The sequence below is a fragment of the Chironomus tepperi genome, unplaced genomic scaffold, assembly GCF_022539635.2.
Source record: "Chironomus tepperi strain 1889 unplaced genomic scaffold, CSIRO-AGI_Ctep_v1 contig_440, whole genome shotgun sequence".
Taxonomy (NCBI): Eukaryota; Metazoa; Arthropoda; class Insecta; order Diptera; family Chironomidae; genus Chironomus; species Chironomus tepperi.
Genome location: NW_027226562.1, coordinates 1669 through 132975, shown reverse-complemented (window position 1 = coordinate 132975; position 131307 = coordinate 1669). Strand labels below are relative to the sequence as shown.

General features: G+C 33.0%; 9 protein-coding genes across 11 annotated transcripts; 8 read left to right on the top strand and 1 right to left on the bottom strand.

The window, feature by feature from the left end:
• Positions 1-24475: 24475 nt before the first annotated feature.
• Positions 24476-26528, top strand: LOC139097843 (juvenile hormone esterase-like). Its single transcript, XM_070649794.1, has 2 exons — positions 24476-25163; positions 25220-26528. The coding sequence occupies exons 1-2, from the start codon at positions 24492-24494 to the stop codon at positions 26246-26248; spliced, it is 1701 nt and encodes a 566-aa protein (XP_070505895.1). The 5' UTR covers positions 24476-24491; the 3' UTR covers positions 26249-26528.
• A 2775-nt stretch (positions 26529-29303) lies between these two features.
• LOC139097842 (fatty acid synthase-like) lies at positions 29304-40280 on the top strand. 2 transcript variants are annotated; one of them, XM_070649792.1, is made up of 6 exons: positions 29304-29793; positions 29854-29990; positions 33639-33769; positions 33829-33901; positions 33957-35784; positions 35910-38281. In XM_070649792.1, the coding sequence occupies exons 1-5, from the start codon at positions 29764-29766 to the stop codon at positions 35536-35538; spliced, it is 1953 nt and encodes a 650-aa protein (XP_070505893.1). In that variant the 5' UTR covers positions 29304-29763; the 3' UTR covers positions 35539-35784; positions 35910-38281. The 2 variants fall into 2 exon arrangements, with proteins under 2 accessions (XP_070505893.1, XP_070505894.1); XM_070649793.1 differs by lacking the exons at positions 29304-29793; positions 29854-29990; positions 33639-33769; positions 33829-33901 and adding exons at positions 38584-38933; positions 38997-40280 and having other exon boundaries at positions 35543-35784; positions 35910-38521.
• A 4363-nt stretch (positions 40281-44643) lies between these two features.
• LOC139097845 (fatty acid synthase-like) lies at positions 44644-45478 on the top strand. Its single transcript, XM_070649797.1, has 3 exons — positions 44644-44995; positions 45050-45186; positions 45247-45478. Exons 1-3 carry the CDS (start codon positions 44720-44722, stop codon positions 45476-45478), a joined length of 645 nt encoding a protein of 214 aa, XP_070505898.1. The 5' UTR covers positions 44644-44719.
• Positions 45479-45678: 200 nt separating this feature from the next.
• Positions 45679-52350, top strand: LOC139097839 (fatty acid synthase-like). Its single transcript, XM_070649788.1, has 4 exons — positions 45679-47339; positions 47396-49973; positions 50033-50382; positions 50441-52350. The coding sequence occupies exons 1-4, from the start codon at positions 45709-45711 to the stop codon at positions 52155-52157; spliced, it is 6276 nt and encodes a 2091-aa protein (XP_070505889.1). The 5' UTR covers positions 45679-45708; the 3' UTR covers positions 52158-52350.
• Positions 52351-54099: 1749 nt separating this feature from the next.
• Positions 54100-62123, top strand: LOC139097844 (fatty acid synthase-like). Of its 2 annotated transcripts, none has more exons than XM_070649795.1 (8): positions 54100-54845; positions 54907-55043; positions 55191-55321; positions 55385-57284; positions 57340-57463; positions 57530-59926; positions 59985-60334; positions 60395-62123. In XM_070649795.1, the coding sequence occupies exons 1-8, from the start codon at positions 54570-54572 to the stop codon at positions 62109-62111; spliced, it is 7032 nt and encodes a 2343-aa protein (XP_070505896.1). In that variant the 5' UTR covers positions 54100-54569; the 3' UTR covers positions 62112-62123. The 2 variants fall into 2 exon arrangements, with proteins under 2 accessions (XP_070505896.1, XP_070505897.1); XM_070649796.1 differs by having other exon boundaries at positions 54731-54845; positions 54917-55043.
• A 1296-nt stretch (positions 62124-63419) lies between these two features.
• Positions 63420-71330, top strand: LOC139097840 (fatty acid synthase-like). The gene is made up of 6 exons (XM_070649789.1): positions 63420-63474; positions 63538-64146; positions 64211-64341; positions 64554-69079; positions 69139-69488; positions 69543-71330. The coding sequence occupies exons 2-6, from the start codon at positions 63734-63736 to the stop codon at positions 71266-71268; spliced, it is 7146 nt and encodes a 2381-aa protein (XP_070505890.1). The 5' UTR covers positions 63420-63474; positions 63538-63733; the 3' UTR covers positions 71269-71330.
• A 915-nt stretch (positions 71331-72245) lies between these two features.
• LOC139097841 (fatty acid synthase-like) lies at positions 72246-80202 on the top strand. Its single transcript, XM_070649790.1, has 6 exons — positions 72246-72699; positions 72759-72895; positions 72957-73087; positions 73152-77659; positions 77727-78076; positions 78133-80202. The coding sequence occupies exons 1-6, from the start codon at positions 72424-72426 to the stop codon at positions 79844-79846; spliced, it is 7116 nt and encodes a 2371-aa protein (XP_070505891.1). The 5' UTR covers positions 72246-72423; the 3' UTR covers positions 79847-80202.
• An 11-nt stretch (positions 80203-80213) lies between these two features.
• LOC139097836 (fatty acid synthase-like) lies at positions 80214-88487 on the top strand. The gene is made up of 6 exons (XM_070649786.1): positions 80214-80727; positions 80797-80927; positions 80980-82879; positions 82933-85516; positions 85574-85923; positions 85982-88487. Exons 1-6 carry the CDS (start codon positions 80315-80317, stop codon positions 87720-87722), a joined length of 7119 nt encoding a protein of 2372 aa, XP_070505887.1. The 5' UTR covers positions 80214-80314; the 3' UTR covers positions 87723-88487.
• Positions 88488-88497: 10 nt separating this feature from the next.
• LOC139097837 (protein snakeskin-like) lies at positions 88498-102020 on the bottom strand. The gene is made up of 3 exons (XM_070649787.1): positions 101834-102020; positions 89583-89745; positions 88498-89306 (listed from the first exon to the last, which is right to left on the bottom strand). Exons 1-3 carry the CDS (start codon positions 101873-101875, stop codon positions 89104-89106), a joined length of 408 nt encoding a protein of 135 aa, XP_070505888.1. The 5' UTR covers positions 101876-102020; the 3' UTR covers positions 88498-89103.
• Between the last annotated feature and the right edge of the window lie 29287 nt (positions 102021-131307).

The following is a 131307-nucleotide window of genomic DNA, read 5'->3' as shown; positions in this document are numbered from 1 at the left end:
AATCAAGCATGACATGAGCAATTTTTTATCACACAGCATAGCAATGAATTCTCAAAAGTTATTTTCTCCTTTTTTGCTATTTTCATCTCCAATAAAAATATTTTTTCTTCTTCTTCTGTCATTATTTTGAATCCATCGACATGTTATGGGGGTCATTTGTAAGTGATGTCCATAAAATTTGTGTTATTTTGGCTCTAATTCTCGAATGAAAAAAAAAAAAAATCTTAAGAGCTCTAAGAACTTAAGGGCAGATTGTTGACAGAGGAAGCATTGTACTTTGAATTGGTGATTAACATGCTGTTGCCAGCATACTTGAGCGAAACAATGCGATGAGCCGAATTTTTAGCCGTAAAAATGGACCGAAATCAGCGGTCATGGTGTTGTCATTGCAACTTCGTGTCTTATCGTTAAAAGGGCTATATAGCGGTCTCTTAATGAACAAGTTGTGCAGTTCCAGGTAAAAGCCAACATTTGAGGTAGCTTCGTGTACTGCCTTAAAGAGAGCTGAATCTTAATTGACATGTTCATCCAGCAGAACGTGACTCTGATTTCGAAAACGATTCATCAAAATCTGGACCCTTGGCTAGAATAACGTTAGTCAGAGGACATTATTTTCCGACTTATTTACGCCGTGTGTGCCTTTTGGGAATTATCATTAAGTTTTGTGGTCCTTAAAAGTCTTTAGCTTTCCAGATCTTAGATTTTCAGAGCTGCACGAGAAGTGTTTGACTCTTAACGATTGTCTTATGAGTTTTTCTGAACAATTGCTTAAAGAGAGCTAGAAAACAGTACTGTGATAGCATTACTGTCTTTAGCCTTCAGGGCGTATGATTCGAAAAGGGGCAATTAGAAAAAGTCCTGCCGAGAATCAAACCCATGCTCGTAGAGTGGAGTTTTGTAATAATTATTTTCTGAAATACTAAACCATTCCATTACCGAGTCACCACAGCTCTTTATATTTTATCGACAATTTCTCCATAAAAGTTGGATGTTAGGATTGTTGGACATTATTTACTGACAATCCCAGTAATAGAAAAAGAAATAAATATATGAACAGAAGAGAAGAAAAAAGAAAAAAATCAGTAATCGTTAAGAGAAAGAGAGATTGAAGGAAGCTTAAATGAAATGGAAATGGAGCAAGAAGAAGAAAAAAGTAATTTTCCGAATAACTTATCAAAAATGAAATTTTTTTTTGCCTTGCCATTTTTTTCATTCTCAATCTATTCGAGAACATTAAGTTCAGATATTGATCCTTGTGGAGGATGAAAAATTCTCACGCCATGCATTTTTTATGATTTTTTATGTTTGAAAATCTTTAAATTTTTCATACAAAGATGGAAAATATATATAAATTCGTTGCATTCTCAAGAGACACATGAATGGAATAAATAAAATTACATTAAAATGAATTATTTTCTCTTTTTTTTTTGCTGCTCGTTATTCAGCAGGAAAAATTTTCAATTTCTCATCCTACTTGATGTTGATGCTTTAAATTTTATTAAAGATTATTTTGTTAAGGATGTTGTGGGTTATGGTAAATTTATTAATATTAATATTAAGTTTGGTTTGAGGACTTTTTGAAGTTTTTAAAATTTAACGGATTTAATATATTTGAAAATTTGAAAAGTTCAATTTTTGAACTTAATTTTTTTCAAAATTTAGAGAAGCTTAACGTTTTTTAATTTTTTAGAATTTTGAAAAGTTCAATTTTTGAACTTCATCTTTTCAAATTTTTGAAAACTTTTAAATTTCAAAATTCAAAAATTCGTTAAAATCTGATTTTTCTGAAACAACTGTAACAGAACTGCGCTTTAGTCAAGAATCTTATTCAGTCTCGATGACTTCAATACTATCTTAAAATTACATCAAATATTCTTCACCTGACTTCACTCGAATTATTCAAACTTTTCATACTTTTCATACTTTTTGAGTTCATAAATTTCATTCGCGTGTGCACTAAAATACTCTCAAAAAATCTCAATGAGAATTTTTTTTCTCCATTTTTTATGTTTTCATTCCACGTTTAATTGAAAGAAGAAGCACAAAAAAAAACTGTTTAAACTTTTAGGGATTTTTATGCTTTTGAAATTTTAATCGAAAACTCTTTTATTATTTGCACTCATCTCAGTCAAAGCAGAGCATTCAAACTCTCAACAAACGTGATTTGTTTGCTAAAATGAACTTTTTTTTATAACAAAAAAAAAGTTTTTCAAATCTCGAGAGAAAATTGCGCGTTGTAGCTTAAAAGATCCTTGAATTAATTTATTGAGGTTCAAAGAAAGGTTTTTTTAGTATTAATGGTAAATTAAGGGTTAAGTAATTCCATTTTTAAGTATTCGGATATTTCATTGAGTAGTTTGTTTTGTATGCTTGATACGACTCGTTTTGGAGATGAGAATGCTTTAGTTTTGGTCAATTTACGTGATCTAACTCAATTTTATGTTAAAAGGAACTTTCTGGGGTGTCTGACTAGATATATCGATTCAAGTTTCAATATTTAATAGCAGAAGTCGGTTACTAGGTTTAAAATCTGGCTGAGTAGATTTAGTTGAGTATTTCTATTAGTAATTGGCAGACGAAAGCCACAGGTAGATCCAGCTTTATGCGTCATTTCAGGAAGGCTATCGATCTGTACGGCCAGTGAAGTGAGTAAGTAAGGAGAGTAGCTCTAAACCGAATCCATCGCTGATACCAAGTCAGAGTCACCTCAGTTTTAGGTTGAATTTTAGATCGATGATCCAACATGTGCTCTTCAACTTTAAGTATAAGCTTGAGTTTAGAGCAATGGATCGTATAGGTCAGACCAGCTTGCGGTTTTATAAAAATCATTTATTCTTCAAACTGTTGCTGATTAATAGACAAAAATTATTCATAAACCTTAAACTTTTTAAAAATTTTCATCATTAGATTTTCATCATTAGATTAAATATCATTACCCCTCCCCTACTCCCCATCCACTTACCCCCAACAAACTTCTCAAAAATCCTCTTCTTATTCCCATAAGAACCACGCTACAACCATTTCTCAGCTCTCCGATTAATCCTGTCATAATATTTTTCTGTAAATCTGACACGCAACATGAAATATCCAGTAAAAGCCTTTACATTCCGTTCAATATAATAAATCCACGATTCAAAGCATTAAAGATAATAAATATTTCAAAATCATTCAAGTAAAAACAAGCACAGATAAGCCTCAAATCCATAATTCAAAAAAAGTTTCTTTTTTTTCCTTTAGATGCCTTCCCTTATACATAATGAACAATTATCGTTACTCGCTTGCCATAAATTTTGCCTTTCTCAATAACAAATAAATCTCTATTTTCATTGCTGAATATTATAGACATTTTTGAAAAAAGGACGAGCTGAAAAAAGGATTTTTTCTTGTGGTAACAATAGACAGATAATGGTCTTATAGACTGAAGATGAATGAGAGTTTTGTCATTTGATGCTTAAGATTTTAACGGTTTTTTTGAGATTTGAATGGAAACTAATGTTCAAAAATTCAAATTTAACGGTTAAATGATGAAAATGATTTTATAACAGCTTAAACAAAGGAAAATTGTTGAAAATATGGAAATTTTGTAACAAGTGGAGGTTAGGGAGTTATGTAACGTAAAAAAATGTTTGTTTCCATTATTTTCCTTAATTCGTTACATTCCAACGGTTTTTTGCAATTTAAATGAAAGTCCAGCATTCAAAACCATTTAAAATTTAAATTTTATCCGTTAAAACAATCCAAAATCCAATTATCACATTCAAATTTTCACAATTATTATCATCATGCCATTTACATCCCTTAGAAACGAGTCAACGAACCAGAAAATCAAGTATACATCCAGCCAGTTATCTGTCTGAATGTATCACATTATATATATATTTTTTGGGAAAGTGCGCTAAAAATATATCCCATCCACAACTACACACACAATTTATTGCGCAGACATATTTATTTCTACGATGATTCAAAAAATATCCACAAAGAGAGAGGAGAATAAGGAAGAATGAAAAGTTAATCAATTGTTGGTGAGTGCATGTGCAGAAAGTAGTTCCTTGTCTGCTAGTTTTTGACCTTCTAAAAATTTTCATTTTTTTTTAAATTTTACAACTTTTTACGTATGCCTTTGCATGTTAATTACTCTTTTTTTTTAAATGCTAATGTTATTGAGTTTTTTGCTTACTCCTGCTTTACGGCAGGACATGCTTTGCATGAGGCAGCAAATTACGAAATCAGGATGGACATGGGTAGCTCAAAAAGAAGTCGGCAATAAGTGTGAGGATGAGAATTTTTTTTTTTTTGCTGAACACACCTAGTTTTTTTTTTGCATGCTAAAATACAGTGGATGGGCAACTTGTGTGATGTGGTATATTGAAAATTGTTGAAAATGCCATGAATTCAATGTCGTGTATGGTTTTGGGTTAGGCTTACTACCAAGTGAGGGTTCCCGATGCTGAGACCGAGACTACTCAGGCTCGACCTAGTCTCGGTCTCTGTCTCAGACTCGACCTTGTCTCGTTTTGTGTCTCAGACTCGACATCGGTCTCGATCTCTGTCTCAGACTTGACATCGGCCTCGGTTTGGGTCTCAGACTCGTTCTCGGTCCCAGTATCAGTCTCAGTCTCAGTCTCAGACTCAAACTCGGTCTCGGTCTCAGACTCCATCTCAGTCTTGGTCTCAGACTCGATGTCATTCTCGGTCTAAGTCTCGGTCTCAATCTCAGACTCGATCTGAGTCTCGGGCTCGGTCTCAGACTCAGCCTCGACCTCGGTCTCGGTCTCACACTCGGTTTCGGTCTCAGATTCGGTTTTTGGTCTCAGATTCAGTCTCAGTCTCGATCTCGACAAATTCTCGAGAATACTTCAGAAAACCTTACAACTGAGGTGTTCCATGACACACAAGTTGCCCACCAGTGCACAAAAACAGAACATAAAGGAAATCGTCTCTCCAAATTTTTAAGTTTCTTCTGCTGAAGATTCCAATTTTTTTTTATCAATTTCTCTCAGTTCGTTTAATATTGAAAAAACATTGTTATACACAATTCGTTCCTATTATTCTCTTATGCTTCACCTTTTTCACACCTTTTTCAATGAAATTTTTCCATTGTTATTTCTGCTTTATCCTTTTTATTTCCTCTGTTTTTTTTTACACGTTGATGTTAACAGAAATACACAAAAAAAAAAATTGAGTCAAAATGAAAAGAATATATGTGTTTTATTTTATATTCTGTGTGCAGAGTCAAAAAAAAGGCAACGTGGAAATAAAGTAGAGAACAAAACGCCGCACTTTTCCGAATGAATTTCCAAACTCAACTGAATAGGGAGAAAATTTACTAAAGAATGAATAGGAAAATATTTTTTTTTTGTGGAAAAATGAGTGCATTGAGAGAGAAAAGAGGAAAAAAAGTCCTCGTTGCTGCTTGCTACACCAACAATTGGATATTCTCGTACCATACAATTCTTTTTCTATTTATTTTGTGAGATGTGTGTTGGGGAGGGCAAGTTGGGCATGTAGAAAGGTGAAATTGGGGGAGGGGTGACAAATGAATGTGAGAAGGTGAGATTGAATGTTGTGTATTGTGATGGTCACCGGACTGTGTGGGTGGCAAATGAGCAGCTATGGTTTTTTAGCAAAGGAATTCATGACTAAAGTTCATGGTTCATATGCATATAATATTTAATGAAATGAAAATGCATGATGATGTCGGTGTCGGATGATGTTTTCTGGATATTTGAGTGAGTTTTTTTGTCTTCTTTTCTTTTTTCTTTTTTGGTCAAGGGACGGAGAGCTTAACCATTGTCTGGGATGAAATATGGTTGATGTGTTTTGTGTGTTGCTGCTGTTTGATATTGAATTGGATATTTCATTACCGATTTTTGTTTCTTTTTTAAACAGCTTTTCTAGACAATATGTGAAACTTAAAACATCGTTAAATTTTTAATTTTTGAAACTGTTTAATTTTGAGTTTATGAAAATTTTTCAAATTAAAGTTTTGAAAATCAATAGATTTTGAGTTTTTGAAAATCTTAAATTTGAAAATCTTTTTGAGTTTTTGAAGGTCCCTAAAAATAAAAATTTGAAAATCTTTAAATTTTGAAATTTGAAGGTCCTTTAAATTTGAAATTTTGAATGTTTTTAAATTTAAAATTTTGAAAATCTTTAAATTTTGAGATTTGAAAATCTTTAAATTTTGAAACTCAAAAATCCTTTGAATTAGAAGTTTTGAAAGTCTTTAAATTTAAAATTTTAGAATTTTCTAAATCTTGAATTTTTGAAAATCTCTCAGTTTTGAAATTTGAGAATCTTTAACATTTGAGTTTTTGAAATTCTTTAAATTTTGAAATTTGAAAATCCTTTAAATTTTGAAATTTGAAAGTTCATTTAGTTTGAAATTTTGAAAGTCTTTAAATTTTTATATTTTGAGATTTAGAAAATTGTTCAATTTCAAATTTTTTAATTTTTTTTTAGTTTGAAATTTTTGAAATCATTTCTCATTAAACCAATATTTTCATAAATTTGAATGCTTCATCTTATTAATTGACACTTAAATCTCATCATTATGTGTATTTTATTATTGAAAACTAATAATTTCCACATTATCTATTGCTAAGTAACAGCTTAGCTATAATTAAAGATACAGATATAATGAAATCCTTTAAATAATTGAAATTCATTCTTAATATTTATATTTATCTAGACTAATTTGATGACATTCTAATAAGTTTAATTACATATTTTAATTCCAAAACAAATAGGTACACAAATCATGACCCAAATCGTACCAAAAAAAGACAGTCGAAAAAGGACTTTTGCATATAAAATTTTCCAATTTCCACATCGTATCACATTGCACGGAAATGAAATTTTGAACAACCCCTTAAAAATTCATTAAAACTCATAAATGAAAGATTCGGTAAATCCGGAAATATGGCATAAAATATACCTTCCACCCCTTGCACTTACCCCACCATAATGAAAATTTAATTTTTCTTTCCTTTTATTTTTGTGTACTCAATTATTCAATTGCATTCATCTCCTTTTCGAATTTTCCAAACAATTTCCATTCAAAAGACGAACTTTTTCTTCTTGTTCCTGCACAAGAATTTTCCTTCATTTTTTTTATGTCATTTCATCAAATGCTATGACTGGGGATCTATCTCAAAAAATGTATGCTAATATTACGCAATGGAATTTTGTTGGGATGCTGGAATTTTTCCTCTAGATAATCCCATACCCATTGTTTTGTAAGTATGCGGTGATAAAATGATTATCATAAATAGATGGAATACATAAAGAAGTGAATGTATCAGGTGGAAATAATAAAAAGATAAATGTATATGTCATGACATGGTTCTATTTCCAGTTATTTTACGGGTTGAGCTCCTTCCAATATATTTTTTCATACTGGAAGTTACTTCCACCCTACACAACAACAAAAAAATGACTATATTACTGTATAACTTTAAATGTATTTGTGTCTATCCCTTTTTTTCGCTGTGTCTACAGTAGCGTCCAAAAATTTGCGGACAAGAAATATTTTTTCTTATTTTGATTATAAAATCCGTTTAAATGCATGAAATTGAATGCGGTTTTCAGTGTTTAATTCTTCTTTAAAAACTACATTAGAAAAAACATACATTTAGTTGGAAACATTTGTTAATTATACTATAAAAAATTTTTTGTATTAAATGAGACGGTCAAAAATTTGCGGACAAAGCTTTTTGTTGTGATATTTTTAACAGTTCTTATCAGATCAACAAGGTTTGATTCTTTTCTTGATCTTTGTTGATTGCTTTTAAAAAAGGAAATCACTTTTCCAAATTGAGCATGCTGCATTCCAGCTACGGACCTTAAAACATTTTATGGTTAGGCCACGAGTTTTTCTCAAAATTTTCACTTTTCTTGCAATTAAAGTAAATGTTTTTATACTCATTTAATAGCATTTTTAATGCACTTTCCAACAATATACAACACATAAGGCTTCCTTGAAAACAGACATCAAATTCAAAGAAAATATGTGAAAAAAGCAAGATGGCGGCTCATCAAAGATTACAAAAGTTTAAATTATTCAATGATTAGGACTTTTTGTGTAGTTTTTTGAGTTTGAATCTTTAGATTAGAGCTGTTTCAACTTAAAACAATAAATTTTACTGGCGTTTTCCAGCTTTTCAAAGGGAAATAGGTCGTTCGAAAATGTCACATATAGAACTTTCAAAGGAGAGAAAAAAATTATTTTTAATTTTGTTGTTTATGCTTTAAGTTAATATCTGTTAAGCATTTATTTGTTATATTTTGAATGTTTACAATGAAAAAAATCCATTTGACCATCTTCAATAGTCTAAATAATGAAAAACTACTTTTTGAATTTTCTCTCCTTTGAAAGTTCTATATGTGACATTTTCGAACGACCTATTTCCCTTTGAAAAGCTGGAAAACGCCAGTAAAATTTATTGTTTTAAGTTGAAACAGCTCTAATCATAAGATTCAAACTCAAAAAACTACACAAAAAGTCCTAATCATTGAATAATTTAAACTTTTGTAATCTTTGATGAGCCGCCATCTTGCTTTTTTCACATATTTTCTTTGAATTTGATGTCTGTTTTCAAGGAAGCCTTATGTGTTGTATATTGTTGGAAAGTGCATTAAAAATGCTATTAAATGAGTATAAAAACATTTACTTTAATTGCAAGAAAAGTGAAAATTTTTGAGAAAACTCGTGGCCTAACCATAAAATGTTTTAAGGTCCGTAGCTGGAATGCAGCATGCTCAATTTGGAAAAGTGATTTCCTTTTTTTAAAAGCAATCAACAAAGATCAAGAAAAGAATCAAACCTTGTTGATCTGATAAGAACTGTTAAAAATATCACAACAAAAAGCTTTGTCCGCAAATTTTTGACCGTCTCATTTAATACAAAAATTTTTTATAGTATAATTAACAAATGTTTCCAACTAAGTGTATGTTTTTTCTAATGTAGTTTTTAAAGAAGAATTAAACACTGAAAACCGCATTCAATTTCATGCATTTAAACGGATTTTATAATCAAAATAAGAAAAAATATTTCTTGTCCGCAAATTTTTGGACGCTACTGTAGATTCATCATGTGACTGACAGAAAAGGAAAGAAAATTTTTTTTGTCACAATGAGGAATAAAATATTCAGTCTTTGCAAAAAATACAGAAATAAAAAGTTTCATTCACATTACATTCATCTGATTGTAACAGCTTCATAACTTATGCAAATTATACCAAAAAATGCTGTACCGCAGTCAGCAGAAGAAATGAAATATGAATCAGTGCTTAGAGGAATTTCATTTCGTTTCATGAATGAGAGGAGCCCGAGCAGCACAAGGTGTTTGGTAGGGTACCGCTAAAACACCCCCTAACAAGCTAAGAGCATGCTCATGGTACCAAAATACCACTACGATACCTAAAATCTTGAGAATTTGTAAAGGACAGACAGCAATAGCCCCAGCATCAGACGCCAACTGAAGGATGCCATGGATCAAACTTGATCTGTACGGCCAGCGAAGTAAGTAAGTACCTAAAACATTCTTTTTGTCTGTTGTGCGCCATATAACCTCTAAGACACTAAATTGCCCTTACAGCACTGAGACAACTGATTTCAACCATTTCCACGACGCTGTTCCCCGTCATGTGCTACTCGGGCTATAATTTTGACAGTTAGAAGCATTAAAAAGACAAGCATTTTCTTCCTCTAATGCTTCTTGTTCTGTCTTATCAGCATTTCCACATGTAGCCAACAATGTTTTTTTTCTGAAGCAATAATAGCAATATGCACTGATGTGTGATGACATTATGGATCGATTGTGTGAAAATGTATTTGAGTGGATACAAATACATGCAAGGAGTTGTTGCTTTTTTTCCTTTATTATTTTCATTGATTTTGATTTTTATTGACAATTTGAGTAAATATTCCGTTAAGTGGGATGGTTTGTAAATGAGGTTTGTTGTTTTGTGGAGGTCTGAGGAGTTTTTGAAGATGATTGAATTTAAGTCGACTCAAGTTGACTTGACTCGAGTTGACTTGGCTCAAGTAAATTTGGCTCAATTCGACTTTATTCAAGTAGATTTGACTCAAGTCAACCTAAATCAAGTCGATTTGACTCGCAAAAAATTGACTCAAGTAGATTTACTTCAAGTCAACTTTACTCAAGTATATTTGACTCAAGTTAACTTTACTCAAGTAGATGTGACTCAATATTTGACATAAATCGACTTGAATTTAGTCAAATCAACACAATTCAACTTGATTCAAGTCAACTTGACTTACATCGACTTGATTCAAGTCAACTTGATTTCGAGATCTGAGAATTTCAAACATCAGAAACGAAAATTTTGGTTAAAATTCACATCATTTATTCATGGCTCTTATAGCTTCTCTAGAAATATTAAATATTCTCTCGTTAATTTAACATTTTTGAGCGAAATATTGTTATAAAAGTAACAAGAAATTTTCATCGGAAATCATTTAATCATCACAGTTGTCGGTCTGTTTTTACTTCAATTTTTAATGACGTTGAAGCTCAAATTAAATTTTTAAAAGAGTTGCGACAGTTTCTGGTATGTTTTGATTTGAAAATCTTTATGACTGTAAAATTACATGTAATTGACTTCTGACTTATTTATTAGCAAAATGTCCTTCGTTGAAATTATAAAAGCATTTTGTGGGCTAAAATAATGGAACTATTTTTATAAATTGAGTAAAATAAATTGCAATGTTTGAGATAATAAATCAAACTGTAATTGGCTCTTAAATGCAACCTACATAACTTTGAGAAGGTAGGCGGAAAGTAAATGCCTTGTTGAGTTTATAGTTACTGTTTGTTCTATTAAGCAGAATTATATATTTTTACAACGTCTTTTGAACAGGATAACGTGTTCGCTAGGACACTGCTGCATTGTCTTATTAATGATAAGACTCTAAATGGTCCTGAAGACACTGTGACGGCTAGTTTCGGGCTATATCTAGTTAGAGTCTAGTAAATGTCCACTTAATGACTAGTTCAAAAGTATTTTTTGTCCTTTTGGGAAAACAAGTTCCTGAAAATACTCAAACTTCAATTTTAAAGCTTACAGCTTAAAGCCAACAACTTCTCATAAGCTTGTCCATGATGCTTATTTTAATGTTTCTAAGAAGATTCGTGAAGCTTTATTTTTTCTATTAAAATTAATTGTTTATATTCCTTTAAGGACATGATTCTTTTACTTCCAAGAAGGATGAAGATTTAAAAATAAGTTCTAGGAAGGTCTTTAGTTTACTTTTTTGCTGGATTTTATTTGAGAATTATCTGATGTAAGATTTAAAGAGGAAAATAAGAAATGTAAATAAAATAAACCCGGTTGGTATTCATTGAAATGGTAGTCATTGAAATGTTGTAACCAAGGCACAGAACTAGCACAGAGAAGACAATATCTGAGAGAATTCGGTCGATTTCGTTTATTGGCTGCAATTTGATAACCTTAACGATCGGGAAATTATGAGGCAATCATGATATCTCCCTACAGCACAACGTGTTTGCTGTGGGTCCATTGCCGTGCGGAGGGAGCTTCTATATCCGTCTCTATCCACGCATTTGTACTCATTTGGAGTGTAAGGGCTGGTGGTGCGCAATACAGCCCTTTAGCCTCTTTTACTCAAAATTAGTTAATTGTAAGTGTGAAGCCTGGTAAGTTCACACTCGTTAAATAGTCAATAGCCACGAAACTTAAAGAGGAATGTCAAAGCCGTGTTAACAGTAAGTTGTCCAGAGGGCATCGTGATACGACCGTGACGGCTGATCTCAACTTCTTTTTAAGGCAGAAAATGAGGTTCGCTGCGTATTGCTGCTCTATATTATTAATGATTCCTAACTACATATGTTTTCCAAAAGAAGTGATTGACTTCCTGTGAGTAACAAACAATATTATTGATGTCCAAGTTAGTTAGAATAATGTATCATTTATTATTAGACACGTTCATCAAACAAAACCGTAATTATATGACGCATTACTCAATTATTGCATTGATTATTCATATTCACACTTTAGAATTCATTTCCCTTACTTTTACTCGTGCTATATTTAAATATTTTATTTTACTTTGTTTATCAATGTACACCAAACATTAATCTAACAACAAGTTCTGATAGATTTTTTTCCACTCTCTTGTGTACAGTTCTCTCTTTCTCTCTTTTCCTGCTTTCTTGTCATTCAAAAGCTATTGCATGCTTTATTATAAAATCGTTAAGTTGTAAGGAAAAGAAGCAAAAAAGCCAAAATAGTCGATTACAGTCAGTCATCCACCCGATTGTTTTGGTGCTAGTTCCAAGGGCAAAATCGTCATACAAACATAACATATAGCTGAATAATTAAGCTAGTCGAAACAGTATTACAGTGGAAGTAAAAATAGAGAGGAAAAGATTGAGTAATACAGATAGGTTAGGGAGAGATTTTAAGGCTAGCGATTAAAATATTTGTGTTTCTTCATTTTTGCATGTGCTGGTCTAAAATGGTGGTTCTATTTATATTCTGCATGACTGTCTGTAAACATGCTTTTGACTTTATTGTGTATTATTGTTGAAATTTACACTAATGACCTATTGTTGCTATGCATACTATATATTTAAGGACTTAATATTATTATATAGATTTTTTTGAGGATATTAAAGGTATTCATCAACATAAACTTGTTATTCTGAAATTTATACATCTCATTTACTTAGATTGCTGGATGTTTATAACATAAAACGTGCTATTAAGTTGCAAATTCTGCCAAGATGTCATGAAGACGTCACTCTATCATTTTGATGAGTATTTTAATGAAAAAGTCACGTTTATGGCAATAATCCCGGAAAGTACATAGCTTAAAAATGGCCAAAAGTGGATTCAGGTCAGTATGATACTAGCCAGAGACCAGATCCGATGAAATTCGCCCCCAAACCAGAGTGAAATTGACTTGGTTCCGGATTTTTAATCTATTTTTGCATTATATTGTAGAGAATATAAGCCAACGGTTATTTTAGATTTGAATATTATGCAATTGTAATTAGTTGTTTTCTCCCTTTTGCAGCTGTTAGTACCCTTTTATAGTTGTTTTCCCCTTAATTCCCCTTAATATAAACAATCAGTCTGTTTTTGAATTTCAAAGAATAAACATCATTGTAAACAAATTAGATCCATAAAATCAATGAAAAATAAGATACAAAAATAGATCTTGGATATCAAGCATTCATTGCCGTTCATTTAAGCAACAAACATCGATAAATTATCCCAAATTTCATCATCAACATTCAAAAACATTCAAAAATGCGCCAAAAAACCAAATTAATCAACAAATTTACTCTTTTTTATTATTTTTTATTCCTTCCTAAATGTTAATGCTACACGATGTGAAAGGCGGCAGCGATAATGTGTATGAGCACGACACTAGACATTTTTCCTCAAAGGGTGGAAAGGTTAGTAGCCAATACACTTCCATTGGGCCTTGGAAAATTGAATGAATGAGTACAAGAAATAATTTTTTTTGTGTGGCATGAGTGAGATAAACACGCGAGTTGTTATTACTTACGATAACAACAATAAGTACAACCATTTCATAAGGAAAAAAACTATAAAAAGTGATTATAGAAGTGAGTTGGATGGTTGTTTGGTTACTTAGATTTATATGAACAAAAAAGAAGTAGAAAATAATTGAGGTGAATTGGGTTAAATATAGAAATTTATTGAGTAAAAAAGAATTCCTTTGGTCTTGATTGCACCCGAGAGATATTAGTTGTTGCTCATCACTTGCATGGAAATTTGCTTTTATTTCAAACTCTATAATTGTTCATTTAAATTTTATGCTTTGATTATTTTTCTATTTTTAATATTCATGTATGTATGTCAGGCTTACGATGATGTAAATGTTTATTAATGTGCATATTTCTGTGATTAAAAAAAGGATATCAAAGGACATTAATCATCCAAATGACTTAGTTAGCTTGAAGGTATTAATAAGTATTTCTATTTATAGTTTTGGGTACTTTACATGTAATTTGCTAGTTTTGAGATTTTGATTAATATGTATCATTTTAGATATGGATTAAGTTGGATATATGGGATACATACTTAAATCATTAATAAAATAGTAAAAATTTTGAATAAACGAAATCAAGAAGAGAGAGGCTTAGGCAAGGCTAAGGACAGTGATGGGCAAGCAGTATGTTTTCGATCAAGACTTGTAACTCTGTAGTGTCGTGAAACATGACAAATTGCCCACAACTGGTTTAAGTTTCCCCTCTGTGGACAAAACTCATTAATTTTCTATGGACGTTACTTAACGAGATGTCTATAGGAGTTTATAATCCGAAGTGGGCATTACTTTTGGAATCCGAGACGCCTCCAAGCCTTCAATCGAGACGCCTCCGTGACTTCAATCGAGACGCCTTCACATTGGAGTCCTGCCAATTTCGGTATCAACATTTCGAAAATTCAAATGATAGTAGTTCTGGAATATAGTGCTTTTTACACCCACAGCTCATAGTCAATGTACTATAGATTTAAAAAAGCTGTTTTTCTATGTGTTAGATGCTTGAACACTTTTGTTTGAATCTTAAAAAGCTGCATACCCGGAAAGCATATGCCATAAAATTCGAAACGTTTCTGACAGCCAAAGAGCCCTTTTTTTAGGTACCGTATAGGACTTTATGTGCTATAAAAGTATGCTCTTTGTCGGTTAAGAGATGCTGACGGAATTCGAGCCTTTAAAAAGATAGAACAGCTTCAAAGATTTACCGAAAACATCAAACAATATTTTAATATCCGCATTTTCACAATAATTTGCAGTCATTGCTGCTTAAATGAAATTAAAGCACTGCAAGAAAAATCACATTCAATTGATTTTGCAGATGAAATGAAATCTGGCAATATCACAAGATCTCAGATATTCTGTTGCCAGGTCATTGTCTCGCTAGCACAAGTTTTCCACGTGATACCAAATGCAATGCTGACAATTGTCAGCATGTTAACAATTGCTTTTTTACAACTCTCAGTTTGAAATGGGATTCAACATTCTTTTTTTATATAAATCCAAATTCCAAGAAGGACATTTCATGGATATAAAGTTTCAAAAGGTCAGAATAACAAATGTTGTATGTGTAAAAGATTGCTATTTTAAGGCTTAACAAAAATTTTGATCATTCAGTAACAAAATACTTTTATCACTAAGTGCTGTGAATGGAAAAGACGAAGAAAATGTTCGGTTTTAAAAATACATCATTAAATTACAACCCAGCAACAAACATAATAAAATAACTATCAATAAAATACAACATTTATGTCATTTACATTTGAATGAATGATTTGAAACCTTATTGACACAAATATAAATGAAGTTCAAACAAAACTTCAAAGCTTAATTTCGATGAGTTTCATTGAAAATTCGTCATTAGTTTTTCTCATTTAATAAACAACCCGAAATGCACATGATGTGAAAAAGTCTTTAATTAGTGTCTCTATCGTGACTTTAGCGTAGGACCAGATTTTGCGAAGTCCAACTTAAACCTAAGTCATGCCGTGCTGGAAAAACTTTTTACTATTCAGATCATTGAGATCCAGCAAGTCGTAAGGCGATTCGCGACTAATGAGGATGTGCCAGACCTCTACACTCAACAGACTTATAGCTTATAGTAGAATCAGAACTAATTCGGTCCAAGGCCACTAAATTTCGACTTTTTCATGTCGTGTTCTATGATCTGGAAAGCAAATGGCTTCCGATCCGACCCTGGCTAGCTTGACTATAACCTGAGGCAGCATTTCTTCGAAACTGGTCCGGGATCAGAGTCATACTTGCCTGAGTTGGATTTTCGACCACCTTTACGTCCAAGATCTCGTAAGATTACTTTGTGAGCAGCGATGCAAAAATTGCTGGGAATTAGAATATGTCAGAAGTTATCTAAGGACAGATCCAGCTTTCGAAGAACCTAAGACGCGGCATTGGTCCACGTGTGCCTTCACCAAGGATAGAAGTATTTAAGTCTACACCGTGTGCTTTCCGGGTAAGCTTTCACATCAATACAGATGAGAATTTTCTATGATTTCCCGTCCCGTCCTAACCCGTGTTCCGTAATTCGAGCGGTACCATTAAATTCCTGAACCTGTGCCTATCGGGCCTTAACATAACACATCTAATTGATACATTAACTTTGTAATATCGGTACCGACGAAATAAAATCCAACAAAAAGCAAAGAAACATTCTCTCCACATGAATGCATGCATAAATATACGAATATGTGTATATAATTTGTAAAAAAAAGGAAATTAAATCGATACAAATAATTATGTGGGTAGGTATTGTAGGAAAGCAGGGTGAAGGAATGAGAGTGAGAAAGGAACGAGAGGATGAAATATGTTGTAGAAAATAAATGAGGTGTATAGAAATAAATGGAGAAAATGAGTCAGGAAAAGAAATTTTTTTGTTGATGACTGTAATATTTTAATGTCACCGAAAATAAACTTTTTTTTACTTCTTCTTCCACATCCACTTAAGCTTTCAATAATACGAATATTGTCTACATAATGCTAAGGAAACATCAAAAATTTTTTGTGTATATTAAAGTGAGTCAGTTGCCCAAAAATCGATACGATGTAAGTAGATTCCATAAATTTCCTATTTAGAATCTAATAACAATGGCAATCAATACAAATAATTAAAATTAATTAAAGACTAAGCCAAAATGGACATGCAACAAGTAAACACTACATTTACTGGTAAGTAGGTTTAATAAATCTACATAATTAATTTTCCATCTCCTTTGAAGTTTTTTGTCAAATTAATTTTTAATGAAGGATAAATTTGATGTTATTTCAAATTGTTTTGTTTCATCAAATATGAATGAGGCTGTTGATAAAGTTGTTTTGGATTTTTTGATTTCTTTTGGGTTCCGAATTGTCGTAAAGTAAAAGATTTACTAAATAATCATTAATTATTGAAATTTATCAAACTTTGAAATGGTTTTTTGAGGCAAATTCTTAGAAAGTTTTCATTTTGTGTAGGAAATTTGAGATTTTTTGGTAAAATGGTAGGTATGGGTGGTACCTTGGGTTTATTTCTTATGATTAATCAGAAAACCAAGAACATCATTTTTCAAGTTTCAATTCTCACAAACACTCCAAGGTCCTCTAACCAAATATGAGCATACTGACTCAAATGAGTATACTCATTCAATAAAACTGAGCATGCTCAATTTGGTGAGCATGAGGTTGCACTCATGAACATGTTCCGTATCTGTTCGGACTGCTGAGTACATTAGTATATGGGGTATCAACCGTATTATAGGCTATTTTTCTAATGATCCTGTTTTCCGTAATAAAATATAAAAACTGACGGAAAAATGACTTGTAACAGCCTTCTTAAAGGGAACGTAATTATAAATCTCTCTCCTTCCTCCCTCTTCTAAAAGTTATGTAATTTTCAGTGACAGCCTGCGATGAGTCGACCTTGTGTCTAGTTATAAACTTGATATTTGTAGAATATGCTATAAAATGTCAAGTTTATTACTAGATTTAATTTAAAATGTTATAGTCAGTGTTAATCGGGATCGTATTTCATTACAGTAACTGTATCTCTTAATCTAAATTAGATCAATTAGAACTAGATCATCTAAATTAGATGGAAGTTATTGACCTGTGCATTTAAATACCAATATTTTGAAGTATTTTTTACATTTTACTTTTTTTTGGAATTTCAGTTCTCTGAGACAAAAATTCCAAAATTACGTAAGATATTGCCTGATATTTGCAAAAATCCTAAATTATGGCAACTAAGGTCGGCAGAAACGACAACTCAAATTGATGTATATTAACCCAATCACCTTTCTTATTAACTTAGTTTGCTGGCCGTACAAATCATCTGTGGTCCATGACCTCTTTCAATTGGCGTCTAAAATTGGCTTTATTGCTTGCTGCCCTTTGCTGAATACTAAACCCTTTGACAAAACTCATCACCAATTTCGCACAATTTTCACAGTGAGTATTAGTAACTATAATTACATTTAATTAGGTATTTTCTATATAATGATTATTCATCAAAAGCTCACGTCATAGCAGCATGACAAGAAAGATTAAAATCAGTCATTTTAAATCTCATGCCATAATAGCTGTGGCTAATTAAAAGGTAAATAATTTTAAATGTAAATGAATTCTATAAGCATAAATAAAATGTCAATTGTCACATTTAGTAAGACATATAATTTACTATCCAAGTGGAAACGATTAGCTAAATTATAGTTTCTTGAGCTCCTCCCTCAGGAAATGCTCATTGTTTAAGAATTCAGAGCCACTCGTCACCTTTTTGCTTATTCAGTTGACAAACTTAAAATTAAAATGTATGGAAAATTCCAGAAGCTCAAAGCTAATATTATAAGCATCTATAATGAAATATTTTCAAATTCATACAGTCTTCAAGTTAACGCTTCTTCTTGAAGACCTTGAAAGTTTATTGAAAGACTCGAAAAAATTCTTCGTCTTGTTCTCATCTAATTTTTTCCCATTGTTTAAACATAGAAGATCGTACTGACGATGTAAAGAGAAAATTTTTCGGAAAGCTAACAAATGAAACTTTTTAAGAAAGTTTTAATTACGGTGCCTGCAGGATCTGGGAGAATTTTGTGCAGCTTCTTGTTTGAGGTTCCTTAACCTTGTTCGTTTTTTGAAGGAAATAAAGCTTTTTGCACATAAAATGAGTTGTTTTGTTCATTGCAAAGTCTGAACAGTCTGTCATGTTGGCCAAGGCACAACTGAGTACCCACTCTCTGTCCCCCACCCTGGCCATGGCTGGGGAGAGTAGGAGAGGTGGAAGTTGAGTTTATTAGTGTATAAATCGCAAAAAATTAAGGTTTCCATAACAAATTAAAGAATTTTTCCTTAAAAGACGGTGAGGGTGATGCAACCGGATGGTTTGACCTCCAACCCTTCCTTTAAATGTCCCTGTGCATTGCCATATCAACCATAAGATGCAGGATTGTTCCGATGGTACCATGACGGGGTGTCTCTTCCCTTAAATGTCCCTGTGTCTTGCCATATTAACCGTAAGATGCAAAATTACCCTGATGGTATCATGACGAGGGGTCTCGATCTAATTTTATGCTGAAAATTATGGATCCCCCTTTGTGCTGCTTAAAAACAGTTTTAATGATGTTCATATTATTACAATTATTCCAATTCTATGTGCTAATAGATGATTACTTTCCTATCCATTTAATAAGGTGTATTATGTAAAATTTAATGATTCAAAAGAAAAAGGCATCTAATAGGATTAGGAACTTGCTATAAAAATACTTGAATTCTATTCAAATTAGCAGAATTTGAGCTTTTTTCTCCATTTCATCTTCCGTTTTTCGTTATAACAAAGTCAATTATAGCCACCCACATAAAGGCATGCTTTGCAAGGAAATCGTCGACATAAATGTCAAGAGTAAATTGGTAATGTTAGGCATGAATTAGCAAAATAATTTAATAAATTCGAAGTCTCATTGAAATTTAAATTTTATTTTATATATATTAATGCTTAGGTCTTGTATGCTGTACGGAAAATTTACAACCAGATTAGAATTTTAAATTTTATTTTTTGTGAATTTATATTGGATATTTTTTATTTTTGGGTAACGAAAATTTTCAACGACGTACATAAGTGAAATTGATGAAAATTACTATAGATTATTACTAAATATGGATATTAAATATGCTTTCATGTCGGTAATATCCACTTACTAGAAAATCTATTGTGATACTTAGAATTATATTTTAAAGTGGAATATAATCCACTTCGTGTGGTTCATTGTACCATCTGCTGAATTTCACAATTTAATAAACTTTAACCAATCTAATTGGATTGTATGCATTCAAATGCTGCTACATGGAGCTGTGATGCAATATGCTTTTAGTTAAGTTGAGGTTTTTGCAATTTTGAGTACGTTATATCCAGATCGTGGCCTTCTCAAATTTGAGTTTTTCGTCATTAAAATGCAAAAAACTTCGAACTCAACATATTCTAAAATAAAAATTTATGTTATGAAGAAAAGTAAAAGTAACGGTCGGAAAAAATTTAAATTTTACTCACAAAAATTATTTTGAAAAAAAAATTAACGGTAATTTTTGAGCCCTACTTTGGTTATAACTAGTTAAAGACAAAATAATGTCTAGATTAATGACTAGTTCTAGCAGTGTTTTGTCCACTCAGAGTATGCTGCCATTTCAGTGTCATGCTGGCTACTTTCTTTAACATACAAATTGTTCAATTGATGACTATAGAATTAGCGTCTTATTTCCATATTAAAATTACCGCAGAATACCACAAAAGTCACGCTATAAAGATTGCACATAATTTATTCGCTAGTGTTGCATGCAAGTCAATATTAAGAGCATACTCAAAAGCATGCTTAACAGAGTGCCCTCAAGGTTTTGAATTGAAATATTAATTGCTCTAATGAGGATGCTCTTGAGCATGATTTTGAAAGCTCAGTAATTTTTTCTGCTTTTTTGCTGATTGCTGGATTTGAATTTTAGAGTGGTGTCTTGTAATATGACCTGTTAAGCCTTCCCATTTCCTTCATTGCCTGTGCATAACCTTTACAACTGTTACAAAATCATAGACTTTACATCATCTTTAAAAAGTCAACTTAATTAAAGATCGACCCATTAACCACCCCTAAAAAGTGAATAACTCTATTACCTAACCCATGAATATGACCTTCCATAGCTTTTATATGAACTTGCTTGTCAATATTTTCTAATAATTCTGAATGAACTATTATTAGACGAAAAATAAATCAGTACAAGTTACTTAACATCTAATTTCTATATTTCAAATTCATTACTAAATGTAGACATACAACCTTAACTACTAAAACATTTATAGCATCGACTATACATTACAATGATTGAAATTACAATAACTTTCAATATTAAAAAAATTACTCAAAATCGATTTCCCTTAAAAAGTAATTTTTCTCCAATTTACAGGCCATTGATTCCTGTGTAATTAGCTGACTTGCTGATAAAGTTCACCCTTTAATAAATTTTCATACCTCGAATTTCTCTTCCCACGACGAGGAAAAAAAATGAGGAAAAATTCTCTCAAAAAACCCACAAAAAGCTGAAAAAAACTTTCTTTCTTCCATTAATGTACAATAAAACATTTACAACCCTAACCTATGTAATCAATCCATCAACCACGTTCCTTCTTTTATTCCCCCTTTTTTTATGCTTGCTCCTCTCACTTTATAGCCATAAAAAAATATTTTCTAACTAAATTCTAATAAAAATACCGGAACGAAAATGGATTTTTTGTTCTTAGTTTCGTTCCTTGGTGCTTCTTTTCTTTATGTACATAATGAAAATGAGAAATTGCATGCCTTATACATTTTTTTCCAATTTTCATTGTTAAACGGAAGCAACGCGGTACCCGGAATATCATTATATTATTATCCATTGCTTAAATCGAGGAATAATGTCGAAAAGAGCCGTAAACAGCAACCACAAAGAAATAATTTTTTTTCTGTGTATATTTATAGATTTGCATGAATGATGATGATGATGAAGCTAGGGGGCTACCTAATTTAAATAGAAAAAAAGGAATCGAGGCAGCATAAAAAAAGAGAAAAAAAAATTCTCGACAATAGATTTAAAATCAATGATTTTGTATCCATTTTTAAAGAGAAAGTTTGCTCTGCCCTTTCAGTTCCTTTCCCTGATGTCGAGCAACATAGATATTTATTGAGTCAGGCGCGCGTGTTTTTTTGTTCCGAACGGGAGAGAAAAAAAAAGCAGTTTATTGAGAAAAAGATTATACAGCGAGAGAATTTGGGTCCTGTTACTCTCTTTTCCCGGTACCTTCAGCATAATAATTAATATACCAAAAAAATGAGGAGGAAGAACAGGGAGAATGGCAATAAATTGTACAGGGTTAAGTTCCATCATTGTCTTAAGCATGAATGTGAAGGTGGCACACGCTTTATTATGACGGACTCAATTTTGATCCCATTCATAATAGTAAATTAGACACACAAAAAAAAGAAGGTTTACGCACACACAGCAGCAGCTATAGAAGAAGAAAAAAAAATTGAGAGAATCGAAATTTTTCTCGCTCAGAAGTAGGAAGAAAGGAATGAAAGAAAAAAAATTCCCTGCAAGATGAGGGTGGGGTTGCGAAAATTTTTATTAAGCTTGAAAAACTTACGATTTTTTGCAGTTCCTTGCTGCTACGATTATTGTTAATTATGTTTTTGGAAGAATGTTTTAATGATGCAAAACTTGTACTTTGCTTTGTGCGATGATTCCGACTCGTATATTTCCACTCACTAGAAACTTAAAGTGCGATAAACACAAAAATTCACTAATTTTTAATGGTGATTAAGTAATTAGAGTTATGATGGATATGATTGCCAAATAACTTAAAAATCACTTCTTTATATTCACTTATATTTGCACACACATATAGAATGAATGGCTGCAATGATGAAAAGAAAAACCTTTTTTTAGAGCCTTTCTTTTGACTTTTTTTTTCACTTTGAATTTTTGACTTTACGAAGAGAAAAATTTTGTATGAGAAAAATTTATATTACTTGGCAACTTTTTTTTATTATTTTATTTTGTGCACCAAGTTTTTTTTTTGATTTGAAATTAACAAGGAAAATTATAAGAACTTGATGTACGACTAGACGAAAACTCAACCGCTTTCTAATGTGAAATAAAACTGGATGAGAGCTTGAGGTGTGGAAACAATTCCTGCTCCAACGATTTTTCAATTTCCTATGCGGCTCACAATTTTCCAATGCGGGGGCAGCCGATGAGTCTTTTTTTTTAGGACGTTGCCGTACTTCCAGTGCGAGCGAATTTATGTATGTTGAGGAAGGAAATATACAATCGTGGGAAATCAATTTTCCAATGAAAAAAAAACTTTCTTTTCCAGTCATTTTGTGTATGGACGAGATGAATGCATGTGTGTGTTGGTGCTAAAAGGGGACATTTGTTGGATGAAAATTTCCATTGTGTGCTGGAATGAAGAAAATATTTAGCATGGAAAAATACATGTGCTTCATTCATTTTTCATATTACTTGGATAAGCATTTGAATTTTCAGGACATTTGTAAGGATTTTGTTGACGTTACAGAATTGACTCCATTTTCTGGATAAAGTATTAAATGTCTCAGCAGAAACTATGCCATATGCTTGATATTGAATAATTATGAAATTCTTAACATACAAAAGTCCAAATGGCCACATAAAGACTAGTGATGTAATTAGTATAGAGTTTAAAATGGGAAACAACTGCTACTTTAAAAGTTTAGACACATTTTAAAGTTTTATGTTAATTATGAATAGAACATACTTAGATAGAAGACACATCATGAAAGCAGAATAGTCGCCCCTGGCTAGAATTCACAAGGAATACTACGTCTGGGTGCTTCAAAAGCAACATAGGGCGGTAATGAAGAAATGCCAGCTAGATGTCAAAACTGAGAATTTTAACCAGTTTTGTGATTCGACCAGCTATTGAGTCAGATTAGAGGTCTTTTGTAGCAACTTAGGCTATACTTAATAGTTTAAGTAAATAAGTAAGTATGAACAGAAAATAAATGCAACGGGCAAGCCAAGAAGTCATATGGAGAAACTGAAATTTAGATAGTATTGGAATTGGGACTAGCAATCGTCAGACGAAAACCTGTGATTAAACCAGCTTTAGGTTACATCTAAGGGAGATCATGGATCTCAATTGATTTGTAAGACCAGCGAAGTAAGAAAGTATAGTCAGAACAACCTAAAATCTACTTGAAAACCCAAATATTTCCCATTTTGACAAAACATTGTCACATTCAACTCCAAATTACCCTAGTGAATAATATTCTTTAAATACCTATGAGAAATACTTGTGAATTAAATATTGCTTCCATTAACAAATTGTTCATTCACACATTGGAGTAACTATTTCGAAATATTGAATCATTTTTATGAAATGCTTACAAATGAGCACTACTTTAGTTTCTAAGAAGTTTGATTTAATAATAGAGATTCCCATACATATGATTGTTATATTCCGGGCATGATTTTGATATCACTTCTTAATTGTGGAAAGCCGGAATGGTATAACTTGAACAAAATTGAGCATGCTTAACTGTATTTTTTGAGTATGCTCATGTGTACACTCATTTAGGGAGTATGCTCATCGTCTGTTAGGGTAACATACTCGTTAGAGCACCAATTCATTGCGGAATTAAATGTAATACATGAAATTTCCCTGACGGTACCAAGAAAGCTGATTTTGACCTATTTTTGTGGCATGAAATCAGAATCATCGCATTGTTTCACTTTACAATCAATAAAAATCCCACCAGCGTATACCCTAAAGCTTTATCAATTAATCTCGTGATTATTAATATACATTTATCTTATCAATTAATTCCAGTAGTTATCAAGCTCTTTAAATAACTGAAAATTGAGAGTTTAATTTAGTCTTCAAAATGAACTTAATAGTGAAGTTGTTTGTGGCTATTTTGTCATTGTTTGCATACGCAAATTCACAACCAGCCTTACCAAAGTTTAACTCGTCAAGAATAGTATCAGTTCCAGGTCCAATAATAAATACTGAATACGGACCAGTTCAAGGTCGAGAAGAATTTTATGGAACTAAAAGTGTATATACGTACAAAGGAATTCGTTATGCTGCAGCTCCAGTTGCAAATTTGAGATTCCGTCAAGCAATTCCACCAACACCATGGACTCAAGTCTTTCAAGCAAATAATCATGGAAATTGGTGTCCACAAATTGACATGAATACCTTAGAATATGCTGGAAATGAGGACTGCCTGTTCATCAACATTGCTACACCAACAACAAGACATTCAAATCATGCAGTCGTTGTTAATTTCCATGGCGGTGGACTTCATTCTGGTGCTGGTGATATTGAACCTCTAAGAGCTGATTACGTCAATGAAAATGACGTCATTTACGTTACACCAAATTATCGGTTGAATATTTTCGGATTTTTCAGTACAGGAGATAGGAATGCACCTGGAAACTATGGAATTAAAGATATGATTATGGCTTTGAGATGGGTTAGAAGTAATATTGCCAATTTTGGAGGTGATCCTAACAATGTTAGCATTATGGGTGTCAGTGGAGGAGGTGTTGCTGTAAGTATGGATATTAGAGCTATTTTGATAATGAAAATTGACATTTTGATTTTCAGGTTCACGCATTAGTCGTATCACGTGCAGCTCAAGGGCTCTTCAACAGAGCCTTATCACACTCTGGATCTCTATTCAATTCATATGCTTTTACATCAAATCCAGCCGTGTCTGTAAACAAAACAATTTCAAAACTTCGACTTACAGTTTCATCAAATGTAGACCTTCTGTTCCAACTTCGTCACCTTCCAGCTGAAGCTCTTGTAAGAGTTACAGAAGATGATCATAGTGCGATGCCAAGGCTGTTTAATGAATTCACATTTATGCCATCGATTGATCCTCTTGATTCTGATGAACCAATTATATTCACAAATTCTGTTAAGAATTTAATCACTTCCGGAAATATTAATCGAGTTCCTTATATGGTTGGCTTTAATAGCATGGAGAGTCTTTACTCCATTACAGACATGTTTGTGGATTCATCATTCCTTAATCAATTCAATTCTAATCCACATCTTTTGATTCCAACTGAATGGAACTTAGTGCCAAATTCAAATAATGCAAATGAAGTCATTGCAGCATTTAGGAATCTATATTTTGGTGGAAGTACTCAAATTACAACTGCACACTTTTGGGGTTGGACTCAATATGTCTCAGATCGTGAATTTAACTTTGGTGTGACTAAATCAACCCGACTCCATTGGAATCAACAATCACTTTATCACTTCCGATTCAGTTACACCGGTGCATTAAGTCTTGGACAGACTTTATGGAACTTGAGAGATTTTCCAGAAGCCATGCATGGTGATGATGCTTTCTATTTCTTCCGTATGGAGAACTTTCCACTTGCTGTCCCTGAAAATGATCCAGCTTTGACTGTCCAGCAAAGATTTGTAAGATTGTGGACAAATTATTTCAAATTTGGAAATCCAACAGCTATTCAGGATAATTTAGTCACAGTTAATTGGCCACTTTATGGAAGCAATGGAAATTTCATGGATATTGGATTGAATTTGAGGACTGATGTTAGACCAATAAGTGAGAGGATGGATATTTGGTATAATTTTGATCAGAGATTTAATCCAAATTAAATCAGTTGTCTATTGACTTATTAGTTAGATCTGGAAAGCATATGGCGGAGAAATGGCGAGAAATCAGATGAAAGGTCGACGCAGGGTCAACGTGTCTCTTGTCAGGGGTACCGATTGGGTGTAATCTGGCTTAAGTACACTCTCACGACTACCTAGCTAAATATCTTGCCTTTTCTATGTCAAATACTTTCCAGGTAGGTAGTTAAACATTTAAAATCAGTGAATGTACATAGTTTGAGATAAGAAATAAAGATCACATTACTTTGGTCTGAATTGAAAATGATTCTTACTTTCCCAAACAGTACATCATGTTCTTTAAGTATCGTCGCATCGCAGTGTTAATGGTAAGATGCAAAGTTGCTCTAATAGCACTTCATTGCTCTAATGGCTGTCTAGTGGCAGAAAGATAGCACTATGTAGCGCAAGTAACTATACTCTTGGTTGCAACATCGTGACGGCGAAATTTTATCCATTTTTACGACAATGATGTGGTATGACGAATTGTGCTGCTAGGGTTAAAAGCCATTTAGTGGTTTATTTTCATGAAATTAAGCAATTAGAATTTTAAAAGAACCACAAGTCTCAAGAACTGTAACATTATCTTCATCTTAGGCCTGCGTGCCGGATCACTATTTATTGTTATTCTTAATGGCTTTATTTTATTCATTTATAAACATTTAAATTTTTCTCTAACTTTTTTAATATTTTTTGAAGGTTATTCTAAACAGGACAATAGATGTTCTCAGTTAAACTCTTCACTTTTGAGTTATCATCAATCAAATGAACTTAAAGCATCAAAACAAAATTATATTATGGATGTTAAATTAGCAAAAAGATCGCCGCAAACAATCACACGCATTTAGCTTGAATTGTTTTCGCAAATATTGTGCAAAAAATGTATCTAAAATCATTAACTAAAAGGTGTCAAAAAAATTCTTCCTTATTTAATTGTCAAATGTCACAAATATAAAGTGTTAAAGTTTTTATTAGTCAGAATGATTCTACATTTTTTGTCATTAGCATCATGGATTATTGGCACTTTATCTAAAAGGCAATAACTTTTATAGATGAAATATTGTTGACACTTTCACTTATCGTATCTGCTTGAATGACAATAACAACCATTTTCCACAATCTGTAACTATTTCTTCTCTAAGTTCATATTGCAGTTGGTATTGAAAATTAGCAAAAGAATACCAACAATATAGCCAATGATAAAGCACTATTTGAGGAAGGCCATGGATCTCAACTGATCTGTATAACCAACGAATCAAGTAAATAAGTTCTAAATGCTTACATCAGAATCGAATGGACGTCATCTTCATTTTAACTATAGCGACCAATAATTCATGCATGTTAATTGACAACGATGACACATTCAAAACTCTGTCTGAAGTCCGCAAACAGAGGATCTCGCAATTTAACGCCAAATTGACTTTTCACAAGAGACGATGTACAAACTATAAAAGATCTGTAAAATGGTAAGTGAGAGAATTGTCTGGAAATCTATATTTATTTCTAAATATTTGACGGATTATTAGTTAAATATATAATAAATTATAAATACAATTTGTACAAACTAGATGACTGAGCCAGCATCAGAGTCAGGTGGAAAACCTTTTGTCGTAACCTAAAAATGTCCCAAAAAGAGCTCGTGCTACATGAGAAATCTTTTAATAATGGTCATATGAATATCAACACCTCAAAAGGTGTCTGGAAAATCCTAATAACAATCCAATAACATCTTCAATTATTTGTTTTGATATGAATATACTAAGAAATTTTTGTTTATTCCATTTATTATAAATACGTCCATAACAATAAGTCATGATATTCCTTAAGTAAATATAGTTTATTTATTTAGCAAATTTGCAAATTTTTGCAAAAACTGCAAAAGCTCAATAGGAAGTCAAAATAGGAAGCCAAAACTTCCCCTTCTAACAGATGTATTACTATGTATCGCAGATCATACACTATGACTGATAATTAAAATTTAGCGATTCCTCATTGAAACAATAGAAAAAATAAAGATATTTTTATCACAATCAGCTTATAAAATTTCATTGGACATTTACATTAGCATGTTTTCGAGATATTGGGAAATGTTTTCCGTTATCAAAGTTAATAACAAATCATCCTTGATCGTCAAAGGCTAGACTTTGTGTTAATTCTTAAAAATTAGATTTATGAAAGATTTTTTGTCTTTTAGCTGAATTAAGTTGATTCTCTCGCATCATAATGCTTAGCACGTGCTTAAAAATTCTCATCTTCATCTTCTCTTCTCAGAAAATTTTATTGTTGTGCTTTGTTGTCTCATTTTATGAAGATCATCTTCCGCTCGCTTTAAAAGTGAGCATTTTTAACACCTTACTAGAAAAAAATCCCAGAACAAATGACAAAATAGACAGAGAGTGAATCTTGGCGAATCTTGAAGAGCAAGAGAATTATTTTCTTCTGAGATGAAGGTATATAAGACTCATCACAATGTTTAGTCTGGTTCAATCGCGAATTTTATTTTGGATAGTGTTGTGAAAAAGAGATAAAGAGTTGTGACAAGAAAGATTGGAGTGAAAATTGAAAATATTTGTAAATTTTGATTTTTAAGAACTGGAAAAATTAGAGAAATTTGCTTAAAAGTTGTTCACATCGAATGAAATAAAAAAGTGAAATTCTGATGTAAATTTTGAAAAATTTTGAAAATTTGTATTAAGGAACAAGATTAATCGAAGCCAATTCCAAGTTTAGAAACATACTTAGGTGCTAAAAAATTATAATAAAAGCAAGAATCAAAAACTTTTTGAAAAATCGTGAAATTTACGAATTTTTAAATTATTTTCAATTTAAAAACTATAAAAATTTGTGATTTTTACAATTTTATTCAATTTTAATAAAGTGAGTCGAATAAATCACGATTTTTTGAATATTTTGTGTGAAAAACTCGAAATTTAATTGAAAATTTATTTTAAGAATGAGAATTAAATTTAAATAAGTTTAGTTAAATTTTAGTTTAAATGAATTTAATAAAATTTGATTTTTTTTAAAAAATTCTAGATTCTATTCTATTGCAAATATGTCAACTGATTTGAATTTTAAACGACTATAATTGAAAGTTCAAAAGTGATCTAAATATAATTAATTTTTTAAATTAAAATAATTAACATTAAGACTCAAAAACACAGTGATTTAAAGTGATTCTCACGAAAATCTCCGAAAAAAAATCGCATACAAATAAATTAGCAAGTGCCATTGTAAATTAAACCTCCACAAAAAATGGATTTAAACGACAATGACATCGTAGTATCTGGCATATCAGGTCGATTTCCGAATTCTAATAATGTCAGAGAATTTGCCAACAATTTATACAATAAAGTCGACATGACTGATGAAGACGAAAGTCGCTGGAAGCATTTTCATGAAGACGTTCCAAAAGATTCGGAAAAATTCGCAATATTGAGAAATTTGACGCTTCTTTCTTCTCGACCTTGAATAAACATGCTAATTGGACAGATCCACAAATGAGAATGCTTCTAGAACACGCGTATGAGGTAATGACGAATTATAGTTGATATTGTGTATAGATTTGTGATTGTGAATGTAAATTGCAGTCAATTTTGGATGCTGGAATATCACCGCAGTCTTTAGTTGGAAGTAAGACCGGTGTATTTATTGGCTGCAGTATTTCTGATTCTAAAGATGCATTTACACATAGAATGCCGCCAAAGGATGGATATGTTGTGTTAGGGTGAGTTGTTTAAGAGAATATGAAGGCTGGCTTGGTTCAGGGACGTATCCAGGGGCTTTGCTAGGGCTTTTCGAGACAAAAGTTCAAAAGCTCCTCAATTTTTATGTTCGATACGTCACCCTGACTACGCCCCTGAATTACTCATTCCATCGATTGCGTCCATCAAGTTCTACCGAGCCTACGTATGTAAACTGATCTTAAGTCTTCAAACTCATAGAAAAATCAAAAGCATGATCGAGAAGTTTTTGGGATTTCTCACTTCTTCATCTTCTTTTATGTCACTATTGTGCTTCTATTTAGATTTCTACTAGACATCAAATATTGTCAAATATACAATCAATGCCAAAAATAATTTATTTTGCCTTTTTATGACACTTGGACACTTGATGATTCCTTGATTCTCGATATTAATTGTAAATCACACAAAATATTTTAGTTTCGTTCTTTATAATATTTTTTATTAGTTTAAATAATTATTGAGAGTAGCATTGAAATTGATGCTTCCTTATTGGTATCGAGGATGAATAACTTGTTGGCTTTTTTAATTCTTACGTTCGTATCCGAGCGACACAAACCGGTGAATCTTTTTTTCGTTGTAAATATGGATCGAAATTAAGGGTTTTTGAAACCGAGACCATGACTTTCCAGCCTCGATCTCGAGACTTGTTGAGACCGAAATTTCGAAGATTTCCACACTGTTGTCTCACTCTCGGTCTCGGTCTCGGTTTTGATCTTGCTCTTGAAGTAGGTCATGATCTTGATCTAGATAACTCGTCCAAATCAATGTTGAATTAAGTCGACTTTCAGGGTAACTTCGCATCTTTCCGTTATTACGACTACGTAACAGTGTCATAACAAACTGTTGTTGTGCTCGGGACTTACCAGAACAACTTGATAAATATATGCAAGAATGATAAACTTATTTTTTAAAGACTGAAAATTGATGTTAAACGTTGCTTGACATACGGCCAAATTACATGTGACTCAGTCACACGATCAAATTAATAAAATTTTTGTTTTAAATATTTTTGTTTGATTCTTTAAAGAAAGTCATGAAGTATTTTTGGGGAATTTTGGAAGATTGTAAAATAAATATTAGTTGTTTGGGGATTTGATCATCTGATTTGACATTAATTGAAATATCATAATAAATATTGTTGTGCGTAGCACTTAAGTCATTTATTATGAGATTTTGTGTGAAATAATTAATTACTTTTCAATGTCTTTCGTCTCGTTGTAAGGTTTATGTAGTACTTTTATCTGTCGGAATTTATTATAAAAGTAGTTTTTGAGAAGCATTAATTCAAATGTCTATTATTAAACGTTTAAAACAATTCAAGAGTATTTATGGAAGCTCTATGCTACTTCATTAGGGAACATTTGTAAATTACGTAACTCTTAGAGGTAAGGGTAAGGTATTCAATGCCGGCATTTGAATGAAAGGTCAACATTAAGGATTTTAAGACCGAGACCAAAGTTTCAATGTCTTGATCCAAGCCTGTGTGTAATACCGACAATAAAAACCCTTGTGGGGAGGAACGGTTTACAATTTTTTACGGAGTACAAACTTTGGTTAATGATTTTGTTAATTAGCAGTATGGTGCAGATGTGAACGTCCAAAATTAAGCTATTTTCAACTTTACGTAACTACCGAACGTTTCTTTACCAATTTATTCATAGATTCAAGTTGAAATTAGTTGAACTTCCATACAAAAAAGACAAAAATATCCAAATAAGGTATTTTGATATTTATAAGGGCAGTTGAGACAACTAAGAGATAAAGACGTTATTTATTGGAATCTTTAATGATTATGGTTGTATTGTCCCAGTTCTACTCCATAACTTTTACTCAAAAATATACAAATAACAAAAACAGCATTAAAACACCGGCTGCTTCTATAATGTGTACAATAACATCGAATGCTCAAAAATACCAAAAAGCTTAATTAATGATTAATTTACTGTCCAACTTCTTCATTTTGTTCATTCAAGGTTTTAAGGTTTGTCATCATAGATTTTAAAAGTATTACAAAAATCTTAACTAAATGGAGAAATAAAAATGTTTAAGGGCTCTAAGCACAAAATTAGTCGTTGAAGTTTGTTTTGGAAATCCAAAAACCAGTTTTTCTGTGAACCATAAACCATCCAAATAAAATTTAATTTTATTAACGAGTTCAAAAACCTCTCGAGGCATAGAAAATCTGATTTTTATGCTTGATTTAGGTAATTCTGTAATTAAATGGTTCATTATGATGCAATTTGATGGTTATTTAATTTTTTTCAAGTGCAACCGTTCATAGTATGACCATAAATGTTAAGTGATACAACCGACCCGAGCAACTCAACCAAACCCAACGGCACAAATGACTCGAGCGACACAAATGAAGAAACCTTATTGACGTCAAATTTAGGCAGCTTATATTTGGTGTTAATAAAGAGATTATATTGATAGATTAAAGGTCCGTGGAAGTGCCATCTTCATTTGTGTTGCTCGGGAAAATGTTTTTCTTCAAATTTCATTGCATATAAATTGCATCATATTTTTTAAACAATAAAAAAATTCAATTAATTGATGTTAATAATTGATTTGATCTTCAAGGGCGGTCCGTAATTTCTCGTTTAAAAAAATTCAATTATGTATTTTACATAACGTATTTAGGTCAATTAATGAAAACAAAAATTAATTGTTAAATTTCTAAATCAAAAGTTTTCTCATTTTGACACCACTTACATATGTTCAAGGTTAATAGTCGTATCGAAAATATGCAAATCATTAAGGGGATGTTCGGAAATTACGGAACAGAAGAGCTCGAAGTCAACTCGAATTTTATGTAGAGATCCATTAAAAATCCTAGTTGACTTCGAGCTCCGCGAAACCCCTTAGAAAATAGGAGTGTACACTTTTACTTACTCCATGGCTGGGGCGCACAAATGCTGATTTTCACGCAAAAAGAACGTCTAAAGCCGTCTTTAGCTAGGTTCATCCGTGGCTATTGATTGTCTAACGATGATGAGCTCGCCAGGCCTCTCCACTTGTACTGCTCCACTTGAACGGTTTTGCATATCCAGAATGCACCACGGGTAGGTGGAGTGGGTACTTGGATAGGCGAGACTGAAGGGTGATGAACACCAGTACTGCACATCACTATCATTTATTACTTATTGCTTTTTGCTACGAAGTTCAAATGTAGATTCATGATATTATTACATAACGATATGATCGCAGGTCTACGGGTCTAGTTGAAGCGTTACGTAACTTCCAAACATTCCCTAAGTGGTTCTTCCAAAAAACATGTCTAATAAGTTGAATTCGCGTCAACTCTTGAGACTTTAAGATAAATATATCTACGCACATTCCTTTATTTTGGTTATTTCATCTCCACCTTATGAAATATTGTGAAATATTTTGTGACATAAGCTTTGACCACAAAAGGTTTTTAAATTTTTGATGTGTCATTGTCGGTGCTAATGAGAAAATCATATTTGTCACATTCTCATCTTGAAAAAATTCTTAATCCAATCAATAACATCGATAGCAATGCAACTACTCGATAAGCTTTTGTTTACTCTTCATGCACATGTGCTAATCATTCAATTCTGCAGACTCATTGTCATAAAAAATTTTTATCTATTTTATTTTTCTCACAGAAATGCTAATTTTTATCTCTCAAATCGAATCTCATACGCTCTTGGCTTATGTGGACCATCATTTACAGTCGACACAGCATGTTCAAGCTCCGCATATGCTCTCGACTGTGCTTTTCGCTATATTGAATCAGGTATTTGACATTTTCATCATTTAAGGGCTATTCCTATACATTTATTATCTCCATTTAAGGTCTTTGTGACGCAGCATTAGTTGGCGGTTCTCAACTAATTCTGAATTGTGGATTAGCAGCTGAATATACAAAGTAAGATTTATGAATGAATATTGTTTACACATTTCGTAACTTGTTTTATCAACAGATTAGGTATTTTGGCAAGCGACGGAGTTTGTCGACCGTTTGATGAGAACGCGACTGGTTTCTCTCGTGCGGAAACAATTTGTGTTATATTCCTACAAAAACGTAAAGACTCAAAACGTATTTATGCTAATGTTGTGTACAGCAGTTCCAATAATGATGGATTTAAGAAAGAAGGAGCTTCATTTCCATCAAAAATCATGCAACAGAAACTGATTGAAGACTTTTATAGCAAATTAAAATTTGATCCTGAAAATGTGAACTTTGTTGAGGCTCACTCAACAGGCACTAAGCTTGGAGATCCTGAAGAAGTTCAAGCAATTGATGCAGTATTTTGTAAGAATAATAATCGACCTAAAGAACTTGTTATTGGAAGTGTTAAGTCAAATATGGGACATGCTGAAGCAGCATCAGGAATGGCTTCAATTACAAAAATTTTACTATCCCTTGAAAGTCGGAAATTTCCACCAAATATCAACTTAAAGTCACCTCGATCTGATGTTCCTGCATTTTCCGAAAACCGAATCAAAGTCGCAACTGAAGTTGAAGATCTGACTGGAGATTATATTGCAATGAATTCTTTCGGTCTTGGAGGTGGCAATGCACATTCTTTATTTAGAGGAAATCCAAAAGTCAAGTCAAATTCTGGTGTTCCTGATGATGATCTAGGAAGAATGTTGTTGTGGTCAGGCAGAACAGAAGCTGCAATAAATGCAATTTTTGATGACATCACTCAACGTCCACTTGATGCTGAACACATTGCACTTCTTCAAAATTCTCAAATACAGACAACAAGTGCCAATACTTATCGTGGATATGGAATGTTCATTAATGACAAAACAGAAGGCAAAGCAGTTTGTGTGAAGCAAAATATTCAGTATTTCAATGGATCACGACGTCCAGTTGTGTTTGTGTACAGTGGAATCGGAAGTCAATGGCTTGAAATGGGAAGAGATTTGCTGAAAATTCCATTGTTTGCTCAATCAATTGAGAAGTGTCATGACATCCTGATGAATAAAGGAATCAACTTGAAGAACATCATAACATCAAGTGACGAGGACACATTCAGTAATGTCTTGCATTCATATGTTGGAATTGTTACGATTGAAATTGCACTCACTGACATTCTTAAGAAATTGAATATTGTTCCTGATTATATTATTGGACATTCAGTTGGAGAACTTGGTTGTGCTTATGCTGACAACTGTTTGACTGCTGAAGAAACAATATTGGCAGCTTATGCACGTGGTGAAGCCAGTAGAGAATCTCAAACTATTAAAGGTGCAATGGCAGCTGTTGGAATAAATCATATAAAATTAGAAGAGATGGTTCCTGAGGACATAGACATCGCATGCCATAATGGTGAAGACTCAAGTACTATTAGTGGACCTGCTGACAGTATACATGAATTTGTCCAAAAGCTCAAAGATGATAAAATATTCGCCAAAGAAGTTGCATGCTCAGGAGTTCCATTGCACAGTCGATACATCATTGAAATGGGTCATAAGTTACATGAAAAGCTACAGGAAATCATAAAAGATCCAAAAGTTCGTTCCCAGAAAATGGCTAAGTTCAACATATCCTGAGGACATGTTGGATGAAGAAGAAGCTTGCTACTCATCTGCTGAATATCATACGAGAAACCTACTCAACCCAGTATTCTTCAAAGAAGTCACTGAGATGCTGCCGAAGAATTCTTTGATGATTGAGGTAGCACCACATGGATTGTTAAAGGCAATATTGAAGAGAAACATAAAGGAAGGTGTGCATGTAAGCTTGACACAAAGGGAAAGTAAGGATGGAGTTGAGTTTTTCATGGATTCTTTAGGAGGGTAAGTTGTTCTAAACAGGAACGTATTCAGGAAGGAGGGATTAAGGGTCTATACTTCCCCCTTCTGGATACGTCCCTGGTCCTTAATATCAACATAAGAAATTAATGAATAACTTTATTTTCCAGCCTTTTCCAGCATGGAGTTGACATGGACATATCAAAATTATATCCACCAGTAAGCTTTCCAGTGTCAAGAGGAACTCCAATGATCTCACCCGTCATTAAATGGAATCATGATGAAGATCACTTCGTGCCACATTTTGACACATACAATGCCTTCGAAAGACGCAACATTGTCATCAACATAAGTGACAAAAAGTTTGAATTCATTCAGGGACACATGGTCGATGGTCGTACTCTATTTCCAGCAACTGGCTGGATCTTTCTAGTTTGGGAAACATTCTCTATGATGATTGGTGCTCATTATGAGAAGGTCAAAGTTGTCTTTGATGATATTCACTTTCTACGTGCTACATCATTAACAAAGAACCAGGATGTGCTTATAACAATATCAATTCATCGCGGTACAGGAAGATTTGAAATAATTGAAGGAAATTCACCGGTTGTGTATGGTTACATAAAGCAAGTCGATGACATTGAAATGTCTGAAATTACTGTTCTTAGTGATGACAAGACATTAACATTAAATGGAGATGATTTTTACCAAGAAATGCGACTGAATGGATTTTGTCATTTAGGTCCATTCAAAGGTGTCAAGGAAATACGACATGATGGATTAAAAGGTAAAGTTAAATGGATACACAATTGGATCACATTTTTGGACAGCATGACACATTTTGAAGAGAGACAAGCAAAAACAAAGAAATTGGCACTTCCAACAAATATAAGGAAGGTGATAATAGATCCAATTTTGCATTATGAGATGCTTAAAGAGAAACAGAAGGAAGTGAATGAGAAGTTAGAGGAAGTAGATGAAAAGTCGGAAGAGATTGATATTCTGTATGATGTTGCTATATCCCCACACTTGAAAATCATCAAATCTGGTGGTGTCGAGTTTCATGATAAAATCAACCGTGTAGTCAACAGACGAAGACCAAAGGAACCGTTCATTGAAACTCACAATTTTGTGCCTTTTTTCCCAACAAAGCAATATTCACTTGCTGATGCAGCTAAGATTATCACCCAAACTGCTCTCGAGAATATATTCCAATCCAAATGCACTTCCGTAGAAATTGATGCAACAAGTGTCGATGATATTCAGCCATTAAGTGACATATATCAAAAGCATTGCGTGGAATTCCTTCAGTCATGTCAGACGTCACTTTTATCACATCAAGAGACAATTTTAAACTAGAAAATGTCAAAATTAGTTCTGAAGAGCTATCGTCATTCAATGGTGTTGATTTGGTCATTAGGAATAATTGTATTGGTGACGAAGAGTTTTTTGAAGCTGTCAAGTCATCCATAAGTGGACATGGATACATAATCTCAAGAGAAAATCAAGAATTTTCAGACATACCGCACGAAAATGTTCAAGTTGTTGCCAAAATTCACACAATTAACAATGAAGTCATTCACATGCTGCAATTTAGAAGTGATGTAATGTCCATTGATTCCAACAATATCATAGAAATCACATCCAATACCAAAGAGTGGATTGATAAACTTAAAGTCTCATTATCGGAAGCACCGACACTTGTTTATGCTTATAATCGAGATTATTCAGGTATTTTAGGATTCATCAATTGTATCAGACGTGAATATCCAGTTGATCGTCTTAAATGCTTCTTCATAATGGATATACAAAATGCACCACATGTCTTTGACTTGAACGATAATTTCTTTAAATCACAACTTGAACTTAATCATGCTGTGAATGTCTTCAAAGATGGAAAATGGGGCAGCTACCGACACTTAGACATGCCAATTATGAGTGATTTACATCCACAAACTCAACATTGTTATGTAAATTGTCTTGTTAAGGGAGATTTGTCAACACTTTCATGGCTTAATGGCTCACTTGACGTACATAATGATAATCTTGACATAATTAAAATTCATTATGCATCACTGAACTTTAAGGACATTATGTTGGCACTTGGAAGAATTCCTGACGATTGTGATAATCCAATGAGTCAGCAAAGCATTTTAGGATTTGAATTTTCAGGCACAAAGAGGAACGGCGATAAAGTTATGGGAATTGGTACAAAAGCTGGTGCTTTAGCGACTTATTATGATGTAGAGAATACAATTTTATGGAAAGTACCAGATTCATGGACAATGGAAGAAGCAGCAACAGTTCCACTTGTGTATTTCACAGTCTATTTTGCATTCTTCAACACAACAACAATTAAGGCTGGAAAGAAAATTTTGATTCATTCAGGAAGTGGTGGAGTTGGACAAGCTGCAATTGAAGTTGCATTTGCGTATGGACTAGAAGTCTTTACAACAGTCAGCACTGAAGAGAAGAAGAATTTTTTCTGAAAAGATTTCCAAAGCTGAAACCTGAAAATATTGGAAATTCCCGAAACACAACTTTTGAGAAAATGGTTCTTGAAAATACAGCAGGCAAAGGTGTTGATTATGTCCTGAACTCATTATCTGACGACAAGTTACAAGCTTCAATTCGATGTCTCGGTAAAGATGGTGTATTTTTGGAGATCGGAAAGTATGATATTGTTATGGGAACTAACATAGATATGAGATACTTAGCAAAGCGTATCACAATGAAGGCTGTGATATTTGATGACCTTGCTGACGACTCAGAAGAAATGAAGGTAAATAAAGTTACTTTGTCTTATATAAACAACAATAAAAAGGTCAACTTCCGTATTTTTAGTTCATTTACAATCGTGTTGAGGAAGATCTTAAAGCTGGAATCATAAAACCCTTAAGTACGACAATTTTTGAGGCACATCAAATTGAAGAGGCATTCAGATTCATGGCAAATGGTAAACATATAGGAAAGGTTCTCCTAAAAGTTAGACAACACGAAGATGACGAGAGGTCATTGCCCTTAATTACCATGAATCGTGTCTATTGTGGCGCCAATGAGTCTATTGTTATTTCGGGTGGCCTTGGAGGCTTTGGAATGGAATTATCTGAATGGTTAATATCAAGAGGCTGCCGTAAACTTGTTTTAAATTCAAGAAGAGGCGTTGTCAATATGAATCAATACCTAAAGGTTGAGTAAGTAAAGCAATTAATAAAGATGATTATGCAAGTGCTAATGAATTTATGGATATATTATAGGGTATGGAAATACTATGGAGTGGATGTGGTCATTAATACATCAGACATTGCAACAGAGCAAGGGTGTGAGAATTTGATTGAACAAGCTATGGAACTAGGACCTGTCGGTGCCATTTTCAATCTTGCTGCAGTTCTTCGAGATGGAATTTTTGAGAATTTAGATCAACAAATGTTTGATGAATCGTTGGCACCAAAAGCACTTGGAACTAAATATTTGGACAAAGTATCCAGAGCTCTATGTCCAAATCTCAAACATTTTGTATTTTCAAGTGTCTCATGTGGTCGTGGTAATGCTGGTCAAAGTAATTATGGAATGGCAAATTCAGTCATGGAACGAATAATTGAGGATAGACATCGTGATGGATTGTCTGCAAAAGCTATTCAGTGGGGTGCAATAGGTGATGTTGGAATGCTTGCTGACTTCCAGTTAGCAAACATGGAGAAGGAAATTGGTGGAACTTTGCCACAACCAATATCTTCATGCCTAGAAGTTCTAGATGTGCTGCTTACGTCACAAGATCTAATAGTTTCCAGCACAGTTGTGGCTGATAAGCATATGGAAGATTTTAGAAAAGGAAATGTAATTGACATAATTCTCAATATTATGGGAATCCGCGACAAAAAGTCAATTTCAATGGACTCAACTCTGACTCAGTTAGGCATAGATTCGTTAATGGGTGTTGAAATTCAGCAAATTCTTGAGCGAGAATTTGACGTTTCCTTTACATCACAAGAACTTCGATCACTTACACTTAGTCAACTTGAAAAGCGCATTTCATCAAAAAGTTCTGAAGGTTCAAATGGAAATGTAGTCAATGATGATGCCGAGAAGGTTGAGTGGATGAAGCTGTTGATGGAAGGTGTGATTGATTCTGAAACATTAAACATAATTTCACCAGAAACATTAGTTAAAGTTAACGATGTTGAGGACTATGAAGGAACAAAAGTTTTGTTATTCCTGGATTTTATGGATTTGCAGCCAAAATTTATCGAGCATTTACCAAAGAATTCAAATATCCAGCATATATCTTACAACTTCTTAATACATCAGAATGTGAACAGATTGATGAAATTGTCGAAAGCCTCAGGCCGACTATTCTTGATCTGTACGAAAATACTGAAAAATTCATCATTTTGGGACATTCATTTGGTTCCATTTTAGCATTAAAAATAGCCGAAATTCTAGAAAATGAAGGAAAATCAGGACAAATAATTCAACTTGATGGATCACCTCAATTTATTCATAGATTTTCCCATAAAATGATGACTGAAAAGACACTTGAGGACATGAGTTCATCAATATCGATGGTTCTTTTCAATGCCTGATGCCTTATGTAGATCAAAATGATGTTAAAACTGCCTTTACGAAGCATGATAATTGGGAGTCGAGAACAGAAAAATTGATAAATTTATCATCTGATAAGCTTCCATTTACCTACGAATTCATTAGCCAAAATGTCATTGCCGCTTATATAAATCGCTTTAAGATGTCACTTAATATCAAAGACGATGCTTTTCCGATACTCAAAAGTACAAAAATTTCACTCATTAAAGCAACAAAATCATCAGTTAATGGAATTCATAAAGATTATGCATTGTCACAATACTCAACACATCCAGTAAAAATTAGTATTATTGATGGTGATCATGTCACATTACTTACTAATCCAGTATTAAATTCGAATATTGAAGATATTTTATCTTCATCTATGGTTGTATAATTTGTACTATATAATTTTATAATGATTAAAATAAAAGATTTGATAATATAATAAAATAAAGTAAGGGTTTATAAATTAACAATCATATCCAGACATTCACTTATTAGGAATGAACTAAGGGTTTGTTCACTTATTACGTAACAATAGACGTTTAGACTCAACTTTCCCTTACTCCGTAATTATTGTTTGATTCTTCACCGTTCATTGTTTGAGTCGTAACAAAATCTTGAACCCCCTCCTTTCTAAAGAGCTAATTTTAAAATTAAAGCTTTTCCCGTAGATATATTCTTTTGTTTCAAAGCTGTGCATTGAAGAATTTGTGTTGAATTTTGTGTCTTGATCCAATACAATGATAATAAGTGTCCAATGAGCATTGAATAGAGAAGAAGGTTTAAGTAAACATTTTTTAAAGTCCCGCGCGTGCTTTACTGCGGGAAAATGAACGTTTTACTCTAGAACCCTACCAGAATCTTAGTGATCATGTACTTATTATTTACATTACAGATTAATGATGAACAATGAAATTCTTGGAATTTCTATTTTTAAAATCAAATTTACCCACTTCTGAATGTTAAATCAAGGTCTCCTTTAGGAGCCGTTCACTTTTAACGTTAAGTACAAAATCCTACCTCCCCATTAAAAAGCGAACGTAATAAGTGTACCGTCCCTCATATGGAGTAAGGCTCAAAACAATTTCTGCTACAGAATCTCAAATATCTTGCAAACATAGTTACAATAATCAAATAAGTTTATTATTACAATCTCATTAGAACAAAGCTTCGAATCTGTCGTTGTGCACGTGAACAACATCCTGATTCTAAAATTTACGATGCTAAAACATAAGATTCGCAAAAAATCAAACATATCATTATTTGCAATTATTTAGAAGGTTCCAGAAAATCAACTTTACTTTTTCTTCTTCTTTTAATTTAGGCGTCGCTAAGACATTTGTATCTTTATTTTGCCGTAAGGTAAAATTGTGTTAGGGAGCGTTTAGAAGTTACGTAATGTTAAAAAAAGACCGACGCTTAGACCCCCATCGTGAAGCTTTGTAACCAAATTATGAACCAAAATTCGTCATGCTTATCAAAATTGGTTCCTCCGTCCCTCCCCTACTTTCTTAGTGCCTTACTTACTACCTTGGCTGGGCCCATTGCCGCGCGTAGGGAATGTCTGAAGACAGCTCTTAGTGCCTTCGATCTAGACGTAATATCCAAACATCCCCTCAATTCATTCCAACACAAACTAATTTATTTCATGACGTATTAAATCCAAATGCCGGATTATGTTATGACCTACGCAACAGAATAAATGTTGAATGGTAAAAAAACAGTCAAAAAAGTAAGACAAAACATGCAGAGATAGATAATTAATAAGAAAGCAGGTTTTTAAGCCATTAGCTTAGACAACATCCAAAATAAATTACGTATTGTACACATTACTCAGCAAAAAACAGACCTAAACAAAAACAAGTTTTTATTGAATTTTCAAGCTCAGTCTTTATAATTGATAGAAACTTTTAAGTATTCAATTTTTGATTTGGTGTCAAAATTTGATTCCGTGCTGTGAGCAAAATAATCTAAAAATTCTACAAGAATAATAATCATGCAGAATGAAAAGGATTGGTAAGCATATTTAGCTTTAATCTTCTTATGTCCAAAACTACAAATGCATGACAAAATACAAAGTGTTAAAATCACAATAAATGAAGAGCTAGACACTGACAAAAGGTTGGAACTATAGCATATTGTTCATTCAAAGATTTCATTCAATTTAAGTAAGACAAAATGAAAAATTAATTTAATAAAGTCATCTAAAAGATGCTATGAATGAAGAAAACAAAACTACAGTCGCGCAGAAACAAAGACAACTCATGTTAGTATTTGTAAATTTAGATGATGGACAAAAAAAGCTTGGGGCATTCTTGCAAATAAACTTGAATTTATCAGAGTTGATCGCTAAGGAGTTTTTGTCAAATTTGAAAGAATATAAAGTTCACGATATATTCCGAAAAACACAAATTGTCTGTCGAAAGGAATGAACTTGACATTGGGAAATGACAAGAGAAAGCCAGCAATAAAGCCAGCTTCTGGAAACATCTATGGGAGGTCATGGATCACAAACTTGTTTTATCGCGCTTGGATGGAATTCACAAGAAAAAGGCGCCCTGGTGCTTCAAAAGCGGGAATGCCAATTAGGTGTCAAAACAGAGAATTTGCACAATCTTTGATGTCAAAACAGATAATAGCGTACAGTTAAATCGTCGGGATCGTTGTCAGTCATAGAGTCAGATAAAAACCGATTTCGAGTAATAACTAGAATCTAAGTTTGAGCATGGTTCCAGTATGTAAGTAAGTAAATAAGTTAGCAAATAAGTAATTAAGTAAGTAAGCACAAATCGGTTAATCGACCAATAATCTGACCACATACTGGCGCAATTTTGACTTGGTGTCGGACTTTATTTAAATCCGGTAACAAGACAGAGCCAAGTTGATCTGGTATCGGATCTCAAAACACTTAATTGACCTAACCTAGTGCAGGATTCGTCTCAGAGCCACAACGACCAAATCTCGAATTTTGGATCGATTTACCAACCTGTGCTAATTAGATTTAAACAATAAACAAAATCTAAATTGGGAATTTCAAGAGATTTAATTGAGGAAATTCCACTAAAATTTGTGATTTCTCACACTTACCATTTGCATATTGCGTCTCCAAAAAATAAGAATTCATGATACATCCGCGAATTCACTGCAACAATTAAAAACTTTGATTAAAGATCAAGGAGTCACCTAGATCTCAATAATAAACAGCATTCGTCAACCAACATTTTAAGCTATAAAAAATAAAAATATTCCCACAGTTTAATTACGCTTCTCTTAGCCCTGGAGGCATGTTCATGTGACCAATACTTGTATTAAATCTAGACTAGTTAGTTAGATACTTTTACAGCAGCTCTGCACAGCAAAAGTCTTTGGTAACAATCAATTGAACTTACACAATAACATACGAAAATGTTTCAATGTGCGCCCTTATGTCATAGACGTAATTAATATGTAGCCTCTGGGTAGTAGTCAGGGTAAAGGGGGACTTTTGGGGTATGGACCCCCTTCTGAGAATAGTGGACAATAAATAGAACAAGATTCAAAATTTCAAAAATAACGGACACTTAACAAAATTTTTGGCTACGCCCCTGTGTAGACTCCCAAAATTTTTTAATGTATTAGGCTATTCAATTATGGAGAGTATAAAAAGACCATTACAAGATGCGAGAAAGATTAATTTTAAAGTATAATTCAATCAGTGAAGTGGTGCCAATTTTGTGAGCTATTCGTGAATAAATAAAAGAAGAAAAAAATAAAATAAACTTAACAAAAAATTATAAAATTGGATTAAGTATTGAAATTAATTAAATTCAGCAAAGAAAAAGTTGGAAAAGTGATAAAGTTAAAAAAATTGAAAAAGTTGAAAAATTAAAAAAGTTCAAAAAATTTAAAAAAATTGAAAAGTTTGAAAAAGACTTAAAAAATTTGAAAGTTTTAAAAATGAAAAATAGAAAAATTAAAAAATAGTGAATTTTTATAAAAAGTTAAAAACTAAAAAATTAAAAAAACAAATTTTTTTTTTTTTAAAAAATTGAAAAACATAAATTAAGTGAAAAATAAAAATTTAAAAAAGGTTTAATGATTTTAAAAAAAATTGGCTGATTTAAAAACTAAAAAAAATTAAATAAAAATTTAAATAAAGTGAAAAAATATTCCAAAAATATTAAAAAATAAAATTAAAATAAATTTCAATTTTTTTAATTTTTTTTTAAAAAAAAGTCGAAAAATTAAATTTTTTTAAAAAAAGTTCAAAAATTAAATTTTTAAAATATTTAAAAATTTTTAAAAAGATCAAAAATTTCAAAACAAATTAAAAAAAAGTAAAAAGGTTAAAAAAGTTAAAAACTTTAAAAATTGAAAAGTTTTAAAAAATTGAAAAAAATTATTTTTGTGCAAAATGGAGAACAAAGAGAGTGACATAGTTATATCCGGAATATCGGGCAGATTTCCAAACTCAGATAATATAAAAGAATTTGAATATAATTTATACAATAAAGTCGATATGACAACAGACGATGAAGGTCGTTGGAAGCATTTCACAGATGATGTCCCACCAAGATACGGAAAAATTAGAAATCTAGAAAAGTTTGATGCTTCATTCTTTTCAACTCTAAATAAACATGCTAATTGGACTGATCCACAAATTCGAGTTTTACTTGAGCACGCATATGAGGTAAGGATATTAAAGAATATCTTGTGAATGAACGCTGGTAGCCGTTATTTGCAGTCAATTTTGGATGCTGGAGTCTCACCTCAGTCACTAGTTGGAAGTAGGACAGGAGTCTTTATTGGATGTAGTACGTCGGATTCTAGAGATGCGTTCCTTCATCGAATACCACCAAAGGATGGATACTTTATTTTAGGGTAATAATTAAGTGGATTTAAAATCAGTTAAAAAAATAAATTAATTTAATATTTAAATAGAAATGGAGGCTTTTATGTCTCAAATCGACTTTCCTATGCTCTTGGCCTTTGTGGACCATCAATCACAGTCGACACAGCATGCTCAAGTTCTGCTTACGCACTTGATACCGCATTTCGTTATATGGAAGCAGGTAACAAATTTAAAGCTGCGACAAAATTAGAGTTTAATTTAATTCTTTTGCAATACAAACAGGTTTGTGTGACTCAGCACTTGTTGGAGGAACTCAGTTGATCTTAAGCTGTGGCATAACAATCGAATACTCAAAACTTGGAATCCTAGCCAAAGACGGAGTGTCTAGACCGTTCGATGAGGATGCTACTGGTTTCACTAGAGCGGAATCGATTTGTGTCATGTTTCTACAGAAGCGAAAGGATTCAAAACGAATTTATGCAAACGTTGTTTATAGCAGTTCCAACAATGATGGTTTCAAAAAGGAAGGAGCTTCATTTCCATCGAAAATCATGCAGCAACAACTGATTGAAAACTTCTATCAAACAATCAAGTTAGATCCTGCAAATGTGAATTTTGTGGAAGCACATGCAACTGGCACTAAACTTGGAGATCCTGAAGAACTTGCTGCTATTGATGAAGTCTTTGCCAAACGATCTTTAAGATCCAAAACATTGACAATTGGAAGTGTGAAGTCAAATATGGGACATGCAGAAGCAGCATCAGGAATGGCATCAATGGCCAAAATTATTCTTTCATTTGAAAATCAGAAATTTCCACCAAATATCAACTTGAAATGTCCTCGTTCTGATGTTGCTGCATTTTCTGAAGGTCGGATTAAAGTAGCAACTGAAGTTGAGAATCTTGACAGTGAATTTATTGCAATGAATTCCTTTGGTCTTGGAGGTGGAAATGCACATTCATTATTTAGAGGAAATCCAAAAGTCAAGTCAAATTCTGGTGTTCCTGATGATGATCTAGGAAGAATGTTGTTGTGGTCAGGAAGAACAGAAGCTGCAATAAATGCAATTTTTGATGACATCACTCAACGTCCACTTGATGCTGAACACATTGCACTTCTTCAAAATTCTCAAATACAGACAACAAGTGCCAATACTTATCGTGGATATGGAATGTTCATTAATGACAAAACAGAAGGCAAAGCAGTTTGTGTGAAGCAAAATATTCAGTATTTTAATGGTTCACGACGTCCAGTTGTGTTTGTGTACAGTGGAATCGGAAGTCAATGGCTTGAAATGGGAAGAGACTTGATGAAAATTCCATTGTTTGCTCAGTCAATTGAGAAGTGTCATGACATATTGATGAATAAAGGAATCAACTTGAAGAATATCATAACATCAAGTGACGAGGACACATTCAGTAATGTCTTGTATTCATATGTTGGAATTGTTGCAATTGAAATTGCACTCACTGACATTCTTAAAGCATTGAATATTGTTCCTGATTACATTATTGGACATTCAGTTGGAGAACTTGGTTGTGCTTATGCTGACAATTGTTTAACAGCTGAAGAGACAATATTAGCAGCTTATGCTCGAGGTGAAGCCAGCATAGAGTCTCGTACTATAAGGGGTGCAATGGCAGCTGTAGGTCTAAATCATTTGAAGCTTCAAGAAATCTTACCAATGGACATAGACATTGCATGCCATAATGGTGAGGACTCAAGTACAATCAGTGGTCCTTACGATAGCATTCATGAATTCATCGAAACCCTTAAAAATGATAAAATATTCGCCAAAGAAGTTGCATGTTCAGGAGTTCCATTGCACAGCCGTTATATTACTAAAATGGGCCAAAGTTTACATGAGAAATTAGAAAAAATAATCAAGGAACCGAAGATCCGATCGGAGAAGTGGCTGAGCTCAACGTACGCTGAAGGCATGTGGAAGCAAGATGAAGCAGCAATTTGCTCTGCTGAATATCAAACCAAAAATCTTCTAAATCCAGTTCTATTTCATGAAGTCACTGGAATGTTGCCAAAGGATGTGTTGCAGATCGAAGTGGCTCCATCAGGACTATTGAGGGCAATTTTGAAAAGAAGCCTGAGCGAAGGAGTTTATGTGAACTTGACTGAAAGAAACTCAAAAGATGGAGATGAGCATTTTATGGAAGCAATTGGAAAGTAAGTATGCGGAACTCCTTCTATGAATTTAAAGTAAATCATTCAAATATTTTCAGGCTCTTCCAACTTGGTGTTGACATGGACATATCAAAATTATATCCACCAATAAACTTCCCAGTATCTCGCGGAACTCCAATGATCTCACCTGTGATTAAATGGAACCATGAAGATGATCATTTGGTGCCATATTATGATTCATACAATACATTTGAGAGGCGAAACGTTGTCATTAATATTAGTGATAAAAACTACGAGTTTGTTCAAGGACATCTTGTTGATGGTCGTGTGCTGTTCCCAGCCACTGGATGGGTATATCTTGTATGGGAAACATTCTCATGTATGATTGGTGAACATTTAGAACAAACAAAGGTAGTATTAGAAGATATTCATCTCCTGCGAGCCACTCCATTATTCAAAAATCAGGACTTGTTAGTTACAATCTCAATACATCGTGGATCTGGAAGATTTGAAGTAATTGAAGGAAATTCTCCAATTGTCCAAGGATTCATAAAGAAAGGAGATGATGTACAAATGTCTGAAATTACACCTCATTATGATGAAAATATGTTCACTGAAGATGGATTCTATAAGGAAATGCGTCTTTGTGGATTCACTCATTTAGGGCCATTCAAGGGTGTGACTGAAATTCAGCACAACGGTCTAAGAGGAAAGATCAAGTGGATGAAGAATTGGACGACATTCTTAGATACAGTCACACATTTTAACAACAGAAGAGTTCTATTGTCTAATGAAATGGGAGTTCCTGTAACAATGAGGAAATTCGTCATCGATCCAATTTTGCATTACAAAATGCTAGAAGAGAAAATGAAGACAATCGGAAATGCTGAAGATTCCGACATCATTTTTGACGTAGTTGTCTGTCCATATCGACAGATTATCAATGCAGGATCAGTTGAGATCCATGAAAAGGTCAACAAAATGGTATACCGTAGAAGAACTAACCCACCGTTACTAGAAACTAACAAGTTCGTTCCATTTTACTCCAAAGAACAAATGTCACTTGACGATGCTGCCAAAATTCTCGTTCAAATGTTCACCGAAAATACGTCACAAATTAAATTTACAACACTTGAAATCGACGACAATTGTCTAGACGAAAAGCAGCTTTTTTTGGAACATCTGCAAAAGGCAATTAACGAAATGCCTCAAGTAACATCCAATATGACATTGCTGACATCAAGAAGTAATGTTCATTTGAAAGGGATTAATATAAGCTCAGAAGAATTGACGTCATTTAGAGGCGTCGATCTGTTGATCAAAAACAAATTAATTGGTGATGAAGATGCTTTTGAAGAGATTAAGTTAATCATGAATAATAATGGGTATATTGTCTCAAGAGAAGATCGAGATTATTCTTACGACCATGAGGACTTTAGAGTTATTGCCAAAATTCCTACATCTTCAAATGACATTCTTCACATTATTCAGTTTAGAGATGAGTCACAAAGAAGCTACGAGATAGTCGAGATAACTCCAAATGTTAGTGAATGGCTTGAACCCCTGAAACAGTCACTTAAAGAATCTCCAACAATTATATTCGCTTACAATCAGGACCCATCAGGAATATTAGGATTCTTCAAGTGTCTCAGATATGAATTTCTGGACAAACTTAAATGTTTCTTCATCGTCGACACCCAAAATGCACCGCCAACTTTTGATATCAACCATAAATTCTTTAAAGATCAATTAGACCTCAACCACGCAGTCAATGTCTTCAAAGATGGAAAATGGGGAGGGTATAGACATTTAAGTCTGTCCTCAGTTAATAATTTATGTACACAATCATTACATTGTTTTGCAAATTGTCAAGTCAAAGGCGATCTGTCGACATTCTCATGGATACAAGGTTCTCTTGATGTCAACAATAATGACAAAGATTTGATAAAAATTAATTATTCGTCGCTTAATTTCAAGGATGTAATGTTAGCCCTCGGACGAATCACCAGCAATCGTGAGAAGAAAATTTATGAACAAGAAGCATGCCTGGGCTTTGAATTCTCAGGAATTAAACGAGATGGTGAAAGAGTGATGGGAATTGGAGTCAATGCTGGTGCTTTGGCTACTCATTATGATGTCAACAATTCAATTTTATGGAAAGTTCCTGATTCATGGACATTGGAAGAAGCAGCAACAGTTCCACTTGTATATTTCACTGTCTATTTTGCATTCTTCAACACAACAACAATTAAAGCTGGAAAGAAAATTTTGATTCATTCTGGAAGTGGTGGTGTTGGACAAGCAGCAATTGAAGTTGCATTTGCTTATGGACTAGAAGTCTTTACAACTGTCAGCACTGAAGAAAAGAAGAATTTCTTGCTAAAAAGATTTCCAAAGCTGAAACCTGAAAATATTGGAAATTCCCGAAACACAACTTTTGAGAAAATGGTTCTTGAAAATACAGAAGGCAAAGGTGTTGACTATGTCCTGAACTCATTATCTGGTGACAAACTGAAAGCATCGATACGATGTCTTGGAATTGATGGAGTGTTTTTGGAGATCGGAAAATATGACATCCAAATGGGAACAAACTTCGATATGAAGTTCTTAAGCAAGCGAATCACTATAAAGGCTGTGATTTTTGATGATCTAGCTGTAGAATCTGATGAAATGCAGGTAATTTTAAAACAATGTTAATATTTTTAATTTTATCACTAACTTTTCAATATTTCTAGTTCATATACAACCTTGTTGACAAAGACATTAAATTAGGAATCATCAAACCTTTACAAACAACAGTTTTTGATGCTGATAAGATCGAAGATGCCTTCCGATTCATGGCAATTGGCCAACATATAGGAAAAGTGTTGATTAAAATAAGACAAGATGAAAATGATGAAAGATCACTTCCTGTTGTGGCTTCAAATAGAGTTTATTATCAACCAAATGAATCTGTGATAGTTACTGGTGGACTTGGAGGATTTGGTATTGAATTAGGAGACTGGTTGATGTCAAGAGGCTGTCGTAAATTTGTTTTAAGCTCAAGAAGAGGAATCGTTAATCGGGATCAGAGTCTAAAAGTCAAGTAAGTATAGGCAAACTGTATGATACCTTAACAACTGACTAATCATGATATTTTTTAGATTATGGACAAAATTAGGAGCTGAAATCAAAATATGCACATCAGATATCACAACAGAATCAGGATGTGAGGAACTAATTCAACAAGCTTCATCACTTGGACCTGTTTGTGCTATTTTCAATCTTGCTGGAGTTTTAAGAGATGGAATTTTTGACAACTTGAATGATCAAATGTTTAATGAGTCTATGGCGCCAAAAGCTCTGAGCACCAAATATTTGGATAAAGTATCAAGAGTTCTATGTCCAAATTTAAAACAATTTATTGTCTTCTCAAGTGTCGCATGTGGACGTGGTAATGCCGGTCAAAGTAATTATGGAATGGCAAATTCAGTCATGGAACGGATAATTGAGGATAGACATCGTGATGGATTGTCTGCAAAAGCTATTCAATGGGGTGCTGTCGGCGATGTTGGAATGCTTGCTGACTTCCAGTTAGCCAATATGAATAGAGACGTTGGTGGAACTTTACCTCAACCAATCTCTTCATGTCTTGAAGTTCTGGATGTTCTCCTCACAGTAAAAGATCCTATTGTCTCAAGCATGATCATTGCTGATAAGAAGATTAGTGATTTTAGTAAGGGAAATATTATAGACATAATTTTTAGGATTATGGGAATTCGAGACAAAAAGTCAGTATCTATGGACTCAACACTGACACAGTTAGGCATAGATTCACTGACTGGAGTTGAAATTCAGCAAATTATTGAACATGAATTTGATATTTCATTAACATCACAAGAAATTCGTTCCTTAACACTCAGTCAGCTTGAAAAACGTGTTTTATCAAAGGATTCAACAAATGCAGCACCAAATCAATCGGACGATGACATATCCACAGCTGAGAAGATCGAATGGATGAGAATTTTAATGGATGGTGTCATTGATCCAAGTACAAATGATGTTGTCTCATCAGATGATCTGATAAAAGTAAATGATGTGGAATCATCAGATACAAAAATTTTGATACTTCCTGGGCTTTATGGGTGGGCTTCAAAAGTATACAGAGACCTTGGTGAAGTAATGAATTTACCGGCATATGCTATACAATACCTGAATGCATCTGAGAGCAAAAATGTTGATGAAATTTTAAATGAATTAGTTCCATTTGCCCTTAAGTTATTCCATGATGTTAAGAACTTCATACTTATTGGACATTCGTTTGGTTCTCTATTAGCACTGAGAATCGCTAAAATATTAGAAGACAATGGCAAATCAGGCAAAATCATAATAATTGATGGATCTCCAAAATTCATGAATGAATTTGCAGTTCAAGCATTGAAGGAACACAACATTGACAATACCGGAAATTATATATCTATGCTGCTTTTCAAACTTTACCAACAATATGTCGATCCGAGTATATCCAAAGCTGCATTTGAAAGTGATTCGAGTTGGTCAAACAGATTTAAGGAAATGACTTTACGTGCTGGTGATGCAATTCCTTTTACTCATGAATATATGATGACAAAAGTATCATCTGCATACATTAACCGATTGAACATTGCACTTAATGTTAAGGAAGATGAATTTACAGTGCTGAATACAACACGAATAGCTTTAATTAAAGCCACAAAATCCTCAGTTAAGGAACTTCCGAATGACTATGGATTGTCACAATATTCAACTCAAGATGTGGATGTAAAAGTCGTAACCGGTGATCATGTCACTATTCTTCAAAATATGGAACTACCGTCTGTTGTTAAAGAATTAATGAAATAACGAAATTAGCTAAATCCTATAATGTCCTTACTTACTTACTTCGCTGGCCGTACAGATCAAGTGTGATCCATGGCCTCCCTCAGTCGGCTCCTGAAGCTGGCTCTATCGCTGCTAATGTACAATTAATTTAAAGTTTAAAGCATATAATAAAAGATGAGCATCATCACTATAGTGATGAACTATTTCAATGTAATTATGTGTTAAGTTTTATTGTTATTGTTCTCTTTACACTCTTTACAGCTAGACTACATGAAAATTATTAGAGTTCAATACTCCTAATTAAGTATATAAATCAAATCTTAAAGCACTAATTAGTCTTTATAATGTGTAAATGACCTTGACCGCTATTAGCACATTTGTTTTGATCAGTTATGTATATAGACTTGATGCAGACAGATGTTTAGGTTAATAACAAACATTAACTGTATGTGAGGAGCTGGAATATATATGATGGTGCTGGAATTTTTTTGTATGAACTGGAAAGCTTAGGAAAGAGGATAGGGATGGTCTTGAAGATTTTTGTCTCGAAAAACGCTAACATTTTGAAGATATTTTCAAAGAAAGGGGAGATGGGGTTTACAATCACAATGTCTCCCTGAATGCATCCTGACCCATCCTGACTTAAGTATATTCAAAATTTTGTTAAAGAAGCTTTCGTGCGGCGAATTTGCTCATTAAGAGAATAATATTCAGAATAAATCGTATTGGAACAGTAGGCCAATCTATTTATCTATTGGTGACGTCTATCTATTTGTGACGAAGATAAATATGAAACACAGTTAATCCATGTAAACACAGACAAGACAATACTTTAAGTAAATAGCAAAAAAGTTCATTTTAAATCTTTTGTCTGCACAGTACGAGACTAAGCAAAAGGATTAATTTTATTTGAATAAAGCTGTGTGATTGCCAATGCACAAAAAATTGGGAAAATTATTTAATCTAATTTAATTAATGACATTTTGGGAGTGACTAGTGTAAACTACTTTGGTCACCAACTTATTATATTCATTTACCCACTTTCCCTATCCTGAAATTCAGCACATGTAAACGATTTTTAATCATAGATTGAAAAATCAGGTTTTTAGAAAAAAACCATTGTTACTGTAACATTCCCAATCTATACGCATTACTCTGCAAAAAATAATCTAGTTTATTCTTATTGACTTGTCAAGTTTGACGTTCGTTGAATTATTTGGGGAATTTTCATTTTTCAATAATTTTCGAAAGTCACATGTGATCTCATGAGTAGTAATATAGAAAACTCGAATCGAGAGTTAGCAGGATTCTTAAAGTCGTGCCAACTCTGCTCGACTCCATATAAAATTCGAGTATATTTCGAGCTCTGGTCATCATTAATAGAATGTTTCACAAAATTAAACTAAAATGTTAATTGAAATCGCTTTAAATCTCAAAAAAAGGAACAAATAAAGTCATTGAAACAATATATTTTATCTTTTGTCATAACAGGTATTGATCGAGAGATACATGTTTTCCTAAAAAGATGAAATATACATACAATTCCCGAATCACACAATGTATTTATTAAAGTATCGATACAACGCCATATTACCGGAATCAGATGTGAAGTTGTCCTTACAAAATGAAGTGAATAGAAAAATGTTTAATTAGAAATTAACTTGCCTTAATTTAATGTTTTATCCACTCGGGTACGACACTATCACAGTGGCTATTTTACAGCACAATATACAGTTCACTGCATTGTACTGCTCGGGATTGTAGCCCTTTAGTATTGTATTTATGAGATTTATATGGATATTTTGCTTACTTGTTTATTATGGAAGATTTTAGACATATTTACAGATAAACATAAAACCAGAGGTGAGTTTTTGATTTCTGGGAAAAGGAAGAGAGTAGGTCTAAAAAATGTCATTTTAATGCGTTTCGTAACTTCCGAACATTCCCAAAATAATGCAAAAAATCAGGTAAATAGACGACAATTATTGATTTTAATTCCAGTGCCATAAATGAACATCCAAACAAATATCACCTCTGAATAGAATGATTTTTTATTTTAATCAGATGGATTTACCCAAAAACAATCAGAATGTTAAATGTGCGCCCTTTATAAATAGAAATATAATTTTGGCAAGCATTTAATATTTTGTGTTTAGATGGAATTAGACAGCTATTGTGTAATAAAAGTTTGACGTTGTATTGAAAATAAGAATTTTTATGCTTCTCAATTTTTCGAGACTATATAAAGACCATTCTAAGACGTGTGAACGTTCAATCGAATAGTTTGACTCAATCAGTGAAGTGGAATCGATATTGAATGCTGGGTGTTAAGAATATTAGACAGAATCAAGTTTATTGAACAGTTAATCCGATAGATTATTAAAATACGAATTAAATTATTGATTTCAATTTGTGACTTAAAGTGCCATTGCAATGGATATTAAAGACAATGACATTGTTATTTCTGGTGTATCAGGAAGATTTCCAAATTCCAACAATTTAAGAGAATTTGAGTACAATTTATATAACAAAGTCGACATGACTGATGAAAATGAGAGTCGTTGGAAGCACTTTACCGATGAAGTTCCACGGCGATTTGGGAAAATCCATAATTTAGAAAAGTTTGATGCTTCATTTTTCTCAACATTGAATAAACATGCTAATTGGACTGATCCTCAGATGAGAATTCTTCTTGAACATGCTTATGAGGTAAAGAATAAAGTAGGAAGACGTTGTACAACATACATAAAAACTTTTATTCAAATTACAGTCGATTTTAGATGCTGGAGTCTCACCTCAATCATTAGTAGGAAGTAAAACAGGTGTCTTTATTGGATGCAGTATGTCAGATGCAAGAGATGCTTTCCTACATCGAATACCACCCAAGGATGGATATGTTATTTTAGGGTAATAATAAAATTCACTGACAGGCTAGAGGACCGCTTTTAGGTACAGAAGTGTTCTGTACCATGAAATATGCTCTTTACCTGTTGACATTCAAGCTTGCAGTGCTTATTGAAAACATTAAAATTAACCTTTCTAATAATTTAATAGGAGTGGAGGTTTCTACTTTTCAAATCGTATATCCTATGCTCTTGGCCTTTGTGGACCATCAATAACAGTTGATACAGCATGCTCAAGCTCTGCTTACGCACTTGATTGCGCATTTCGTTATATGGAAGCAGGTGAGAAAAATATAAACAAGGAAATCAAAACATTAATAATAAACATGTAATAAATTTGAATAGGATTGTGTGACTCAGCACTTGTTGGAGGTACGCAGTTGATTCTTAACTGTGGTACAACAATTGAATATTCGAGATTGGGAATTTTATCAAAAGACGGTGTGTCTCGACCATTTGATGAAGATGCGAGTGGATTCACTCGTGCTGAATCGATTTCTGTTATGTTTCTACAGAGACGAAAAGATTCGAAAAGAATTTATGCAAATGTTGTGTACAGCAGTTCCAATAATGATGGCTTCAAGAAGGAAGGAGCTTCGTTTCCATCTAAAATCATGCAACAGAAGCTGATTGAAAATTTCTATCAAACAATCAAACTCGATCCTGCAAATGTGAATTTTGTTGAAGCACATGCAACTGGAACTAAACTTGGAGATCCTGAAGAACTTGCTGCTATTGATGAAGTATTTGCCAAACGAACTGGAAGATGCAAGACATTAACGATCGGAAGTGTAAAATCAAATATGGGACATGCGGAATCAGCATCAGGAATGGCTTCAATGGCAAAAATTATTCTGTCATTTGAAAATCAGAAATTTCCACCAAATATCAACTTGAAATCACCTCGATCTGATGTTGCTGCATTTTCTGAAGGTCGAATTAAGGTAGCAACTGAAGTTGAGAATCTTGATACCGAATTTATCGCTATGAATTCTTTTGGTCTTGGAGGTGGAAATGCGCATTCTTTATTTAGAGGGAATCCAAAAATCAAGTCAAATTCTGGTGTTCCTGACGATGATCTTGGACGAATGTTATTGTGGTCAGGCAGAACAGAAGCTGCAATAAATGCAATTTTTGATGACATCACTCAACGTCCACTTGATGCTGAACATATTGCACTTCTTCAAAATTCTCAAATACAGACAACAAGTGCCAATACTTATCGTGGATATGGAATGTTCATTAATGACAAAACAGAAGGCAAAGCAGTTTGTGTGAAGCAGAATATTCAGTATTTCAATGGTTCACGACGTCCAGTTGTGTTTGTGTATAGTGGAATCGGAAGTCAATGGCTTGAAATGGGAAGAGATTTGATGAAAATTCCATTGTTTGCACAATCAATTGAGAAGTGCCATGAGATACTGACAAATAAAGGAATCGACTTAAAGTGTATCATAACATCAAGTGACGAGGATACATTCAGTAATGTCTTGCATTCATATGTTGGAATTGTTACGATTGAAATTGCACTCACTGACATTCTTAAGAAATTGAATATTGTTCCTGATTATATTATTGGACATTCAGTTGGAGAGCTTGGTTGTGCTTATGCTGACAACTGTTTGACTGCTGAAGAAACAATATTGGCAGCTTATGCACGTGGTGAAGCCAGTAGAGAATCTCAAACTATTAAAGGTGCAATGGCAGCTGTTGGAATGAATCATTTGAAACTTCAAGAGATCATACCTTCGGACAAAGACATCGCATGTCACAATGGTGACGATTCAAGTACAATCAGTGGTCCTATCGATAGTATTAAGGAATTCATTGAGAAACTCAAGAGTGATAACATTTTTGCAAAAGAAGTTGCTTGTTCAGGAGTTCCATTGCACAGTCGATACATCATTGAAATGGGTAGAAACCTTCATGATAAATTAGAAAAAATAATCAAGGAACCGAAGATCCGATCGGAGAAGTGGCTGAGTTCGACATATGCCGAAGACATGTGGAATCAAAAAGAAGTAGCATTTTGTTCAGCTGAATATCAAACGAAAAATCTTCTAAATCCAGTTCTATTTCATGAAGTCACTGGAATGTTGCCAAAGGATGCGTTGTTGATTGAAGTGGCTCCATCAGGATTGTTGAGAGCAATTTTGAAAAGAAACTTGAATGAAGGAGTTTATGTGAACTTGACTGAAAGGAATTTAAAAGATGGAGATGAGCATTTTATGGAAGCTATCGGAAAGTAAGTATGCAGAACTCCTTTAATGGATTTAAAGTAATTCATTTAATAATTTCAGGCTCTTCCAACTTGGAGTTGACATGGACATATCAAAATTATATCCGCCAGTCAACTTTCCAGTATCAAGAGGAACTCCAATGATCTCACCTGTGATTAAATGGAATCATGAGGATGATCATTTAGTGCCATATTATGATTCTTATAATACATTTGAAAGACGTAACATTGTGATAAACATAAGCGATAAGAACTTTGAGTACGTTCAAGGACACATTGTGGATGGCCGTGTATTGTTTCCAGCAACTGGCTGGATTTATTTGGTTTGGGAAACATTTGCAGCCATGATCGGTGTACATTATGAACAAGTTAAAGTTGTACTTGAGGATATACATTTGCTAAGAGCCACTCCGTTATTCAAAAATCAGGACTTGTTAGTTACCATTTCAATTCATCGTGGATCTGGAAGATTTGAAGTAATTGAAGGAAATTCTCCAATTGTCCAAGGATTTATAAAGAAAGGAGATGATGTAACAATGTCTGAAATTACACCTCATTATGATGAAAATATGTTCACTGAAGATGGATTCTATAAGGAAATGCGTCTTTGTGGCTTCATTCATCTAGGACCTTTCAAGGGTGTGACTGAAATTCAATATAATGGCTTGAAAGGAAAGATCAGATGGATGGAAAATTGGACGACATTTTTGGACACACTAACACATTTTAATAACAGAAGAACTCTTTTAACTAGAGAAATGGGAGTTCCTGTAAGAATTAGAAAATTTATCATCGATCCAATTCTGCATTACAAGATGTTGGAAGATAAAATGAAGAAAATGGGAAGTAATGAAAATTCAGACATAACATTTGATGTAGTCGTGTGTCCATATCGGCAAATTATCAATGCAGGAGGAATAGAACTTCATGAAAAAACCAATAAAATTGTATACCGAAGAAGAACTAATCAGCCATCACTTGAAATCAACCGGTTTGTGCCATACTTTACTGATGAAAAAATGACTCTTGAAAATGCAATGAAAATTGTGGTTCAGATGATTATTGAAGATTTATCGTTCCTGAAATTTACAACATTAGAAATTGATGATAGCAATGCTGATGAAAATCAGTTACTGAGTGAGCACATACAGAAAGCAGTTAGTGAAATACCTCAAGTCACATCTGATATAACATTAGTCACTTCTAGAAGTAACTTCTGTCTCAAAGGAGTAAATATTAGCACTGAAGAACTGTCGTCATTTAAAGGTGTCGATTTGCTGATCAGAAGTAAATTAATTGGAGATGAAAATGCATTAGATGAGATTAAATTAATCATGAATAATAATGGCTATATTGTCTCAAGAGAAGATCAAGATTATTCTAACGACAGTAATGAAAACTTTAGAATTATTGCTAAAATTCCTACATCATCAAATGAAATCCTTCACATAATTCAGTTTAGGCATGATTATGAATTGGATCCTAATACCAAAATTGTTGAAATAACTACAAATGTTAGTGAATGGCTTGAACCACTGAAGCAGTCACTTAAGGAATCTTCAACAGTTATATACGCTTACAATCAAGAACCATCAGGAATTTTAGGATTTGTTAAATGTTTAAGACCAGAATATATGCATAAGCTTAAATGCTTTTTCATCATGGACACAGAAAATGCTCCGTCAACTTTTGATATCAAGGACAAATTCTATGAAGAACAATTAAAGCTAAATCATGCAATAAATGTCTTCAAAGATGGAAAATGGGGAGGATATAGACATTTAAGCTTATCAACAGCTAACAAATTATCTCCACAATCATCACATTATTTTGCAAACTGTCAAGTCAAAGGTGATCTTTCGACATTTTCCTGGATTCAAGGTTCACTTGATGTCAATGATGCTACTTTGAACTTAATCGATATTCACTATTCGTCACTCAATTTCAAAGATGTAATGTTGGCTCTTGGAAAAATTACTGATGATCGTGGAAAGAAAATATTCGAGCAGGAAACATGTTTGGGCTTCGAATTCTCAGGGACTAAACGAGATGGCGAAAGAGTGATGGGAATTGGAGTCAATGCTGGTGCTTTAGCTACTCATTATGATGCACACAAAGCAATTTTATGGAAAGTACCAGATTCATGGACATTGGAAGAAGCAGCAACTGTTCCACTTGTATATTTCACAGTTTATTTTGCATTCTTTAACACAACAACAATTAAAGCTGGAACGAAAATTTTAATTCATTCTGGAAGTGGTGGTGTTGGACAAGCTGCAATGGAAGTTGCATTTTCGTATGGGCTGGAAGTCTTTACAACTGTCAGCACTGAAGAGAAGAAGAATTTCTTGCTGAAAAGATTTCCAAAGCTGAAACCTGAAAATATTGGAAATTCCCGAAACACAACTTTTGAGAAAATGGTTCTTGAAAATACAGAAGGCAAAGGTGTTGATTATGTCCTAAACTCATTGTCTGGTGACAAGTTGCAAGCATCAATACGTTGTCTGGGAATTGATGGAGTATTTCTGGAAATTGGAAAATATGACATTCAAATGAGAACAAACCTAGACATGGGATATTTGAGCAAGCGGATCACCATTAGAGCTGTAATTTTCGACGATATACAAGTGGAAACCGATGACATGCAGGTAATATCACATCAATATTCCCAATTCTTTTATTGTACTAACTTTTTCATATTCCTAGTTTGTGTATAATCTTGTTGACAAAGACATTAAATCTGGAATTATCAAGCCTTTACAAACAACAGTTTTCGATGCAGATAAGATTGAAGATGCTTTCCGTTTCATGGCCAGTGGTCAGCATATAGGAAAAGTGTTGATAAGAATAAGGCAAGATGAAAATGATGAACGAGTCTTGCCTTTTGATGCCTTAAAAAGAGTTTATTTTTATCCGAGTGAATCTGTTGTGGTCGCTGGTGGATTGGGTGGTTTTGGAATGGAATTGGTCGATTGGTTGATTTCAAGAGGATGTCGGAAGTTTGTGTTAAGCTCGAGAAGCAAAATTCTTAATCCAAATCAAATCCTCAAAATTGAGTAAGTAACTAAGATATTGTGCATTAAATCTCTATTTATTGAGTTTAATTTACGTTCTAGGATGTGGAAAAAATTAGGATGTGAAGTAATTGTAAGCAGATCAGATATCACTACAGAAAGTGGATGTGAGGAACTGATTAATCAAGCTTTGGACCTTGGGCCTGTTAGTTCCATTTTCAATCTTGCTGCAGTTCTCCGAGATGGCATTTTTAAAAATCTTGATCAACAAATGTTTTATGAATCATTGGCACCAAAAGCACTTGGAACTAAATATTTGGACAAAGTATCTAGAGTTCTGTGCCCAAATCTCAAACATTTTGTTGTATTCTCAAGTGTCTCATGTGGTCGTGGTAATGCTGGTCAAAGTAATTATGGAATGGCAAATTCAGTCATGGAACGAATAATTGAGGATAGACATCGTGATGGATTGTCTGCAAAAGCTATTCAGTGGGGTGCAATAGGTGATGTTGGAATGCTTGCTGACTTCCAGTTAGCAAACATGGAGAAGGAAATTGGTGGAACTTTACCTCAGCCAATAAACTCATGCCTCGAAGTTCTTGATGTTCTACTCACATTAAAAGACCCAATTGTATCTAGCATGATTGTTGCTGATAAGAAATCGAGCAGTTTTGAAAAAGGAAATATTGTTGACATGATCTTTAGGATCATGGGAATTCGAGATAAAAAGTCAATCTCAATGGACTCGACACTGACACAACTTGGCATAGACTCGTTGACTGGAGTTGAAATTCAGCAAATTATTGAGCATGAATTTGACATTTCATTAACATCACAAGAAATTCGTTCCTTAACACTCAGTCAGCTTGAAAAACGTGTATTATCGAAAGATTTAAATGAGGCACAAAATCAATTTGAAAATGGCACTTCTGCAGCCGAAAAAGTTGAATGGATGAAGCTATTAATGGAAGGTGTCATTGACCCCAAAACAATTGATCTTATTTCATCAGAAACTATTGTAAATTTGAATAATGCTCAGAGTTCGGATACAAAAGTTTTGGTAATTCCTGGATTCTATGGATGGGCTTCAAACCTCTACCGAAGTCTAGGAGATAAAATGGATTTTCCAGCATATGTTTTACAATACATGAACACAACTGAAAGCAGAAATGTTGATGAAATTGTAGAGGAATTAACTCCAAGTATTTTAGAACTATTCTCAGATGTCAAGCATTTTATCTTCATTGGCCACTCATTTGGTGCCATCTTATCCATAAAATTAGCAAAAATCTTAGAAGATCTTGGAAAAACTGGAAAAATTGTACAAATTGACGGATCACCAAGTTTTGCTAAAGAATTCGCAGTACAAACATTGAATGAAGACAACATCAATAACACTGATAACTACATATCCATGCTGCTTTTCAGATTTTACCAAAATTTTGTTGATTCAAGCATTTCCAAAGCAGCATTTGAAAGTGATTCAAATTGGACGAACAGATTCAAAGAAATGACTTTACGTGCTGGTGATGCAATTCCTTTATCTCATGAATATATGATGACAAAAGTATCATCTGCATACATCAATCGATTGAACATTGCAATCAATGTTAAGGAAGATGATTTTGCAGTTTTGGATACAACAAGAATTTCATTGATAAAAGCGGCAAAAGTGTCAATCAAAGAATTGCCTAATGATTATGGATTATCAAGCTTTACACCTTATGATGTTGCTGTTAAACTCATTTCTGGTGATCATGTTACAATGCTTCAAAATTCAGAGCTACCGATTGTCATTAAAGAATTAATATCATCTTGAAAAAATTCAAGGTTTATTGCAAATTAAATGTTTATTTTTGAGTTAATAAAGTAGAATATTTTTGAAATAGTTGTAATTAATTTAATTGAATTTTGTTCAAATATGAAGGTCAATTTGATTTTGGATGCAATTACAGATTTTTTAACTATTTAATGTAATGTTATGCAATCTTGTAATTACTCTTGGAAATGTTTTTTTCAGAGTTTGTTAACAATCATTGATTGAGATCGATGTGAACATGGTCACTAGAATCGATCAAAATGGATAAACTCTCGCCGGTCATGTGCTCAAATCATTAAGCTCTTGAATTTTCTTATATATCCACACATTTTTTGGTTTTTGATTAAGAGTAATGAAAATACGGCAATTGCGTAGTTAGTTTGAAAGTCGGGTAGTTAAATTTGAGGGACTAGATTCAATACCATAGAAAGTCTAGCTGAATTTCAGTATTTCGCTGTTCTAGTCAAGTCAACTCGGTTTGTGTGATTTAATACACAAATTCTGGTTAGGTGAATTGGTAATTGGCAAGCGGTAACCAGCGATAAAGCCAGTTTCAGGAGCCTACTGAGCGTGGTCGTGAATCACACTTCAATCTGTACGGCCAGCGAAGTAAGTAAGTAAGTATTGTGGTTAGGTACGTTGCACCTGAGTCATGTAATGTCTAGAGTTTCTAAAAGAAAATACCTTTTTAGGACAAAAATCCAATAAAACTGTCTTAAGCCAGCATAAAAACACCATCATCTTCAACAAGGCTTCAAAAATCAAATCTGCGTGTTGTAATACCCTCTCGCTAGGTCTCTTTTAATTGAATTACAAATCATGTAATACAAAAAAAGATGTATCGATGATCAATCGATCATGTTGAACCATCGCGATCATGATCGTTTAATTGTCTTCTGTTTGTTTACAGCATTCACAACAATGTCAGATTAAGTCAAATTTAAACTAATTAGAATAATGAAGGCCAACTTACCGAAGCATGCGCATGCTGCTCAAAACTAAAAATAGAACACAACTGACTGTACAGTTAGATTTAATTAAGACTGGTTATTCATTCAGCTTTAAATAATTAGAATGTTATTGAATGCAATGAGCAAGTCACAAAAAAAAACAATAATCTGCTTATTATTTTGGGACTGCCCCACCAAGAATATTTCAAAAAAACAATAATAAAAAAACCATTCTGCATCTTTGTTATGATCATTTGACTGGACACAAGCAAGGCAGCAGCATCGGTAAATTTTCATAAAAATTTTAATTAAGTGACTTACAGAAAATTAAGTTTTTATTTTAAGATTTTCTGAATCTTTTTATGCTTCACACAAAAAAAAACTTATTCTGGAATCAAGGATGCTCATCCCAAGTATAGTATTCAAAAAGATTAAAACAATTGCTTACTAGACAAAAAATTCTTTACAAAATTTAGGTATTTCCCGGTATTTCCAACAACATAATGAAACGTGTATTTTGAATAAGGTATAAAAGACCATGACAAAAACTTTAAAGGCTTATTTACATATAAAGTATCCAGCAACTCGGTAAAGTGAACTTAAAATTGTGAAAATAATTAAAAAATTAAAAGTCATTCAAAAATTAATCAGTGGACTTAAAGTTACATCAAAATGGATGTTAAAGACAGTGATATTGTAATTTCGGGAATATCAGGAAGGTTTCCTAATTCCAACAACCTTCGAGAATTTGAGTACAATTTATTCAATAAAGTCGACATGACTGATGAAAATGAGAGTCGTTGGAAGCATTTTACTGACGAAATTCCTCAAAGATTTGGAAAAATTCATAATTTAGAAAAGTTTGATGCTTCATTCTTCTCTACTTTGAATAAACATGCTGATTGGACTGATCCACAAATGAGAATTCTACTTGAACATGCTTATGAGTCGATTTTAGATGCTGGAATCTCTCCTCAATCTTTAGTCGGAAGTAAAACGGGAGTTTTTATCGGTTGCAGCATCTCAGATGCAAGAGATGCTTACATACATCGAGTTCCTCCAAAAGATGGATATGTTGTGTTAGGGTAAGTGAACATCATCAGAATAAAGCTTATATGCTGATATTTAATTTAAATTTCATTTACACAGGAGTGGAGGCTTTTACTTCTCAAATCGAATATCGTATGCACTTGGTCTGTGCGGGCCATCAGTAACGGTCGATACAGCATGCTCGAGTTCTGCATATGCTCTTGATTGTGCAGTTCGTTATATGGAAACAGGTACAAAGAATTGAATCTTAGTTAGGCTGACCATAAATTTGATTATATCAAGCACTGGCACTGTCCTTTCAGAATTAAACTTTTGACCCATTGAACCTTAATTTTATATATTTTTAAACACCTTAATAGACTTAAATCTCTTCACCCTAATTAATACATAAATAGAATTTAGAAAGATAATCCTCTAATAATCTAATAAATACTTTAAACAGGTGTATGTGATTCAGCTCTCGTTGGAGGTTCACAGGTAATTTTGAACTGTGGATTAACGAGCGAATATATGAAACTGAAAATATTGGCAAAAGACGGAATTTCAAGGCCATTTGATGAAGATGCAAGTGGATTTACACGAGCGGAATCAATTTGTGTAATGTTTCTGCAGAGACGCAAAGATTCGAAGCGTATATACGCAAATGTTGTGTACAGCAGTTCTAATAATGATGGTTTTAAGAAAGAAGGAGCTTCATTTCCATCAAAAATCATGCAACAACAACTGATTGAAAATTTCTATCAAACAATCAAACTCGATCCTGCAAATGTGAATTTTGTGGAAGCACATGCAACTGGCACTAAACTTGGAGATCCTGAAGAACTTGCTGCTATTGATGAAGTCTTTGCCAAACGATCTTTAAGATCCAAAACATTGACAATTGGAAGTGTGAAGTCAAATATGGGACATGCTGAAGCTGCATCGGGAATGGCATCGATGGCAAAAATTCTACTTGCATTTGAAAATCAGAAATTTCCACCAAATATCAACTTGAAAGCTCCTCGATCTGATGTTGCTGCATTTTCTGAAAACAGAATTAAGGTAGCAACTGAAGTTGAAGATCTGACTGGAGATTTTATCGCAATGAACTCTTTTGGTCTTGGAGGTGCGAATGCACATTCATTATTCAGAGGAAATCCAAAAGTCAAGTCAAATTCTGGTGTACCTGATGATGATCTAGGACGAATGCTGTTGTGGTCAGGCAGAATAGAAGCTGCAATAAATGCAATTTTTGATGACATCACTCAACGTCCACTTGATGCTGAACACATTGCACTTCTTCAGAATTCTCAAATACAGACAACAAGTGCCAATACTTATCGTGGATATGGAATGTTCATTAATGACAAAACAGAAGGCAAAGCAGTTTGTGTGAAGCAAAACATTCAGTATTTCAATGGTGCACGACGTCCAGTTGTGTTTGTGTACAGTGGAATCGGAAGTCAATGGCTTGAAATGGGAAGAGATTTGCTGAAAATTCCATTGTTTGCTCAATCAATTGAGAAGTGTCATGACATATTGATGAATAAAGGAATCAACTTGAAGAATATCATAACATCAAGTGACGAGGATACATTCAGTAATGTCTTGCATTCATATGTTGGAATTGTTGCAATTGAAATTGCACTCACTGACATTCTTAAGGAATTGAATATTGTCCCTGATTATATTATTGGACATTCTCTTGGAGAACTGGGTTGTGCTTATGCTGACAACTGCTTGACTACTGAAGAGACGATATTGGCTGCTTATGCTCGAGGTGAAGCCAATAGAGAATCTCATACCATTCGAGGTGCAATGGCAGCAGTGGGAATGAATCACTTAGAGCTGAAAGATATCTTACCTGGGGACATAGACATCGCATGCCATAATGGTGAAGACTCAAGTACAATCAGTGGTCCTGTCGATAGCATACATGCATTCATTGAGAAACTCAAAGAAGATAACATTTTTGTGAAAGAAGTGGCATGCTCAGGAGTCCCATTGCATAGTCGATATATCACTCAAATGGGTCGAGCATTGCGTGAGAAGTTAAAGAAAATAATCAAGGAACCAAAGATCCGATCGGAGAAGTGGCTGAGTTCAACATATGCTGAAGGCATGTGGAAGCAAGATGAAGCAACACTTTGCTCAGCTGACTACCATGCGAATAATCTTTTAAATCCAGTTCTATTCCAAGAAGTCACTGAAATGTTGCCAGAAGATGCGTTGCTGATTGAAGTTGCTCCATCTGGATTGTTGAGGGCAATTTTGAAAAGAAGTTTGAAGGAAGGAGTCTATGTGAACTTGACTGAAAGAGATTCAAAAGAAGGAAGTGAATACTTTATGGAGGCTCTCGGACAGCTCTTTCAACTTGGAGTTGACATGGACATTTCAAAATTATATCCACCAGTAAGCTTCCCAGTTTCACGAGGAACTCCAATGATCTCACCTGTGATTAAATGGAACCATGAAGATGATCATTTTGTGCCTTATTATGACTCTTACAATATTTATGAGAGACGCAATATTGTCATTAACATCAATGACAAATTTTTTGAACCAATTAAAGGACATATTGTCGATGGACGTATTCTATTTCCAGCAACTGGCTGGATCTTTTTGGTTTGGGAAACATTTGCAGCCATGATCGGAGTACATTTTGAAAAAGTGAAAGTTATCCTTGAGGACATTCATTTTCTTAGAGCTACACCTTTGGTAAAGAATCAGGATGTGCTGATTACAATCTCAATTCAACGTGGATCTGGAAGATTTGAAATAATTGAAGGAAATTCTCCGATTGTTAATGGCTACGTCAAGCAAGTTGATGACATAGAAATGGCAGATATCACACCAGTTGAGGATAATGTCTATATATTCTCAGGTGATGGATTTTACAAGGAAATGCGACTTTGTGGCTTCACTCATTTGGGGCCATTTAAAGGTGTGACTGAAATACAGCTCAATGGATTAAAAGGCAAGATCAAGTGGATGAAGAATTGGACGACATTCTTGGACACAGTCACACATTTTAATAATGAAAGAGTTTTACTGTCTAGGGAACTAAGAGTTCCGATTAGGATTAAAAAGTTTGTGATTGATCCCATTTTACATCTTAAGATGGTGGAAGAGAAAATGAAGAACTTGGTAGATGAAAATTCAAATGTAATTCCAAATCCTGAAACTGAGGATAAAGAACCTGAAATCCTATTCGATGCTGCTGTATGTCCATATCGCAATATCATTAGTTCTGGTGGAATTGAAATTCACGGAAAGACTAACCAAGTGATGTCACGTAGAAGACTTTATCAACCATCACTTGAGATTTACAAGTTTATTCCGTTCTTCTCAGAGGATGAAATAGCTCTGGATGATGCAGCAAAGGTCATAATTCAAATTATCATCGAGAATATGCCGCAGATTAAATTTGCAACTGTTGAAATTGATGATGGCAATGCTGATGAAAATCAGTTACTAAGTGAACACATACAGAAGGCAGTTAGTGAAATACCACAAGTCACATCTGATATAACATTGGTCACTGCCAGAAGTAACATATATTTCAAAGGAGTTACCTTAAGCACAGAAGAATTGTCGTCATTTAAAAGTGTCGATCTGCTGATCAGAAGCAAATTAATTGGCGATAAAACCGCTGTAGATGAAATTAAGTTAATCATGAATCATAATGGCTATATTGTCTCAAGAGAAGATCAAGATTATTCTAACGACTACCATGAAGACTATACGATTATTGCTAAAATTCCTACATCATCCAATGAAATTCTCCACATAATTCAGTTTAGAAATGATTATGAATTGGATCAAAATACCAAAGTTATTGAGATAACTTCAAATGTTAGTGAATGGCTTGAACCATTGAAGCTCTCACTTAAGGAATGTCCAACAATTATATTCGCTTACAATCAAGAACCATCAGGAATTTTGGGATTCTACAAATGTCTAAGATACGAGTTTATGGACAAGCTAAAGTGTTTTTTCATCATGGACACTGAAAATGCTCCATCAATTTTTGATATTACCCATAAATTCTTCAAGGATCAATTAGAACAAAATCATGCGATCAATGTATTCAAGGATGGAAAATGGGGAGGATATAGACATTTATGTTATCCCCCGGTTAATAATCCAAATCCACAATCATCACATTACTTTGCAAACTGTTTAGTTAAAGGTGATCTATCAACAGTTTCCTGGATTCAAGGTTTTCTGGATGTCAATAATACTGACCTCAATTTTATAAGGATTCAATATTCATCACTCAATTTCAAGGACATTATGCTCGCAATTGGACGAATCTCTGATAATCGAGATAAAAAAATTCATGGACAAGAAACATGCTTAGGCTTTGAATTCTCTGGAATTGAACGAGATGGTGAAAGAGTGATGGGAATTGGAGTTAATGCTGGTGCTTTAGCTACTCATTATGATGCAAACAAAGCAATTTTGTGGAAAGTACCTGATTCATGGACATTGGAAGAAGCAGCAACAGTTCCACTTGTATATTTCACAGTTTATTTTGCATTCTTCAACACAACAACAATTAAAGCTGGAAAGAAAATTTTAATTCATTCAGGAAGTGGTGGAGTTGGACAAGCTGCAATTGAGGTTGCATTTGCGTATGGACTAGAAGTCTTTACAACTGTCAGCACTGAAGAGAAGAAGAATTTCTTGCTGAAAAGATTTCCGAAGCTGAAACCTGAAAATATTGGAAATTCCCGAAACACAACTTTTGAGAAAATGGTTCTTGAAAATACAGCAGGCAAAGGTGTTGACTATGTCCTGAACTCATTGTCTGGTGACAGACTACAAGCATCAATCAATTGTTTAGGAATCAATGGAGTATTTCTAGAAATTGGAAAGTATGACATCCAAATGGGAACAAATCTTGACATGAAGTTTTTGAGCAAGAGAATTACTCTTAAAGCTGTTAGCTTTGATGAATGGTTAACAGATCCTGATGAAATGGAGGTTCGTATTAACTACGAATAGCTTTGATATAGTTTGTAATTTATTATAATTTTTTACAGTTTGTCTATGATATGTTTGAAAAGGATCTTAAGTCTGGAATCATTAAACCTTTAAATTCTACAGTTTTTGATGCTGATAAGATCGAGGATGCTTTCCGATATATGGCAAGTGGTCAGCATATAGGAAAAGTGTTGATTAGAATCAGGAAGGATGCAAGCAACAAGATGTCATTGCCTATTTCTACACTTAATCGAGTTTATTGCTATCCCAATAAATCTATTATAATTACTGGAGGTCTTGGCGGTTTTGGATTTGAATTAACGGATTGGCTTATATCAAGAGGATGTAAGAAAATAATCTTAAGTTCAAGTAGAGGAATCCGGGATAACGATCAGACTTTGAAAATTAAGTAAGTATGTCTTAAATCTTTGAATGCCTTAAATTAGTTATAAATATTCTAAAGATATTGGGAGTCTTGCGGTTTAACAGTACTTGTAAGTACAGCAAATATATCAACGGAACAAGGATGTGAGGACCTGATCAAACAAGCTTTAGAACTTGGACCGATTGGAGCAATATTCCATCTAGCTGCAATTCTTCGCGATAAATTATTCGAAAATTTAGATGAACAGATGTTTACAGAATCTTTGGCAGCAAAGGGACTTGGAACTAAATATTTGGACAACGTATCCAGAGTTCTATGTCCAGATCTAGAACATTTTGTTGTGTTTTCAAGTGTCTCATGTGGCCGTGGTAATGCTGGTCAAAGTAATTATGGAATGGCGAATTCAATTATGGAAAGAATCATCGAGGATAGACATCGTGATGGTTTCGCTGGAAAAGCTATTCAGTGGGGTGCCATTGGTGATGTTGGAATGCTTGCTGACTTCCAACTAATCAATATGGATATGGACTTCGGTGGAACTCATCCTCAATCGATACATTCTTGTCTAGAAGTTCTTGACACTCTTCTTACAACACCAGATCCGATTGTGTCTAGTATGATTGTTGCTGATAAAAAATTGGGCGATTTGAGTAAAGGCAACATAATCGACATGATATTCAAGATCATGGGAATTCGTGACAGAAAGTCAGTATCAATGGATTCAACACTAACACAATTAGGCATAGATTCATTGACAGGTGTTGAGATTCAATACATTATTGAGCGCGAATTTGATATAACATTGACATCGCAAGAATTAAGGTCCTTGACTTTAAGTCAACTTGAAAAGCGAGTTTCAGCTTCAAAAGATTCAGGCAATAATTTGTTAGAAATCGAAACAAGAATGGCTGAGAAAGTTGAATGGATGAGATTATTAATGGAAGGCGTAGTCGATCCAAAAACACTTGATCTTGTGACATCGGACACAATTGTGGCTGTAAACAGTATCCAAAATTCAAACACCAAAATTTTGATTGTTCCTGGATTTTTTGGATTTGCTTCAACTGTTTTCAAAAATATTGGAAAGGATATGGACTATCCAGCATATGTGTTGCAGTATGTGAACTTCCGTGAATGCACAAATCTTGTCGAAATAATGGAAGTGATTACTCCAATTATTCTGGATCTTTATGCTGATGTTGATAATTTCATATTAATTGGACATTCCTATGGCTGCATATTAACCCTGAAAATGGCAGAAGTGTTGGAACTGGATGGTAAAACAGGACAAGTTATTCAGCTTGATGGCTCGCCTATTCTCAGTAATATTATTGCCTTACAAGCTATGGATACTGATTATTATGCTGATGTGAATAACTATATATCCATGATGCTGTTCAAATTTTATCAGCAACATGTTAATCTAAATATATCTAAAACAGCCTTTGAAAGTCACTCAAGCTGGACCGAAAGATTTAAAGATATGATTGAACAAGCTGGTGACTTAATTCCATTATCACATGAATATATGATTGAAAAAGTTGCGTCTGCGTATATGTACAGACTTGAAATTGCTGCTAATTATGAGAATGGAAAATTTCCAACTTTAAAAACCACAAAAATTGCATTAATTAAAGCAACAAAACCCATTGTCAAGGAAATTCCAACTGATTATGGATTATCAAAGTTCTGTAATTTTGATGTGATTGTTAAATTTGCATCTGGTGATCATGTAACTTTACTGTTAAATTCAGAGATATCGGAGATAATTAAGGAGGTTATAGCTGCTAATAATAGTTTGTAAACTATTCTTAATTGTAATAAGATTTTAAGGAGAAATTATCAATAAATTACTTGGAATAATAACCGTGCTTTGAGAGTGTTTACTAATTTCGTAACCCATCCAACCTGTCTTTTGTTACTAAATTTCCATGCAAAACAATCGACTCCTCCTAATAGCATTATGCAATAAGTGAACAGCTACTTTTGAAAATTTTAATTAAAAATTATTTGTTTAACGATTTAATAATTTATTTTGATGTGTTTATGAACTTCCTTAAATTACGCATTAAGCTGGATCTATCATTGGCTTGCTAAATAGCTCCAAGGCTACTAAAAATTTTTTCTTAATGCAAATTTCATGGTGATAAATTTTATAAATTTGTATGTGAATTGTTTAGTCTAATCATCTATATTTTATTAAACTAGAGAAGAATCCCGTCAAGTAATACGGGTTTCTATGGGAATGCAAAATTCACAATAAAACCAAGTAGATAATAAATTTCATTTCATACAATTTTTAATGACAAAACACCACTAAGACAATGAACAAATGAACTAAATTATTTTATGTGTATATTATTAAATATTATGTGATATATTTCGTTTAAAATGTTGAATGACAATAAATCAGAGAGATAAATGAACTAAATTTTTTTACCTATGGATTATGGAGCTATTCAAATGTTGTGTCTCAAGCAATGAAAATTGCTTTCCATTGAGATTTTGTTAAGATTAAGGGGGAGGTAAGGTTCGATTTTTCACGTTACCCTTAACAGATAAAGAGACCGCATTTAGGTATCGTCTATATCAAAATGGATGATCTTTGTCTCTTAGTATACGTGATAAATGAAAAGTCCCAATTCTATTTGGTATAGGAATTAAATATTTAACACTTTTAACCTCTCATCTAAATCTTTTACTCAGAATAGTTACAATTCTTATACTGGTATTGAGAATTTGATTGTCATGTATTATCACATTTTTGGAGTATATAAAGTCACGAAAAGAGTATCTAAATTCTTATTTTGTTTAGTTCCGTTGAATCAGTAAAGTCAAAGAGAAAAACATATTGCGAATTCTAGGAAAAGTTTCATAATTTTTGAGTTAAGTCTTAAGTGCAATTATCAAAAAAATAATACATAACTAGATTCAAGTATAAATCCATGAAAGTGAAACAATGGAGGTTAAGGACAGTGACATTGTAATTTCTGGAATATCAGGAAGATTTCCAAATTCCAACAATTTAAGAGAATTTGAGTACAATTTGTATAATAAAGTGGATATGACTGATGACGATGAGAGTCGTTGGAAACATTTTAGTGATGAAGTTCCACGAAGATTTGGAAAAATTCGTAATTTAGAAAAGTTTGATGCTTCATTTTTTTCGACCTTGAATAAACATGCTAATTGGACTGATCCTCAAATGAGAATACTTCTTGAGCACGCATATGAGGTAATAATTATATGAAAATCAAGAGTGAATTTAAGTTGATAAATCTATGAAAAATTAAGTCTATTTTGGATGCTGGAGTCTCACCTCAATCTTTAATCGGAAGTAAAACAGGAGTATTCATTGGATGGAGTATGTCAGATGCTAGAGATGCATTTATTCATCGAATCCCACCGAAAGATGGATATGTAGTTCTGGGGTAAATGAAGAATGAAGGAAATATATTAAGTTGGTATTTAATACAAATTTCATTAACACAGGAGTGGAGGCTTCTACTTCTCAAATCGAATATCGTACGCACTTGGGCTATGCGGACCATCAATAACAATTGACACAGCATGTTCAAGTTCTTCATATGCTCTTGATACCGCAGTTCGTTATTTGGAAACAGGTAAGAATCACAGCAAACTGTTAAATTTTCCCTAAAACATCTTTAATTTCACAAAATTCAACAGGATTGTGTGACTCAGCGCTTGTCGGAGGTTCTCAAATTCTTCTAAACTGTGGATCTACAGCAGAATATATGAGATTAAGCATTCTAGCAAAAGATGGAATTTGTCGACCATTTGATGAGGATGCAACTGGCTTCACTCGAGCAGAAACAATTTGTGTCATGTTTCTACAGAAGCGAAAGGATTCAAAACGAATTTATGCAAACGTTGTTTATAGCAGTTCCAACAATGATGGTTTCAAAAAGGAAGGAGCTTCATTTCCATCAAAAATCATGCAGCAACAACTGATTGAAAATTTTTATCAAACAATTAAACTCGATCCTGTAAATGTGAATTTTGTTGAAGCACATGCAACTGGAACTAAACTTGGAGATCCTGAAGAACTTGCTGCTATTGATGAAGTATTTGCCAAACGAACTGGAAGATCCAAAACCTTGACGATCGGTAGTGTGAAGTCAAATATGGGACATGCAGAAGCAGCATCAGGAATGGCATCGATGGCTAAAATTATACTTTCATTTGAAAATCAGAAATTTCCACCAAATATCAACTTGAAATCACCTCGATCTGATGTTGCTGCATTTTCTGAAGGTCGGATTAAAGTCGCAACGGAAGTTGAGAATCTTGACACTGAATATATTGCAATGAACTCTTTCGGTCTTGGAGGTGGAAATGCACATTCTTTATTCAGAGGAAATCCAAAAGTCAAGTCAAATTCAGGGATTCCTGATGACGATCTAGGAAGAATGTTGCTGTGGTCAGGAAGAACAGAAGCTGCAATAAATGCAATTTTTGATGACATCACTCAACGTCCACTTGATGCTGAACACATTGCACTTCTTCAAAATTCTCAAATACAGACAACAAGTGCCAATACTTATCGTGGATATGGAATGTTCATTAATGACAAAACAGAAGGCAAAGCAGTTTGTGTGAAGCAAAATATTCAGTATTTCAATGGATCACGACGTCCAGTTGTGTTTGTATACAGTGGAATTGGAAGTCAATGGCTTGAAATGGGAAGAGACTTGATGAAAATTCCATTGTTTGCTCAATCAATTGAGAAGTGTCATGAGATATTGAGGAATAAAGGAATCGACTTAAAGAACATCATAACATCAAGTGACGAGGACACATTCAGCAGTGTCTTGCATTCTTATGTTGGGATTGTTGCAATTGAAATTGCTCTCACTGACATTCTTAAAGCATTAAACATTGTTCCTGATTATATTATTGGACATTCAGTCGGAGAACTTGGTTGTGCTTATGTTGACAATTGCTTAACAGCTGAAGAGACAATATTGGTAGCTCATGCACGAGGTGAAGCTAACAAAGAATCTCAAACTATAAAAGGTGCAATGGCAGCTGTGGGAATGAATCACTTAGAGTTGAAAGATATTTTACCTGGGGACATAGACATCGCATGCCACAATGGTGAAGACTCAAGTACAATCAGTGGTCCCGTTGACAGCATCAATGCATTTGTTGAGAAACTTAAGGAAGATAAAATATTCGTAAAGGAAGTGGCATGTTCAGGAGTTCCATTGCATAGTCGATACATCACTGAAATCGGTCAAAACTTGAAGAATAAATTAAGGTGCATAATTAAAGAACCGAAGATGCGCTCGGACAAGTGGCTGAGTTCAACATTTACTCAAGACATGTGGAGTCAAGATGAAGCAGCAATTTGTTCAGCTGAATATCAAACTAAAAATCTCTTGAATCCTGTGCTATTCCAAGAGGTAACTAAATTACTGCCGGAAAATGTATTGATGATTGAAGTTGCTCCTTCAGGATTACTAAGAGCCATTTTAAAGAGGAATGTAAAGGAAGGAGTTTATGTGAACTTGACTGACAAGAACTCTAAAGATGGATATGACTACTTCATGGAATCTCTTGGAAAAATCTTCGAATATGGAGTTGACATGGACATATCAAAATTATATCCACCAATAAGCTTTCCAGTATCTCGAGGAACTCCAATGATCTCACCTGTAATCAAGTGGAACCATGAAGATGATCATTTAGTTCCATATTTTGATTCATATAATATGTTTGAGAGACGCAATGTTGTCATCAACATCAGTGATAAGCAATTTGAGTTTGTACAAGGACATATTGTGGATGGTCGTGTACTGTTTCCAGCAACTGGCTGGATTTATTTGGTCTGGGAAACATTTGCTTACATGATAAGTGCTCATTTTGAGAATACAAGAGTTGTATTTGAGGATATCCATTTTCTACGTGCAACACCTTTGTTTAAAAATCAGGATGTCTTAGTGACTATATCAATTCATCGTGGATCTGGAAGGTTTGAAATCATTGAGGGAAATTCCCCAATTGTTAATGGATATGTCAAGCAAATGGAAGGCATGGAAATGTCTCATATAACACCTCATGATGATTCCATCAGCTTTACATCTGAAGGATTTTATAGGGAAATGCGACTTTGTGGATTCATCCATCTAGGACCATTTAAAGGTGTGACTGAAATACAGCTCAATGGACTCAAAGGCAAGATCAAGTGGATGAAAAATTGGATAACATTCCTGGACACAATAACTCATTTTAATAACAGAAGGACACTTCTATCTAGGGAAATGGGAGTTCCAGTAAGGATCAGAAAACTGTTGATTGATCCAATTTTGCATTATGAGATGCTTGAAGAAAAAGAAAAGCAGTCTCGTGATGAAAATGCTAATATTATTCCAAATACTGATGATAATAATTCTGATGTCACGTTCGATGTTGTTGTCTGTCCATATCGGCAAATTATCAATGCTGGAGGCATTGAACTACATGAGAAGACTAATCAAATTATATATCGTCGAAAACCAAATCAACCAACACTTGAGATTAGCAAATTCATTCCATATCATTGTGAGAATCCATTAACATTGGACGATACAGCTAAAGTCATAGTCCAAATGATTGTTGAGAATATATCCAAGTTTAAGTTTTCGGCAGTGGAAATTGATGATAATGATGATGAAACAGCACTGCTAAGTGAATATATAGGTAGAGCCTTTGGCGGCATACCCCAAGTGACATCCGATATAACGTTGTGTACGTCAAAGAATGATATTAAGTTGAAAGATGTGGTAATTAGCACCGAAGACTTGTCGTCTTTTTCGGGAGTTGACTTACTTATTATCAACAAATGTATTGAAAATAAAAGTGTTTTGGATGATATTAGCTCAGTTGTCAACAAGAATGGATATATTGTTTCTAGAGAAAGACAAGAACATTCTAATCTACAGCACAACAATTATCATCTAGTTGGCAAGATTCACACAAAAAATGATGAAATACTTTACATAATACAGCTTAGAAATGACACATATCTAGAATATAAGGCTATTGAAATAACTTCAAATGTTAGTGAATGGCTTGAACCTCTGAAAAATTCACTTAAGGAATCTCCAACAATTATATATGCTTACAATCAAGAACCTTCAGGAATATTAGGATTCTATAAGTGCCTTAGACAGGAATATCCAGACAAATTAAAGTGTTTCCTGATCATCGATACACAAAATGCACCGTCAGCTTTTGATGCCAATGACAAATTTTTCAAAGACCAGCTGGAACTCAATCATGCTGTTAATATTTTTAAGGATGGAAAATGGGGAACTTACAAGCATCTAATCATTTGTCCAGCTACTAATGCAACTCCGCAATCAACACATTGCTTTGCTAGTTGTCTTGTTAAAGGTGATTTATCGTCATTTTCATGGATACAAGGTTCACTTGATGTCAATGATGATAATTTAGACTTGATAAATATTCAATATTCATCACTTAATTTCAAAGACATTATGTTAGCTCTTGGTCGAATCTCAGACAATAGAGGAAAGAAAGTTTTCGAACAGGAAACATGTTTGGGCTTTGAATTCTCTGGAATTAAACGAGATGGTGAAAGAGTGATGGGAATTGGAGTCAATGCTGGTGCTTTAGCTACTCATTATGATGCCAACAAATCAATTTTATGGAAAGTTCCTGATTTATGGACTTTGGAAGAAGCAGCAACAGTTCCACTTGTATATTTCACAGTCTATTTTGCATTCTTCAACACAACAACAATTAAAGCTGGAAAGAAAATTTTGATTCATTCTGGAAGTGGTGGAGTTGGACAAGCTGCAATTGAAGTTGCATTTGCGTATGGACTAGAAGTCTTTACAACTGTCAGCACTGAAGAAAAGAAGAATTTCTTGCTGAAAAGATTTCCAAAGCTGAAACCTGAAAATATTGGAAATTCCCGAAACACAACTTTTGAGAAAATGGTTCTTGAAAATACAGAAGGCAAAGGTGTTGATTATGTCCTGAACTCATTGTCTGGTGACAAACTGCAAGCATCGATTCGATGTCTAGGTATTGATGGAGTATTTCTGGAAATTGGAAAGTATGACATTCAAATGAGATCTAACCTAGACATGGGATTTTTAAGCAAAAGAATCACAATAAAGGCAGTCATTTTTGATGATTTATCTATAGATTCTAATGATATGCAGGTAATTTGACTATATTTGCTAACTTTAGTATGCTTTAAATGTCTTAAATGTTATTGTAAAATTATAGGTTCTATATAAGCTTGTCGATGAAGACATTAAGTCTGGAATCATAAAACCATTAAATTCAACAGTTTTTGATGCAAACAAAATAGAAGATGCATTTAGATATATGGCAAGTGGACAACACATTGGAAAAGTTGTGCTAAAAATTAGACAATCTGAACACGATGCGAGTTCACTGCCCTTAGTCGTCTTAAATCGTGTTAATTTTGATGCCAATGAGTCTATCATTATTGTTGGTGGTCTTGGAGGTTTTGGAATTGAACTGACTGAATGGTTAATATCAAGAGGTTGCAGGAAAATAGTTTTGAGTTCCAGTAGAGGAATCCGGAATGCTGACCAAGCATTGAAGATTAGGTAAGAGACGCAACTTTTCATAATTCCATACCAATTCATTAATTTTTTTGTTCCAGATTTTGGGAAGCTTTGAATGCTAAAGTAGTTGTTAGTACATCCAATATTGCAACAGAACAAGGATGTGAAGAACTAATTATTCAAGCTATGGAGTTAGGACCTGTCGGTGCCATTTTCAATCTTGCTGCAGTTCTTCGAGATGGAATTTTTGAGAATTTAGATCAACAAATGTTTGATGAATCGTTGGCACCAAAAGCACTTGGAACTAAATATTTGGACAAAGTATCCAGAGTTCTGTGTCCAAATCTCAAGCATTTTGTTGTATTTTCAAGTGTCTCATGTGGTCGAGGTAATGCTGGTCAAAGTAATTATGGAATGGCAAATTCAATCATGGAAAGAATCATCGAGGATAGACATCGTGATGGATTGCCTGGAAAAGCTATTCAGTGGGGTGCCATCGGTGATGTTGGAATGCTTGCAGAATATCAACTAATGAACGTCGACAAAGATTTTGGTGGAACTCTTCCTCAATCAATTTATTCATGTTTAGAAGTTCTTGACAATCTTCTGACGTTGCCTGATCCAATTGTTTCAAGCATGATTGTTGCAGATAAAAAATTGGGCGATTTGAGTAAAGACAACATAATTGACATGATATTCAAGATCATGGGAATTCGGGACAAGAAGTCAATATCAATGGAATCAACATTAACACAATTAGGGATAGACTCGTTGACAGGAGTTGAAATTCAGCAGATAATTGAGCGAGAATTCAATATTTCATTAACCTCACAAGAAATTCGTTCCTTAACACTCAGTCAGCTTGAAAAGCGCATTACCTCGAAAGATTCAAAAGTCACTAAGAACACAACTACTGAAGATGATGTAGCTGAAAAGGTTGAATGGATGAGACTGTTACTTGAAGATGTTATTGATCCCAAAACGCTTGATCTTGTCACTTCAGACACAATTGTACATTCTAACAATGTGAAAGATTCAAAAACCAAAATTCTGATTATTCCTGGATTTTATGGATTTGCATCTAAAGTTTTTCTCAATCTTGGGAAGGCAATGGACTATCCAGCGTTCGTTTTACAATACGTCAATTTTGGAGACTGTGAAAATGTCGAGGAAGTTATGACTGAAATATCATCAACAATTTTGGAATTTTATTCTGATGCTGAAAATTTCGTCTTAATTGGACATTCGTTTGGTGCTATTTTGGCACTTAAAATTGCAAAATTGTTGGAAGATAATGGAAAAACTGGACAAATAATTCAACTTGACGGTTCACCTGCCTACAGTCATGGAGTTGCACAGGAAACAATAAATGATGAGCATTATACAGACATTAGGAATTATATAGCTATGATGTTGTTCAAGTTTTATCAACGGCATGTTGACCAGAGTGCATCTAAAGCTGCATTTGAAAATCATTCTTGCTGGATTGACAGACTTAAAGGATTAATTTCACTTGCTGAAAATTCAATTTCAATTTCTCATGAAGATATGATTACAAAAATCTCATCCGCATACATGAATCGATTGAATATTGCTGTAAATATTCAAAAGGAGCAATTTGCAGTTTTGGAATCAACAAACATTTCATTAATCAAAGCATCAAAATCTTCAGTAAATGAGCTCCCAAATGATTATGGACTATCCCAGTTCACTACAAAGGATGTGGATGTAAGACTTGCTACTGGCAATCATGTAACAATTCTTCAAAATTTAGAACTACCTCGAATGATTAAGGAATTGATTCTTTTTTGAATTAATATTTAGCATGTTAATATTTTTATATAGTGTAGACATAATCAGTTATTACTTACCCGAACAGCACAAGCCGGTCAATCGATTCACGTTTCAATACTAAGCCGGTGTGATTCTGGTATGTTGCTGATTATTTGCTGCTTAAACTTGTAAACAAACAAACAATCAAATGTTTATCACCAATTAAGTATTATCTAAAGGAAAGCCATATAATTACAGTAATCTTCTATGACGATTCGCACACGTTTTGTGATAAATGATTGATAAGCCGATTGCAGCCGGTTCTTATCTTTATGTTTGTGCGAAAAAGTATAAAAACAAAGTGTCAAAAACCTTTTAAATTTAGTTCAAATTCGATTGTGTTCAATAAAGTATAACAATTATAGCTGAAATAATAATCAAAGCCTTTCATTTCAAAAATTGCTTAAGCCTTAATTCTTTTATATACAACAATTTAATTCCATAATTATGGAAATCAATGACAATGACATTGTGATTTCTGGGGTATCAGGAAGGTTTCCAAGCTCAAAAAACTTAAGAGAATTCGAGTACAATTTATACAATAAAGTCGACATGATTACTGAAGATGAAAGCCGATGGAAGCATTATCTTAAAGAAGTTCCTCGACGTTTTGGGAAAATTCATAATTTAGAAAAGTTTGATGCTTCATTCTTCTCCACCTTGAACAAACATGCTGATTGGACTGATCCTCAAATGAGAATTTTACTTGAACATGCTTATGAGTCGATTTTGGATGCTGGAGTGTCACCTCAATCATTAATCGGAAGTAAAACTGGAGTATTCATTGGTTGGAGTATGTCAGATGCCAGAGATGCTTTCCTTCATCGAATACCACCGAAAGATGGATACGGTATTTTAGGGTAAACAAAACTGATAAGGCACAATACGTAATTTACAGCTAAATAAAATTTTTTTCATTTATGGTATAGGAGTGCTGGCTTTTGTTACGCTAATCGAATTTCTTATGTTCTTGGCTTGTGTGGGCCATCAATTACAATCGATACAGCATGCTCAAGTTCTGCATATGCACTTGATACCGCATATCGATATATAGAATCAGGTAGAGTTTTTCCACTATTTTTATGACTCATTTACTGAAATCCTTTAAACAGGTGTTTGTGATTCTGCACTTGTTGGAGGCTCTCAAATAATCTTAAATTGCGGATCGACACTTGAATATACAAAACTAGGAATTCTATCAAAAGACGGCATCTCTCGACCATTTGATGAAGAAGCAAGTGGCTTCACTCGATCTGAATCGATTTGTATCATGTTTCTGCAGAAACGCAAAGATTCGAAGCGTATATATACAAATGTTGTGTACAGTAGTTCCAATAATGATGGCTTCAAAAAGGAAGGAGCTTCATTTCCATCGAAAATCATGCAGCAACAACTGATTGAAAATTTCTATCAAACCATCAAGCTAGATCCTGCAAATGTTAATTTTGTTGAAGCACATGCAACTGGAACTAAACTTGGTGATCCTGAAGAGCTTGCTGCTATTGATGAAGTTTTTGCCAAACGAACTGGAAGATCCAAAACTTTAACGATCGGAAGTGTGAAGTCAAATATGGGACATGCAGAAGCGGCATCAGGAATGGCATCGATGGCAAAAATTATTTTGTCGTTTGAAAATCAGCAATTTCCACCAAATATCAACTTAAAATCACCTCGATCTGATGTTGCTGCATTTTCTGAAGGTCGAATTAAAGTAGCAACGGAAGTTGAGAACCTTGACAGTGAATTTATTGCAATGAATTCTTTCGGTCTTGGAGGTGGCAATGCACATTCTTTATTTAGAGGAAATCCAAAAGTCAAGTCAAATTCTGGTGTTCCTGATGATGATCTAGGAAGAATGTTGTTGTGGTCAGGCAGAATAGAAGCTGCAATAAATGCAATTTTTGATGACATCACTCAACGTCCACTTGATGCTGAACACATTGCACTTCTTCAAAATTCTCAAATACAGACAACAAGTGCCAATACTTATCGTGGATATGGAATGTTCGTTAATGACAAAACAGAAGGCAAAGCAGTTTGTGTGAAGCAAAATATTCAATATTTCAATGGATCACGACGTCCAGTTGTGTTTGTATACAGTGGCATCGGAAGTCAATGGCTTGAAATGGGAAGAGACTTGATGAAAATTCCACTGTTTGCACAATCAATTGAGAAATGTCATGACATATTGATGAATAAAGGAATCGACTTGAAGAACATCATAACATCAAGTGACGAGGACACATTCAGTAATGTCTTGCATTCATATGTTGGAATTGTTGCAATTGAAATTGCACTCACTGACATTCTTAAAGCATTGAATATTGTTCCTGGTTATATTATTGGACATTCAGTTGGAGAACTTGGTTGTGCCTATGCTGACAAATGTTTCACAGCTGAAGAGACAATATTGGCAGCTTATGCTCGTGGTAAAGCTTGTTGTGAGACGGATCATATTCGAGGTGCAATGGCTGCAGTTGGAATGAATCATTTAGAGTTAAAGGAAATCTTACCTGAGGATATAGACATAGCTTGCCATAATGGCGAAGACTCAAGTACAATTAGTGGACCTTTCGAGAGTGTCAATGCGTTCGTTCGAAAATTGAAGGAAGATAAAATTTTCACAAAGGAGGTTGCATGTTCGGAAATTCCACTACACAGTCGTTACATTGTTGAAATTGGTAATAAGCTAAAACATAAGTTGAAAGAAATAATCAAGGAACCGAAGCAGCGATCCAAAAAATGGCTTAGCTCATCTTTCCCAGAAGAAAGGTGGACTGAAGATGTAACAAAATTGTCATCAGCTGAGTATCACGTGGGAAATTTACTCAATCCAGTTCTCTTCCAAGAGGCCACAGTGTTGATACCCAAGAACTCTTTTTTGATCGAAGTTGCTCCTCATGGATTGATGAAATCAATTTTAATGAGAAACATAAAGGAAGGCATCTATATGAGTTTGGCACAAAGAAAATGTAAAGATGGAGTGGAAGTTTTTAAGGAAGCTCTTGGAAAGTGAGTACAGCCTTCAGATAACTTTGATACTTAATAAATTGTTTATTTCACAGGATATTCCAATCTGGAGTTGATATGGACATATCAAAGTTATATCCACCAGTCAACTTTCCAGTTTCAAGAGGAACTCCAATGATTTCACCTGTGATCAAGTGGAATCATGATGAGGATCATTTTGTTCCTTATCACGATTCCTACAATAGCTACGAAAGAAGAAACATCGTAATTAATATTAGTGATAAGCAGTATGAGTTCCTTCAAGGGCACATTGTTGACGGTCGTGTGCTGTTTCCGGCAACAGGTTGGATTTACCTCGTATGGGAAACTTACTCATACATGATTGGAATTCACTATGAAGAAGTAAAAGTCGTGTTTGAGGATGTTCATTTCTTAGAAGCTTTACCATTAATCAAGGATCAGGATGTCCTAATTACAATCTCAATTCACCGTGGAACTGGAAGATTCGAAGTAATCGAAGGAAATTCAGCAATTGCTCATGGATTTATCAAGAAAGTTGATGACATTGAAATGTCTGAAATTAAGCCTCAAAGCTTTAAGGACGAGATACTTTCACAAGAAGGCATTTACCATGAAATGCGTCTTTGTGGATTTATCTACTTTGGCCCATTCAAAGGAGTCACAGAAATGCATGAAAGTGGTCTACAAGGTAAAATTAAATGGATGAATAATTGGACAACATTCCTAGATACAGTAACACATTTCAATAACAAAAGAGCACTGCTGATGAAGGAAATGGGATTGCCGACAAGAATTCGAAAATTTGTGATTGATCCAATATTGCATTATAAAATGGTCGATGAGAAAGTTAAGGAAATGAAGGAAAACGATAGCACTGACATAATATTCGACGTAGCAGTCTGTCCATATCGTGAAATTGTCAGAGCCGGTGGCATTGAGCTTCATGGAAAAACCGTTCAAGTTGTTAACAGAAGAAGGACAAATCAGCCAACACTAGAAGTTAGCAAATTCGTTCCATATTTCTCAGAGGAGAAAATGACATTGGATTGTGCTGCAAAGCTTATTGTACAAATGATTGCTGAGAATTCATCACAAACTAGATTTTCAATATTAGAGATTAGTGATAGCAAATATGATGAAAATAAACTACTAAGTGAGCACCTGCAGAAGGCAGTTAGTGAAATGCCACAAGTCACGGCTGATATAACATTGGTCACTTCCAGAAGTAACCTTTATCTCAAAGGAGTCAATATAAGCACTGAAGAACTGTCGTCATTTAGAGGAGTCGATCTGCTGATCAAAAACAAATTTATTGGAGATATAAAGGCATTAGATGAGATTAAGTCAATCATGAATAATAATGGCTGTATTGTCTCAAGAGAAGATAAAGATTATTCGAATGACTTTCTTGAAGACTTCAGGATTATTGCTAAAATTCACACATCTGATGAAATACTCCACATTATAAGGCTTAAGGAAGACATAATAGTGCCAAACAACTTTGAAGTAATCGAAATAACTCCAAATGTCGAGGATTGGCTTGAAGCCCTCAAAAATTCACTCAAAAAATCCCAAACAATTTTAATTGCTTACAACAAGAAGCCATCTGGAATTTTAGGATTCTTTAAGTGCCTTAGACTAGAATTTCTGGATAAACTAAAATGTTTCTTCATCATCGACACATGGAATGCTCCTAAAGCTTTTGATATCAACCACAAATTCTACAAAGAGCAACTAGGTCTCAACCATGCAGTTAACGTCTTTAATGATGGAAAATGGGGAAGCTACAGATATTTTAATATTCCAAACATTATGGAACTGTCACCTAAATCATCACATTATTATGCAAACTGTCTCATTAGGGGAGATTTATCAACATTATCATGGCTACAAGGACCACTTAACACAGAGAATCCTGATGTTAATTTGGTAAAAATTCAATATTCCTCACTCAATTTCAAGGATGTAATGTTAGCACTTGGTCGAATAAGTGAAACGACTAAAGAAGCAGTAGCACGTGAAAGCTTTATGGGATTCGAATTCTCAGGAATTAGAAGAAATGGTGAAAGAGTGATGGGAATTGGAGTCAATGCTGGTGCTTTAGCTACTCATTATGATGCAAACAAAGCAATTTTGTGGAAAGTGCCCGATTCATGGACATTGGAAGAAGCAGCAACAGTTCCACTTGTTTATTTCACAGTCTATTTTGCATTCTTCAACACAACAACAATTAAAGCTGGAAAGAAGATCTTGATTCATTCTGGAAGTGGTGGAGTTGGACAAGCTGCAATTGAAGTTGCATTTGCATATGGACTAGAAGTCTTTACAACTGTCAGCACTGAAGAAAAGAAGAATTTCCTGCTGAAAAGATTTCCAAAGCTGAAACCTGAAAATATTGGAAATTCACGAAATACAACTTTTGAGAAAATGGTTCTTGAAAATACAGCAGGCAAAGGTGTTGACTATGTCCTGAACTCATTGTCTGGTGACAAACTGAAGGCATCAATTCGCTGTCTAGGAATTGATGGAGTATTTCTAGAAATTGGAAAGTATGACATTCAAATGGGAACAAACCTTGACATGAGATTTTTGAGCAAGAGAATCACAATTAAGGCAGTCATTTTCGATGATCTAGATGCAGATTCTGATGATATGCAGGTAATTTTACATCAATATTACTTGTTCTTCTATTTTACCTACTTATCATATTCCTAGTTTGTGTATAATCTTGTTGAAAAAGACATTAAGTCTGGAATCATCAAACCATTGAATTCAACAGTTTTTGATGCAAACAAAATTGAAGATGCATTCAGATTCATGGCCAATGGAAAGCACATTGGAAAAGTTCTCCTAAAAATTAGGCAATCTGAACACGATGAAAGTTCATTGCCCTTAAGTGTTTCTAATCGTTTCTATTGCGACGCCAATGAGTCTGTCATAATTGTTGGTGGTCTTGGAGGTTTTGGAATTGAACTGTCGGGATGGCTGATATCCAGAGAATGTACAAAGCTTGTTCTGAACTCAAGTCATGGAGTCAGGAATTCACATCAGGCTTTGAAACTTAAGTAAGTTAGAATTTTTAGATTATTTTTAGTTTTTTATTAATAATTTCTCATCTTTAAGGCTCTGGAAATCATATGGAGTAAATTTGATAGTTTCCACATCAGATATCACTACACAAGGTGGATGTTATGAATTATTCCAACAAGCTTTATCTCTTGGCCCTCTTTGTGCCATTTTTAATCTTGCTGGAGTTTTAAGAGACGGCATCTTCGAAAATTTAACTGAGAAAATGTTTCATGAAGCTATGGCACCGAAAGCACTTGGAACTAAATATTTGGACAAAGTATCCAGAGTTGTATGTCCAACTCTCAAACAATTTGTTGTATTTTCAAGTGTTGCATGTGGTCGTGGTAATGCTGGTCAAAGTAATTACGGCATGGCGAATTCAGTCATGGAAAGGATAATAGAGGATAGACATCGTGATGGATTGCCAGGAAAAGCTATTCAATGGGGTGCCATTGGTGATGTTGGAATGCTTGCTGACTTCCAGTTGGCCAATATGAATAAAGACGTTGGCGGGACTCTTCTGCAGTCAATTTATTCATGTTTGGAAGTTCTGGATGTTCTACTCACAGTAGAAGACCCAATAGTGTCTAGCATGATTGTTGCTGATAAGAAATCAAATGACACAAAGAAGCGCAATATCATTGACATGATTTTAAAGATCATGGGAATCCGAGACAGAAAGTCAGTGTCAATGGACTCGACACTGACACAGTTAGGCATAGACTCATTGACGGGAGTTGAAATACAGCAAATAATTGAGCGTGAATTTGAACTTTCTTTGACATCTCAGGAACTACGTTCCTTATCACTTAATCAGCTGGAAAAGCGTGTTTCAACAAAGGGTTCGAAAACATTGCAGGAAAATTCAGTTCCTGCTAATATTGATGATGAAATAAGTTCAGCAGACAAGGCCAAATGGATGTCAATTTTGATGGAGGATGTGATTGATGTAAATACTGTCAACTTGGTCACATCAGAGACTATTGTAAAGGCAAATGATTCTCAAAATTCAAAGACAAAAATTTTGATAATTCCTGGACTTAATGGATATGCTTCAAAAGTTTATCGCGATATTGCTAAGGAAATGGATTGTGCAGCATATATTTTGCAGCTCGTTAATACAAGTGAGTGTAAGGACATTGCTGAGATTATAGACTTCATAGCACATGATGTCCTCAATCTTTACTCTGATGCTAATAATTTCATACTCATTGGACATTCATTTGGTGCTTTATTGACTTTAAAAATCGCGAGCTTACTTGAACAAAATGGAAAGTCAGGACAAATTATTCAACTTGATGGATCGCCTGAATTTTGTAGTAAATTTGCGTCTCAGAGCTTCCATGAGGAGAATTTTACAGACGTCAGGAACTACACATCAATGATACTTTTTAAGTTTTATCAGAAATATGTAGATGCAAAGGTGTCAAAATCAGCATTTGAAAGTCATAAAAGCTGGGAAGGAAGATTTAAGGAAATGATATCAGCATCTAAAGATAAAATACCTGTAACATATGAAGTATTGATGAACTATGTGTCATCATCGTATGTCAATCGACAAAAAATTGCACTTGAAGCTAAAAATGAAGATTTTCCTGTTTTGGAAACAACTAAAATTTCTCTAATCAAGCCAACTAAATCTTCCGTCAAAGGACTTCCAAATGATTATGGACTGTCCAATTTCTCAGCAGAAGAGGTTTTTGTAAAGCTTATTTCTGGTGATCATGTAACAATTCTCGAAAATCCAGAATTAGCACTTTTTATTAAGCAAGTGGTAATTAATTGGAGTAGATAGATGCTAATTATGAAAACTAAATAGATAAATCTTAGAAAATTTAGTAGTATTTACAAAGCACATGGCACATGTAGAAATGGCCAAAAATTCAGTGTCAGGCCGAGGTGAGTCAAGTCTGAGGTCAGATTTTGTAAAAATCATTCTCAAGCCAGACTCAAATTAACTTGACACAATATTTCCTGCCATTTTTCGTCTCGTGTTATTCGGGTATTCCAAACAGACATAACTTAAACAAACTCTAAGGAGACCAGGCTGTAATTGGTCGAACTTATGTCTTGTTATAAATTTGAAATTTCAAAGAAAGTTAAACAAATCTGTTAATTTTGGACAGATTTCTACAAATGTCAAGTGTTTAACAAGACATAAGGTCGACCAATTACAGCCTGACTTGTTCCACTTGGGTATTATTCTTAGTATTATAAAATTATATGGCTAATCGTGTTCATGAGGATACTCATAGGGATGATCATGACCCGATCGGCTAATATTTTAATATTCCCACCACGGCTACAAGGTGGCAGTTTACTTAGAACCAAGTGACTGCTACATAGTTGGCATTTTTAATTGTTTTTGCCAATGACTTGCCACTTTCATTAATAATGAACAGAATTTTTGTTACCCTCCTGCCACTTGGTTCTCAGTACGATAATAACAACTATTCAACATGTGCTGATCGGGTGAGCTTCATAATTTAGAGTATAAAACTAAAGATACTAAAATAAAATCATCAAATTTCCCGTCAAACTTTTTCTAGAAAATTTAAAATTTTCAACAATTTTTTTTAATTTTTTTATAGTTTTTTTATTTCACTTTCTTATTATTGTTACACACTGATAAAATTACTCTTTTGAACATTAATATTTCATTATAATTATTATGGTTTTTTATTCTTTTGTTCTGTAAATATTATGTCTATTTCATATTCAATTTGTGTCTTTCAAATATGCAAGTAAATGTTACGAAAAACAAAAATTTAAATGACGATTTTTTGTAAGCTTCGTAGTGCTTTGAGTGTTGCTGGATTGTATGTTTGTTTGTTTGTTTTTTTTGGTAATGTCTAGAATCTTATATTTCATCATTCAAGGTATAGAAGTACAAAAATATGATTTATAAAAATATTTAATGAATTTAAAAAGTTGAGAGACCCTAACAGGCAAATGAACTGCTTTTAGGTACCGTAATGGTCATTCTGTACCATAAAAGCATGCTCATTGCCTGTTAAGGAGAATATATGAAATGAAATTAAACAAACTTTAAAAAAGAAGCAATTAAAGCATTTATCAAAAATTTTGGGGAAATAGATGCGAAGCATATGAGATTCATGAGTGCATTTGAAGGCAGCAATATTGCAAAAAAGGCACACACATTAATTTTATACTTCTTAATCTCTAAATGTGAAGACAACATCAACAAGGAAGAGAATTCCGTTGACAATGGACAATGAACCCTTTGTGATTCCAAGATTCTTTCGGTCACTTGATGCCCATCCAATAACTTTACCGCCAACTGAATCGTTCCAGAATTGAATGATTAAGACACCTGATGTGATGAACATGGCACATCCAACCAATGAGAAGAAGAGATCTGAAAAAAAAATTTGGAAATTTTTAGTATTTTTATACCTGAGCGTTTTATACAGCCTTAAAAATGAGTCGGAATCAGCTGTTAAAGGCACATCAGGGCAACTTCGCGTCTTGGTAATACGGCGATGTGCCGGTACCTAGCGGACCCTAACAGGCAAAGAGCAAGAATTCATGGTACAGAAAGTTCACTACGGTACCTAAAATGCGGTCTCTTTGCCTGTCGTTGCCTGATTATGCTGTTCAGTATGATTCCAGACTCAATTTTCATTCAACTTACCAATTCTCTTGTTGATTGGTGTGTTCATCATATATCCAGCAAACAAACCGATCAAAATAATCGAAAATCCAACAAAGGTTCCATTAATAAGCATAATGGTATGTAAATCAGAACTTTCGCCCATGGAATTGTAGTGCAAGCCCACACATGATAATGTTACCAACTAAAAATAGAGAAAATATAAATTAAATGGTCATCTCAAGATCATATTGTTGATGAATAGCATTCTTAATTGACTTAAATTTTTGCGTTGGCTGAAAATATGGATCCAAATTAGATAGTGAGGTCCGGCTAATCATGAATAATTTGTTTAATTTAGTTAACAAATTTATGATTTTTTTGAGTGACTGGAAATTCTTTTCGCAGCTAAAACGGAAGGCATTAAGCAATTTCGTAAACATTTATAAAGGAAATGGCAATTTTACTTAACGGCTTTTTAAAATTCAAATGTTTTTGCTCTCAAACATTTGATTGGTTTTCTGTTTCTGATCATTACTCACTGAAAGCAATTCTTTACATTTTCATCACGCATTCAAACATTCATCAGCTTCAAGTTCAATATTTATTAACATATTAAGTATGTGAAAATTAAATGTTATTAATTTTTGACACAGAGATGCAGAATGAAGTTCTTTAAGGACCGTGCTTCTGGTTTGGAGATTTGCTAAGATTAATTGAAGATCTTTAGTATTGTGCTTCTTAAAATATGCTTGTAAGTTTGTCGTAAAAATAAAAGTTTAAATCTTTTAAGATTCAGCCAGGAATTTAAAAGCTCTAGAAGCCTTAGCTTTAACTGCCAAATACAAAATATCCCTTCAAATACCCCTATGCACTGATATAAGTATCATATACTTTTCCTTCCATATAAACTTCTGCATTGATGCCCAATTCAAACCCTTTCTTGAGTTGATTCCTTTTCGAAATAATCATCAGCATTAGTGTCCTCCCCGCATTAAATCCCCTTCCAAATACCCATCTTTACTAATCTGCATCTGATCTGACCCTTCCAATTAAAATCCATTTTTTTTTCAAAGCAGCTTTAACAAATTTAATTAAAAATATTCAAATTCAGTTTATTGTTTATGAACCTTCAAAACAGGGATTGAAGTCGACTTGATCGATAAAAAATAACGGTTAAAATTTGAAAAAAAAATTACCGAAAAATTTATCGATCAAAAATATTCGTTGAAAATTTTTTCGACAAATTTTTCATCAACAATCCAAGTTGAAAATTTGTCGATTAAAATTTACATGAAAAATTTATTGATCGACAAAGAATTTACTGAAAATTTTTCAACTGTATGAACATGAAATGGAGAATTTTACAAGGCTACATCTTTTTTGGAGTAGTTTTTTGGCTTTAGTTGATATATAAATTAAATACAGCCCAACAGATATCCCAAAATGGCAGAATTTCTGCACAAAATCACTTTTATATTGATAAGGTCTTGTATTATTCAATTAATTATGCTTACTTAGCCTGTTTTATTCCATCTTCAGCCTTTAGTTACAGTAAAAATTCTCCGAATCAGCAAATTTTCCCTTTTTCCATAAAATTCTAATTAATTTCATGTTTTCCTTATTACTTCTCAATTGTCTCCATTAATATTGTTCCATTAAGGTTTCTGAGTCTTCTTTTATGTCCAAATTAACTAAACTTTTTATTTAATTTAATTAAAATAATTTTTTCGTAAAAAATTGTAAACAAAGAAATTTTTCTGTAGGGTAAAAAATATAATTTCTTGCGCAAAATGCAGTTGAAATTTTTAAATGCTCATAACTTTTGAACGGAAGCATTAATTTTACCAAACAATGTTTTAAAAAATACGAATTCAGTGAATTTTCAGATTCAGTGAAAAAATATTTTTAGGATGCTCCATTGCTTCAAAAATCGATCATTTATACTGTATATAATTTCTTGCGCAAAAAATATAATTTCTTGCGCAAAAAAATATAATTTCTTGCGCAATTTTGGACAAGTAGGCGATTGATTTTGACAACACAAAACTTGAATTTTCGGACGATTTACCCTTCTTTCTGACGTTGTTTTGCTTCCAAATGGTTTGAGGATGCTTCTTGATTATTTTAAAAATATTTCAGAGGTTGTAAACGCGAAAAAATTACCAAAACAAAATTTTCAAATTTTCGTGTGTAATTTTGGACAAGTAGGCTAACACAAAAAAATTTTGTTGTGATCATTTTTTCGCATTTTCAATTTCAGAAATATTTTAAAATGATCAAGAAGCATACTCAAACCGTTTGGAAGGAAGACAACGTCGTAAAGGAGGGTAATTAATCAAAAAATTGATATTTTGTGTCGTCAAAATTAATCGCCTACTTGTCCAAATTTGCGCAAGAAATTATATTCTTTTGCGCAAGAAATTATATTCAGTATAAATGATCGATTTTTGAAGCAACGGAGCATACTAAAAATATTTCTCTTACGGAATATGAAAATTCACTGAATTCGAATTTTTTTTAACCGATTTTGGTGTCAGCAGAGTTTATTGTTTAGAAGATATAAAGATTTAAAATTGTCACTGCAGAAAAATAATTATTTTTTCTGGAAATTTGTTCGCGCAAGAAATTATATAACGCAAGAAATTATATTTTTTACCCTAAAAAATAAATTTTTCGATAAAAAAAAATGTTTCGATAAATTTATCGATAAATTTTTACGATAAATTTTTTATCGATTTTTGATCGACAAATTTTTCATTGAATTTTTTTAATCGATCAAGAAATTTATTGAAAAAATGTGATCAACTTCAACCCCTGCTTCAAAACTACAATTCTCTGCCATTAAAATTCCATTTTAACATTCTACCAAATTGGAATAAATAAACTATATACTTCACACATTGGGCGAGGTCTTGCCTCTTTTTCGATGACACCACATATCATGATGTGAAATTTATTGTGAATAATTAATCACCACACAAAGTAGAATTAAGTCTATTAATAAAACTTAAATAATGATCTCATTCTTGTTGATTTTATATTTTGCGTCCTCGAGTGCCTTTATAGAATGAATATTGTGTGTTTTCGTAAGCTTCAATGTGCGATGACTCAATCTCAATTGTATTTGTAGCCACGATGGCCTATAAAATCGCATAAAATTTCCTCATTTTTATACCTGAAGAATAGACTGTTTTTTCAATGAACTTCTTCTTCCGTACACACAAAAAATATAGTTTTGATCGAAAGCAAAAGTTCCATGCACTTTTATGATTCCATTGCCATATAAAGACGGCATTCAATTATCGGAATTAATTGTTTGATTGGCCTTTTTCGAGATGCGATATTCTCACAAAAATGATTAATTGTTTGTAATATACGATGCCGGCAGCAAAAAAAGTGACGACTTCATCCTTGCCGTATATGAGTTCGTGACGAAAACATTAAATTAAAATTTTTTGTTAAGTGTTAAGTTCATTCATAAAAATAAGCATGGGAATTTTTGCGAATGCACATGGATCATGGAATATTGGAAGCGGATATTTGTCAAATAATGAATTAATCACATAAAAAAATTCTCACATCTGTTGGGAATTAATGAAATTTGAGTCAATGTATCGTTAATCATTAACAGAACTGAATGCATGCAAAAAATTAATAATCAAAATATTGACGCTGCTTTGTCTCGGTCGGAACATATTTAAATGATGTCATCAAGATGACGAGGTGGCACCAAGTGGTACTTTAAGTTTATCTGAACGAACAAGGAGCATGTTCATGAGAATACTCACAAAATGGAGTATACTTGTTTCTATTGATTGACTTTAGCCGCTATCTGGATGGTAAAAGAGCTCAAGGACTACAAAAGAACTCTTTGAAGGAAGTTGTCGATTGAGGTAGTGTTGCACCTGGAATTGAAAATTGGCAAATGTACGCCAGCGATAGAGCCATTGCTAGGTAACACCTGAGGGAAGTCATGGATCACAATTGATCTGTTTAACCAGCCAAGAGTGATTATAGCCGAATATTGAGATGAAATCATTCATTTAGGTTAATATGCTCATTGTCTGTTAGGGAAAGTAGCAGTTAATTGACAAATTTGATTATTTTTATCAAGTAGCTCTCGATGATGTAGCTCTCAAGTGCTTTTTAGATATTAATTGATTCAATCCAAACCACTTAGGTGTTGAGTAACCAAAGCCACTGATTAGTGCAGTGGTGGGCAACCTTTTATCTTTCGTGGCACACCTGGGTTGTATGCCTCGATCGAAACCGCATATGGCATACATTTGATGTCGTGATTTCACATTTTTGGAGACACAGAAGTTGCCCACGACTGAATCACTATCAGCAAATTCATTATCAATTGCACCAATCAACCAAATATGCTACTCAGTTATGATAAAGACTATTACTTATCACTACCCATTTTTTTATTTATCAGTGATTCATTGCGACTGTAATGCACTTTCACCCAGGCTAATAATTATTGTATTGATTATTCATGGTAACAAATAGAAAGCAATTAAATTTATTATTCACAACATCAATACTGACATTTTATTCCATTGTCAGTGCTTTTTGCAATAAATACTGCAAGTTTACATGTTTTTTGAATTTAATATAAGTAAGCAGAAATTTCAGTGTCGCTGATAAATGAAAAAACATAGATTTAATATTTTCTGAATGCTTTGTTTTGGTACAGTAATGAAAATTAGGCATAAAAAAGAGTGTATAGTGGGTTAGTGACTGGACTTAAGTGACATATCATTTTAGAATTCATCATAATTAAAGTTTATCTAAATTCATAATTTTTTCAGTTATGGGGACGTTCGAAAATTACGTAACAGTTGGATATAGTGTTTTGAACCCCTCCGCCTGTCCTTTCCATACTATAACGTTTTGTAACAAATAGACACACCAAAATGTACACCAATTAACGGCAATTAGCCAAATTTTAAACTCTCCTCCTCCCTAAACGTTAAATCCTCAGAAATATTCCCTAATCTGACAATTCACATATTTTGATTCATTCATTGTATTAAAAATATACATTACTGCTGTTCAAATATGTAATATCATTTAGCAAAAAATGACATCATTTCTCATTATATTCAATTCATTTATTTGCTTTATAATTCCTTAAAATAAACTACGTCTGATGATTAATGCAAAAATTTGAGATGAATATAGATGGATGGAATGTATTTTACCTAAAAAGTGTTTATATGTAGCCATAACATAGAACACATTTGTAGATTAATCAGGGGATTAGTCAATAGTTTTTGGATATGGAACGCAAGAATTTTGGATAAGGGAGGTTGGGTTTGGAGCCAAGAAATTGATGAGTCTTGTCTAAAATCGAGGGATTTAACACTAATCTCCTGGATACTCCTATCATATTCATCAATATGTTTTATATGATGACAGAGACAATATTGCATTTGATATTGGAACTAAGCAAGCGGAAGCCAGCAATAGAGCCTGTTTCAGGAAGCATCTGAGACAATTAACACAAGAAAATATGAATTTGAAATTAATTTGATTTAATAATTATTTTGATTCAAGGACCTAGGCACTTGAGGCAAGAAGGAACTATATTTATAAAGAACAATACAACTCCAACCTTCTCACTTAATTTATGTATGTTTTGATAAATAATAAGCTTATGATTTCAAGAATCTTCAACAAAAACATGACAAAAAAAATCTCTTTCGAGAATGTCAATGTCAAGGTACATGCTTCCGAAATACGCGTTTTTTAACATCTCTACAGCCAATGAAAATTACTATAATTGTGTTAATTCATTCAGTTTTAAGTATTGTATAAACAGTTAAAAATACTACGCCGCTAAAATCACACAAACATTTTTGTGTGAAGTAGAATACCTTTTGGCGGAATATGAGTCATGCGGCAGTATAACATCATCTTGAAATGCTACTAGGAATTACATTAAAAATACGATTATATTTCCGAATGTTTTGGTGACAAATTGTTGTAGAATTTTGAGCGTGAAAAATGATTGTGGGTTTTGTTGGGCTTGACTCTACCGAGCGGCGCAAATAATGAAGGCTTCGTCACGTGTGCCTCATCTGTGTGACATCCATATGGCTGCCAAATAAGGGCGGCTTTGATTTTGGGTTGATAAAGTAGCTTTGATGAAGCCTTGAAAGCTCTAAGAAGGAGTATGCTTCATTTATGTCGCTCGGAGTATTTTAGACAAATGAAAGTATTTTATTACCACGGTCAGGCACCAACGCGTCTGAATTGATTAATTGTCTGGACAAACACTAACAAGCCAAAATAAATTAAACGATCAAAAAATATTAATTCCATTTTTCAAAATTGTTTAATTTCCTAGTTGATTTATTTCAAAAGGTCTACAATAATTGATCGATAATGTGTAAATAGTCTCAAACTATTCAGTAAACAAAATAACAAGCCTGTGAATCATTTAATAGCAATTATTTACAGCCTTTAAAAATTATCTCAATTTACTTCAATTATTTCCGCTAAATTCCACAATTTTAAGTGCAATGTTATCACACAAGTCAGTGTATTTTTCGCAAAAATCATCATGATTTTATTTTAAGCTCATGACAGCCAATGCAGTGTGATAACAACCAGTTATATTGAATGAAAAGTGTTTCAAATTATAACATGCATTTCGTATGAATATGAAATCATCATCTTGTTCTAAAAATAGAGTTGAAGATGCTTGTTGATCTGCTAGACACAGATTGCTTAAACATGCATGACACTATTTTGATTAAATTATTTCTCTAGATTAATTGAGCAGTTGTGGGGACAAACTATAAAATTTTATTTTTAAAGACTGGAAGTAAGGGTCAGACACTGTCACATAAATTATAAATTGGTTGACTTCTTTCAATTTTCATTACTTTCAATCTGGTTTGAAACCCGATCAGTACTAATTTTTCATGTCAGTCAAGTGACCGTCAAATGGAGTCCAATTTGCAGTTTTCATGTTAATTGCCATAAAAATCATCACTTGGTCGCCACTTGGCAGCCCTAAAAAATCTGTTCCGTTCTAGCAAAATCTCAAGCATCGTAAATAATCAAAATTTTTACGATATAATTAAAAGTATGAGTTGCTTGATAAGCGTGGAGTCGATTTTAGTGCATTACAAACAATTCAGATAATTAACAATTCAAAATAGAATTTTGTTCACATATGAAATATACAGCCATAATCTATACATCGCAATGTGCATTCCATATCTAGAATTTTTCTAATTTCGTTGCTATGGCAGTGATGCAATCGCGGCAACCTGTTTTGCATAGCACACTGAAGAATGGATTATGAGGGGATTTGATCTTCAAAAACATCCTGAAGGAATATTCCTGTTTGGAACGTGACGGAAATATATCTAGAGCAGATGTGTGCCGAAGTAGAATAATGCTGCTCACTGTAGCTCATATTTTGCAACAAGGAATGCAATAAAAAATGCAGCACACGTGCATTCTTACAAATTAAACCATTCTAAATAATTCCATCATTGGCAGCTATTTCAATATTTATAATCATGTAATTCCAAGATTCAACCCATTCATTCCCATAAATTTACAATTCTTCCCAGTCCACACCACATAAGCCACAATGATAGTAATGAACACAAAAATTTATGGCATCAAAAAAAAAACTCATTTCATAAAAACATTTTCTTTGTAGTCTCACGAGAATGATCGAATAGTCTTATCAGTAAAAATACTTTTTATCGTTCATATTGCTTTATTAATATGATTAAGTATGATAAGAAGTGCTGTTCAATTTGTCGACAACAACAACATCAAATGAAGAAGAAACAAATTACATTTATTGTCAATTCTTAAAATTATAGACCTTAAAGGAAGTACACGACTACGTAAAAAAAATGGAATCGAAATAAATTACTTTATGTCGTGCCTGGAATGCGATGTTCAGCAGCTTTTGTATCTAGCAAGAAGCTTTATTCATAACAATTAACACATGATGACCCAATTTACTATTTATAAAGCTATTATGCAATATTTTCCCATCAGATCTCAAACATCTGTCGACCTTGACGATCAGCAAAAATAATTTATCGCATATTTTTGAAAAGAATTCCCACCCATGTTGTGTATTCAATTCATGTTTGATATAGGGAACTGATTGTTGTACATCTTACATGCCGCACTGCCTTTTAGACAAATATTTGACAAGACATTTTTTGATGATTCTTGATAGTAAATATTATTTTTGACACAATCAATTACAAAACTGGCAATAGTGATAAAAAATATTGTTGTAATCAGTTATTTGATTATGGGAGTGATTGAAATAGACAATTTGGAAGCAATGCTGTCTGGTTTAGTGCAAATAGTTAACTAAAGAAGTGTGAACAGATGAAAAATACAGCGTATTAACCCGAGTGACACATCATCACGATGACATTGCAAAAGCTTTCATCACCACGTCTAGATGACTGACAAAAACTACTTCACAGCATTTTGAACTTCATCACAACCTATTCCGTCATCAAAATGTCGTGAAGAATGCTTTTATAGCGTCTTCGTCATGTTGTGTCACTTGAGATTCAAACTTAAATTATGCAAACCTAGTAATTAAATCTTTTGACAATGATTTGTGTCCTGATGTGCTGAGATTCGGTTGTTTTTAGATCATTCATAGATTATGATCCAGACAGCATTACTTACTATGAAAATGAGCCCAAATAAGCCATCACATATCTTTCTGGGTACCCTCATATCTTGCAATCACTAGAGTGAAGCACCATAGTGGACAGAAATGCGTTGTAACTAGTTAAAGTCAAGTCAAGGTTTTGTTAATGACCGGTTATTTGTCCACTAAAAGTAGTGATATCCTGTCGACTTCGTCATACTGCTTGTTTGATTTTCTTATTTAGTAATTCGGAGATTGTCATACAAGTAGTATCAGTAGAAATTCCCAAAACTAATTAGATATCTCATCCAAAATAACCCAAATCTGATTCATCTATTCTGAAAACTTAATAAAATTCATCTCCTTTCCATATCAACTATCCCAAACATTTCTCATGACATCCAAAAAATATTGACTAACAGAAAAGAAGTGAGTAAATAGCCAGCATTCATCATTAAATTACAGGCAACTCAAAGGTTTTTTTTTTTTTTTCAATTTTCTTTTCATTTCTATTTAAAGAACATTTTACATTTAATGTATGTATGTAAGTTCCTCACCAATTCACTAACAAACAGATATTTTTTGATAGAATCAACAAGACTTCAATTACTTTATAGAAATCGAACACAAAAAGGCGTGAAAATAATTTTGAATCATAAAGTTTTTAACATTAATTGAAAATTCAATAGGTCTAAATGGTAATTTTGTATGCGCTGTTTACCCGTCCTTTACATTTCTTTTTATTCAGGGTATCAATTTTCAGTTTCTTACTGTTTATTTTTAAGTTAACGTCCCGAATAGCACAATGTGTAGGGTACAGCTAAGTCGCCGTAATAACGGTCAGACGCAAAGTGATTCTGATGACGGTGAGACAACTGATTCCGACACAATTTTACAGCAACAAATGCAATTCACCATATTGTGCTGGTCGGGAACCAATCCAACATTTGTGTTATTTAAACTCATTTACATACACATTCTCAAAATACAGCAAAGAATGAAAGCAAAACAAAAATATCGAATGAACTACCGAAATTTTCTGAGAAACGAGAAAAAAAAGTGTTGTTGACGGCGATGATGTCAGTTTATTCGCGCCTTTTCTGAATTTATATAGTCGACACTGGTGTTTACATTTCCACCGGATGGTTAGTATTTAATAGTATAGAAAATTTGCATTAAATATAGTTTCCTTTATTGAAAGGTTTAGATCCAATTATGAATGTAAACATGAGAGGATGTAACGTAATGAGGTGTTGGGTGATGGTCATGAATGGCATGGATAAGGTATTTGAATGTTGTTGCTTTAAAGGTTGTTGGAAATGCAGAGGTTGAAGTTGATTTGAGCTTCTAATTGGGAAGTTGACTAGAGTTGACTAAACTTCATGCAAAATTCTAGTCAACTTCGAGTTTTGAGTCAACTACCGAATCTCATCCTCTAGTACCATCGACAGTCAATATCCAACCAATGACTCAATGACAAAATCCAGAAGAAAAAAGTCAATAAATTTTCAGAAGATTGCAATTTTTCAAAAGTTTTTCTTCTTAAACCACAAATCATGCTCAAAATAAACATCAGATCATATATCTCACATTTCCCAGCGATTGGATTTAAAGAACAGATATCTCAAATTATATGGAAAAGCCATAAAAAAAGGAATGGAATTGAAGTTGGATGAGAAAAAAATTGATTTTTAATTTGCAAAGCCAGACGGCTCCGCATATTCTGCATTTATATTACGATTTTCCTTATTCATTACTATTATATCTATAGTAAAAGTGAGAGTGAGAGTTTTTGTTGATGAAAATGCGATGTTAGGGACGTTAAAATATCTTTCGACGACTTTTATGCTATAAAAATACATTTAAGGGTGAATATTGTTATTGCGACGCATTAAATGAATTGCTTCGTTTAAATACACAGCACGTGTGGAAGAATTGCGTTAGTCACTTGGAAGCACACTGTTGAAGAATTGATGGATTGAAGTATTTGCGAAAATCTGTTCCGTATATTTGGCTTAGCCAAGGTCAGGCTTTATTTATTTAAAGAATTAAAATCCAGAGGAATTTTTGGAACAAAAATTTTAAATTTTTGTGGCAATAATTATGCGGAAATCTGGAGTCGATATGTCTTGTATTGATACGGTACGGTAGGACACAAGATTACTACTTTATGCTACTAAGTGCATTACTGTGGACTAGTGTAGCTTTATCAGACCCACCAAGAGACAAGAAGCATACTTGTATGGTACCTTAGGGCTATTATAGTACTATGAACGCATGTTAAAGACAGCATCAAACCTGAACAACCTCGAATCAAAATTGCATCTAATTTCAACTGTTCATATTGGTTATAATGGAATTCTTCCTTAAACAATTCAAAAAAATTGAATTTTTTGAGAATTATTTTCTAATTTCGTATCGCATGAGTATTTACACTATTGATAATGCCAATAAAATTTTATGACTGCTCATAAGGGAATAACACTTTCATTACACTGATAAAGTAATCTAAAACGTATGATTTTTAAAGAATTTATTGTAATTAGAGTTCTCAAAATCAATAGGTATTTTAATTTGATTAGAATTATTTTTTTTCTGTAAATTAAATAAATTTAAAATTATTAATTTTCCCTTATAGTCAAATAGCGTGCATAGGGACTAAGATCAAGACTTTTTAATCTCATTCTCGATCTCGATCTCGAAGATTCGTTAAATCCAAGAATACAAAAAACCCTAGCTTAGATGAATCTTAAAATTTTTTAAATCTTGGTCTTTGATATTAAACCCAAACTTGTTTTATAGAGCCTTTTTAATAAATTGCATAATGTTTAGTATGTGACATAAATCACATTAATTTTTTGTGTTTTACCAATTCTTGGTAATTCAAACGCCTTTATTTAACCTTTAAGCAAAATCTATTTTTTTATGTGTTAAAAATATTAGAAGAAATCTCGAAAACATCATACTTAAAATTAGCCGACAGCATCGACGATTCTTAGAAGCTGTAGGTAGCGGAAAAAATTACTGATACTTAATTTTCAGGGACAAAATTTAAACCTAAATTATATGAACGATTACCTTAAAAGGCTTTAAAAATCTTTGGTATACAAATTATTTATTAGAAGCTGTCAAAAGTATTAAAAAGAATTTAATCCAGGGTCAGACGATATTTTAAAAAAAAAATTTGAAATTTTTTACAATTTTTAAAATATTTTCAAATAAAATTACAGCTTTTACAATTTTTTGAGTTTAGAAAAAATTAAAAAATCTCAATTTTGGTCTTGACTTTTAAACTAATTACCTAAAGCTCCATATTAAATCCGCGTCGACTTCAAGCTCTGCACTGTATTAAACTGCGAGCTCAAAAGAAAACTACAGCTTATTTTTCAAAGAGAACATTAAAATTTAATTCCTCATCACATCCTTCACTAAACTTAATTATTTTTGCAATTGCCAATAAAATTATTTAAAAATTTTCTTCTTTGAATTTTCAAACATTTTTTAAAAAATATTTACTTTAATGTTCATAAAACCTACACAAAATATTTTCAAATAAAACCACCAACTGCACAAACTAAGTCAATTCAAAGCTATAATTATAATTATTTTTTCACTATAATTAACTTACCAATTCCAAGAACTTGATGATTGATAATCTGCTCAAACCCATTTTTGCTGAATTTTATTTGAAAATGAACAATTAAAAAATAATTTTATTTTGAAGTACAAAGACACTTGTTGTAACACAAAACTTGAGATGAAGCTTTTTCAAATGCGTCCGAACGTGTTGAATATCGAAACTCGACTGTGCATTTATTTGCGTTTGTATATAGTAAAAAACGTATAATCCAAAGCGTCTTCGACGATGATGTACACAAAGGAATATTAAATTCATTTTTATTATATAAATCGTGTAACTTGTTGCCTGTATAGGTCGTGTACTTACACAAATGCAACCCGGTGTGAGATGCCTGACAATAATAACAATATTCTACCGGCTTGATCATGATGTCATTAATTATAGTCTTATTCAACATATTTTTAAATTAACTTAATGAAATCATTTAATAGCGTCAGATGCAAAATTTAATTAAATATTGTGTGTGTATGTGGAAGGTTATGAGGTCATGAATTAAATACAGCTTACAACTTAACAATAAAATTCTGAAATCGTGACATAAGTGGAGTAAAACGAACGCGTTTGTTATTAATCTCAACGAATTCAGTTCTTCTTTGTGGCCAAAATTCTACTCCGATTTACATGATATTCTTTACTGGATAAGGCTGACTTGTTGCTGACTTGTTGCTTATTATTATTTTACAAAAAAAAATTGAAGATTACATCACACAGTAAACTATTCGACTGAATGAACATTGCTTTGTTATTTGGGGAAATATTCTATTTATCGTATGATTCTTGCGAAGCTTTTGTTGTTTCCATTGTGAGCTGTTGATGTGATATGAATTTATATTCTTTTTCGAGAATTGAGAGCTGAGTAATGAAATTTATTTTTATAAATATGAAAAATTATTGAACTATTTCCTATATGGCGTCATTGATGACTGGATGTAATTTGTGGATTATTAGGAACGTTTGGAAATTAGGTAATGCTGTAAATAATATTTTTAACAGAACTCGAAGTCGACTCGAATTTTGTATGGAGTCGAGTCAACTCAAGTCAACTTTTCCATACAAAATTCGAGTCGACTTCGAGCTCTGATTTTTAGACTTCTTAATCTCTCATTGGTCTCTTAGAACTTTGTTACAGGTTTAGGACATTTGGCCATTGAATGGACAACAGTGAGATAAGTCACAAAAATGTGGTAATATTGTTGAGAAAAGTGACAAAACTGTTGAAAAAAGACACAAAAATGTGACAAAAGTAGCAAAATAGAGGCAAAAGTGACAGACCTTGTCACCAGAGTTGTCCGTCCCCTTCAAACTCACAAGCCAAAAATTCCGCTTCATACCAAAACTGTAGACCTCATGCCACCTAAGCGTAAGGTGGCCATGGTTGGGATACAACAGCAATAACGAAAAGTACAGCAGCGTCTCGGTTAAAATACAGCAGACCAGAATGGACAAAATTACGTTACAACTGGTAATTGGCAAGTTGATGTTCAGATGATGTCTAGGGAGATGGCCATCCTACTTACGCATTACGTAATACCCGATTATTCCCATGTGACGAATTGTCCAACAATTGTCAAGTATATTGGTATTGAATATTACATTCTGAGTAATTCTGTTTTTGTTGATTTTAAATGATGTGTGTAGATTAAAATAGATACTTAGTAAGGAATTCGCGAATATAGCCATAACATTGTGAAATCTTAAAGCACGTTTCTTAAGCTCACTAAAACCTCGAGGATGGAAACAAATTCACCTTTATAATAAACTCAATATGAGGTTAACTACAGTTGTGTTTGTGAAACAGAACTAATTTTTTTGTTAATAACAGTCATTGGCTCTTTCATTAACTTTTATTTCTCTTTTGTGATTAATTATATAAATGAAGATTTTGCAAATGAATAAAAAAAAATTGTGAAGTATGAATGAAAATCGCATTTTAATGGATAAGGTCTTTCAAAAAAAATACGTTAATTAGGAAGATGATTTAAGGCTGCTTATTATAGGAACTATACGCAGTTTCACAAATCATACAATTCTCCTTGTTAAAAGTAGAACGTAATTTTTAAACGACCATGAATTGTTGTGGAGTAAATGTGCGTTAATACCGGTTAATTGCTTGATTCAATAATCCCTGAAAAATCGTAAAATAATTGGACTTGATATTGTGACCAAGTAAAGATATCTAGCGACCTAGCTTTTTTGATGATGTATATTGGAAGTAATGTATTACAATTAATCTAAGCGGTCAGAGAAATAAGTAAATAAAATATCAATAAGTATGCATATTTAAAAATGTATTAAATTTATGGAGTTATGCATTTAATATGAAAAATATATTCAAGACTTTATTGATAGCATCATGTTAATTAATGGAGTGACTATTTCACTACTGTAAAACAATGACTCAATTACAGCAGTATTTTTGTGTTAATTAAAATATTTTGTTAAAAAGTGTTTTGTAATTTTTCATTAAATATGTAATTTTTTGCATATTTAATCTTACATGAGGAATTGACTTATGAAATCAAGCGCCGAATATTACAAGTCAGTGAATTTATGCAAAATCCGACAACAGGTCCACGTTACTCTCACATGGCACCATACCAGACACAAATCAGTTTGGTTCCTTGTACCGCATTTAAATCGAATCCAGCTATCGTGAAAATTAATTCATACAAATGCATGTATAATAAATTTGACAAAATTAAGCACAATGTTAATGTCATGAGAAGAAATTTTCAGTCATGAAAAAAGTTCTTTTAAGATGATTATCAGCGTTTTCTTGACAAATTTGTCAAAAAAGTTAATTTCAATCAAAATTCTTTCCATAACTTATTTTTTGCAGACAATACCAGAGATGCAGTTGTCGAATGTGTATCATTAGACTTTTTAAAAGATATGACTTATGACATTTTTGATGATAAAAGTTGAAGACATTGAAGGCTTTGATTGAAGAAAAACAGACATTGACGGTAATTGTGTTATCTTCAGAATAATCACACTTTTACAGTATCTTGACCCCTAATTGAGTCTCAAACAGAATTTACCAAAAATCATAGAACTGTAACAACAAATTTTCAAGTCAGAAGCTGAAAATTTGATAAATAACAATGACTTTCTACACTGCAATCATCATGAGAAACAAAGAAGTCAAAACATTTTTGAATTAAATTAATTTTGTTTATTATACCTTAAAAATTTACAAATTAGTGAATTAACAATTATCAACATGAAATTCTTACTCATAACAAAGAAACAGTTTAAAATCATAAGAATGAGAAATTTAGGCAAGTAAAGACAAAAAATAATGTGGAAGTGAAATTAGATACAAGATCATTAGAGCATGAAATATCAAAAGAGGTACCTAATGAAATTTATATTTTAAATGAAACAAATTTCAAGTTTTTTCATTGATCTTCTTTCTATTCAGTTTCCTTTTCAAAAAACTTGCAATGCAAAAAAAAAAAAATTGATTTTCCTGTTGGGTCATTCATAAATGATGTTTATCAAAAATAAGACAGATGCTCATAAATTGTTATAACTTTAAGTCGATTTGAATTTTTTAAAGAAATTTGACCCAAGTAGACACGATTTCAAAGAATTTGTGTCGACTATGAGCTCATTAAACATAAATTAGTAAACGGATAGCTAAATCTTTTCTCTGTCTCTAAGCCCGAGTGACACAAATGAAGATGGTTTGGCAACTAATCCTTAAATCTCTGTTAAAAATACATTTATTAATACTAGGATTCTGTCAAGAACCGCAGCTTTGCATTTCCTGCATTGTAGATGAAAAGGCCTGCATTTTTGGGTGTTCTCTTATAGTTTGTCCAAGACTAAAGGCCTTACAATTTTGGATGAACCACAGATTAATAATAACTTAATATGAGTTTCCACAATTATTAAACCAAATGACCGTCAAATAGAAGGAGCCTCTAATTCATTTTAGTAAATGTACCCGTATCAGACCCCTTTTTATTCGTTTTGCTCGGGAAAATGATCTACATCACTAATGAACAACCCATATTCAAACAAAAAAAATTAAAAGAGATTTTAAAAGGCACAGAAATAATAAAAAACACTTTAAAAGAAGAATCAAAACAAGAAAATTTTAAAATTCATTGCCCTTGAAATAATCTTGATATTATTACGAAATTAAACATACAACAAACAAAAAAAGTGAATAGAATGAATTTGCTTATGGAATAAAGTTAAAGAACATGAAAAAAAGGGGAAGAAAGAGTCTTTAAAATTTTATGCTACACACAACAGAACATAGAGTAAAAATGTATCGAGTAAGTAAATAAGTATAAGATGAATAATAATAAGAGAGTTTGTGCATGAGAGCATAATCCATGAAGACGACAAATGAAGGCCACTTGCTATGTATGTGTACATGAATATCGTGGCGTCTCAACTTCCTTCTTATTCTTATGAGTCTCCAGATATGTAATTTTAAATGCGAAAAAGTAGCATGGTAATGGTGCAGTTGGCGTTGACACATCGACATCCATATCGTCCTGAGACTCATACATTAATGGCTATTTCTTTTGTCGGAATGTAAAAATTGTATCCATAAGAAAAATAACACCGTTAATGATGGAAACGACGCCTTTTGTCATAGCCAAGTCTCTCGTACGTGTACGAAACGCTCGCTCCCATGATTGAATGATGAACACACCTGATGTAAGGAAGAGTGCCGTGCCCAATAAACTGTAGAACAGCATTATTCTCTTGTTTATCGTTGCTTTCATCAAATATCCTGCAATCCAATCTTTATTGAATACGATTTTTGACTTCATCAAAAAAAAAGCAGTAGTTGCTGAACACAGCATGTCTGTGTGCTTTGTAATTTATTCTCTTACCTGCCATTACGGCGAATAATATTATGCAATATCCACAAAATGTTCCTGTCGCTATGAATTCTGTAACTAGGTCGTCATCGCTGAAGGAGTAAAAGTGGAAATATGTACAGCACATTGCTAGACACTGAAATTGTAGATGGTAGAAAATAGAAGAAGAAAATGGAAAATTTGTTTTGATTGCTCAAGGTGATATTTTGCTATGCAAATTAACTGATCAAATGTCATGCACTGTGATTTTTTTTTTGGATGTTTTATAAGAATCTGAAAAGTTTTATTGGGATGTGAGATTGGATGAAAAAGACATTTGCTTTGATTCTGATAAATTTGAGATGTCAGAACTTTAACTCTATCTGATTATTTGCTTAAATCAATCCACGATCAAAAACTACATTAATTTACTACGTAATGAGTTCAAAATCTCAACCTTTCCTCCCTAAGAGCCTTATGCTATCAGTGAATGTCTCTTTAAAGGAAGTGTCACTCGGCACTTGCTAGGTCAACGCACTCTGTATTAGCCAGAGCCCCGTTCGAATCCGACACCAGAACTCTTGGAAGAAAAACATATTCTTTAGAGTTAGTGTTGCACTTGGCATTGGAAATTAGAGCGATAGAGTCAGCTTCAGGCGACACTTATGGGAAGTCACTAAGCACATTTGTACGACAAGCAAAGTGAGTGAGTGAGACCAGGAGGATGCTCATGAGTCATGAGTATGCTCACAATATTGAGTATGTTCAATTATATTGACTAAGAAAACTCTTGAGCACGCCCATTTAAGTTAGAATCCTCACTGTCTATTAGAATATATCACATAAAAATCCCCAAATACCACTCAAAATTGCCATGAAATTCAAATGAACTGCTCATTTTGCATACCAATCTTGAACAATTTTCTTCACTTCATTAATCATTTTGCACAGATTATTTTCAAAATTTTGATGAAAATCCATTAATTTATTAATGCACACTTCTCAAAAAAGATTATTAAAATTTTCATGAGTTTAACCCTCATGAGTATCAATTTGATAGAAAAGATCATTAAAAATTCTAATTAATTGAAATTTTATTGTAAAAATCTTTTTATTGAATTAATTATGTCCAAATTAACGAGAATTTTATGTGCAGTTAAAATATTTTGTGGCAATTTTATTTGTCTCAAGTGACAAAGGGGTCGTAAAGATTGCTTGTTGGCTTGTGATTGACTGTTTTTGGATTGACACTTGATTTCTATTTGAAGCTTTTGTGTCACAAAATTCTAAGGCAGGGCAAAAGTATTTTATTCAATTTTTTGCACAATTTCATCAAATTTTTACTAAAAATTCACTATTTCACAAATTATCTCTAAGAGGCAAAGTGGTTGGAGACTGCCGTTAGGTACCCTAGTCTCAATTCCGTACCACAAAGGCATGCTCTTTGCCTATTAGGGTAATTACCCCTAAAATTTAAAATTTCCCATCCTCACCAATTCAAGAAACTTCACAATCGACAGCGGAGTTTTTGTCGACGCATTTTCATGCACAACTGGATGATGCGTGTTCTGCACCATGACTTTATTATTACTATTTTTCACCATTAACAAATTTGTAAAAAAATAATATAAAATTTTCACAACAATTTTTCCCAATTTTACTATCACGTTCGAACTCCAATTGATGACTCTCGTGCCTCTCTCAGAGTAAAATTTTTAAGCTTCTTCTAGAAAAAAAATATTGAAATCCAGACATAAGCAATTATGAAATCATCATAAAACAGGTCCAGATTTATGTGATTTTTTAGTGATGAATCCGTAAGTTTTTTAGTTCGGATCGGTCGACTTCTAAGTACTTGAGAGTCTGTAAACTTATGCGGGCCTTATTTTTCGATCGAAATAATCAGTAAAAAATGTAAAAACAAACATAATTTTCAATATCTTATTTGAGGGGCAGTGAAAAAATTTCTCAATCACTTCGCTAATATTCATCGTCGGAAGCAAATGAACATTCCCAATTTGTGAGTTCAGTTCAGTGGAAAAATAGTTTTCACATTGAGCAGTCAATGGACGAGATAAATTAGGGCTTTGTTGCAACATATCAGCTATGATTCTGTGGGAAAATTTATTGACTTGATGATTCTTTATTGCTTACTCGGAGAGAAGCATTTGAAGAAGAAACTTAAGTTTTGACAAGCACTAATTTGTTTTGCATTATGATAATGACCTTTATGATTTATTTTTGTATTAATGACCTTAATTTTTATGTTCTTGATAGTCAGAAGCTGTGGTTGTGGTATTATTAGAAGCTTATGTAAGGAATTAAACTTTTAATGTTTTTTATGACTTGATCAGTGGTCAATTTTAATGATATCATATTTTGATAGCGAAGATCCGTTATTTTGGCAAGAGAAATTAGATTTTAATAGTACTAAATAAAATTGAAATTGTGAAAACAGTTTTGGTGCAATTGAAGTTCAGAAACTCAAGACTTTTGGAGCAATTCTCCCGAACAGCACGATACAGCAAATCTCCTTTATTAATGCATACGTTGTGAAAAACCCGGAAAACCTCTGAAGACATCGGAACAAAATACAGAATTATTTTTATAGACTTCTTTTTTGAATTCCTTATAATGTTCTGATTTAAGAAAAAATAAGAACTATATTAATAGATGCATATATTTGTAGGAACTCATGCTTTGTAGTTAAGCGACTCATAACATATGGAAGTTGCTGAAAAAAAAATATGTTACCTACAATATAGTAGAAAAGCAGATGTTTAAATCAATTCTTAAGATTCTTAATATTTGCCAATATTTGACAGTATGAAACAGAAGCAAAATGCTGTGACATTTATATATTTTGTTAATAATATGAACGATTTTGTTTGCAATAGAATTATAAAAAAATTAGATTTTTTCGTAATTTATTCCCTATAAATTTTTTAAACATTCTGATTAAAAAAAATATTGTAAAAATCTTAAAATGTCAGATTCTAAAAAAAAAAGTTTTAAAATTAATAAAACAAGCATATATTTAAATTCTATGTAACATATTAGTCAAGAGATTTTTGCAAAGTTAACTTTCAAGTCAGCTTGATTCATTTGAAAAACATCGAAAAAATATAGAATTCAAGTAAATTCGATATTTTTCTTTGAAACCTCTCAAAAGATTTTCATAAAACATTTGTGAGGTTTTTGGTTGTCAGTGTTCACATGTTTAACGGAAATATATTTTTCTATGAATTTTCAGCTTGAAAACAGTTTGTTTCCAAAAATTGTTCTAATTACGATTCTAATCTGATGACGAAGTTTGATATATCAAGAAATGTGGAACATCAAAGAAATTTCTTTATAAAATTCGAGAAAGTTCAAAATAAGACTTAAATGGATTAAATATGCATAAAAAAAGCTGGAGTTCAACATCAACCCAATTTGCAAGGGTTTATTGTGAAAAAGCCTCAAATACAGCCTTAAATTTTGATGGATGGCCAAATATCCAATCAATATCCAACCCATTCCCTTGATCGAGTGACTTTCTTGTTCATGAGCTTTTTATGTTTTTAACAAGGATTTTTTTGATTTCATCTCCTTAAAATCCAAGCAAATTGATGAAAATTTGCTATCAAGATCAGCTTTGACTTCAAATTCCACCTCAGATGATGCGCTTCTGTCTCTGAACAACTCCAATAAACATCACAATTCAGCTAATCTAAAGGATGTCAAAACTATTGCAGCTACATAACTCATTTGCAAATGATTCAAAAGTCATTTTATTCAAAACTTTATCTTAATTACAAAAATGCCAGCACTAACTGTGCATATTACATTAATTTTTTTTTTCTTCATATTTCAATTCCCACTTAAACTGATTAACAAAAAAAAAAAAAAACTTTTAGTTGTAGAACGAGCTACTGTCATCAACATATTTGTAATTTGTCCAAATCTCTTATCTTGACTTACATTTCAATTCACTCTAAATACCGCAATGACCTTTGGAACTTTAACAAGTTTTACATTTACACAAAAGAGAGCGAAAAAAAAAGGAAATCGAGATGAAAAGAAAGTTTGCATCAGCATTCAGCAACGATTATCCGTTGACACAATTTTTTTTTTATGTTCCTCACATTTATGCTTCATTGAGTGCGCTTTTCTCAACCTCACTGCAGTAAAGCTTTTCACAAAAATACTTCACAATGCACTTTTGTCTGTTCCTCTCACGGAAAATTCTCTCATTTTCTCTCAATTCTCCTCTTTTTCATCCCCTTCTACTCGCATCGTCCACGTGGTTTTTCCTCTTTCATGAATTATTTCTCTCGTTTTTGCAACGCATGCTTCAAAATCTGCATCGATTTTTTTTTTCTCATCCTTTTTTTCGGCTACTTCATTCATATCGAAAAAGCACATCACATTGAACTTTTTCAAATGCCACTGCTGATGCTGCTGACGATATTTACATTATACATCTATAAAAATATTTTTAGCATTTTTTGTTGATGCTTTGTTTCTATAGGGTCGCGGTCTTATTGTTCAAACTCCATTGATGAATTGCTCTTTGTGTTTAGGCTTTTGTTAGGAAATATATGCTAACGGTTGTGTTTATTTCGGTGAGTTTTCCTGATAATCACAATCAATACTTATTATCACATCGCGTATTTATCACACATGTGATGGACATTTATACAGTAAGTCTTCATTTTTCATTGATGACTATCATTTTAAATAGAAAAGGTTTCAGGTAACTCTACTCAGAGTTTTGAGAAGATATGTTTCATTTGCTACAGAAGTGATGAAGATGGAAGTTTTATTTTGATTGTTAACTTGAGAAATGGATACAGTTAAGCACATGTCCATGGAAATTTCAAATGGTTAAAATTTTGTAGATTATATTCCAGAGTTTAAATAAATGTCATAAAACTTTAGAGTGGGTAGACAGTAGCTTACTGCAAGTCTGATGAGTTTAGAATGCATCAAAAGGCTTCCCATTAGGATAAGAGATTATTAAAGCCGAACTCTGACCAAAATATCATATCTCTAAAACCAGTAACTCAGTCAGAAGAAGATAACTACACAGTTGAAGATGTCCACCTCCTCAAAAAATTTGGACATTATTAAATAATAAGTACTGCAATTATAATTAAGCAATGATATTTTTAAAATACTTATTATTTGAGGCACACGGTCATATAAATTGTTTCAAATTGGTCCGATTATCTATTATGAAAGCTGATCATTGATCAGAAAATTAAATGTGCTTGACAGTTTTCTTCTGCATTTGTATCTTATTAGATACCATTATTATAAAAGAACCGGTAATTTTTTTGACAAAATTTGCCATAATTATTTGAAATTGGACTTGGCAATCCACAAATTGCTGACTTGCTTGCTTAATATTTTATGCCTGCTTTGCCATGATAGAAGAAGAATTTATCATTTATTTCTAATTTATGTGTGATGTCCAGAGTTGGAAAAACTGGTGGAAACGGGGCTAACAACTAAAATGACAATGGTCTAGGATTGAAATTGGATTCATACTCTATACTTGCTCTATACTCAATTCCCGATTAATATAGATTGATACTTGATCCCCGAAAAATTCACATTTAAAGCAATGCTAATCGAAATCATATTAAAATTGCTCAAATTTATGTTCGTTGATTCTAATTTTGTATGAAAACGAATCGACTTTCCCACGCAAATTTGAGTTGAATACGAGCTCTGACTTTGTTGATACGTATCGAACTGTTGCCACTACTTGAAGAAAATAACCAAATTTGCTAATTAGTTCCACTTAGTTCGACCACTTGGTTTGAAGTAAATAGCCGCCTCTTCGCCGTGGATGCAACAATTCAACATTTGTCAATCAGACTGGAGTTTAAATTCAAGCATCTTGATTCCAACTCTAACAAATTACAACCCATAGCTCTCAAGTCATACAGCTTTAAATGATATTATTCTCAAGAGTTTTTATTCCTTTTTTGCGATTACGAATTTACTGTCTATCTAAATGTCTCGTGATTTATTGTTTTCCAATAGTCCAGTAGGTAAGTATTATTGTACGAAATCGAATGTCAGCTTAAAAAATAGAAAATAATGCCTGTCTAATGATATGCTATGAACATTCAAAATCCATCAGCATTATTCCGCATGCAGGTAAGTTTTAAATGTATTTTTGCTTCCTCATAGACTTTAAAGTACGGAAACAACAAGAAATCCTCTCAAGTAACCACAGAGAAATCTTTTGGGGTTTCTTCCTCCCACACTTCCTACATAAAATGTTAAAATTCAAAATCTGTTGTACGAAAAACAAATGTGAACATAAGAAGACACCAGAGATGGTCAGGAAAATTGCTTTTATTGCATTTTACGGCACTTTAATGGGCTTTTTTTTTGTGTACAGCATCGCACCTATCCTATTCGCATCACGTTTAAACAACGCGACCGTATAATATTGGTTGTTGGCTTATTCAGTTGAAAATTTATGAATAATTAATAAGATTTGTGGATAAATAAATACGAGATCATTTACACAGTGGAGCTCATGAATTCATTAGCAAGCACACATGCTGCTGTTTTGGATTTTTTTTTCTTTCTTAATTTAATTAAAATTTACTCTGTCACTTAGTTTTACAATATCCTTTAAAACTTTTATTGATATTAGCATAATAAATTAAAATTCTCATGTGGAGATGTGCAGGGACGTAGTCAGAGAATTCAGTCGGCTATGGAAGGTACCCCTCACTCTCCAAGACTCCATATAGCCTCGCATCTGTCTAGATCTCTGTTTTTCGTGTCTGAAGAGTTGTTGGTCTTTAATTTGATGATGTAAAAATTGTAGCAAGTATAAAAATGTATTTTCCAAAACCAGCCCGGAAAAGATGCATAACATGAGGGACCATTCACTTATTACGTTACAGAATTACGTTCAAAAACGAACGAGACAATTCTCAGAATTTCAATTGCAGTCACTTGGCGAAAACAACCAATTTGCGAGTAGGGGTTGATTGATTTGGGATGAAAGGTTGATCTCCCGATCAGCACATATTGAAATGTTGCCACCACGGCGACTAGGTGACAGTATACTTAGAACCAAGTGGCAGCCACTTGGATTATGCTACCTAGTCGCCATGGTTGCAACATTTTAATTTGTGCCGATCGGGAGATCAGCCTTTCTTCCCACCTTCCTCCTCCCTTCACGTAATAACTGCACGACCCCCATAAGACACAAAATAGGGTAATAAGAAGAACATTTAACTACATCACACAGTCAAATATCCTTTTGAATGCTAAAAAAGGCATCGAATGTGAAGAGTCTGTTTATATTTATGTACGTTATATGACGAGAATAGACAAGTATGTGACATAAGAGTTTTTGATTGCATAATCAGTCCCGCAGTAGCAATTCATCTACAATGTCTTTCTCATTTTAATGTTTGTATGTGTACACTTGTGAAAGATGCTCAACATACAAATCAATTCATCTCGTAGACATGACAGAAAGTTGGGTATTTTATGAAAAAGAAAAAAAAATATAAGGAAATGACAAATTGAGAGTCAAGTTTATCAGTAAAGATTTTTTCTTTTTATTGATCGTAACTGAATACTTTTTATTTCCTCATATTTTAAGGCACTCAGTAGCATGCTAATAAAATTGAGATTTTTTTTGTGAATTAATTCCTTAACTTTTCATGTTGTGTGCTTTGAATTTTGTAAGCTTTTTGTTGTAAATTCATTTCAAGGGCATGAAGTTTCATGACAAAATTAGAAAAGCTTCACATAATTCCTTGTTAATTCCAATCACAAAACGACATTTCATTCGCGAAAAAGCTCTAATTTTTAAATAAATTATTTTGTGTTCCTATAGATTTTTCGATATCGGAAGTAGGACACACAAACTAGTTTTATGAAATGTGTGCTGTATTGGTAGTTTATTAGCCCTTTGAGACATGTCCTTAATTGATATCAACCAATATTTCCAATCATTTTTGTAGGTTATAAATGAAATCAGACTGACTAATTAAAATGTGTACATTTTAGGGGCATTGGATATCTTAAAAAATGGAATGGAATGTTTCTTGAATATCTGAAGCATAGTTGAATAGGATACAATAGATTCTATCATCGATCAGCATTTCAGAGCAGCCAGGTCTTCACTTCACGTTGGTGCACATCGTAGCGTTGGATTCCTTCTTCATTATTATTTATAAAATATTGTAAATTTGACATGTGTGCACACATGGCCGGATGAATAAATTTTATGATAAAGGAAACATTGAATCACAATGTATGTACAGTCAGTAAAGTAAGTGGGTATGATACTATCCAACATTGAGTGGAACTCGTGGTGTCTGATAATGCAAAATTAATTTCTTGCCTGCTTATTGGTCCCATCAGAGCAGCTTCACGTTTTGAGGCTAACGTGGTGCCCTGGCGATTATAATGTGGTAGTCGAGGTGTGGGATCCAATTGTTTGAGAAATAGGATCCAATTAGTCTAGGTATAGGCTCTAATTAGTTGAGGAGTAGGCTCCAATTAGTCGATCATTTGGCTCATAATTAACTTGACATCTCATAAAAAGTAACACAAATGTCCACAAATTTAGAAATTGCAACCAAATATTCCAGTTTGGAAATTGGAATAACAACAATTTTAAAGAATTTTATGGATAAAAAAATGATCTTTGAGTACCTTTAAAATACAAATTGGTCGAATACCCCGACAAGCAAACAGCCGACTTTTGGTACCATTATGGTGTTTCTGGATTGGATGTGTTGAAAAGGATGCCAGAGTCCATAATATTCCGAACAGGCAGAAGGGTTCGAATGATAGAACTGTTTTTAGATATTCTCTACGGCGCGTGTTTTAAAGGTATAGGTGTGGGTCCCTGCGTGTGTTTCAAAGGCGACGATGGTCCCGAAGGCGACGATGGTCGTGTTTCTGTACCATAAAAGCATGCTTTCTGCCTGATAGTGGTAGATTTCATTTAAAATGCATTTGATTCCTTAATATTCGTCATGATTTACACCACATAAATTCATCCAAGATATACACAGTCAGAGACAATCTTTTGCTGGTCTTTTGCTCTATGCAACTAAGTTTGTCGGACTTTGTCATTGCAAAATCTGATATCAAAACTTCATTCTTAAGTCCTTAAAATTCTCACCCAAAAAATGTGTATCAAGATCAGCAAAAATAGTTCCAAGTAATTCAAGGAGATGCAATAAAAAGTTTTTCATTTCCAAAAATTATTTATTTCAACGATCAAGCAGCAAACCAATGTTGGAAAAACTTGCTCATCCTTTCATCTCAACAACTAAAAAAATAGAAAAACTAATTAAGAAACAATTTTCATAAAATTTTTCCATCCATTCTTTTACAAAAAGCTGTGGAAGTTTCTCATGAGATGCAAATTTATAATAAATTGTTTTTCAATAGCAGACTAAACATTTATTACACCTATCAGCTTCCTTACATCCATGTTTTGATGTTCATTCAACAATACACACATAGAATAAAAGTTTACAAATTTTCTTGCTGCAAGTGTTGGTTAGAAAAGTTTCTCTTTATGGATGCATATGCTGTAAGTCTTTGCTTTATAGTGAAAAATATTGTTTACTAGGAATGTGAGGCAATAACTTTCCACAAAACTGTTATTTATGTATTGCCAATTTTGAATATTGATGCGATGAAAGGAACCTCTTTACATTACTGTATCTCTAACATTTACTAATTTTAAACTATTTTCCATAAATTCTAAAAATTTTCTCCCTTCACTTGTTTATTCACTCACTCGTAGGCAGGGTTGGTATGTAGGTGAGCGGCTGTCAAGTGGTATTATTACTGGAATCATCTTATGACTAGGAGCCTTCGTAGGAATCAAGGTTGGCTTTTGGAAGGCATACATCATATGGTTCATAGCATTTGTACCGCAGCACGCAGGTTGCCCACAACTGAACATAGTCTTTAGACTTTCCATTCGACTTTATTGCCGACCAAATCGCATAAATTATACAAATTCTCGGTTTTTAACATCTTGATGATATTTTTGCATTTCTGTTCTACGTCACGTTGCTTTTGGAGCTGCAGGAAATCTTTTCCCTTTTGGATTCCAACCAAGAACAGTGAAGCAAGTTTGTGTTTTCATCCCACTTATGACACTTACTAGAGAACTTCGTTTTCGAAATGTGTAGCTCATTCAGCTATAATTTTGCTTGAGTAATTTTTGATTGATATCTTCCTGAACAGCACTTTTAATTAAACTTGATTTGATGACCAATTTGCATGATTTCCAGTCAACTATATTCTGAGGATCCGATTAAAGCAACGGTTCACAAAAAGGGCTTAGTCAAACGGTCAATCGTGTTAGTCATACTTATACATCACTTAAACTGTAAGCCTTACAGAGCCTTATAGAGCTTAGGTTACAACAAAAAGTCTTTCATCTGACTCTGTTGCTGACGATGTCACCTAATTTATTCGAGCGCAGAAGACTTCTTTCTTGTATACCCAAAAGTATTGCATATTCGTCATTTTACATGTTACATACCCAGGCAAATAGCATGTTTTTATGGTGTAGAAAGATCACTACGATACCTAAAAGCGCTGTCTTTGCCTTTCAGTGATGTACATGACAAAACAATAAATTAGCAATAAATTCTAAAATCCAGATACCAATTTAACAACCCTGTCCATAACCCATTCCAATGATACTATCATCATCATCATCGACATCGTTTATTGTATGCATTTGGCATATTTCAACAGCTTTTAGAATGTCTCTCTCTTTTTCATCCTCTTCCTTTCAATTCCATTTCAGTGCTCTTGCGTTATTTATGATTTTTCGATAAATTATGTATTCCCTATTGCTGTTACACTGTTCATATACGATTCAAGTCGGCTGCTGTTGCGGTGATGATTTTTTTTAATGTAAATGGATTTCTCGATTCTGTTCGATATTCGCGCGTCTATCGTCAATTTGTAGCACTAGCAATATCACCGCATTTTTCGTTCTCAACAAACCTTCTGGCCCCATCCCATCCACTCACTACTTGTATTCCATATTCGGTAGTAACAATGTGATGCTCATCGATAAATTACGTGATTTTTTCTCGATAGCAATAGTTTTTTGTTCGTCTATTTTTTTTTCGGCAACAGCCTTTGCCTTTCCTCTTTTACGTTATGCTCGTATCAATGGCATTAGCTAAACAAGTAACAAATGCGAGAAATGTTCTGAATACTGAATAAAGTTAGTTGATTCTTCTTTCGACTCTTTTTCGTTTACTGTGTCTGAATTGGTTAAGTAACTAAATAGAGGAAATGCTAGTAGGAAAATTGTTGAAAGAAATGGATAAGGACATTTAAAGCTTTTTTTTTGTTCTGTTGTATGGCAATTTTATTTAGCCATTATTGTTCTGCTCTTTAAGCTTTTATTGGGAGTATGGTTTGTATTGATTTTTTGTATGAAGGTTTATTTTATTAAAATACTCAATATGAGTTGGAAGGATTCATTTGAATTGAGTTTTGGTATCAAATCATTGTAGATTAAATGAAAGACTAGCTTTTTCGGTTCAAGGTTCTGAATTTTTTCTTAAAAATTATTATCAGGTTCAGTCCCTGACAATTATTATGGCTCCTGATTTGGTTTCAGAAATTGACAAGCGGAATCAAGCGATAGGGTAAGTTTCAGGTGCCATCTGATGGAGGCCATGAATTACAATTGATCTGAACGGCCAGAAAAGGGCCAGAAAAGTATCAGGGGTAGATTCTTGTAAAATGAGTAAAAGTGAACAGGCTTCGGTGGGTTAGGCATGATATTAGAATACCCGAAGAAGCTACATTAATTAAAGTTTTTAAGTCTTATTTTGTATATGGCAAGTGATCTTGTAGACGACCTAAATATTAATGCATAGAAGCTGTCTATCGAGATAATGTTGTATTTGGAACCGGAAATTGGGAAGCGGTAGCCATCAATTGAGCAAGGTTTAAGCGACACCAATTGAAGATCGTGGATCATAATTGTGCTGAAATGCCAGCGAAATAAGCAAGTAAGTAAGGATGTAAAAAAAACATTTTATATGGCATCCAAAAATTTAGGGGAATTTTCGGAATTTTTATCTTGTGAATCTCAAGAAAATTCAAGAGCTTAGACCAAGACAGGGAGAAATGGATGACTTCAATCATTTTCTCTCCAGCACGCTACTGATCACTATTTATAATTTTAGTGTAAAGTATTGTATTATGTACTTTGCACCACTTTGTACAATAAAATAACCCAGAATCTCCAGAGTAGAACAAGCTAAAATAAGTCGACCATTATATCGAGATATAAACTTGACATTATATGGCAAATTTCACAAATGCCAAGTTCATAACTAGACATATGGTCGACTATATTCTGAGAATAAATTTCCATCAAACCCCTCATCAAACTAAATGAATCCAGCATGAAAATCACCACAAACTGACGGTTGAAAAGCAAATTTAAGGCTATGAAGGTTAATTTTGATGAATTTCTAAATTGCACTTTATTCCACGTAAAATGGCTAGAAATATAGTAAGCATAATGATAAACTACATATGGGAGCAATATAGCAAGAACATGAAAAAATCTAACATCCTGTAATATCCCCAAAAAATATATATATTACCCATCAAGCTATTCAATCTTATATCAAGTCAAACTCAATCCACAAGTCACATTTATTTGTCAAAAAAACTTGCTGCCGGGAATAAAAAAAAAAGTTCATGAGAAATTGCTTTCAGACATTTTTTTGATCCTTCCATGAGTGCCTTCACGTGTTTGTTGTTTCAGCAATAAGTTGCGATTATCCATTATCTGCCGTTAACTTTCCTTCCACTAACGATATCATCATCGTTGTCAACATAACTTAGACATTTAGTTCCTTTAGTCACGGCTTTAACTTTTTTTTCGAAAAAAAAAGTTTAGATTTCATTTCTTCCTTTTGTTATTTAATTTCAGATATGAAGCTGTTCCACAAAACAGTTTGAATGGGAAAATTTATTACTTAAGTGTGAATCATGATGGAAATGAAAGAGAATGGAATGGCTTGTTCAGCAACAGAATGTTTTTTGAACAAAAAAAAAAAAATATATATAATATTTTAATGACAGAACGACATTTTTTTTTCTATATTTGGCTGTAAATTATAAATTTTTGTCAGGCATTCTGGTCGTTATTTATGCTAAAAGCATTTTGACTGTGAAATATTTGAGATGAAAAAATTTTAATGTTTTTAAAATAAATTTTGTTAACTTTTGGTGAATGTAAAAGCGATGAAAAGCTCTTACAATGAAAAAATATTCATGAGATGTGTACATTAAAGCTCATGCGGAATTTTTGGAATGATGTCCTTTTTCTTCATATTTAACTTCTTTTAACATACAGAATTTTGCAAGAAATATTGTATCAGATATACTGTTCATAATAGACTAGAAGTCAGGCTAGAAGCAGAATGTAAAAAAATATGTGTTGCTAAGAAGTCAAAATTGTGCTGTAAACAAACAAATCAGTTTTATACGACAAAGTAGTAAGTATGATGTTTAAACTTAAGTTGGAAGCCATTTGTCATCTCAAATCAACGCACTATGGGCCAGAAATGAATTTTTTTTCTAAAAATTATTTTCTTGGCTTTTTTGATAGTCCCTATTCTGCTCTATATAACGTTAGTCAAAAAACTTTTCAAATCGTTACCTTGTGGGAGATATGGCATTTTGAAGTTAGTAAATCGACCATTTTCATGTATCATTAAAATTGATCTCACCGATTACTGTATTGATGAATCTTTTTGAAACTTTTTTTGTTTATTAGCTTAAAATAGATACTTAATTTTAAGTTATAAAACATTTTCCCAGGTATCGGAAAATTATGTGTAAAACTTGATTTTTCTTAAAAACCACGTGGTCACAATACTTCCGTTTGTCTAGCTCATTCCTAGTGGAATTTTATATTCTTAATTGTTCTTTATATTAAAGATAATATAATAATCTACAACTTTTGTGAACATATTATATAGTTTTGTCCAAGTTCTGATAGTGAAAAAATAGCTTTTTCCCAAAAAAACTTCAATTTTTCGACAAAAATTGTTCTAGCGCTTCAGGGCTATAGATGGTAGTGGAATTTTATTTCAGATTTTGAAAGCTCTTTGTTACTACTATAAAACAAAGCAGTAAAATAAGAGTGCGTTCTCTTGGCAAAAGGCACTTTTTTGGCTCCGAAAGTCACATGTCGCACACTCCTCATATAGAAAAAAACTCATAAAAATTTTAGATCTTATTAAAATTTACTATTTACAGTCTAGATTGATAGATCTATTCAATACGCATATTTTGAGTATAAATATGTCATGGTTTGGTCCAGTTTTATGGGCAAAATTTCAAAATTTCGATTTTTACTAAAATTTTTGAGAAAAAAATAACTTTTTTCTCGAACTCAATGAAACTTGTTCAAATTTTTTTTAAAAGCTGTATTTTTATGTGTATAACAACTTTTGTTCAGCAACTTCTCATAAACATTTGATTTTTGGCCTGAAATTTTGAAAAAACTTAAAAATACCCTAATTTTTGGGTATTTTTTGAACAAATCTTACGAAATCTTATCAAGTATCAATTTTTAACAAGAGGTTATTAACTAACTTTATGTTTTCGAGGATGATCTTTCATTTTCCGATGAGAAACATATAGGTTTTCATATAAAAATGTTCTAAAAAATGACTTTAAGTAGTTCGAGCAAGGAGATCAAAATTTTCAAATTCACTTTTCCATAGCTAAAACTATTCAGATGAAGTTAAAACTTTCTGAATTCATTTATTATTGAAGAATTAACTGATTTATTACTAGTTTTGGTAGTAATAACAGCTATTCCATCAGATTTTAGCAATTTAAACGTACCAAATAATTTTTTTAATCTGACAATCTTAGTTCTACTCAAGATGTACTGCAAGTCTCAAATTTCTTTTTTAAGGTCATTTTTGTCTAAATTTTGCTCTAGTTCCATAAAAGTGTAGCCGCAAAAATTCTTCATAAAGCATTAAAAAGCATGATTGAACAATTGATTCATTTTGAGTTTTTTATGATCACTAAATCTTGGTTTTGTTTTAACATTTTTACACTTTAATAACTTTTGGCACAACCAGATTGATAACAGACACTAAATATAAACAAATTAATAATTAAAACTAACAAAAATCGTGATTTACACGATCCTAAATTTTTTGGAAATTTTCGATTGTTTAGTCACTAAAATCTGATGGAATAGCTGTTGTTACTACCAAAACTAGTAATAAATCAGTTAATTCTTCAATAATAAATGAATTCAGAAAGTTTTAAAGTCATCTGAATAGTTTTAGCTATGGAAAAGTGAATTTGAAAAATTTGATCTCCTTGCTCGAACTACTTAAAGTCATTTTTTAGAACATTTTTATATGAAAACCTATATGTTTCTCATCGGAAAATGAAAGATCATCCTCGAAAACATAAAGTTAGTTAATAACCTCTTGTTAAAAATTGATACTTGATAAGATTTCGTAAGATTTGTTCAAAAAATACCCAAAAATTAGGGTATTTTTAAGTTTTTTCAAAATTTCAGGCCAAAAATCAAATATTTATGAGAAGTTGCTGAACAAAAGTTGTTATACACATAAAAATACAGCTTTTAAAAAAAATTTGAACAAGTTTCATTGAGTTCGAGAAAAAAAGTTATTTTTTTCTCAAAAATTTTAGTAAAAATCGAAATTTTGAAATTTTGCCCATAAAACTGGACCAAACCATGACATATTTATACTCAAAATATGCGTATTGAATAGATCTATCAATCTAGACTGTAAATAGTAAATTTTAATAAGATCTAAAATTTTTATGAATTTTTTTCTATATGAGGAGTGTGTGGCATGTGACTTTCAGAGCCAAAAAAGTGCCTTTTGCCAAGAGAACGCATTCTTATTTTATTGCTTTGTTTTATAGAAGTAACAGAGAGCTTTCAAAATCCGGAAAAAAATTCCACTACCATCTATACTCCTGAAGCGCTAGAGCAATTTTTGTCAAAAAATTGAAGTTTTTTTAGGAAAAATCTATTTTTTCAATATCAGAACTTGGACAAAACTATACAATATGTTCACAAAAGTTGTAGATTATTATATTATCTTTAATATAAAGATCAATTAAGAATATAAAATTCCACCAGTAATGAGCTAGACAAACGGAAGTATTGTGACCACGTGGTTTTCAAGAAAAATCAAGTTTTTCACATAATTTTCCGATGCCTGGGAAAATTTTTTATATCTCAAAATTAAGTATCTATTTTAAGCTAATAAACAAAAAATGTTTCAAGAAGATTCATCAATACAGTAATCGGTGAGATCAATTTTAATGATACATGAAAATGGTCGACTTACTAACTTCAAAATGCCATATCTCCCACAAGGTAACGATTTGAAAAGTTTTTTGACTAACGTTATATAGAGCAGAATAGGGACTATCAAAAAAGCCAAGAAAATAATTTTTAGAAAAAAAATTCATTTCTGGCCCATAGTGCAACGTTGTTTGCATGTTCATTGTAAAGTTCTGTAAACCAGTTATATACACTGAGTTAACATTTAACTATCTTAACTTCTTTGAACAAGTTGATATCGAAATTCGTCGTTTGAAAGCTCTAACATCCCTAAATCGATTGTTGGGTTGCGACCTTCCAGATGAGATGCTTAGGTTAGAATTTACATTTATACTTTGATACACGTATCCCGGAGTATAGTTTGATTATCAGCGGTACATGTTCATGATACGGTATTTATTAGTCAGAAAAGTAGATGGACCACGGATTCCTTATATTTCCAAGGGCTGAAACTAGAAACTTTTGAGGAATGAGAATTTTGTATGACTCTCCAAAATTTATGGAAGATTTGACAATTTTTTACGAAAAATCCTAACAAATTGAAGAGATTTGTGGTTGGGTGTCTTTCTGAATACGCCCTAACCCAACACAAACCCTCAATCAACTTTAATCTTTCTCCTAAGACGAACCAAGATTCCTCCCCATAAAATGACTCCCTGACATACAATATCCCACGACTTTATTCTAATGCTAGCATAAACCTATGACTAAGGTCTTTCTTTCTGGTGAAGTAAGAGATACAAACTATTCAGGTTACCGCTCTATACACTACATTGTTAAATTTACTGAGCAGTTTACCTCAGGAAAGCTTTAAATTATCATATACAAACCACAAAAATAATGTTAATCTGAGATACAAACGAGCAAGTGTTTTAATCGTCATCATTAAACCATATCCTCAAAATATAAAGTATTTAACATAAAACAATTAAAATATTCTCAATTGAAAGTCATTCAAGAAAAAATGAAAATTCCGGTGAAAATTTAAAGTCAAAACTTTAAAGCAGTAGTGGTAAACCTTTTACCAACTTGGCACACCTTGGTGGTAAGTCTCGATTGAAACCGCACATGACATACGGTTCATAGCATTTTCAAAAATTTTTGGCTACAAACAGATTGTCCACCACTGCTTTAAATCGACAATTGTGAAAATTAAAAAGTCCAGAACCACATCATACCACAAAAAGGAAAAAAAGAATCCCAAAAATGTATTTATTTGACGTTAATAAAAGAATGAGAAATGACTCAGGCAGAATGAAAATATATTGCACGAGCTTTTGTATTAAGCCATTTTACAGACTGAATGGAATGCTTTTTTTTGTTATTTTCCTACTTTCATCTCCTTTCTTCCTCTCGTTTCGTGTCAAAAACATTGGAGCATCATATTTTGTCAATAATATTTAATTGGGATATAAGAGAATGCTTCACATTGAAATAAATCATCTCTCGTGGCAATTTTTATTTTCACATCCACAATGGTACAATGCACAATGTGAAGCATTTGTGAGAAGAAAAAAAAATTATTATTATTTTTTGCATTGCTTTTTTCATTTAAAGCTCAAGTGCGGCTTGATTCAATTGCCTCATTTTTCCACTCTTTTTTTTGCCGATTTCAACAGCCAGCTATTGTCAGCACTCAAAAAAACAATTGAGGATGGGTGGAAAGAAAAGGAAACTTTTCGATGACTATAACGAGCTTTCTGGCTTAAACAATTGTTTTCTAACTGAAATCATTATCTCATGCAGCATATACAAAAAACCTTTGAGCCTCTTGACTTACTCTCATAACCTGCATTTTATATACTTTTTTCAAATTCTACTGCTGCTGATGATGATGATGCAAAATATTTTTACCAAAATGTGAATGAAGAAAATGAAATGCAATGGAATTTTTCATATTTTATTTCGAGAGGAAATGCTTTTTCATTTAAAATTATAATTTTCCATTTTTTGAAAGATAAATATTGCATTTTTTAAAGGATTTCATTGAAATTTTGTTTTTCGTAGACGGAAGATGAAAATTTTCAGGAATAATAAAAATATGATGAAAAATTTTAATGCAATAATGTTTCCTTCGTAAATATGTGAAGCATAAAAAAAGAAGATTAAATTGTTACAAGAGATTTAATTTCTTTTTTTGTATGTTTGATATCTTCAGTAATATGAAAAATTAATAAAATTTGTTTGGTTTTAAACAAAATTTGAATATTTTTCTTCAAAATCTGACTTTTTAACGTCATGTGTCTTTCGAAAATTTTAAAGCACCCGTTCATTTACTACGTACCATGACAAAACAACAGCAGTGGCTTAGTGGTAAGTGAGCCGACCTACCGACCTTAAAGACTCAGTATAAGTATACTCCATATAACTTTTAAGTCGATTTCGAGCTCTAGTAATAGATGAACTCTAGTAATGAGAAAAGTTCAAATAAATGAATGACTATCCACGATTTTGTTGAATTGTTAAATTGTTTATTGCATCATTTGCAGAAATTATAAATTTACGAAAAAACATTTGGTGAATAATTCATATTATAACCATAGTTGAAATACTCCGAAAGTTGAACTTCACTGGACTCCAATCGAACTTCAAAATTAGGAGAGTCCTACAATAATTTGTAAAACAACGTTACTAAAGCATACCATGGACATAGCCTTAAAATTATTTTAAGACAAGCCTGATCGGTTTTCTTTTAAGACTTGAATTTTGTTCTTTTGAAAGTATTTCCAATTAATAAACAAAATAGAAGCAATTTATTAAAAAAGGAAACGTATTTTGGGGGACATGCCTCTCTTATCTACACTCCTGATGCATACGTCTAGCTAATCTAGAATTTAAAGGAATCAAAATCTACGTCAAAATAGAACTGATAAAAAATGACGTTGAGTTCAAAACAATGGAAATTAATATAATTTTCTCTACAAACTTTTGAAAGTTTTGAACGTTATTTTCAATTACTTAACTTTGTTTTCGGATTAAGTTATGTGCACGAAGAAATTCTTATTTTCGACTTTGAGTGACAACGTCTTGACTATTTTGTTTGTTTAAAATCCGAAAAATAAATGGTAAGCTCAGACTTACTGAGTTAATCCAAACGACATAAATCACTATAAACGTTGAAAGTTCACACTTTAATGAAAAATTAATTTATAAAAGCGGAAATGCATTAAAACTTATTAAATCTCAATTAAATTGAATGAAAATCAGAATCATCAATACAATATATCATCAAAAGAGTAAACTTCATGTTGTCATTTTCCGGTGCACAAAAATTGTAAATCTTTATTAACATTTCACAAACACTGCAATTCTCATCGAATTCAATTATGCAACAATACAAAGTTCATAAATCAAATTTATTTAATATTTAATATATCGATTGTAAATGCATTTCAATATTTTTTCACGCCAGTTCCCACACGTTTGTTCAATGGATATACGTATTTATAGGCAAATAGATACATATGCATAGAGACACATAAAAATATATATAAGAGTAGAATGAGGAGGAAGAAATAAGGCACAGAATAGAAAATAATCTTATTTCCTTCAATCAAAAACATTTCTTCTTATGCTGTACGTATGGCAAATAACAATAAAATATCATTGTTGATGTTTGTGAATGCAATAATTTAATGTATATTGTTGGATATGTAAGAGTGAGAGCATGCAAAAAATGTGAGAGCTTCAGGGGTATGTGCAGGAGTTTTTGGATGTGGAGGTTGGGTTGTTGCATTTTGGGATGCTTGTTTTAAGGCATGGCTAGCTATCAGACGGTCATGTTTGATATCAGTAGCCCTATTGGGGAAAGAGTCCAATTTAAGGTGCCGCAAAGGCCTTATTGCACCATGAGAGCATGATGTGTGCCTGTTAGAGTAGAAAACTGCCGACTAGATCTTTCCAACTGTTCCAAATTCATGATTTAAGAAAGAAGCGCTTGTTTTAAGACACAGCAAGCTTTCAGCCAGTATACCCTCCTCAATACACCCCTGCTAAGCTTTTTCGGGGGAATATCTCATGCATGAGACACCCACCGACTGAGTGCGGCAAATGGAAGTAAAATAAATATACTTTCCTAATAATTTAGTTACGAATGTATAAAAGCTAAAATAAATATCATTCACAATGCTCCCTTAAGAAAGCATACACATAGAAATGAGCTTCCGTTTCTTACTTTCTCACACTTTTCTAGTTATGCATGCATGAACATATTTATATACTTCTTATTTCTTTGCGCAATAAACTGCAATTTTGATTTTTTTGTGTTTTATTTTCTCTTCTCTCTTTCTGTTTATTTTATGCCTTAGCATGTAGGAAGAAAAATTTCATTCATTTTTATCATCTTTTAGTTCCTCAATGGCATTAAATTTTATAGTGCTTCTTATTTTTCCTGTTCAGTAGTTCACCAAAAGAGCAGAAGAGAGTAAGAAAATGAGAGAATTGAGAGGATCAAGGATGCTGCGCGAAGCTTTTCAAAAACTGCAGTTCTTTGAGGATTATAAAAGCTCACTCCGACTGCTCTCACAATGAGACCGAAAGAGAAGGAACATTTTGTGCATTATTGAGAGAATTTATGCTCAGCTGAGAGTTTTTTTCTCAATGAAAATAGGAAAAACTGTGTTTTTTTCGGCGAAAATAAGTTGCATTCTGTGCCTGCATGGTAGAGAAAGAAAAAAAAAAGAGAAACAGGAACAAGAAATTCATAAAAGCACAATGATGATTCACATCTCGATTCAGTATCAGTGAAATTGTCGGACGCGTTTGATCCAACTCAAGTCGGGTGAAAATAATTTAAAAAAAAAAAAAATAAATAAATATTAATATTAAGGAACAGAGGAGACATTTCGGAAGGAAGAAAAAAAAATTCAATAATTCGAGAAGATTTTTCCTGACTGTGAAAAATTAATTTTTCTCGAATTTATTTTTTTCTCCTTTGCGAGTGTCAAATTTTTTTTGGACTTCCCTTAATGTCTACGTGAATTTTTTGGACGGTCTTAAAAGTCGTGTGAATTAATTTCTGTTCCTTCTTCATTTTTTTTTCCCTCCAGTCTTATATGAAAAATTATTTCCGTAGTCTTACCGCGATTAAGGAGCAAAATAAGACGTGAATAAAAAGAATATCCAAAAAGATTATTATCATCACAATATAAAGAACTGAGAGAGATAGAATATAATAAAAAAAACTTGTCGTAGGACTCAAGACGACTGAAGGAAGGAAATCAAAATAACAAAAAAAAAAATTCTCATCACTTTTGGGTGATTATTAAAAAAAATATACAGCATCTCATGCCGGAGCTAGTGAAAATTAATTCGTGAAAAACTTTTTTTTTATATTCAGTTTTGTGATTCCTTCCAGCCGCAATAATTTGTCGCGTGTGAAAGTGAAAATTGTGTATTTTTTTTTTGGTCGTGTCTCTCTTGCCTGCCTCTCTTTATAGTGCGCTTGTTAATATAATTGTGAATTGAAAATTTTTTTATTGATGACTTTTTGTTCTACATCATTGAGTTGTGGATTCCCTCAGACATAAGAAAAAAGAAAATAATAATAATATCCACATAACCATTCGGTCGTGAAAAAAGGGAAGGAAGCACAAAGAGAAAAAAAATCAATGAATTCCTTTTTTATTATTCAATTCCTATCAAATTTGTTTGAATAAAAATTCATGACCACGATTTTTTTTTGAACTTTTTTTTTACATCTTATCCACATGGAAATACGTAAATGATGCGGAAGAGAATTCAGGGGTGATAACAATGGTGTGGCTGTGATTAGGCAAATTTTTGGCTCAAAAAAAAAATAATATACAATTTTTCAATGGTGTTCAAAAGAAGGAACTTTGATAGATATCCCAATATTGCATAAATTTTTAGTCACTAGTGCCTGTGGGATATGCATAAGAAAGTGATCTGAATTCAAACGAATAGGTTTTTATGAGACTAATTGTACGTCTAGTTATAAAAATACAATTAATATCATCGTGATTCGATTCAGAGTGGACAATTTAACACAACTTACTTACTTCGCTGGCCTTACAGATCAATTGTGATCTATGACCAAAAGGTCATAGCCAGCATTAGCTTCTATTTTATTGGATGCTTAATCAGAAGCTCTATCTGTGGCTTCCATCAGCAAAGTTTCAATACAAAGTGTAATAGTGTCTTTATCGACAGCATCCAACTAAGAGCTTATCTAGACTTATTTTCAAATAATTATTATTTTTAAGTCTTTTCTTAAAATTGTCATCCACAAATGTGTTCTATTTATTGACTAGATATTATGTGAACTTCTCCATTTGGGGATTATTCGTCATATAAACTTATTGTCCTTAAGTAAACTTAATGACATCCGCTCAAAAAATCTTCTACTTCGTATTTATTCCTAATAAAAATTTGACAATTTGGAATTTGAATCTACAAATTTGAAGTAAAAATCTAGAATTTCCGATCAGTTACATCCGTCACTTGGTTCTAAAAATTGCCACAGATTTTATTCATATGGAAAATTGCTGACTACTCAATCTGCTAGGCACAATCCAGTCAATCCAAAAAAAAAAAAATTACCTTTTAAGCATTTATTCATAGAATTAGCAGTATATTTTCAGACAATATTCATAACAGCCTTACCACAGTAAACTCAAATCCCTTCACCTGATTAACAACCCTGAATTAGGACATTCGACGATATTTTGTGGATACTTTTCGGCTCATTTCATTGTTTTTACTTCTTTTTCTATCTATTAATGTAGTTTTTTGCTTCGTTCACTAACAAAAAAAATTTTTTTTCTTATGCTAATGACGGAAGTAAAGACGTCGATAAAAGAGCAAGCAAGAAAAGAAACTTTTTTTTTCCCTCCTTCCGCGCGCCTTTTCTTGTCTTCATCTTCATCTTTTTGCTCATTGACGATGAAAATTGTAATCAGAAGACCCGACATGAAATCTTCTCAATTTTTCCGCTCCTCTTCATTTCTTTGTTGCTACATTTTTTTTTCTCTTCCTTTCTTTCTACTCATGTAATAATTTTCAATGAAACAGATTAAGTTCGTGACATAATATAAAAAGAAGAAAAGCAGCTCGAAAGTTTGTTGCTATAGCTTGCTTCAGCTATTTCTCCTGTATATCAAAACTCAAAAAAGAAACGTTGTTTTAAGACAAAAAGTCAATCAGAGAAAGAGAGCAAAAAAAAAAATAGTGAATAAGACAACATCATCATTACATCACGTTACACGAGGGAATTTAATATTGTGGATGAATAGAATAAAAGAAATAAAAGAGTGAGGAAAGAAATAATTTTTTTTTGCTCCTTCTTGTGGATGCTAAAAAGTTCTCAACACAATGAGAAAGTTTCCATCTCTCGTCTTTCACTGATACTAAAAATATAAACACGAACTACATATATAGATGTGAATAAAATATCTCTATCTGTACATGTCTGTATATTGAAAAGTTCAAGACAGACGGAGGGGAGAGAATATTTTTATCTGATATAGGTAGATATATATATAACAGAAATGACGATAAGTGGGTGGATAGAGTGAATTTAAGTGGAGAAAAACCCAAGGAAGCATAAAATTAGTTTTTATTTCTTCTTTTTTTTTTGAACATCAAATTTAATTTCTATTCGTCTTTTTGTTTTTAATTTCGTGCTAAAAAGAAATTTGTCAGAATTTGTCTGTCTCGAAAATAACTTCAAAGACGATCTTGAAATTAAGATAAATAGATTTAGCTTGAAATTCAGTTTGAAATTAAATTATTTAAATTGATTGAAACAAATCTTCTTATTGAATGTTTGTTTTTAAACTGTCGTGTTTAGTTGATTCTTAGTAAGGATTCCCTAACGATTCTAGATGTCTCGAGTTTGTCAAATCGAGATGGAATTGGGATTCAGACAGTCTAGAGATGTCTCAATTCTATGTTACAAAGAATTATTGATTCCATTAGAACATTGTGGACAACTTTGTAATTTTCGCGGGACACCTAGCTGATAAGCCTAAACCGAGACTACACATGGTAGACCATTTATAGCATGTCCAAAAATTTTCGGCGGATCAATAGCGTTCCACAGCTTTAACAAAACGGAGAGCATTTTAAATTCATTGAGTCTTAAAAAATTGTTTAGAAACTTCTACATGCAAGGTATACTCTTGGCATTTGATATATTTCCAATTCAGAGTTGACAGGCCGGATTTCTATACAAAAGAAGTATTTGTATACGCCTCCACCAGAGTCCGGAC

Bases quoted from the DNA above. Each gene is read 5' to 3' on its own strand.
- LOC139097842 (XM_070649792.1), top strand. From the start codon at position 29,764: ATGAGAATGCTTCTAGAACACGCGTATGAG. The intron at 29,794-29,853 runs GTAATGACGAAT...TGTAAATTGCAG, and splicing joins TTCTAGAACACGCGTATGAG to TCAATTTTGGATGCTGGAAT. The intron at 29,991-33,638 runs GTGAGTTGTTTA...TTTTTCTCACAG, and splicing joins GATGGATATGTTGTGTTAGG to AAATGCTAATTTTTATCTCT.
- LOC139097844 (XM_070649795.1), top strand. From the start codon at position 54,570: ATGGATATTAAAGACAATGACATTGTTATTTCTGGTGTATCAGGAAGA. The intron at 55,044-55,190 runs GTAATAATAAAA...ATAATTTAATAG, and splicing joins GATGGATATGTTATTTTAGG to GAGTGGAGGTTTCTACTTTT. The intron at 55,322-55,384 runs GTGAGAAAAATA...AAATTTGAATAG, and splicing joins ATTTCGTTATATGGAAGCAG to GATTGTGTGACTCAGCACTT.
- LOC139097839 (XM_070649788.1), top strand. From the start codon at position 45,709: ATGCAGCAACAACTGATTGAAAACTTCTATCAAACAATCAAGTTAGAT. The intron at 47,340-47,395 runs GTAAGTATGCGG...AAATATTTTCAG, and splicing joins TTTATGGAAGCAATTGGAAA to GCTCTTCCAACTTGGTGTTG. The intron at 49,974-50,032 runs GTAATTTTAAAA...CAATATTTCTAG, and splicing joins TAGAATCTGATGAAATGCAG to TTCATATACAACCTTGTTGA.
- LOC139097845 (XM_070649797.1), top strand. From the start codon at position 44,720: ATGGAGAACAAAGAGAGTGACATAGTTATATCCGGAATATCGGGCAGA. The intron at 44,996-45,049 runs GTAAGGATATTA...CGTTATTTGCAG, and splicing joins TACTTGAGCACGCATATGAG to TCAATTTTGGATGCTGGAGT. The intron at 45,187-45,246 runs GTAATAATTAAG...ATATTTAAATAG, and splicing joins GATGGATACTTTATTTTAGG to AAATGGAGGCTTTTATGTCT.
- LOC139097843 (XM_070649794.1), top strand. From the start codon at position 24,492: ATGAACTTAATAGTGAAGTTGTTTGTGGCTATTTTGTCATTGTTTGCA. The intron at 25,164-25,219 runs GTAAGTATGGAT...TTTGATTTTCAG, and splicing joins TCAGTGGAGGAGGTGTTGCT to GTTCACGCATTAGTCGTATC.
- LOC139097837 (XM_070649787.1), bottom strand. From the start codon at position 101,875: ATGGGTTTGAGCAGATTATCAATCATCAAGTTCTTGGAATTG. The intron at 89,746-101,833 runs GTAAGTTAATTA...CTCTATTTTTAG, and splicing joins TCATCAAGTTCTTGGAATTG to TTGGTAACATTATCATGTGT. The intron at 89,307-89,582 runs GTAAGTTGAATG...TTTTTTTTTCAG, and splicing joins ACCAATCAACAAGAGAATTG to ATCTCTTCTTCTCATTGGTT.
- LOC139097841 (XM_070649790.1), top strand. From the start codon at position 72,424: ATGGAGGTTAAGGACAGTGACATTGTAATTTCTGGAATATCAGGAAGA. The intron at 72,700-72,758 runs GTAATAATTATA...TGAAAAATTAAG, and splicing joins TTCTTGAGCACGCATATGAG to TCTATTTTGGATGCTGGAGT. The intron at 73,088-73,151 runs GTAAGAATCACA...AAAATTCAACAG, and splicing joins AGTTCGTTATTTGGAAACAG to GATTGTGTGACTCAGCGCTT.
- LOC139097836 (XM_070649786.1), top strand. From the start codon at position 80,315: ATGGAAATCAATGACAATGACATTGTGATTTCTGGGGTATCAGGAAGG. The intron at 80,728-80,796 runs GTAAACAAAACT...TTTATGGTATAG, and splicing joins GATGGATACGGTATTTTAGG to GAGTGCTGGCTTTTGTTACG. The intron at 85,517-85,573 runs GTAATTTTACAT...TCATATTCCTAG, and splicing joins CAGATTCTGATGATATGCAG to TTTGTGTATAATCTTGTTGA.
- LOC139097840 (XM_070649789.1), top strand. From the start codon at position 63,734: ATGGATGTTAAAGACAGTGATATTGTAATTTCGGGAATATCAGGAAGG. The intron at 64,147-64,210 runs GTAAGTGAACAT...TCATTTACACAG, and splicing joins GATGGATATGTTGTGTTAGG to GAGTGGAGGCTTTTACTTCT. The intron at 69,489-69,542 runs GTAAGTATGTCT...AATATTCTAAAG, and splicing joins GATCAGACTTTGAAAATTAA to ATATTGGGAGTCTTGCGGTT.